This window comes from Vanessa tameamea, chromosome 8, assembly GCF_037043105.1.
Source record: "Vanessa tameamea isolate UH-Manoa-2023 chromosome 8, ilVanTame1 primary haplotype, whole genome shotgun sequence".
Taxonomy (NCBI): Eukaryota; Metazoa; Arthropoda; class Insecta; order Lepidoptera; family Nymphalidae; genus Vanessa; species Vanessa tameamea.
In genome coordinates, this window is record NC_087316.1 from 13,423,054 (window position 1) to 13,567,232 (window position 144,179).

Genomic DNA, 144,179 nt, shown 5'->3' on the forward strand with positions numbered 1-144,179 from the left:
TAATGTATTATCTTCTCTGAGCTAATTGATGCAAATATAAGCGAAGCAAAACGATCCTTTTTTACTAATAACAACATTTTCTTACTAATAATAATAAACTTCTTTACATCCCGTGTTTCATTTGTTCCACCCTGACCTTCACGTCAATCGCAATTAAGTAGTGTATAAAATGTTTTCGAGTGATAGCTGAAGTTCAACAGCGTAAAACAAGTTGTTGTGGAATCACTAGCCGGTGGAAGGTCACTCGGAGCCGGCCGTCGGCGCGTGCGCACGTCGCTCCTACATTACACTAAATAAATTAACCGGCAGCCGCTATTGAGTTGTAGTAGACAAAGTAGGTATTTTATAAGATTTGACCATTACAGTGATTAGGTTTTTTTGTTTAATATACGTTAAAGGTCGATGACTTTTGACCTACAGATAATTACTTCACGTCAAGTAAAGTTTACGTTCATTTCGAAGCTAAAAGTCGTGAGTGGTATAACGTATTGAAGGTAATTATTGAACATGCAACTATTTAAATACATATTAATTACTGTTTATATTCAATGTGTATTACTAATTGTCACGGAGTCTGCGGCCTTGAGTGACATAAACAGTACGACGAGGTAAGACCATACATTAGACTAAGCCTTGAAAGTAACACCCGCCGGTAAAATATAATTGAAGCGGCTTCTCGCGTGTTCTTATAAATATAATAATATGGAATAAACTAAACTTTTTTTCAAATAGCATGGCGTCCATAGATTATTCTACTGTTGAAATAAAAGAGAAGCCGTTATTTACACCACCCTTGGAGGAAATAGTGGAAGGTAATTATTTTGTTTTTATTAAAAGATATTTCTCATACGATATTTTAACACGAGGATAAAAATATCTATATTTAAATATATGAATTACGTAATTGATAACACGCTTCTCTTGAAATAAAAAAGTGCATAAAATAGGATGCTTTTTCAGGGCCGGATCTACCATACGGCTTTTTGGGCTTCAGCCCATCCTTCAATCAATCCCGTGGATTCAAGGGGGCCCAGCTAAGTCAAGTCAAAGACAAAAATAGACGATAATTTGAAAGAATCCATAGCTTTATTAAATGCAAAATGGAAAAAAAAATAAATATTCCGCTGAGTTTCTTTCGCCGGTTCTTCTCAGGTCCGAGGTGCTAAATTCCGAACCGGTGGTAGATTTTTGACAATCAATAAGCAAGTGTAAACACTTCTATATTGAATAAAGATTTTTGATTTGATTTGATTAAACAGGTCGTATGGTTTCAAGTCTATGTTTAGATATGTCTTAGGTGGGCCCCTAAGTAGTGTTAGCCGAGGGCCCCCTAAGCTTACGGTCCGGCCCTGTGCTTTTTACTAGCTAGTGTCTAAATACATCCTAAAATATAATTCCGATCATGAACGAAACGGAAAATGAGGGTTTAATTTGATACTTTTAATGGTTGTTGATTGGAATTTGAATTTTCTATATAGAAATCTACATTTTTGACAAAAAATATTCACCAACTTCAAAAAAATAGTATCTAAGTCCTGTGTTCAACAATGAAATGTTCAAGTCCTATACATACTCTTGACGTACAACATACTGTCTTTAGGAAATCGGAAATTAGTTGTTAATTAGACTTTCATCAATATTAACAATGCTTGTTGACTTCCAGGCAGGATATATAACATACATATATAATTCTATTTAACTAACATGACTGTCTTATTATTATATTTAGATATTGAAAAAGAGTAACTACTGAGTTTCTGGCCGGTTCTTCTCGATAGAATCTACATTCCGAATCGGTGGTAGCTTTACTTAAAATAGTTTGTTAAATGACGATTCAAAAGTGCTTGTAAAAGCCTACTTGAATAAAGTAGATTTTGATTTTGAATCAAGAGACTGATATATATACACAACCCAAGGCTTACTTCCGCTTACCTCGTGTTACCATTATAACACCACCATCCTGTTAACTCGGGCTCCTCCTGAGACTCGACTCTAGAATGGAATTCAATACGCGACTTGATCACGCGAATACGCGACATACGTACCCTACAGCTCATTGTTTTGTGCCTTCAGTGCTCTCCCGCAGTCTACCGTCCACTTTTGAATATGTGAGCGTGACGGCCGAGGAGACGCCCGACCTCACGCAACCTCCGTACAACCTCATGGCACCAGGTTAGATACTGTTCAATAATTTTATCATCATCAGATCCAACCCAATTTATATTTATGTAGTATAGCGACAAATTCAAGAAAAATTGGCTAACTGAAATGTTCACCATTTGCTTTGGCGTTATAAGAAATATTAACCATTTCTTACATCACCAGTCAGACATCAACCTTGGGAACTAAGATGTTATGTCCTTTGTGTCTATAGTTACACTGGCTCATTCACCCTTCATTCCGGAGCACATCAGTACTAAGTATTGCTGTTTGGCGGAAGAATATCTTATGCGTGGGTAGTACTTATCTAGAATGGCCTACACAAAGCTTTACCACCAAGACGAATATATAAGAAATACTTTTATTTCCTGATTTTGTCAATACTCTCCACTTAAAGTACAGTTTGAATTACAAAATAATAAAATAAAACGGCTCCGTCCCCTGTGACCATAGATCGGCGCGAGCTGTGTAAGTAATTAGATAAATGTAATATTGTTTACTTTCGTAACAACTTGTTTGAATAACTCTTCCAGTAGCATGTAAATAATGATAAGCGAGTAGTAGCCTTGTTATCAATCCGATTTTGATAACATTAAGTGAAGCCGCCAGCTGTTATCAGCAGTACGTGCGGTGGGAAATGCTTTAAGTCAGACAATCTGACAAATTATTGATATTTTTTGTAATGATTTTCTCGATTAGGTTCAGGCAGAGAAAAGATTCGATCGCAATCAATTTATACAGACATTATCTTCAAAAATATATGTTATTTCTTTTTATTGGGATTCATATAAATTAAATACATTGTTTTATTTCGATTTGCTTCGTTACATATTTAATTAATAATTTAACAACAAGACGTGGTTGTACTGATAAACGCCGACGGCACGACGAGCAGGGCTGACCGGCGATGCGAAGCTGGTGGAGCTGGGCGGCCCGCCGTACCTGGTGCCGCTCGTGCGGCGCGACAAGCTGTACGACCTGGCGGCGCTGCTGCGCCACCTGCGCCGCGACCCCGCGCTGCTCGTGGGCGCCGGCGCCGGGCCCTGGCCCCACGCGGGGACCAACTGCGAGGTGACTACACGCGGCGCCGCGGGCTTCAATCCTAGAAAATCGCGTAGGCTGATCTATTTAAGTCACGCGATTCTCGCTACGTCGTAACCCGAATTCTTTGTCTAGGGCATCATTAACCTGAAGATGGAGGGAGGAGCGGTCCGCCAGGGCTCGCGCATCGTGAGCGTGCAGGGGGACGGCTACCGGCAGGAGCAGCTCCCCGACACGGAGACTCGCACCGCCTTGCTTGGGAACTATCTGCTGTCGGAAGGAAAGCCTGGCAAGGTACGCTACATCACGTCTTCGATTATTTCTGTTAAGAGCTCTACTTATTAGAGGAGCATCCTTCTCTTTCAGTTTTATTTACTCTTTTACTTTACTTTAAGATTAAGAGATTTATCGAGCTTTGATCTTTGTCAACTCCTACCTAGAGATCAACAAAAACTAACTCAACGCTTCTGTTACTACCGTTAATATAATATTGTATTGAGTAATGTAAATTATTTAGCAACGTTTTTTTGACATGCGCTGTAATTCAATTTTTAATGGGTCAAGTTAAAATACTCATATGAAATAAATACAAAAGTCCATTGATATCATATTAGTCACGTCTGTACTAACGAGGCGTCGTCGCTCATGGGTACGCGATACCATAACGTGATTTCGACTCTTATTAACACGTGTATCGTTTTGTTCGATCGACTCGCAGGTCATAAAAGTAGTGGCCAAGAAACGCATCGGAGAATCGAACTTCATCACCGCCATCAGAGAAGCTCTTAAAAATCACTACGGCGAGAAGGTAGTCGGTAATGTCCTTTTCTAATATGACTGCAAGTTATGATGAGCCACGCGGGCCGCAGCTCACGAGGCGAGCTGGAGTCCGCTAAGCGGCGTGTGCGGCGTGTGCGGCAGGGCTGGGCGGCGCCTTCGTGCTGCGCGCGGGCGCGGCGCGGCTGCACGTGATGCCCGACTTCTCCGCCGGCGCGCTGCGCAGCGACGCCGACGTGGAGCGCTGGCTGCGCTTCTTCGACATGCGCGCGCCGCTCTCGCACGTCGGCACGCTCGTCACCGGCGACCTGGTGAGACCGCTGGCGGGCCCCGTGGGCACGGGTCGCCGCGTATGCACTATGAGCGCCCGTCGAGCTCGCGACTGCCCCGTAGTGCTCGTCTGGATTCCTAACCGTCTGCTCCGCCAGGGCCTGGACCTGCGCGTGCAGCACTTCCACGGGTTCGGCCCGCACGGCGACGGCGGCCACTACCACTACGACACGACGCCCGAGCTCGTGCACTACGAGGGATACTTCGCGCTCGCGCAGACCGTCGTGCGCATCGACGCGCCGAAGGAGACGCACCACATCGGCCGCGACTGACCGACGGCACTCGCCGCTTTAAGTATGGTTTAAAAGTCACCGTAGTTTAAACTTAATTTGTATTGTTTTGTTTTATATTTGTATAATATATTTTAAACAAGAATGAGTAATGATCTTAACGCGTGTTTGATATATTACAAATAAAATATTTTTTGTTTGAATCTTTCATCTTTCTTTTGTGCGAGTGACAAATGAACTACTCTTATCCGGTAATACTTATTATATGTCCCGTTATCGTACTCTCCAATATTTTCGGGTCAAGTGTCACGGAATATGACGTAAGGCTTTGTTTATTAACTATACTTAAATCACGTAACACTGTATAAACTATTCCAAGTTTATAATACATTATTTATCAAAACACTAATTTACAAATATCCGATAGCAGCTTGATCGCCCTCCAAAACACAAATCCGTCATGAATATCAGAGATCACCCCGCCTCTCGACCGGTGATATCGTCTCTGCCATACCAAACTTTACTTTTTTGACATTCGTTCTCTCGTGGTGGGCACAGACTACACAGTACTCATACTTATATTGTTGATATAAAAAATAGTTATTTTCTCTTTTTAGTTTTACAGTTGCATTTTTCTAAAACAAAAATAAATTAATATTTAAGCCAGTAGCACGAGACGGAACTCGATGTGACGATATAGGTCTTTTGACTGTGCAGTTGTTGTCTACGGTTACACGTAACTAATGTATCGAGGTAGGGGTTAAATAAAAACAAAACAACACGAGAAGTCCGATGTATTTACACTAATGATCATATAAAAAATTATCGCAGACTATTCTATGTTACAATATTTCAAACGGATGTTGAACAGTCCGGGATGACACGACACGAACTCGGGCGTCGCGAGCGCCCGAGGAATCAATTCCAGGTTAACCCACTTCCTACCTTTACATTTGAGAAAAAACATATTTCAAAGACAATTTATATAAAAATAAAATTCTTTTTATTAATTTATTATTAAAATCACAATTTTAAAAGTATTTCCTCGAACTTTCGAATTGGACGATAAGAATATGACTAAAAACACCTTCGAAGCAAATATATTTACAATTGAACAATTTGATGAACTAGTAATACAACACGTGAGATCAATCTCTTGTTCAGCGGCCGACGGAGCCGTCCCGTCCATTTTACGCTTAAAGATAACCACTGGAGCGATGCCCTCTCTACAAAACTACGGTTTAACGCATCAAATGCTCAAATACAATTAAAGATATTCACATTCAGTTGGTACTGCTAGTGGCATCGCACTGAGGCCACACACGATCCCGGGAACTGTGTGGGGTCGGCGGTACACACGTACACACGCACACACACATCCCCGCACAGGCGCGAGTGCGAGCCCGGGGAGCTAGCGCCGCTGTACCGAGGAGGGGGTTGATATTGGAATCTAATTCTAATAACAATGAGCAAAAACCCCACCAGTTGCCCCGTTTGCTGGTCTGTCACCTACCGCGGGTGTTGTTTATAAATACACTTTAAAGTAGATAAATCAAGTAGGCAAAATATAAATCGTCACACAGCCTAATTTTCCGCCGATCTAAACAATCTAAAGTACGAATTTTAATTACATAAAACCGACACGCGCTTATTGCTTACATAATAAACGATAAATAATAATAATTACAGATATAAAAACAATAAAAGGAAATATTACATTCAAACAAATCCCATATAATATAATGAATTATTAAAAAACTTATCTAGCAACGAGCTCTCGTTCTACATTTGGGCAGGAGGCTCGTCGCGGAGAGTTCGCTACGAGCGGAGACGCTGGATTCATATTTGACACGTGTTTATGGAAAATACAACTTAAAACACCTAATTTATAAAATACAGACAATTTGTAAATGGAGCGAGGGCGACGGGGCGCCGGGAATAAAGGAATGATAAACGTATCAAAATATATCAAATACTATAAAAAAATATTTTGTATAAAAAGTGGATATTTACATGAAACAATTTCGACTTCCTAAATAAATAATTGTAAAAAGGATCAAGCTCAGCTATTATATAAACATTATGATATCACACAAATAATTCAACTGACTCGATTGTCAGTGTGACCACCAAGTCTACAGGCTTCGTGACCGTTTCCTCGCAATGTAGGTCTGCAACAAACACCTCATAGCAAATACGTCATATGGTAATATATACCTGTTTGTTTTAAAAACTAGCAGCCGAGCTCCCGGGAGCTTCGAGTTAGTGAGATTTACGACTCACGAACCGAACTTGCAGCAACGTCACAGAGTGGAACCAAAATATACATTTCATTGAGTAAATTACTGTTAGAAAATTGACTATTTTCTTATATAAAGTTAAGTATAATAAAACGTTCCGATTGTAATCACTTCTAATGACTTCAATGGGTTTCACTAAGACTTAAACAATCGATATGAATTATTGCAAATATACGTCGTCGTACGCTAACAAACACCTTGCGCGTTGCGGTCAATTTTCTCGCGATATTTCTCGATGTGTTCAGAGCAACAAACCATGCCATCCACTAGATGACTATATCATTAAAAGGAAGAAATGGAAGTCTAGAAACATAACCGAGTCTAGTCTAGCAGGCGCCTGCGCCGGCCGGCGGTAGCGGTGGTGGCGGGTGTCGAGTGGTGGGTGGCGGGTGGCGGGTGGTGGGCGGCGGTGGCGGCGGCGGCGCCGAGCTAGGAGCGGAAGAAGCGCACGGCGCGCACGACGTACTGGCGGCAGATGGGGCACTCGGCCAGCTGCTTGGAGCACGCCGTGCAGGCGGCGATGTGTCCGCACTCCAGCAGCACGCACTCCAGCGGCGCCGCCATGCAGATCTTGCAGCTCTCCTCGAACGGAAGGTTGTCGATTTCTGTGGGAGGTCAAATATCACTCGCCGTTCCCCTTAGCCCTTGAACGAATGTTATGTGTTTTAGCAGAACAAAATGTTAGTGTCAAACGAGCGTGTCGAAGTACACGTAGACGGGAGACGGAGGAGGCTCACCATCTTTATACTTGACGTGGTTGGCCCACAGCGTCTTGGCGCGCTCGAGCAGGTCCTTCCGCTCGAGACAGCCGCGGAACTCGACGCGATTCCTCGTCAGCAGCTCCTTCAGCTGCTTCACGCTCAGGAGGTCCAGGTCCGTCGCCTGCTTTATCTGTTCCAACGTGAGGTGCCTCGGACTATCTGAAAATTGAAAGCAGCGCTACGGTCACACACGTCGACCGCTGAAATCGTCCGGATCAGGAACTCGCTCGCGACCTGCCGCTCGTTCTAGGTAGATAGGGAACGTACGGTCACCCAGGTCGGGGGCGTCGGGGCCGGCGGGGTCGCGCAGCTGCGGCTCGTCCTGCAGGCTGGCGCTGCCGGCGGAGGCCGCGCTGCCGTCGGGCGTGTGCAGCTCCAGCTCGGACGCCGCGCGCCGCGGGGAGCCGCGCAGCGCCGCCAGCAGCACCTCCGAGTCTGCGGACAGGCGTGACAACAGCCGCGTGAGGCGCGGGGCGGGGCGGGGGCGCGGGGGCGGGCGCGGGGACGCGGGGACGGGGGCGGGGCGTACCGTTGGGCAGCGGCGCGGCGGGCCGCGTGATGAACTCCCAGCCGGTGTCGTCCAGGTCTTCGATCTCGAAGCAGTCGGTGGTGTCGACGGGCACCTCGGGCTCCCGCTCGGCGTCGGCCGCCGCCCCGCGCTCGGCCGCCGGCTCCGTCTCGGGCGCGGAGACTCGTACGTCCCGTTCGCCGCCTGGATGACCGGCTCGTTATGAACTGACCACTTAAATGTACGAGAGCGTGTGACTTTGACTCTCAGCGAGGTGATATCGGGTACACCATATAAATATACCCTTTCATTTTAATAACCTAAAGTTAAGAGTATTTTTTGCCTCATCTTATAACTTTTTATCAATGTTTGCTATACACATATTCATACTGGATTTCAGAATTGGACCCGAGTATACGTTGCCTGTAACGATTCACGCGGAAGCGTATTGGTCGTATCGTGCAGTCAGTCGTAGCCAAATTCAGAACGGTAAAGTTACACTAAGCTAAATTATGCAGTCTTAATTTGTGTAAAATTTTATTGTATTGCGCAGTTTCGTTCCACTTTGATCGGTAAAAAGATAATAGTCGTATTCGTAGTCCGGTTCGGTCTCCATGTTTGGTATTATATAGCAGCATATCCAGGGGGTTACCTGGCGTCGGTGTGAAGCGCCGGTCGGGGATGTTGGCGTCGGCCGCGGTCCCGTTGGTGGGCGAGTGTGCGTGCGACGAGTTGAAGCAGCTGCCTGAAACGTTATGTGAATACCCAATACTTATATTCTTACCAAATCGGCAAACAAAAGTTAACTTCCCTTCCTTTGTACTCATTACTTGTTTGAGTTCCGATTTACTTTCATTATGAGTAACATTGCCTCACAGAAAACGATAACTGTCGTTTTACTATTTGTTACATTAGATGCTGAGAGAAGTGCGAACAGAAGTTAAAGCGAATTGAGGGTTTAAGTTTTAGCCAGTGACAAGAAGCCAACGTTACAATCCGTGCTGAGGAATCATTAGTAACAAAAGGGCTGTAGCTGCAGAAGAGCTGCTACTTTTTGTTTTTCATGTATCTTTTTTAAAACAATTATATCTACAGGTAAAGTTTAATATTCGGTTGGTTGAATAGCCATAGCTCGTACTTCTGTCGGCGGGCGGTGCCGGGTGCGCCGGGTTCCGCAGGTCGAAGGCGGAGTTGATGAAGTCGTTGATGTTGGTGGTGAGCCCCTTGAGCGAGCTGAAGGGGCTGGCGCCCGCGCGCGGCCCGCGCCGCCGGTACGCCGCGCTGTTGACGTGCGACACGCACAGGCTCACTAGCTCCTCCTTTTCTGAAATATTTAACAAGAGTTAGTGTTACATCTCACTTGATGACAAAGTTTTCATATGCGAACAATATGATGAGTTATTAAAAGTGTGTAGAGTACAAAGTAGCCATCCCACCCAAAAAGATATATATTAACCACTACTTTTTTTTGTGCAATAAAGTATAAATTAAAGTAAAGAGATAAGAGGATAAGTTGCCCTGTGTTTAAAAGATAGATCACTGCCATAAATATATACTTAACCTCTGGTTTTTAAAATGAATCTATTTATATTAGAATATAATAAAAATAGAAAAAGTGCTTTGTTGAATCATTAACCAGTTTGTATTGGCCTTTAGTATGTATTCCCTGATGAAGATAGATACTAATATTATAATTTAAAAAAATTATGCACATAGGGAAGCCAGAGCATTGTCACAGATGCATCATAAGCAATAAATTCAATGTTTAAGAATTGCTAATAATTGACATTTAGAAATATCTTAACTACATAAGAATTCTGATTCACTTTTTATATAAAGTTATATTTAAACCTCAGCTCAAATTATTTGTCATAAGTTACTGAGAACTGATTAAATAAAATCATAATTTTAATTGTCTTTGTATGTAAATCATTATAAATAGATAATAGGGAATTACTTATATTACGGTGTTGCAATAAATCACAACACGCTACATACAACACTGTTGCAAATAATCAACAGAATCAACTTTGGCTTGAATTCTTGGAAACAAATTATTATTTATGTTGATAATGTAGTAATACACATTAATTATTTATCTAATGAATTTTAATATAAAACTTTTTTAACTTTAACATTATATTTTAAAAAATACTGTCAAGAATGGTACGTGTACAGTATAATATATATAGACAAATATTACCTACGTTATTAACACACTTAGTATATTTTTTTAAAGATTAGTAATATAGTGTCAGTACCGAGTTAAATTAAATCAGTGTTTCATTTTATTTTGAACTATAATAGATTTTACATTGACGCTGTAAAGTTAAATGGTTCAAGGAATTTTAATATTTCTGTCTTTTAATAATAGTTTTTTTTTATATTTCACAACAATAAATGTCTTTCTTTCATTTGTAGAAAACAAATGATTATTAAGTTGTTTATATGGTATGACTTTTTTTTCTCTGCTTTATATGTAGCATATTTATAATATTAAACATTTTTGTCTGTTTCAGCACGTATCGTTCAAATAAGTATGCAATTTAATTCAAGTGTCAGATGATCACCCATAGATTGTTCTAGAGTGCTTTATCATTGGGCTTATAATTATTCGTGTCATCGGGTACTTACCGACGCAGCCTCTGGTGGATACATTCTGTCGTTGAAGGAAGTATTGGAGGTCACGAACTTTTAAATGGGAGATACTCTGCCTGTATAGGGGTCGAGTAGAAAGCACCCTGCAGGGCCCACACATTGTACCACCACCTCTCCGCAAGCACCCGCTGCAGTAGTTTCGTTCACATTCTGAACAAGCTCGTTTCCTTTTAAATACGCTGAACTGCACCGCACAGCTTTCGCACGGCATTTTATAACATTCACGTCCTCGTAGTATCATCAGACATAATATATTATTTCACACTACAGAATACTTCATTTTTAAATATACGTAATCATTTTTCGATTATAGGATTCGTATTTGATTTCTTCCGAGGAATTACGTTGCATCAGTTAATATAAAAAATATTTCGAGTTAAAATTAAAAAAACCAAAACATCACACAAGTCAAATCTGCCATCATGAAAATGAAAACCAATGTTACCTTACCAATTCAACAATGTTACAATTTATATTTTAAAACCACAGACTAAAACAAATTAGTGACTATCAATAACACATGATTAACAAAAAACCGTGATTATGACAGTTCATGAATGACAAGGATACAGATTTCCTACCAGCAAACATTGTTGGCTTATATGTATATTATTCATACATGTAAAAAGTCAATATATAATATATAATAGTCAATGCTGGCAAGTCATATAGCTGAATATGATTATTGAAGTGTTACACCTTTTCTCTTCTCTTGCTTTCCTGCAATTTTTGAAAGTGATTCCGTAAAAGAGGACATAAATGTGTATCGTATGAAGACGGAGAAGCGTGCACTATTTGATTTGACCAATGAGCGCGCGTGGTGCGAGATTTAAGGAAGATATAATGTTAATCTTATAGTTAATAAAACCCGAAGAGAAAAATAAAAAGCTTGGGCTGAGGGTGCTTCAATTATATTATTTATGGCAACATTATGAATCATACTCGAGTGAATTGACACGCTAGTAAAAAATTTATTCTGTAAATACATTGTGTTGTAATGTAATTTGTAATTCAAATAATAACAAGTTTCTGCTTCTGTACTGATACAAATAAGCATGAATTTTCTAATTTAGTAGTATTATACAAATGTAAGTTGACATACACATGTAACCATATTAATAAAAAAATACTTATTTCTGTTCATAGCATAATTGGGGTTTATTCAGTGAAATAAAACCATCAAAATCAGTATGAGTTTTAAAATTATTCTTCAATAATCATAATTATCAAAATCAAGGCAAGCATTACAACGGTTACCGCATAATGCCGTCCCATAAGAAATCGAGTTGCCTGCTCACGTACCTTTATTACACACTTCGTGTTTTGTCTCCAATATCGATATCTTTCCAGACAAAATTAGAGATATTGACATTATAAAAATATTACTCATCTCTTACATTATCAATAAAATTACCCAGGCTAACTCATCCTTTAAACCGAAAAATAACAGTATATAGTAGTTTTGCTCTTTGCCGATACATTACGTTTATTTTTTCAAAATGAAAGCCTCGCTGAGGACAGGATTCGAACCTGCGCGGGTAGAACCCATTGGATTTCAAGTCCAACTCCTTAACCACTCGGACACCTCAGCTGTCGACGATACAAACCAATTTAAATATAATATTTTTTTGGGTAATTGTTTGCACAAGTGTTGGTAAGAAATTTGTCATAGTTATGACAATGGTATGAATATAGGCAGCAAACCGTATACTTACGTATCCAATATATATGTATATTCTTCTTTTTCTCTGTCTACTGGGAGCCATTTCTACTAATTTGTAACGGATCCGCTCTATCATCTCACAAAATGCTGAGGTGATAGGTATTGGCCGATAAATTGTCGGGTCAGACCGATCCCTTTATCGAAGCCCTACTAACGCAGCCATTGATCCAGGCGTGACGTGCTGCCTGCTTAGATGATACTTAGTACGTGTATCAGTTGGTTCCTGATGATGGGATCTGAGTTAAGATTGTAGTATTTCATCCCCAACAGAATCTCACCAGCAATAGCAGCAGTGCTTGAGGTCGGGTCTTTCCCACTGAAGCAACGTTCCTTTCAAGGGACTGACGTAAAGTAACCGAGCATACCAACTCAGTCTGCCGACTTATAGTTCTAAACGCGACGTTTACATATCGCTGTTGGTTTGTGGTACTTTGGTAGATATCAGGCAGCGATCCGAGGAACTAAGAGGAGCCTAAACCTCAACCTGATACTCTACGGGGTGTAAAGTTAGCAGAAGGGTTAAAAGAGAAGGCGCTTGTCCGTCTACATCTGGGATCCTGGTGGGCTGATCAACCAGTTGGGTCAAATCATGCGTGAAAGCGAAAGCATGAGAAGGGATCTGTAGAGGCATACGTAGACTCGACTCTGACGAACCAAGTCCACGAGTACCACCGATACGGAGCAGGACGGGTCCTTCAAGAAGAGCACACTTTAGAATATGTTTTGAAGAACTCTTCAAGTATGTATCCTGGATAATTAAGGTAAATGGTATCGACAGGCTAAAGTAATTGTGTCTTCGTGCCTGGTCTGTGAAGTCTGATAAGAACTCTCGCTTTCTCTCGGTTAAATAATGAAGGCGTCATTTTCAAGCGTTGCCTCCATTATACGTCGTACTACAGCTCGGACGCCCGTGGATGCGGGAGGTAGGGATCTCACGTACCCTGTTCTAGGCAGCTGGTATCAGCTGAGGTGTCCTCACTTCTAGTCGGCTGGTTGGGTCCATTATACGTCGTCATTATAGGTTGCCAGATGTAAACTACCAAGAGAAGAAAATGTAAACTACTAAGGAGTCCACTTCTTCTCCCATCGTGATCGTGACTTCTTCCGTGATCAGACCTAGCGGGCCTGCCGGGAACTGAGAGCCTATTTATATGGACAGTTATGTTGGGATATAACTAATTACTACGCTGGCTGGTATTAGCGAGAGCGGTAATTATGAGGTGTGTTGTTGAAGGGAAGCTGTTGCCTTCAATTGTTCCGTTCCCTTTGTCACTTCTTACGGCAACTACGGAAACAGATAGCTAATTCGTCCCGCAATCCACGGCTAATAAATCCTATTATTAGGATTTTTTAGCCGTCATCTAGATTTATAGAAAAAAATTCTCATTGTGAGTACATTATTAAACATTAATAAAAAAGTTAAAAATAGATTAACGAAACAGATATTATTTAGGTTGCGCCTGATATTTTAATAGAGCAAATGCTACATAAGTTAGTAATATTTAATTTTTAGGTATAGATATGCTAATGACTTTTGTATCATACATATAGTATTTATTATAGATAATTTGGGCTGTTTGGCGAAGAAAATCACCACCTTAGCTTAGCTTATATATCATGGAGGCGTAGAAGACGTCTCGAATGAATATACAAGCAAAGGTATGTAGATCCACTAACAAACATAATTGTAAAAAAGCAGCATGGAGAATATGCTCCAAATCTTCTCAATAGGAACTATACGAATTTACATTATGTGTTTGCGGAAATCCAGTTCCCTAAGCTATCTGCTCCGGGGACTGGATTTCACTATTCCAAGCGTGGCGATTATAGTACCTATAGCCTTGACAGATCCTTGGGGGAAGCCTTTGTCCAACAGCGGACGTCTTTAGGCTGAGATGTTAATGATGTTGATTAACAATTTGCAATAAACTTAAAAAATGCATATTTCTATTAAATTATATTAAAGTCTTGAGAATAAAAGAATAAGCCGACATACAGCTATGATAAGCCTCACTGTTTAGTTTTTAAATAACTGTAGAAAGTTATATATTGGCAATAGTTTCAGATATAAAACGTTAAAATGAATGCATCGCTGAGGACAGGATTCGAACCTGCGCGGGTAGAACCCATTGGATTTCAAGTCCAACTCCTTAACCACTCGGACACCTCAGCTGTCGTTAAGAAAGTAAAATGTACGTGGTACAATCTTACAGTGCAAATAAAATGTTTACACAAGTGGCTAGCGTTTCTAGTTCAACTCAGAACTCGTTAAATACTATTTACTACATACTAAATACTTTTTCTCTAATACTATCATTTTAGTGTCTTTAAGAATTAATTATTGTTCTTCGATTTTCTAAAAGTAAGTATATGTCGCAACAAAAGCCTAGAAAATATTTGTGACGTGTAGTCAGATATGCAGAGCTCCACTGAATGCAGCAAACACAGTGCGTTAGAGAATAGTAAGTAATAAGTATTCTGTAAAATCGAAACTCTATTTAGATCGTATGTACGTCCATCGTAAAAAAATACAAACCATTGTCAAATAGTACCTGGTACCAAGGGCCGTTAAAAATTAATGAGAAAATTAATTAGAATATTATTTAAAAATTATAATATCTGTGGAAATCATTTAAAATGTATAGGGTTGCGGGTTACCAGGGACTTGAGAGCTTAGATTTTTTGGGTATATATTACACCCCTGCATAAGCAGGAGCTCTTATAATCGCGCTCGTATAGAGGAACGAAGAGGTGCCGAAATATAATCTCGCTGTACACTTTAAAGTGCTACGGACGGTTCTGGGTATAAGTAGCGTATAGTTGTATCATAATACGGTGAATGAGCTTAACGATCGAGTCGGGACATGAATGTCGACTTGATTTCTTACATATAGCTTTGTAGGTTGGGTATTAGAAGATATGTTTTAAACCGAAAGTTATTAGGTATATTTAGGAATATAATTAAACTTAAATGAATCAATATAAACTAACTTTTGCTATTTAACAGAAGGGTGCATTATTTATTTTACAAATTGGCAGAGAGAGTTTACTTTGTGTTAGCTGATTCATACGTTAAACAGGAGTTTGTGTTGCAATCAAAACTCTGTGGTTGTCACTCAAAGTGAAACAAATGCGGTTGTTGTGTTGGCTTACGAAGATGTACGCCTTACTATTTGAACTCATCTTGTACACGCGAGTTTCTCGCTTTAACCTATAAGGGCAATGATGCACTTGAACATAATATACATGTATAGTATGCTTGCTGAAAGTATCCACGTTGTGACCAAAATACGATACTCATACAGTGGCGAAGCTAGATGGGCAAGGGCCCCGGTGCATACCCCTCTTTCTACCCCATCTTTGTATTGCCCCTCAAAATTATAGATAGCAATAAGAATAGGCTACAGGATACAGAGAGTTGAACTTATCATTCCTGCTCATCATGCCTGCTCCCGTGATTTTTGTGCATTTATTAGATACTTTATGATTTTTCTCCAATATCGATATATTTCTAGACAGCATGAGTTCGCCGAAGGGAACGACGAATGAGATTATTACATTTAGTAAAGGCACTACATCACGAATGCATCTCAACGACGCATCTCAAGCAAATGTAGTGCTTTAAGGCGCTGCATATTTTTGCATGTACCTTCATTCAGACCAAGTGCAGTAGCTGCGACCTGAATGCTTTATGTGCTATTTGCACAAACTCGGATAAATGATCAACACCAATGTTGCGTATCTCGACGAGGATCTACTCTTAATACGCTTTGTTTGAATTTGACGTAATCTTTAACGTAATATCGTAACTAGTGCTTGATGCAAAATACTCTTAGATATGCTTGAGAAAATATCATCTATTATTATTAATCATGATTTATTTTTTACGTAAAGTTGAGATTATAGTTTTTATTATATATTTTTTTTAATTAGGTAGGCAGACTGAGTACTGGGCCATCTGGTGGTAGGTGATCTCAATCCATAGATATTTACGTTATAAGAATTATAACCCACCCCGTACATTATCAATGAAATTACACGGGGCAACTGATCCTTAAAACCGGAAAACAATAATACCAGTTTAGCTGTGCGGCGTTTGATTATATAAGCATTGTTATAATTCTACTTAGTGACATTTATTTTTTCAAAATGAAAGCCTCGCTGAGGACAGGATTCGAACCTGCGCGGGTATAACCCATTGGATTTCAAGTCCAACTCCTTAACCACTCGGACACCTCAGCTGTCGACGATACAATACAATTTAGATATAATATTATTTTGGGTAATTGTTTGCACAAGTGTTGGTATGTTATACGTCGTAGTTATGGCAATAGTATGAATATAGGCAGCAAATCGTATACTTACGTATCCAATATATATGCCCTACTTTTTCTCTGATTACTGGGAGCCATTTCTACTAATTTATAACGATTCCGATACGTTCTCGATTCTATTTCGATTCAACTTGACCAAACTTCAACTGAATCTTTGTGTCACTAAAATAAGAAAACAACAATGATTACTTTTTTATTTGATTGCGATAGGGTGACAGTTTGTTAGAGGAATTGTAAATGACTGCACTGTAATATAATCTGTTTGCTAAATTATAACAAAAAAAAATTTAACAAATACTTCAAAATTATTGAGTAAAAACAAATATTAGAAATTATAAACATTTAGGCGACATAAAATGGGCGAATATGTATTGAGCTTAATGTATGTACAGTCAAATGTTGATATTATCTTTCATAAGACTATATAACACTAAATATTTCATTTACATCAATTGCCGTGAGGTCTGGCAGTAGAATAGAGCCTGCCAAATACGTTTTCGTGCAGAGTTCACGCTGCGTCAATGCCAAAAAAAGTGCTACCGAATGACGTTGATTAGTGAGGTTATAACATTAAAATGTATCTGTTCGAGAGGCAGAAATCATTTGTTACATTTGCACCTTCTTTCCAATTAGGTCAACTACGTCTCTACCACGCATAGTTTAATTTGATAAAATATAAATACAACATAAGTATTTATATACTTAATAAAACGTTCATAACAAATTCGTTTCATGCAACGTGCAGCTATAGCTTATAGGCTTATCTTATACATATTACCACGTAAAGCTTTTAAAATTGAACTGGCGACCCGCCCCGGCTTCGCACGTTCACAGTTTTTCAGTCGTTACAGAATACCCGCTATACAAACCGCTATAAGAACCGCTATACAAAACGCAGGGACGTTTTAAATCTGTAATATCTTCGAAAATATTATTCAATGAAATTTCATGTTGTAAGGGCTTTATTGATCTATATTTAATGCACAATGTATTTTAGGTACTTAATTGGATAAAGATTAATGATATAAAGCTTAAAATAGCTTCTAAAATAAGACATTATTTTTCGTAAAAAGTAAAAGATAAAAAATGGTTGTTGTGGGATATCCCTAAGAGATAGACAAATATCGCTGACTTTTTGAAGACCTTTTTAAGGTGTACAATACTATAAGTACATTATTTTGATCTATCTCGTAGGGTTCAGCCAGCGTTTGCAATGTAAGCGCAAAAAATGTTTTTATTAATGACATCACTTCGGAAACCTCTAAAACTATCAGTGTTTCTCTACTATATTGTGCATGTATTATACACATAAACCTTCCTCTACCGTATCAAAATCCGTTGTGTAATTTTAAAGATCTAAGCACACATAGGGACAGACAGCGGTAAGCGACTTTGTTTTATACTATCTAATGATGACGTCGATTTAGTTTAGCTTTACACAGCATTTTTACCTTATAAAAACTAGTGTACGGGGTAAGCCGTTAGTTAGGCCGGGGTTTTAACCGTAAAATTTGGGGTATACCCGCCTATATCACACAGTTTGTCATTAGGAAATTTGTACTATTTTATTGCTCAATATCATTGACAATTATAATGTCAAAATATTGTGGTTGGGTTAAAGTATAGAAGATTAAGTATATTTTATCAAAGTGTTATTTAAGTTGTAGTATTTTGACGGTATCTGTTTTTTTACACACCAAATGATGACTAACCTTAGGATTAACTGAGAACAGCAGGTTATGTGTCGAAAAGTTAATTGAACTTTCTATTCATGTTTAATTTAAAAGCGATCTCAATTGCAACAATAGCAGAATAATATAAATTTGTATTGTTTTGTTTGTAGCGTACTATCGACTCGTACCGTTAAATGTTAATATTAAGTGGATAAATAACAATGAAGTAACATTTCTTTTGTTTTAAAAAGTTGGTCGCAGACTTAGCCTTCATTATAAGAGGACAATTTTGCAGGTTTATTAAAATTAATTAAGTTTTTAAAATAACAACGAAAACATGGATAAAAAAAAGAAATTATAATTTTTAAGATGTTTAATAAAGTACTTTTCGATAAAAATCGGTTGCTCCAGAACTTGTTACTTGTTATGCGCAGGAGTTCAATGCCGCGTTAACAAACATAACATTTATTAAATCAATTTTTTATCACATACAGAGTGGGTCCTTGTATGAAAATTATTTTTATAAAAAATAATTTTTAAATACAAAAAGTGTAACGTAGAAACTACTAATCAATTTTGCATTCTTTCTTGCAGCTGAGGTGTCCGAGTGGTTAAGGAGTTGGACTTGAAATCCAATGGGTTCTACCCGCGCAGGTTCGAATCCTGTCCTCAGCGGAAATGATACACCTTTAATTTTTTACATTATTTTTTTAATTTAAACGAATTGCATTGGATACAAATAAACTTAGTACTTTGTTTTAATAAAAATCTAAATTACGTTTGAATTTAGAAGCAATCTAATAAGGTTTATTTAACTGTACCAATATTTGACGTTAATCGAATTATATAATAAAAAAAAAACTTTTTAAAACATGAATCTCAAATTTAATTGTACAATGTCTGTGTTTATACAATTAAAAATTTAAATTTACTCAAATGTATATAATTTATACAAATATAAACGCCGAATGTTATGAGGTTAGCACAGTGGAATATCTATAGTTAAAAACCTCATAATGATTTTGGAACCATGTCAGCTCCAAGATCAAACAAACCAAATATATTTTGGAATATATTGTCAATCTGTATGTTATGTAAAAATTCTAAATAACCAGGTACTCTAAAATCTTAGTAAGCATACCGTTAATATTAGGGGTTATGAGACGTATAAAAAATAGTATTTAAGTTAATAACAACGTTGGGGGTCGAGTATCATTGTTAGCTATTTATTGTTCAGTTATGAAAAGAATATTACATTTATTTATTTATTGTAAAATAAAATATAGGTACCGGCCAAACAAATGATCTCAAATCATTTGTTTAGCCGGATTCAGAAAAAAAAAACAAGTCTCGTTTTCGTTAGAAAATTGACGACGACTGTTAGCTTAGCATTGGCTGGGAAGTTGCTACCATTTTGTATGTATTTTATTAAATAATCGTAAAATTAAATCCATAATAAAATAAACTGTTGGGCAGCGAAATATATAGATAATATAAATTAGTATTTTAGCGAACATTAAGATTAGTGTTACCTTTATAAATCTGTATGAACATTGAATGCGTAAGTATAAATATACCACGCAAACCAAGCCGTATGCGTGCGTTGTGCTTGGAATTACACTTGCACACTGTTCATTAATCCACTGCGGTAGAGCATTGTACGTAGTTATACCTAGCATGTATACTTAGTTATGTATCTCGTTAATATATACCTACTATAGAGCCTATGTATGTTTGTGATGTATTGAAATTTGATTTGCGATATTGAATTGTTCTAAAAACCTTTTTTTAATTTCTATTTCATTGTTTAATGAGCTGTCAGAATACATTAAATACGCGAATTAGTTTGATTTAAATATGTCATTGGTAATGCGCTAGCCATATTTGAATAAGTACGAGATTTATATGAAATTTTATATTATATATTTCAATATAATAGTCACAGCTGAGGTGTCCGAGTGGTTAAGGAGTTGGACTTGAAATCCAATGGGTTCTACCCGCGCAGGTTCGAATCCTGTCCTCAGCGATGCATTCATTTTGATTTTGGGAATGATATCTAATCTATACGTATTAATAAAAAATGGTATTTGATTATATTTAACATGTAATTACTATTTATATAATTATAAAGTTGTTTTTTAATTACCCTTAGTATCTAAATACGAAATAAATTATATTTATAGCACACCTTGAGAATGAAACGATCGCCTTCAGACTCTTTATTAAATATAAATATTACTAATGTTTATACAGACCAGATTATTATAAGTAATACCGCTGAGATTAATTAGGCTATTTTGACTTTAAAAAGTATTAATATACGTTAATGGTAGTTTTATAAATGAGATATAGGTATACCTGACTGTAGTTAGAGCATTATTTCATAGTTAATAATTAATCAATCGACTTTTGTAAATACCTAAGCTATTAAACGTGATAATGATCATTGCACTATATACACACACGAGACCAACTTATTGATTACACCAGTTTACGAACAAGTAACAAAAACTTATTTGCAAATAAACATATGTGTGCGGATTTTTAACGGAACGCCAACAAAAAAGGATTCCTTATACGAGTTATTAGCACTTCGCGCTTCTTGTTATTCACATCTTTGGATTTTTTAAGAAATAAGAACACATTTTTGACATAAAATTTGTTAGGATATATATTCACAAACATCATGAGTGCAAAGCTGCGACTTCATACATAATACTACACGTATATAGGTAGACAACTTGATCGCATAACATAAAGTCAGATTTGGAGTCATTTATGGTTATATTTAAATAAAAAGAAACTGGTTACATGTGTACTCAAAGAGCATACGTACATATTTAATAACACGCAATCAGATAGCCTTCTCAGACCAGTGCAGTAAGCTTGGTGGACTACAAAATTAAAAATAACTTGAATTTTAGAAACGGATACATTATAAAATGTGATAATGGAAATATAAAAATAACAAAAAAACCTTTTCCAGGACCAAGCGGATGTTATTATCACCCTCCCAAAAAAAAATAATTTCCAAATCGGTTAATAAACGAAACAGAACTGTAGTAATAAAAAAATAAAATTGAACTGACGAACTCTTTTTTTCAATTTGGTTATAAATAATACATTACAATACGCGAAGCACCGGTATGGTGACTCTAATTATTATTATTAAGCACTTATGTGTATTTTACTAAGTCTTTCACAATATTTCATATTTCTTAATAATATTGTTTGCAGACAGACGCCAATAAAATCACCACGTCAGTAAAAATATGATACCGATAGGAAAATATATTTAAAAATAACGATTTGCGAGTCGTAATATTTATATTACAAGGAAAAAAAGTCGCATCGTAGATCATTCTGTGAAATTGACTGATTCATATTTTAATAGCTTCTGAGAAGTAGCGGTCAGGATGCTGCGCGTGCGCGCGTAGGGTTCCTTATCTTTTGATAAAATATGATTTTGTTGATTCTGTTTTATTGATTATAATTAATTGTTTTAATGTTTGTTTTTTTAACAAATCCTTGATTGACATTATTATTATTTACGAATTTTTAAATAATTTATAAGTTCATGGTGTTTTCAAAACGAAAACCTCAAATGAAAAATAAATTAGAGAGTCGGTTAATTTAGTTTTTATATTGTTAGTTTAATTTTATTCCTAATACGATATAGTTATAGATACTTACTCCAGAGTGTACGTATAAAGTAATTCGTTAACGTGAAGTTTAAGTGAAGTGAGATTTGACAAAGAACTTGCCCAATGTTTTCGCTTTCGCGCGGTTATGGATCTGCAGTGGCTTTCTGTAAGAATTCACATCGTATCTCACTCGTGTAGTTTTGACAACCAACTGACGGCGCTACGCGATTTTGATACGTGTATCCTATATATTTTATAATTTTATTATAGTTAATGTCGATTTTCCTTTTAAAGTATAGCTCTGGAAATCGTTTGCTATAAGATTTGCTCATTTATTAAAAATCAATTAAAATGATACGTTACTTGCATTTAAGAGCTTTAGCATTATTGTCTTTCGTGCTGGCCAAATAGAGCAATGAATCATTTCTTGCTCATTTGTGAATTTGTAGCTTATAATCAAAAACAGCCTAACAACAACGAACAACTATGCGTAAGATGTTCAGGTCACAATCACAAATTTACGTTGGTCAATAAAATACAATTGCATTTATATATCCTGCGTGAGTCTCAATAAATATTTTTTTTTATTTTTAAGGACTTAAAGTTAATAATTCTTATGTAAATAAACGATACAGATACTAAATTCATGCTTTTTATCGTCTTTAAGATCTTATATGAGCAAAATGCATTATTTAATAATTTTTTTTTTGGAAGAGTGAAATTTATTAAAAGGCAAAAAATTCAGCAGCGGAATCTAGTAATTAGAAATGGGCCACCCGATGGTAGGTGGTGACCTCCGCCGCCCATAGATATTGACATTATGAGAATTTTAACCCGTCCCTTACGTTATCAATTAAATTTCACGGGCTAACTCATCCTTTAAGCCGGAAACCAACAGTATTAGTTTTGCTGTTTGGCGGTACATCCGAAAAGCACTGTTATAATTCTATTTTTTCAAAAAGAAAGCCTCGCTGAGGACAGGATTCGAACCTGCGCGGGTATAACCCATTGGATTTCAAGTCCAACTCCTTAACCACTCGGACACCTCAGCTGTCGACGATACAATACAATTTATATATAATATTATTTTGGGTAATTGTTTGCACAAGTGTTGGTATGTTATACGTCGTAGTTATGGCAATAGTATAAACAAAGGCAGCAAACCTTATACTTACTTAATCACTTGTTGGTTGTTTGGCTTTGTGCGAGTTCCTCTGGTTTGGTACTGTATGTAGTACTGGTATACTACCAGTACATATATTCTACCGCCGAACATAAGGGACATAATGTCTTAGTTCTCTATGCTGGTGACGTAGGTGATATGAATAATAATTAATATTGACCAATTACCATCAGGTGATCAATTGCCAGTCCGTCCGGACCTCGTCTTAGCTTCACTATGACATAATAAACTTTATCTTCGTCACTGATGAAGATGGTGAGCATCTTTATTGCTGCTAAAACCTTGTCAGTGTGTTTAAAATACTTTTAATAACATTTTTAGGATAAATTACAAACATATTAAGTGGTTTTTACTTTTTGTTAATAACACGACCAACTTGAATCGAGACTAAATATTGTATCTAATTTATGATAAAATAAAAAAGAAAAAAAAAACATTGCAATATTTCTTTCGGTCTAGTCGATAGATTCAACCTACTTCTAATCCATCTTCCTTCCCCCAATCTATTTCTAATCTGAGTAAATATATAAACACTAGTGACCCGCCCCGGCTTCGCACGGGTGCAATGCTGATACTACACAATGTGTTTATATACAACGTTCACAGCATTTATGTCATTAGAAAATACAACCCGCTATGTAAATTTGTAAGAAAATATTCATTTAAATTGCCTGCTGTAAAATGCCATATTGATCTACATTAAATTCACAATGTATTTAAGGTACATAATTGGATAAGATAACAGTTTTTTTGTCAAATGTAACACATTAAATATGTTTTACCGAAACGGTGGCTCATTTTGTACCCATAAGTGTTAACGCTTTTTCTTATACATATCATACAACATTATAAGACGTCGGGGTGGGATGGCGTTACGTGTTACTTGTAACAGATCGTATTTCAACAAAAACGGTTACGGTTGGTTTTTCCAAGTCCTGCAAAACCCCTCCGATTCGATTCGATTCGATTGCAATAAAGCATCGATCCTTGTCAAAGTCAATGATATATACATTTAAAATATTTTCCTTAAATAACATATCCGGTTACAATTAGTATTTGGACCAGTTTTGTTGGCTGTAAGAAAATAAATTTAAAGCTACTCGTATGGAAATAAAACGGATGGTGTATGTACATAAACACCTGAAAAGCATTGCGTGGGGATCAGTCTAGCTTTTGTTTAATCGTTATTAAGCTATGAAGTTTTCTTAAATATAAATTGTTTAAATATAATGTGTCGATATTTTTATATTTTCAGGTAACACATCATTTTGTGAAAAAGTACGTTTTATCGAATCTCATATGGTGATCCATTCCCGTGGTTGTCCACCTGCCTCTCTATTTTAAATTAAAAATATATTTGTGTTATTGCACAATTTAAATAATCCAAAAAGTGATTTGTATTTATTTCGAGGGAAATCCCCTTTTTATTCTAGATAAGCAAATTCCACTTTGGGTATGCTAATTAAGTTCAATTGACATAAAAATCATATTAGTAAACACAAACATCTTTGTCCCTATATTAAATTAAAATAAACCAAATACTTAAGTACTTACTTAATAACTAAACACTTAAGGGTAGGATATTATTGTAGGGAGTATCTATCGGCAATGGGGTAGAATTGTAGCGATGGAATTTTCGGCTAAAATCGAAATCCGACAATTCGATCTTACCCAACTCAACATCCTAATTTTACAACAGGAAATTTTAAGTCACTATTTATGCATTTACACAGTGAATTAAATTACGTATATTAAATACTATATTAAATGATATTTTGGCATAGTAAGTTGAAATATAATGAAAGTAATTTGTATGTAACTGTACCTACTTGTTATGATAGAATTCGTTTCGTGATTGCATTTATTTGAAATTCGACTCCAAGAAATCTGTCTAAGCGTGCGTCAGCGCAAAGGCGACTGTAGGCACAGCAAGTGCGACTAAAATGTAAAATATATTAATGATCGTTGCGTAATCAGATCAATAATAATGAATTTACTTAATATTAAGACTTACTTAAATACGCCTTGTAATTGTGACCTAACATACGATTGCTATTTATTTCAGCCTTCCCATGATTTCTTAGGTCGTGGAATTGGGTTACAGAAAATTTATGTTAAATTATACAACTTTAAATTAATTCTACAAATTTAATTGGCTTTGGATAATTCTTTATATTAATGTTATGTCATAAATGTTTATATGCTAAATAACGTATTAATTTTGCGTTTACTATGAAAATATACCAAATAAAACTGCACCTTACACGAAATATATTCTTTTTTATGATCGTGTCTTCGCAGACGTAGGTATTGTACGCTTTCAGTGTAGGTATTCTGAAGGAAGAAACTCGAAAGTCAACGCATAATACGTAGGTACAGCAGCGTGAAATGTCAATATGTGATACGGCTATAATTACAATTATAAAATTTATAGGATGCACGTATTTAAGTGATGTACCCCTGTAAGTTGGTCATCGACATTTCACATGCGAGATATGGAGTGAATTCTTACAGAATCGCACTGCAGCTCTTAACTGCTCAACCGATCATCATATAATTTTGCACACCAATTCTCAGGGGGACAGGAAAGGAAATAACGTACCCCTGACTTATTTGTCACCACGCGCGGTCGCGCGGAGCCGCGGGTGGAATCTAGTACACAAGAGTAGCTACGTGTTATAGATTAAATAGCACAACTCGTCTTGAATCATAATAATTGTAAGGTCGGTTTGACGTCATAGACGCACGCTCGCTCACAAATATTTCTATTGTTATAAGTCGACATGCATAATCGATTAATAAAACTATAATAATTAGCAATAAATGAACTGTAGTCGAAGTAATACGTAACTCCTTTATCAATTTCTTTTTTATTGTGGAAAGAAAATACCAGAAAAGGCGGAGTGTTTTAGAGGAAATTAAGTTAGGATAGGAAAATGTTTCTTCAATGTATGAAGCTGTTACTTTACTTTTGACTTCTAAATCAAATCAAATCAAATCAAAAATCTTTATTCAATATAGAAGTGTCTAAACTTGCTTATTGATTGTCAAAAATCTACCACCGGTTCGGAATTTAGCACCTCGGACCTGAGAAGAACCGGCGAAAGAAACTCAGCGGGATATATATATATATATATTTTTTTTTTTTTTTTTAGCCTTAAATAATTTATTGACCCGCAATCCTTAAAACTCTTATATTGATAAAGTAGTTTCTAGGAAATACTCATTACACGTAAAAACTGAACTATGAAAACGTTATCTATTGTTAACTGGTTGATATTAAAAAAGGTTGCATAAGATTCAATGCAAGTCAGCGTCAACGACCCGCTGACTCAGGCGGCGGTCACGCCACCATTCGACGTCTAAACAATCCTATTTCTAAAATGATAGTAATGGGTTTAATACGAAATATGCATAATTAGTAATTAAAGGCTATGTTCTCATTTGTTATTATTAAATATTTTCAATTGAATGTATTGACACTTTGAAGTAAATGTATCTTAAAGGAGTAACCTGATTATTATAATATATTTTCTGTTAAAAAAGTAACTTATAATTAGTAAAATTAAAAAACAATTAATTTCCATGTAAATTATCCTAAAAATGAAAAAGGAATAGAAAAAAGATGACGTTTTCTACCTTATATTTTTCTAATTCTCTTAATAATTATTATTAAATTTCAAAGTGAACGTGATTAACTTTTCTAATATATAATATTGGCGTGATTAAAATAGACAGATATATTTATATATAGATGACATTTTCAGAGGAAAGTTCATCTACTTGCCGAGGCGTGCTCTCATCCTGATCGTTTAGCGTCAGGTCGACCGTGAAATTAGCTCTCTAAAATAGTAATCTGCGTCTGAGGCTGAATTACTGTGTGTCACTATGTTATGTAACTCGTAAACCCGTTAATTTTATTATAAATGGAACCGTTGATATTAGTATTTTTATTGATAAAAATGTTATACTAGGAAATGAGCCATCAGTCAGTCCATATGTTTTGTAGTTGGGTTTGTATGTTTCTTAAGGCTAAGTTCTACTTATTTTTATGTATGTAAGTAGATTCTCTTACATAACGCAGGAACACCGGTTGGGCTGAATCTAGTCGAACGTGTGTATAAGGAATACTTTTATACGAAGTAACTTATTCTCATACGCCATTGTATGTATTTTCAAGATATTTCAACTCGTTCCTGTGAAAATTATACGTATTACATGGTTGATTAAATATTATATTAGAATGTTTAGTGGCTTTGAAATACTTATTTGCTTATTATCAGATGTAACTTGTTTACATTTTTTTATAATATTAATACGTAACGCATGATTTACGTAAATCGCGGTACTGATCTGTGTTTTTAAATCAAACATAAGTGCGCGTGCGCAGGGGTCGCGTGCGCCCTGCGGAGCGTGGCGCGAGGCCACACGCGCCGGCAGCGTAACACTGACGAAATAAATTTGGAAACAATTTTGACGGACTTTTGGACAAACTCAGTATGACGGTCAAAGGTTAATTATTGTTACTTGTTGATTAAATAAGCATCGTTCAATTTCGTCTACGGATTATAATTATACTCACAAGGCACTAAGTGATAAATTATGCCGAAGTTTGTAGCCTCAGACCAGTTAAACATGGCTTCAGTAAACTTCAGTAAAAAAATGCAAATATAAAAAAACGACTTTTAGAAAATCTCAAGCTTTTTTTTAATTCTTCCTCACCTTTACTATATAAGTTTAGAATAGTGCCTAGAACACGTGATCTTAACTAAATCTCTGTGGGTTCACTTTTAATTTGTCATGTACTCGGTGGTAAAGGAAAACTTGAATTTACAAGTATTAGATGATTCTACTACATTTGTATCCGCCAAATCGCGATGTAACAGCGTGGTGGAATAAGCTCTAAACCGTCTCGCCACAAAGAGGAGGCTTGCCTAGCAGTGTGACATTTACAAACTGTTGCTTTAATTATTTATATATTTTATTTATTTATTATTATTTACCATAAAATATATATTAAAAACTTTACCTTTTATGATATATAATGTAAAAGCTCAGATCGCAGTAAATTTAATTTATAGGAAAATACTTTATTTGTGTCGGTTCACAATCTCTTGAACCGCAGTGGTCGTATATGAGAAGATCCGGCAAGTAACAACGCCGTGTTTTTAATTCTCATACTGATACTAATTCCAAGTCCTTTTATGATCTATACAATTTTTATCCAGTATAATTGGCTGTATATAGCTGAAGTAAATATAAGTAATTTAGTAAATGAAAATTATAAGAACTACGAATACAAAAGCACATCACAAGAGAACTTAGGAAACCTTCAGTATTGTTTTTCAATCAACGATTCCTAATGTAACTCTTAAATAAAATTGTATTTATTGAAGATATAAATACCGAATCTGGCTTCTAGACCTTTTGAAAATAAATAAGATCATATTAATTTTAAGTATAAATCTCTAGCTTCATCTGGTCTCCGAAAAATGTAGTGTTGCCAGCGTGTCGAAGCCGCCTCAGCAATGTGCAGCCGATGTTTTTCAAGTGTTTATGTGCTCTATAATATGTTTTACATACTTATAGTCTTAGATGTTATCAAGTAACCACCTATCTTCCGTTACAAAGACCTAGGCAGACCTCCGGAGCGATGTATCAACACACATTGCAGACGTGTTCCGTGTAATCAATACGGATGGGCATCTCGACTGCGACCGCACTCGAGATCACATTACAAAATACCCCAGTGGCATGGGAATTCGAATCTATACATCAATGTAGCCGTATCTCGGTGTCTGGATAAGGAATACTTTCAAGATATTTAACATGTTGGGGTGATAAAATGACACTACCATCAGTCAGTACTAGCCAAAATCAAAATATTATTTTTAAAGTAAAAGATGGGAGCAGAATTCAACAAATATTTTTTGATTAATCTTATTTAGGGATTTATGTAACGTTCATGTATATCAGAGCCACATCTTGGCTTTTATTTTCGTCTCATAGCGGCTCTATATTGGCGACATATATATCCACTAAACTGCATTAGAGCAGCGTGCTGAAATAAACTCGAAAAGTCTGGACCTTGGCTCAGCTGTTGATGTTGCTGATTCAACGGCGATATGCTGCTAGCATTCCAATACCTATTCACGCAGTCATGGTTTGCATAGTGCTTTTAATTTTTATTCGTATACCTATACCTAAGGCACAGTATAAATAATTCTGATGTAAACAATATTTATAAAACTTCTCGTTGACATACATATATAGGTACGTTCTACGCATATTTTTCTTTTCCATTTGCGTCTTTGCGATCCCACGTCAACACGGCTTACACGAAATTATATTTCTTTACATAGTATTTGCGGTTAAGCTGAATGAGCCGCAGGGAAGTATGTGGTATTTAATCAGTAGTATTGCAAGTTATTAGAGTGATTTCCTTCCATCGCATCTACTCATGGTAAGCACTTACTCGGCTGCAACAAAGTTACGACCCCTTAAATTGTTGTACTCCGGTTAATAGTAATGCAATACATTCCGACGTCTTACAGTCAGAGTTCTCAATGAGTAACTGTGGCTCTCAATTATATACTCGACCACATTTTAACAAATTGAATACAAGAAACCATTCCTCGTTCATATGAAAGGAAGTCAGTAAAACCTTTAGTTCTTTCGAAAAATATATGTGTGTAATTTTCAAAATATGAACATATTATATAAATATTTCCAAAGTGTGCAGGGTACTGAGTAACTAATATTCTTCCGATCGATTCCGGAAGCGGCGGCCTTTCTCAGTTTAACCAAATGCGCTCGAGAAAATATTAAAGTGCTACAAGTATGTGCGGAAGCTCGGGTGTAATCTCATCACGATACTCACATCATACGATGAGGCGACTATTCGACACGAGCGAAGACTGTTTTAGCGCACGACCAACGGCTTTGCTTTCCGAGGGGGACTAAACCCATTTCCAAACTCTGGTCTGTTCCTGAGCATCTAATGAAAGATAATACCCTTTTTTTTACTTAAATTGACCGTAGGTTTAGCTCAGTATTAGAAAATCAATAGGTTTTTCTGTGCAGAATCTATACTCCGATCTCGTAGGAGAAGGAAACTTGGAAACGCACGTGCCTGAAATAAGTCAACTCGTTAGATAAAGTATATAAGCTATAATGAGACTTAATAAATCTGATTTCCAAATTATGAAAAGCAAAGATAATGAGATTAATATACATCCATGGTACAATATTCGCTGCCTGTGAGGGAATGCGATCCAGCCCTCACTGACGGCTGCTGCCGTACTTGAACTAGTCGCAGAGCTTGTTTATGTCTAAACAATTTATGAGTATAATTACTTATTCTATAATTGCGGATATTAGGTGTACATATAATGCGTTAAATATTTGTAATAATACAAGTAGACAGTGTATTTGTATTATTCTGATCTCGGACACGAGTTTCCATTGAGGTCGGTTTACTTTATAAATATTTTATTAAAGAATGCAATTTAAGTTGGGCGAAATACTTAATAAAATAATACATATAATCAAATTGGCGTGTATTTTTGTAATATTAAAGTAACCGCTTTTTACTAAATGCATATGTACGTATACACAGTACATATACCAAAATATTTTTTTTTTCAATTTTTGTCCGTCTGTTTGTTTGTTCCGGCTAATCTCTGGAACGACTCACTGTGACAAGTGATTTTGACGGCACTTTCACTGGCAAATAGCCAGTGAAAGTCCCGTCAAAATCACTCGAGCTGATGTAATAAGGAGTAACTTGGGCTACAACAGTATTTTTATATTTTTATTTAATTTTAAACGCGCACGAAGTCGCGGGCACGACTATAGTATTTAATACAAGTTAACTTCCATCACTTCTGCGCCTGGGTTGCTGTAACATCGAATTATGAGTGACGGAATAGTGTGTCTTTTTAGCACACAGACGTGCACTGTAATATTTAATGTGTTGTTTTGACAGATTCATACAAAAATCATCAGAGATTAAATAAAAGGACAATATTTAAAAAAATATATTTTTTCTCAAATATAAAAGAAAAAAAAGGAAATTGTATATATATTACCTATATATATTACCTATTTATAATTAAAAAAATTATGAATAGATGAATTTGTGGATTACTGTTTTTTCTTGTTTTTTATGTCATTAGGTATGATGCGTTTGGAATCTACCTACATCGATTAGTCGGTAACTAAAGATGTGCAAGACATGTTTACAAACAAAATGTGGAGATTTCTTCAACAAAAATCATAAAATACTCGCATACGAGACAAGGGTCAGACACGCGTATTAGTGTAAATATATTCTCAATACGTATATTAGTTCTTAATAGTTTAAATTGCATTTAATACCAAGACATAAAATTGAAGTATTATCGATACATATTTTAAGTATTTATGTTTTTGTGAACTGGAATCTGAGTTCGGACTCGTCGCTTGAAAGCTCTCCGTTAACCTTAATGTTGTTTCTGCTCAGTCGCTCTTTATTTAAATAAACAATACTGGTATTTCTGTCAAGTGACAAAATAGTTATCCAGATACGTAAAAGCGCATCTAGTACCTAAATGGGTGCGAAGTAATTGAAATGATTTACATAATATATCCCACGTTGCTTTAACTTGCATTCATTTACATTAATATATTCATTGCAATTAGAAATTAGGTAGGTGTCGATGACCTCCGTAGTGATGAGTCTGATCGCAAAATCCGCACTCCGCAAAATGCAGGTCGCGCTGCATGGAAGGCCGTTTCCGCGCAGCGCACTCGGCCTCAGCGACCCGCGGGCCCGCACTCGCGCCCCAGCTCTCGCCGCGCCCGCACGCGATGGCCGCGCCCTGATCGAACCGTCGTGCCACTCGTGCTACCCGTACCGCCCGCGCCAACCGTGCCAACCGCGACACCCGTGCCAACCAGAAACGCGTGTGCTGTGACTTATAAGCCATTCAGTACCTCTCGAGCATGAGCCGGTAAGTTGACATTTCACCTTGTTTGTGTCCCCGGCGTCCCGAAAAATCGCAACTGCGCCTCTCGATTCCGGGCTGCTTCTTTTTCTCTAATGATTAATTTTCGCGTGCAAAATTCGTGTTAGGAAATCGACAGGTAAATATATATGAGTCTTTCAATGAATACTTCGCGCGTTTAATATTTCGCTGCACAAATTGTTAATATAATTTCAGTAATTGGACGCTCGCTGTCACAATAGCTCATGTTGTTGGTCTCGGATGACAGGAACGTGTGAGGAAACGGTTCGCGGCACGCCGGCGGCTCGTATGCGTCTATCGATATTAATCATTACATAACGATACAAACCATCAACTTACGTCTGCGTATCCAACAAACGAATGACCTGGTATACGTTTTTAAATCATTTAAGATGAATTACAGATTACGCGTAGACAAAAAGATTTGTAACGTGAGATTGTGTCGCTGGTATCATACACTCGTGATTAGCCAGCGATCTCGTAGATCCGCGAAGGCTGCGCCGGCGCAGTGCGCACGCGTTGCAGCGGCGAATTTTAACTAGTGATGTAATGACCTCTGACAGTTTTTGTAAAGAAAAAAACAATAAGAATTGACGACTGACGGTATTTACGTGTCTCGATTATATTCAATACACTATTTCAATATGTCACAAATCCTGTAATATTGATTTCGATTCACGTTTACATAAAAAGAGGTTCAAAAGTGTACCAAAAATATGTTTTTATTTAAATTCAATATAATTTTATCTGTTATTTTTATCTTATATTTTTTATTAATTATAATATTTAAATTAGGAGATAGGCACTTAGTTTATTTTATAATTATATTTTATTCGTTTAAAAGTTTTGAACTTTAAAGTATAAATAAAGACTAAGTTACTTAAGAAGAATTTAGAAGTAATGAATTGAGTGCTTTCAAGTTATATATTTTGACATAATTATAAATATGATATTAAAATAATTTAATATATATTATGTGTTTAAAATGTATAACAGTAGTTTACCATTAGATTTGATCGGATTTGCTTTATACAATAAACTTGTTGAGTCTTATTGACTAAATTTACTATTTAAGATATTGTAGCTTCTGATGGCACTAAACTTCGACGGTCGTCTAAAAGTAAAATACTAGACTGATCACTGTTGCTATATCTGCATCTCCCGACTGCAAAGCTATAATCGCGTTTATATAACAGTCGGCCACTGAGCTGTAGGATGTCCGCGACCACTACATAGTAACATGACAGGCCCTCGAGATCGACTATGACGTTGATCTCCGCCTAAGGAAGGATGCGTCCGCGCGCCATTATTGTATGCAAATAGACATTGCATATTGTATTTAATACTGAAAAGAAATTGGCCGTGACGTGCTCAACTGACATATGTCGATAAATCGCTTATGCAATTAAAATAGTACAATTTAACGCCGGCGCTGTCGCCTCGCGAATACCAAGTTTTTGGTGCGGTGTAGAACGCGGATACTTGCGTAATGTAATTGTTGGCGCGCCCGCTGAATCGCGACCATCTTTACACGACGCGACGGCGGTGTAGTCTAGGAGATGGCGGTGCTACGAAATGTTATTATATTCCTAATATATCGTGTTACAAGATATGTTTTATTAAGACACTGCTTATTCAAAACTTAATAGGGATTTATATAGGGAAAATAGAATTGATGCCCGCTTGGTGAGATTTGAGCCATACTTTTATTTGGGTGGCTTGCCAACCGACCTAATGCTCAACTTTACCCTACCGGGACGAAGCATATCTTAGGTACTCTGGACTAAATTGTTATATTTAATAAATAGCTATAAGCCTTAAATGTGTTCTGCACCACAGAAACAACTAGGTGGGGTAAAATGTTTTACATAAATTGAAGTTTTTAAATTTACCCTAGCTGCTCATCTGGCTCACGTATCCCAGACGCGTCGTCGCTAGGGCGCGATGTCGCGTGTCGCGCGGATGTCGCAAGTCGCGGCGCTTGTCTCGTAGCTGCGTCCGCGCACTCAGAATTGCAATTAGACGACGACAAACTCCTTAGCAACAGATAACGACGAACACTCCGGCCTCGCCGACACTCATAAGCCACTAATCGTCGCGACCCGTACACACTTGTTATTTTTAATGATATGCCTCGTTATTTTCTTGTTATATATTTTCATATTTCACAGTTAACGATAAGGTAAGACAACGTAAGCTTTGTCGTTGACTTGATGTAACCGATATTACTCAATTCTTCTAACTTACGTTTTTAGCCGAAGCGCGCCTCCGTCTTTCATTTGAAAAATTGGTTTCAAATCGTTAATGGATCATTAGACTACATATTTTTAAAAAATTCTTTTAAAGTTCACTAGTTTAGTCGTAATGATGTAACAGATAGATAAAGTTATCCTCGTAATACATATGTAATTATAATATTGGATTGGAAAATGGTGTACTTGGTAATGAATGGATAGGTTAGGTTAGCTACATGGCCTGTTTGGTAGAACTGGATAAATATAAAAATCCGAGTTGGGAAAGCCTGTCGTCGAGCTGGTTCGCCTTTGTTCTCGTTTTTTTATCTTTTTCAGGCAGATTTATATCAATAAGTGAGTGCGTGACAGGATTATGATTTGAGTATAATTACGCAACGTTATTAAAAACATTACAATTATTGTCGAATGGATAATTTAAAATATATGCAGTATAGTCGACGTATGAGTTGAAGAGTCTGTGAACTCATTTCACGTTCCAATAATATTTCCTCTGAATTATTATTATAAAATTTACCTTATTGCAAAATATTTAATGTTACTACAAATGTATTTACATAAACATTATTAACATTAATGCCTTAACTATGAAAAGTTACGTTAGTTAGTTAAAGTAGTTAACATTATATTTAATTTTATTTGATTACTTACATTAAATATTGTTGTTGTGTTTATGATTCGATGTTTTGATTACTTATAAAGTGAATTAAATGAAAACATTTTCATATCTCTCAGCTAACTGATTATTTCAAATAAAACTCCACCGTCAAAACCGCGAGTAATGATGCGAGTAGTTTTAAATTAAAATATATTTTGCTTGGGGTTTGTCCGGTAGTGGATAGGAAAGTTTCAGTCGATAGATAGATAGATTGACAGATAGCATATTAGTCTGAAATCTATCAGAGTGAAAGTACGAACAACATGTTGCGTAAAGATTCATGCTCAGTAGTTTGGTAACGCGACAATTATATGATTATCTTGTCTTGTGAGATTTGGACGATACCTTACTGCTCTTGCTGAATGAAAATTTCAACGATTACCCACTGGTAACGTATATTTATGTTCTACTATTGCTTCATTTTACTTAATTTTGTTTCAAATCTTGAATATAACGACGTTTATTGTAATTTTAATTGTTCAATGTATACAATTGCTATGGCCGTTACGAATTTAATGGAATTTTGCGGTGAATAATTTATATCTTTATCTAAAAAGTATCTTTGAGGATACACATACTTTTTTCTTACGATGGCGAAGATTCATATTGTGCTCATAATTATGTTTGGGCTAAAAGAGAATTGTGTATTTTAATATTCTTTTACTGTTGTCTGGACACGTGAACTTATTATGTGTGGGACAGACATGACGATCAGCTGGTTACCCATCACGATTATTGATTTCGTTGTTGCTATATATAGCCTGTGCATTATAAACCAAACACTCCTTATCGATAAACAAGCAATTATAAACCATCAGCGCTGACTTATAAGACTTGAAATTGAACAAATGAATGCATAATGTCTCTCAAATCGTGAAGCTTCTCCACTTTCCTTGGGCACACGATTGGAATAATCAATCTCCGTGTTGGTATGCGCGTACGCACGCTGCTTGACAGACACACATTCAAATACAAATGCAGTGTTAACAATCATACATAAATAATTGGAAAAGTACAACTTATAATATCTTTTCATTACGACTAAAGTCAATCGTCAAGCAGTTGCAAAATGCAAGCGACAACTGATACACACTAAAGTCAATAATAACGTTCGATATATGTGTCGTGTCAAGTACTAATTATATAAAATAAGCTCGAGTAATAATGTTTTATTGTATCTATCTATTCTATATTAGCGCACTCTCTATTCTCCTCCCTCTCGTCGTCCTATGGGAGGGTAATTCGACATAACCGTAGAGACGAACAGTGTGTTAATTATATTCTAAATTCAAATATTAAAGAAATCGATTTTATCATTTGAAACGGATACACGCTTTGTCGCTAGTTCTATGTCTATTACAAATATCTTCGTCCAAATGGAGAACAGATTTTAAATGTCATAAAAGAGTGTATCCAAAAAAGATCAATAAAATCGTTTTCACTGCTAAACCTTAAATAATGCCTTCAAAAGTTTGCGTGAAACGTACGTTCCGTCGAAATCTTTAAACTACATAGTTAGTCGGCGTTAGCAAAACCAATGCAAATTAAATCTGTTTCGATATGGACTTGTTTATTTTTATTTACGGACTCGGTCCTATGTGCTGCACGTGAATGTTGAATTCCCTCGATCCTTTTTTGCCGAGCGAAGCGCGTGGGTAACAGCTAGTACATGTACAAATTCGTAGATAGTTCTTGTAACAGTTCTGCCGATTGCATAATATAGTAAGATCACAATACCATTTCCAAGTAAGAGTTCCTCAGATACTTTCTTTGAGTATTACGTGTAGACTTTATGGGGTAATTTAGCGGCTTAATGGTTCGTCTGAGTTGCTTTCTCACAAGACTCGGCCCAGCGTCAGCTGATATTGGCGAGTAGGAAGTAAGATGTATGTCTTCGCTAATACTTGTAGAATTTTTGTAAGTTTTCAGTGATTCAGTCGACGGCACAGATACAGTTATTCAAAAGTACATATAAAATATTGTGTACACTTCTTCTTTAAATATAATAAGGAAAAATGTAATAAAATGAATTGGCATTTTCATAAATACACGAGTGTAAGTCATATACCTTTGTTATGAAATATATTTCTGAAAATGTCGATTCCATTTAATACCCATTTTATTATATTCAACTCATCAATATTCGTTGTAAAACCTTCAGCGAAGGAAATTTGCAAAATATAATACATGAGCCGGCTCATCTCTCCACCGGTCGACCTCTCGTGCGACCGTGAAACCGCGGCGTGGCGGACTCCCTCGGTCAATGCACACTCGTACTTTATGTCGGTAATCGATGACGTTGCTAACAATGCCAGACACTACTGTTCAGTTGGCATGCCCTTTTTTGTGGCATGAAGAATCGCTTTTGAATTTATAAGTTTTTTTTTTGTCCAAAACATTTTAACGTTTAAATTAATCATTTTATGTATATAATACATACATATATTTTACCACCAAGTAGCACTACCATGGTATTGTTGTGTTTTGGTTTGAAGGGCGAGTGAGCCAGTGTAACTAGAGGCACAAGGGACCTAACATCTAACGGCGATGTAAGGAATGGTTAAAAATTTTTTCGGTGCCAGTGTCTATGGGCTGTGATAATCAGTCCGTCTATTTATACTTTATGAAACTTGTATGGCAATTTATACTGATACGTTTTTAACGTCAATCATGGTTAAACTAATAAATCATTCAATGAATAAACGAAATGAAAGGCTCAGTCGTTTGCAGACAGAACCATCCGAGTCGCTGTGACAAGAAAATGTGTGTCATAATGATTCATAAGAGCTCAGGCTGCGGCCGACGACGTGACTCACACAGGCGGACGTCCGACTGTAGTCTGTGCACACAATAAATGCAAGGGTTTCAAAACAAGGATTCTCGGAGCATTCGTTGCCATTTAGATATAGGAAGATACTAGATATGGTTCAAACCATCATTATAATCTATACTAATATTATGAGTGCGGAAGTAACTCTGTATGATTGTTACGCTTTCACGGCTAAAGCATTGAATCGAATTTGATGAAATTTGGCAAGAACCAAGCTTGAGCCCCAAGAGAGGAATGGATACACACTCGAAACGCAGCTGGGTCGTTGTGTCAGTAGAAAAATTACGTTTCGATTCAATTTCGACAAAACTATAATTTTTATTGCTTATATTACTATTAGTATAAATTTAAGCAGTTCTAACTGGATATAAATGTTAATTTACCTTTAAATATGTTCATTAGGAACTATTTTTATTAAATAAAGAATAATTTTATGAATAATAAAAAGAAGGAATTAAGATTAATTCTTTTTTTATTTAATTGTTCATTTATTGTATATCGCGTAATGCTAAATTATTTAGTTACCACTTGAGAAGTAGGTCGGATGCAAAATTATTTGATCATGAACATACAAAATATTCCAATATGCCAGATGAGCTAATAATAACTACTAATAAGGAGGTCTTTAATAAATAAAAATATTACTGTTCTTAGGTTACAACTAAGATTTAATGAGCAGAAAGGCGACCTGGATTCCTAGATACATGTTTTAGTTCAAGGTGAAGTTTGAGCAGGTGGAGCGCACTGGGTCATTGTGTTTGAGAGACATCCACGTTAGACTCATCATCCATTAGAAGCAAAGCGAGACGGATTTTTTTGCTTCAATGCTACAACTGAGTCTGTTGTTTCAAACAATAAACTCCGTTTGTAATTAATGTTTAATCCATTTTAGATATTTATATAATATATAAAGTATGTTTCTATATAAATAAATCAATTTGTTAAATGACGATTCAAAAGTGCTTGTAAAAGCCTACTTGAATAAAGTATATTTTGATTTTGATTATAAATATAATATTTTATAATTAACGTTCGAAATAATATTAGTGTACTCATAATATGAATTTTAGGAATAAAGACTTATTTCGATTCAATTTCTGGGAATGTAGGTACACGCTGTTTGTTGCTAAAATTTATAAATAAAAGGAAATTAGAATTTGTGTGCAAGAGGTTGAGGTTGTAATAGGATTAGTGAGTTGGGAATAAAACAATCGCTTCCTGGTTGTTTGTTTCTTATATTTAAAATTGAAAACAGTTATGGTTTAAAGAAAACGCTCCGCTGATTTTTTTTCGGTGATCCTTCTCTTATTTTCCAAATCGGTGGTAGTTTTTACTCTATTAACACTTTATTATTCGTCATAAATGAAATAAAGCATATCTTAATGTGTCATGTCGTGAAATTGTGAACATCAGAAACGAATTAAATCAGCTCTTGTGTTTCTTGACACCTGGTAAATTAAGCGTCGTTTAAATCTGACTTGTTGTGCTCACAATAAGCAAATAGAATTCGATTATTTTCAACTTTAATCATGAGATGGTATACACCTGTGCTGATGTGCTCTGTGACCCGTGACCTGCTTCACCCCACATCTAATCACACGCTGAAATGAACACATTAATCAGATGGGTTTTTCATTTGTTTACACGCCTTTTTATAGCAGAGTATTTTTAATTTTAGATTTTTTTAAAGGAGCGTCACGTAAAATCATTTTTTTAATTTAGATGACTCTTAGATGTGTTATGACCGGACATTCAAGATATCGCTTCGTTTAATATCCATTTAAAATATATTTTTAAAATTAAACTTTAGAAGAGCTTGTTATAAATGTAGTGCGTTTCGACATGAAACATTTTATAATCATCATAAAAAGAGCCTCTTTTTATTTAAACGTTTTATATTAAACTTTGTGGGCGGCATTTATAACTCAGTAGGAATATAAAAGTTTATTGAAAATTTGTTTCATAATGACGTTTCAAAACAGCAATGGTCGTACTCGAGTCGAGTCCAGCGTGAAACTACCCTCGTAGTCTGTCTTTTAATCTTTCGTATATATTCTATTGCTAAAGCTATTATATACACAATAGATACTCATTAATATTAGTAACGTAAACTGTCGGCTTACACGTAACAGTTACGTATTTATAGAATACTGCCATTGTTTTGTCCTTAAACAATGTTTGCTCATTCCACGCGTAGTACGATTTGTTATTTTCCTAATTTATTCCCATAATTTAAAATGTAATATTACTTTTACGCTCGGTATGTTATAATCTTTCCTTTCTAAGGCATCATGGTCATTAAATAGCATTCGTATTGAAAATATAGTTTTAGGGTTTATCTTTAAAGTGGACATGCCTTCGGGATAAGTGTATAAGGATATCTTTTATAATATGTAATTCAAAATATTGTTTCTATGTCGAAGTTATTGTGCCATATCTAGTAAATATATCAAATAATTTTCAATGTCAGAGATTTGCTGGCCGTGGTTTTAATTTAAAACCGTTACGTAGGTCTTTACGAGAGCTTTCAATCAATGCATCAGAGTACCGTTACGGGCACTCGCGGGCCTCGAGCTGCGCTGGCGTGTGAAAGTGCGACACTTTCGCGTCTCGCTGCGCCCGCGCCGCCGCAGCCGCGCCGTCCGCCACCCTGCCGTGACCTTGTCTCCATGCCGCTGAACTAATAACCGAAATAATTTATGTGTTTTATATTTCATCCTAGATTCAGATTTATGAGTTTATTTTGACAATAACAATAATCTTAAATGTTTTAATCTCCGACGCCGTCTTTGTTTAAATTAATTAATTTAAAACAGTAATCTAATAACTTAATTAAACTTAGTAATATACAGAATTGCTATTACATATGAATGTTAACCTTGTTCAAATATGCGTTATTTATATATCATATTGTTAATTTGTTTTGGATAATAAACCGATAACAATAAATAGTTTTTATAATAAATTTGTAAATAATATAATCAGCTTGGTAATAAGTGGTCACCACTGTCCACAGATATTGACGCCGTAAGAAATTTTAACCATACCCTTACGACAACAATGCGCAACCAACCTTAGAAACTCATCATAATATTATCTTTGATTCATGATTTGACTCATGACGAGTATTCTCCATCGATTTGACAGATTGGTTTTCGTTTGTGCTAGTTCCTTGGCGCTGTAGCATCAATTAATAATCTTTCGTATTAAATGTCATATCTTAAGTAAAAATAATTATTCTAATTGCACAGTTCCTGTCCGATTCTCCGATGATATCGATGGAAGTTTTAGACTAAATTTTTAGACTAAAAATATTATATTTATCAAAAGTCTACTTAAGTTTTAAATATGATTGAGGTTTTCAGTACAAAATCTGTTGATGAAATATACCTACCAGATAATTTTAACCGTGATCATTGCAGAATTCCATACGATTTATATAAACGAGAGAAAAATGTCAACTAGAAGTTACACATCAATATGTTAAATAAATTACGAATCAAGGTTTAAGCGAAGACTCGTCACAAGCAGGAACAAACACCGCACGCTCCGACTCGTCAATGTGGTTTATTTTTCTAACAAGATGACAATCAACCTCCGACGTCCAATTAGTATGTTTAGGAGCGTCCCGTTAGAACGTTTTCAGGAAACTGTGACTAACGCTGGGTTTTCCTCACAATTAGCGTTCAACCTCAATACATATCAATTTTAAATCTTATTTTAATGTATATCATACTAAATAAATTCGCCTTGACGGAGCCTTCACTCATGGTTATGATTAGTGGAAAACACGCAAACATATCTATATTGAAATGAATTTCGAATGCCAATCTAAGCACGTATAATAAAACTAGCGAAGTTTTATCTTCGTTTAATATCAGCCCTGGTGCGTTTTTTAAATGTATTTTAAAGAGACGCACAATATTCTGAAACAATGTGAAGCATCTATGGAGCACATAAACACATAAATTAAGGACGTATGTGTATAATACGTAGGACGTACTCTTTTTAAATATATTTTAAGAAGGCAGACGAGTGAATCGTCGTACTAGACACGGCGATAAAAACATTACGCGGAAACCGACATATGTTGGATGAAAATCTGCCGCTTGTGTATCCAACCCACAAACCCGTATAGGACCGGACAGGACCAGCCCGGCTGTGGGTCATTTAGAAGCTGTAACTTTTTTACTTAATTCACATGTGACCATTAATAACGATTACTAAATATCGTGCTCACGTAGCGTATGTATTATTACATATACTTCATTTTTAACAGACTATAATTGCGTTTCCATTTAATAAATAGACATACAGACACAATTTAACTCTTCTGTCTCCGAAGTCTTACTTTTGCTCTTTACAAACAACAAGGGCCTACGGGCATTATAATTCTGTAATTCTTCACATTGTAATGCAGTTCTTGTTAAAAGGCAAAGCAGGCTCAGGTAAGAGCTATGCGGAAGATTCATCTCAGGAAGTTCACTTAGTGATACGTTGTTTATTGTTAAAAACTTATCACTGTACTGTATTTTACGATACTTTTAACAATATTCAATGTACGTGTTTTTATAATAACAAGTTACCAAAAGAAATAATATGACGTTTATTTCGAAGTTTTAACTTGTACATTTGTTTAATGTAATTTTTATTATATTTTCCAATAACATATTTCGTGTATGACTGATATATACTCATACAATTTACATATTATGTTGTGTAAAACATATCGTCCATTAAGAGTTACTGACGTATGTTTATTAAATATTTTCACCAGTGATTTGATATCCGCTTAATTTAATATCGTGACGTAGATTGTGATTACTATTATAATTAGACTTTTTTTACATTCATATTATATTCAAAAGGCACCAAAATTCTACCAAATTCTAGGCAAATAGAAATGGAACCAGTAATACTACAAATAACTCAGTTCTCTGGTGATAAAATGCCGTTCTACTCGTACTATCTGCATCTTGTAGATTTAGTCGTCTGGAATTTGCTCTACTTTGATGCCATCAATATCGGTCAATTAGCTTTTGAGAATAACCGTAAGTCGCAGTCACGACTTTTACTGCAATCTTTTTGGTCATACTTCTTTGTTGTTTTGAGCAATCATTTACATTCTTATTGTTGTTCGATTTTACGTTTTCTTTTAATCAAAATCTGATTTTTAACTCTTTTTTATTTCCAATGGTTTGAAGGCGATGTTTTATTTGTTATTTTAGCACATCAACGTTCGTTAACGTATCAAAACGTTTGTTCTATCCCATGTACAAGTTATTAACCCTGTGCTACCTTGTGAGAACAGCGGTTACAACTTAAGGTATTGGGTACTTGTGTTAATAATTCGTGCGTCATAATTTCTACAAAATCTTATCATTTCTACAATAATACAAGTAATAGTCAATATTATTTACTTTCTAATCAGTATGGGCCCCATTATAAATTGCGCGAATTGCGATCTTCTCCAGGGCAAATATCGTATTGATATCGGCTGCATAACTCCAGGTTTAATGCCGTAGGAGCAGTAGACGTCTCTATTTTATGAATGGTTTTTAATATAAGCTATTAATGTTATAATTTGCAAATGCAAATACGGCTCTGATTGATATTTGTTGATGACACCAGTGTGTTTGTGCGGTATGTGCAATAGGAAAAACCTAATGCGTAATTTCGGTTAATTGTATATTCCTTATTCGCGCCGCTGAAGGTCGAGACGAGGAGATACACGGCATACTGTTCAAAAAGGGTGTGAGATATGTACTAATTATATACAATCTATTTAATGGTACTTTTTGGTGTATTCTAGTCGTGTGTTCTGCGTTCTCTTATAATTGACATTATACTAAAGTTGTTTTTGGATGGATCTGAGAATTATATTTCTTTTAAATAAATATATAGAATTTTTTTCAATATTTATATTCTAAGTTATCAAATACATTTGGTCATATGTACAACACACATACACACACAAGGTTACTATTTACGTCCAACACCTCTGACCAGCTTCATTGATTTGTTTCAATATCGTTATGTAACTAACGATAAGTTTATAGGCTACAGCTTTATCGAACATCAGATTAGGTCTGATTGTTGTAAAGGATTTTGATTATCAATAACTCATGTATTACAAAACATTTGAAAAATATGATAAATTATAAGCAAATTCTAATAAGCGTTCCACAGGACTTAGTTTTGGGTCGTTTTATTAATAAAACCTATAGTAATGCCTTTCTATATTTTTTAAAACATTTGAATGATATTGTATTCTTTGCATCATAATTTTTCAATATAAATAAAGCAAGTAGATCATTCATAATTAAAAGTAAAATATTGTTTTTTTTGGTAGCAAAATTACTCAGTGATAAAGCGGTCGTTAGTCACACCCAGGCTGGGAACATTACTCCCACTAAATAAAAATAATGAACGTTTAGTTTAGTTTAGGGGGAAGTATTCAAAAACCATTAACGATGACGCAAGTTCTAGAAATTAAATACCGTTAGGCCGTAGGTTAACCTATTAAGACACCAGAAATAATAAAAAGATCAGTGTAATTTAAGGATTGTTAGCAGTGTGATATAGGAAGGATATTTAAAATTATAAGCACACCGACGTAAACGACGAAAGGCCGCCATGATTCACGCTGTAGCAGACTCGTTGGCACACCGGCGCGGCCACGTGACGCTGTTACAATTGACATTGTTTATAGAAATACCACTGATATCGCTTAAGAATCCAGCTTCGTCTGCGTCGTAACTAAGGCTGTTGGCCCAGCTATAAATACATCAACGACGTTTCATTAATAATAAGATTTCTTCGATATTTGTGTCATTAATCATGGCATATGATGTAATAGAGGAATGTAGTGGCTTGTTATCTAAAATTCAAACCCGGCCAAGCACCAATTTGGCATCACGCAAAATTTATCTGCAAACTGAACTGAGCATAATTTAAGACATAGTAGATCTGCTTTACTATTACCCGAAATATATGTCAGTGTTTCGTTTATATATACATATATACGGATTCTTAATAAAAATAACATATAAGTATGACATAAATAGTGATACTGAAGTTAAAATGAATTCAGGAAATGTTATAATATGTCTAAATTGTGGGAACTATTAAACAATGTAGGCACTCGTAGTTAAATCAAATTATAAGCTGCGTAATTCCTTGTTAGACCGCACTAAGATTGCTTAGGTGTTAGGGTCAAAACGCACTTGGACTTGTTCAGAGAATACTCAGCATGTGAAAGTATCTTTATGAATTCATTGCATATAATTGTGTGACAATAATCTATTATTAACATTAAATTTAGTACTTAGCCTAAGTATAGGTCAGGACCAAATCTTTGCCATGCTTTTGTCAGTTTTGTTTTGAAGCGTTATTTTGCAAATTACCTAAATACTTTTTTGATTTCGAATTCGATTAAAAACTTTTTTGAATAATATTTATATATTATTCAAAATATATTATTTAAGAATATATTTAAGAATCATTATATTATTCAAAAGAATTTGGATCGTCATGTTTAATTAATTAATCCTGATTAGGTAAATGGATATAGAGCTACCATCAAAATATGTATATGCTTATTGTACCAAGAAAAACCGCCTCGAACTCTTTTTCTCAATTTTAATAGTAATTTACAATTAAAATTGAATTTATTATTATGTCCTGTATGGTACTCAGCGTATAGGGTGCGATAATTCATGACTAACTGAACTTCCCGTACAAAATTTATAGAATGTAACACACAATTAGGGTGATAAAAAATATCCTTTCCCTGAACCCAAACTAACAACGTTATATTGACGATAACGTTGTCGTCAAAAAACAACACATTCGGCCGAAGTAAAAAGTATTCATTATATTAATTAATCGTGGGAGCCATTACTCGTGTAATTAATCTTGCGATTGTTGTTAAAGTCCAGATATGTCATTGTTAAGCAACGCGTGCTCATTCACGTGTTGAGTTATCTTTATTGAAATATTTGAAAATTATAAATATATCATACCTATTACATGAAGATATTTAATACTTATGGAATAGTTTCTTCGGTGTCTTGGTGTGGTGGATGATTCATTGTCAATAAAATTAATTTATCGAAAAATAATTATTCAGGCGAATTTTTAATATTTATAAAAAAAAAAAATTAATGTTCCGCTGAGGACAGGATTCGAACCTGCGCGGGTAGAACCCATTGGATTTCAAGTCCAACTCCTTAACCACTCGGACACCTCAGCTGTGTAGAAAGGCGCGAAATACCGCAATCATTTCTACGTCACATTAAACAGTGCGATGACATTGGGCATGACGTCATACAGAGATAACTGAAATGGCGTTGGTGTGGCGTGAATGTTGAATACGATTAGTATTTATTTTGTGTTTCGCTATTGTGAGTATTACAGTTACAATGTCTGTCTAGCTTTAATAACATACTGTTCGCGAGGTCTTCGAATGAAAGAGATAACAAATCTGTTACTCTCGTGCTAATTTTGATTTGATTCACTTTCACTTGGATATTGTTCGTTGTAAAATAATTTTATTGTATTGCTATTACTTTTACCTGAGGCTGTTCCCAATAAGTTTTATTGGGAACACATATTGATGATAACCTAGAGATGATTAGGATCATACTAGCTATATAGCACTACTTCGCATGTGTTTTTATGGCATACTTTGGCGGACGGACGGACCACGTGGTCACTGCTACCCATAGAAATTAGCGATGTTTGAAATACTTTTATAATTTAAGTGATAAAAAGTAACTACCGAACTTCATTTTGAACTGGTTATTTTCAATTGAATCTACATAGTTATTGCACAGATGAAAGCTTTTAATTTAATTTAATTTTGTAGGTACTACTTTCCCAACGGATGATAGATTTTTCAAAATCAATAGACAACTGTAGCACTTCCATATTAAATAGACGAATAGAGATTTTGACGTTCACTTTGATAATTTAGTTTTTTTTTAATTCCCAATAATCACTTAGCCTAATTAAGCTAACTGCCACGAACAAAAATTAACTATTATATATTAACACGTATTTAAGTAACGATTGTTTAATTCTTTGTTAACAGATATTTAATTCAAAAATACTTAAAAAAAAAGATTACGCGATAAAAACGTTACTACACCGTGGCAAGGTTGCTTCACAGACAAAAATTAACAGGACTAAAATTGTATACTCTATTCCAACCAGAACAGGAAAAAAGCCAAATAAACAACATTTAACAGCAAATTGCAAACAGCTTGATTAATCTATGATATTCACTACGGATTTTTATAAAAATGGCGTTTTGAACGTCGACGAAACTGTTATCGGAACTTTGGAAGTAAAATTAAAGTAGAAATAAGTGGTTAAGTGCAATAGTGTTGTATTATAAATAAAGATATATTAATCATAAACTCTTAAGAGTGCACAACATAGCATAGTTATTAGAAAATCGCATGAAATGCGTAAATCTAAGGTTTTTCTTTCTTTTTTCCTACTTCCATTGGAATAGGCAATAGGTAGGATATCTTTTTCTAATTTATGGCGTTGAAAAAAGATAGAAAGTATTTTCAAAACCAATCTGCCACCGTGCATGTATTATACATAATAACTAATAATATATAAATGTGAAAGCGAGTTTTCTTGTTTGTTTGTTTGTTACGTATAGTAATAGTTATAAGTTGTCTGTAATTACGCGAAAAGTTTTCGTTGGTTTGATTGGTTGATGATTTCTGGGTTACTGTAACGCTGATGATGAAACTCGAAGTGATATTCCATCAAATAATTATTTAGATATTTTTTTAACAAAAAAATATTAAAAATGTTAATTGACCATAAACAGTGATGGATGAAAATTGCTCCGTATTTTTTTAATATATTTAATTAGTTGATTGGAATGTTTTAACGCATCTACAAAAAACTGGCGAGGAGGAGCAGTTACAACAATTATTTTTGTACGTGGTTCCGTACTTTATTAATATACTTCAACTTGTTCGATAGATGCTCGATTAATTTTGACACATCAAACTATCTGGCCTTTATTTCGATAAATGAGAAACCAAAATGTAAAAAATACTCTTTTTAAAATGTTGTTTGAATTAAATTAAATGGAACGAGGAGGTATATTGGTTACAATGTATTTTTTTATAATTTATGATAATTTAATTGTGTTTATTTTGAATGAAGTTATTGCTATTTAATTCTATAATACTTATCAAAGTTAATTAATTCTTAAAGTGGCGTTGAGAAGGTACTAATTAAAAGCCTTGAGACTAAGAAAAGGTCGTAAGGCTAAACCTTCTTCAATTACAAATTTTAACACACTAATATAACAGCGATTCAAGAATAATAATGTTATTAACTAATACATTGTTAAGTGCTTGAAGCGCTTAAACTTTACGGAGCCTCGCAATTAGCAGGTGTTAAATTAGCCTAATCGCAACGACAGTTATTGTCAAAAACTGGCAAGCAAATCTGACCCATCAGAATACGTACCAAAGCTGGTAATGCCTTGCACTTTTAACGGATCATATTATTATAAAGCACGGTTGACAGACTACGGTTAGGTGCAGGATATTGCGACTATCAAAATCGTACACGAGAAATTATACTCTGTTGTATTTTAAAAAAGGATGAGAATGGCTTGGATTATTATAGCTTGGATTGTCAATGCGCTCGGGGTTCATGCTGGCAATAATAACATCCTAACTGGGTCATTGACAACGTTGCAGCGTACGTTAAACCTGCGTTTGTGACGATACCGAAATTGCAAGCGAAGGGACATAGTGAGTGCCGTGACGTGCTTCCTGGATAAGAATCCAAATATTTAAAGTCACAGTAGTATTTTTATATCTTACCTTTATATATAACGAATTTGAATTCGAAATATTTAAAATGATACCTTGAAATAAATTTGACAATTGACTTTGTCAGGATTGTAACTGTGACCTTCATTGCGTAATTTCGCTCCAGAATTGAGATTAGTGAGCAATGTAATGGAAAACATTTGCCTCTTTTGTTTTAGTGTAAATTTGATGAACCTAACTGAACCCTAGTTAACAACAAACATCTAGTTTGAATTCTGTCGATGCGGCGAGCTGTGTTCAACTTCCTCGGTTTATTTTTAACACATAAAAAATCACGTTTCATAAAGTTTTTGCCTTTCGAGGATGCCTTCGACATTCATCGTGATTATTGTTCAATTAAGCGCATTGTTTCATTTATTACGGTTTATTAAAATACGAGTACGAGGTTTTTGGCTATTTTACAAAATTTCCGCGTATTCAATTACGTACGAACGTTGCACTTAAAGAAATAGGTTCAAGGTTAGTTCTTTTGTCATAATAGTTTGATTTATTATTAATTTAGATTTACTGATAAGTGAAGCATAAAAGATCATTAGATATACATTTGTACTAAATGCGAGCAGTATGAGTTTAATTAAGTTTAATGGGATATGGGTGCATAACAAAGGTGTTGTAAATTAAAAACACTCGGTCATAATACTCTTAATCAGTGTAGCTTTGTTTACACTTCGCACAAGGTGTCGGAACGAGTGTCATGCTTTTAGTTGTGAGGCCTAAACCATACGAAGTAAATACGAAATAAAGCGAACGATTCACAATGCGATTAACAGAATGGAAGACAATAAGTATTGTTTCTGCGCGGGTAGCAAATTCGATACTGTTGACGTTTCACAGAGCTGAGGGCATTGTGGAAGTGGTGCAGTTCAGCAGTACAGGTATATGATTTATTAGTTTTGTACAACGATAATTTCAATCATTTACGTATTTTATATTTAACAAAAAATGAAACACGTACGTATTAGTTTGTTACATTCGCCTAAATCTATAATTAATTTATGAATGTTACGATACGTTTATAATAAAGTAATTACACAAAATCAGGCCTAAGGGTCATACAACTAAACAAGATGAAACTTCTCGAATTGTCCCAGTTCTGAGTAATCGTCACCCGACGTCACAATTAAATGTTGCAGAAGTATTTGCTTTACGTATTTTGTTTGGTCAGGTGTGAAGAATCTTCAGTTGGGAAGTTCTCATTTTAGGTTGTGTCGAGTTTGTCCGAGTGTGGCGAAAGCGCTGGCTAGAGGTGTTGTGTGTCAAGTGGAGTGAAGTGCTCGGAAAGTGAGTCGGTATGTTTATTTACAAATTCTCGACAAAAATTAATTAAAGATTCTGACATCATTGGTCACAAAAATATTAAACAATGCTGATAATGTACCTTATATATTTAGATTTAATTATAAGAAATGGGTAATATTTATAATCTATTGACGCACCTTATCTATAAAATAATGTTTTTCTTTTTACCAAAATTAATTCATCTGATGTAAGAATGTGAAATATTACGCAATTTAACAAGTAATATGCTTCAGGTCAGTCGTCGTTATATTCCAGATTGTAGTTCATTCCCCACTCGACCATTATATGATGCTTATTTACCGATAGTCGTTTTACATTTATAATCTTTTTGAAATCACGTTTCAAAAGTAACACAATAGTCATAAACCTTCTACGCGTTGGAAGAAGAGTTTTACTGATTTACAATGTGTCACTTTTTATTTTCGTACATATACATAAACATAATCAGCTTGTAAATTTCCCACTGCTTGGCTAAGGCCTCCTCTCCCGTTGAGGAGAAGGTATGGAGCATATTCCACCACGCTGCTCCAATGCGGGTTGGTGGAATACACATGTGATTTCGTTGAAATTAGACACATGCAGGTTTCCTCACGATGTTTTCCTTCACCGCCGAGCACGAGATGAATTATAAACACAAATTAAGCACATGAAAATTCAGTGGTGCCTGCCTGGGTTTGAACCCGAAATCATCGGTTAAGATGCACGCGTTCTAACCACTGGGCCATCTCGGCTCATATTTTCGTACATTATCATCTAATATTTACATGTATAAACATATATTCAATGATAAAAATATATTGTCGACGGACAAATTATCTGATGGTAAGTACTCATCATAGCTCGCAGACACCAGGCACTGTAAGAAATATAACCCTTCCCTCAAATCGCTTATGCGACACAAACCCTGGGAACCAAGATGTCCTTTGCGCCTGTATTTACACTGACTCACTGGTGAGTCAGTGTAAATACCAAACCAAACCAAACCAAAACACGAAAATAGTATGGCTATCATGCCTTAGAATATGTCCTTAGCCACTCAGTCGCACAAAGCCCTACCAGCAAGTAATATATATTTGATATAAACAATTAGGTCGAATGGGTACGAATCCGTAAATATCGTTACAACAATCCTCGTTAAAAAATAGTTTCAAGTATGGATACGTGCAAATACCTCGGAGCTAGTTCAACCTGTTGCAAAAAAGAGCTAAAAAAACCCGTTGCGATCATGAGATGAGTCAGACGGTCTTCACGATGGAGATGCGTAATCGCCGTGCATAAAAAATAAAAAAAATATGTTAGGTAGGTATTTATAATATCTGTTAAATTTATTCGTTTAAAGGAATGCATACCTAACGTTTTTATATTTTTATTTAGTTTAAATTCAATTCATTTAGTTTAAAATCAACATCATTGATTCAATGATAAATTTAAAACGTTTTAAATTCCTTGTTTTTTTTTTTTCGAATATTTAATTAAATTGAATCTTGTTAATTAAAATAATTTCCTACACTAATCATGACGCGTGGAATTGTGTCAAGAATTAGTTGGAGGGTTTTCTAATTGAGTTGCAGTTCCAAAACCTACCGCGACGAGTAAACCTTTTCGCTCTCAACAGGGAAGGCTGTAGTTAAAACATTGAACATTACATACATTAAATATTATATATTGACGAAATGTATGGAACTAAACTTATATTATACAAAATGTAGGTTAACTCAAATGAAGAACGGTGCCAGTCACGACATTTGATCTAATTTTAAACACGTTTTGATTGTTATTATCATCAAGAGAAGTACCTATATACATATAGATATAACATTTTTCTATAATAATATTTTCAGTCTTTTCCTTTCTAATGTAGGCTACCTATAATTGTTTTCAATAACATAGATTATAATGAAATGTTATGTTTATCTAATATCATTGTTCTATATGTAAAGTAGTTTTTAATTTGACAATGAATAAGATTTATAGGAAATGAAAAATAACTACATATATCGTAAACAAACGTGGCATTAGCATTAGTTGATTTTCATACTGGACATAAAAATAAAAATTATTAAAATTAAATTAATTAAATTTTCATTAAATTCAAGGGTATGTTTTTATGGATTTCACTTAAGAAAAAGAGTAATAACTGAATGTCCTGCTGGGAGAATCTACAATGCCCGGGGGTAGTTTCGGATCGCTTTATTCAATACAGATATATGAGCATATTTAAAAAATATATTTTGATTTATTCCGGAATATGATAAAGTTTCCTCAACATAGTCCTGGACGAATTCTTGCAAATATCTAAATAAGGACAAAGGGACGAAACGATGGTGCAGAGGTACGCACAAAGTCGTAAGTACTCACAAATACCTTAAGGCGATATATAACTAAACGGGATCTCTTTAGTTTCCATATATTACAAGAGTACGAAAATAAACAGACACTTGTCATGTATCGTACAATCTAAGGATAGAATCATCTCGGAACCAGTCGAACGTGTCTCAATTATAAATAAACCAATAATAAAAACGGTAGTCAGTAGTCCGTCGTCCGTCCGTAGACGTAACGCAGGTAATGTGCCGTGACGTCATCGAGATGAGCAATGCCTTGCAAAAACAATATTACCTTCTAGAATCTTATTATTATTAGCTAGACGACTAGTATAGAAGAAATTCCATATTCGATCGATCAATCAAAATATACTTTGTTCAAATAGGCTCAAGATACAAAATACCAGATTCAATCACAGGTTTGGAATGTAGATTATTTTGAGAAGGATTATTATAGAGTAGATTGTGTATGTTCGGTATTTATAGGAAGTTGATTTGAGTTGAGCTGATGAGCGTTGGAGAAGGAAGTTGAAGCTTTATCAGACTCTATTGATATACTACTTCATCGAATATCTTCCCGGTCCATTTGATAGATTTGTATGAAATAAATTATACAAAATAGTTTACCAAATTTCATTAGTAATTATTAAGAAGAGGATATAATGAAAACTGATATTAAAAAATTACAGGAATAACAGGAAATAAAAATCATCATCGCATTCTCGTCCACTGCTGAACTTAGGTGTCTCCGATTGCACGCCACACCACCTAGTTGGAGGGCGGTCCTCACGTCTACTCCACTGCCACTTCAGCTTATAAGCTGTAGTGTAGTATACTGTAGTATACTAATCAGAAGAAGTAGGAAATAATAAGGTTACTCTAGTCTTACTTTTATATTATTTACCGGGAAGCCAATATGACACATTACAGAATATGAATTGCTTAAAAAGGCTTCAATGTGATCAAAGACACAAGTTTACTCATTACGCGCAAATATATATTTCATGGACATGGGTAGATTTATAACAATAATATACGAATTAAAAACTAGGTCAACGAATGTAAATAAGTATTATAAAGAGAAAAAATAAAATCGAGGAAACTGTAACTGCAAATAAATTATATAATCTTGTTTAAACAGGAAGTGATCTGTTAGCTGGTACTTATGCTAAGCTCCTACATAATTTCACTACATGACACACGGCTGTTTGCTTACGTTTAAGCTGAAAGCCAGGATATATCGGTGTCAAGATATTGTCGAATAAACCATTTAAAGCTCAAGTGAAGTTCGCCGTAAGTATCGTTTGCGTAGACTTTAGCACAACTTGCTTAGGATTGACAAATAATATGTTCGCCGTAAGTGTCGTTTAGGTAGACGTTAGTACATGTCTAAGATTGACAAATATATTGAGAATATTTTCTTGTTTCGTCTTTTTTCCGCAGTTGGGTTTTAGTTTTTAATGTTTAAAGCCTCGATTTATTTGCAAAATAATTGCAATAAATAGCCCAATATTAAAGTAACGCAATACTCTCTATCTTCGTTCGTCGCTGTAATTAGTTTATACTATCTAACGTTATGGTAACCAGGCAACACCGAATGCAACTGTTAGTTTCTTCTTGTATAGTACAAAAGTGATTAATATTGTCGATTGTTAAGATGTCCTTACGATAAATACACAGATACCTATTAATTTAAAACGCTCCTTATTTAGGGGACCGATACAGACGCTTACAATATTTAAGTTGTAAGCATATAATAATATAATCTCAATACTTCAACTGTGTAACCAAATATCGGTTACAAAGTTTTCCCGCTCAACGTTGACGATTAGTATCAGGTGTTCATTATAACTTTCAGAGCTGTACATACTGATTATCGCAATTCATGCGGTCATAAATTCATAAATATTAAAATACATAAACACTTCGTGTACAACATTGTCGTAAATGTAAAGTATATTTATGTGTCAAGAAAAACAAACAGTATTAAAGTATTAGCACATTAAACAATAGCAAAATGTGTCATTATTCTTAACATCTTTTGTGTGCAGACTTAGATATTCGTTTTGCGGTAATTCCACAGATTAAATACGATTTGTTTGTTTGGAATATTATCTTTGATCTTCTATATTTGCCGGTTAAACTTCAGAACTGTCAATATTTGGTGCCGAATCATGCAGAACCAATATAAGAATTACAGCGATCACCACAATTTTAATTTTAAAAGTTTTTGAAAACTTTGTTAGGCTGAAGTTTTATTACATGAATTAATGAAAATCAACAAAATATATTCTGGTGTAAAAAGATGAAAGTATTAATCAAACCTTTTTCTTGACGTGTGTTTTTGATTGATGTGTGTTTCGTGAGGTCGTGGTAGTTTCACGTTCGAATCGGTAGTAGTTTTTACAACGACTAAGTCTAATGCTTCAATAGCCTAGAAATCTGAATTCTAATTTGCGATGTAAAAGCTAAGCATACCTATCAAAATATAATGGATATTATAAATAAATGTAGTGGTTGCTGTTTTTTTACTCTGAGTTTATTTAAAGCGCGTGAATTATTGGATGTAAAACTAATTACAGATCTGATAAAATGTCATTATTGCATTGTAATTGGAAAATATCAAAAAAGACTTTTCGCTATTGTCACAGGATGTCCAAACGAGTCTGCAAAAACCGAGACCGCAATTTCTAATCAAGTCCTGAAAAAATATCATGATGGCCATTGGTCGCGCGCTCAATTCTTTTTCGATTTCACGGTGGCGCCAAAACCGCTAACCGCTAGCTCTGCGTCGTTATTAATTTTTTTTCACACTTTATTGGGTCAATGATCGCCGAAAGCGGCGACAATCTCGGAATGTGTATCGCAAATTTTCCGGTTTTAAAAAAATAAATAAACGGTCTCTCGAAAACAGGTACGATATAATGTACGGTACCTTTCGTTATCATTCCGAATCTGAATTTTAGTTTTTATTTAAGATATAATTTGTATACATTAATGTTTTTTTTTTTCAAAGTGATAGTAAGAGTCGAATTTTATAAATAATTTTGATATTTTTTTATTATTTTGATTTCTTAATTCCTTAATAATACTAATATTCTCTTGACTGACTCTCTAAGACTAGTCATCCACGTAGGAGATGTGTGCCAACGCATTAACTCTCGACATGTTTATATTACTCACACTCGATTGGCACTGGCATATATGGCAATAGAAGACAAGAAAAGGGTCAGGATAACGGTCCGACGTGCTTTCCGAATCACCTGAATTTTAAATACATCCTGTTTGAATAAAATAATAATTCGAATTACGCTGAAGCTGAATTAATTGTCGTCATAATAGAGTTGAATAATATAATTATACTTTTAATTATCGTCAACCTGTATTTGTATACAATGTGATTTGAAATAATAACTCGTAAATCTATCAGCGATCTGTAATGTAAACAAAGCAATGTATGATAACAGATCTATGACATACAGCAGAGAGACAATAATAGCAATTTCCTTTACTAAAACAAACTAAGTAAATGTGTTTATTTATATTCCGTCGTCAGTCATTGTGTCTCATTGAAGGGCCTTTCAATCATTCGGATTTCTCCTCTATTCAATACATTTCCTAGCTGCCTGCTCTTTAGAATGACTAGGCAGGGCAAGTTGATTAAATGTAATTGTTGTTTTGTGTTCATACAATAACCGACGAAGGCTTTCGTGTTGTCTAATAACATAGAGGCTTAGGAATCTCATGTGCCATTTTGTAGATGAAGTTTTATCATTTGACATGAAATTTGAAAAGGAAAATTTGCTTCTTGTACTAATCCGTATTCAATTGAATTGTATTGTAAACTCTACAAATGTCTTATGAAGTTGATTCTTCTGCCACTAAATTGAGTCAAAATTTCCTCAAGTTAGATTTTACCCAGCAGTGGAAAATTTAGCGGCTGTTTTTGTAATAACTTCTTGTAAAATTTGTAAACACACCTACACCTTTACACCTTTGTAAGCAATTTCTTTATCTATTCTCAATTATTACATTTGATTGTCACATAATGGTGACCTCTTGGTGACCCAACGGTGACCTAATGGTGACTAATAAATATAGATAGGATCACCTAATTGTTAATAGAATGTTCAACTCACTAACATATAAAATAAATGTTGAATTATTCGTGTATATTCCAAATGTAAATCAATGATTCGTCAGCTGAATAATCGATTTCAGATTTTCTATAATATTTGTTTGTGGTACTATTCATTATCCATGCCATATTTATTACATTTACAAAGTGTACCTACTCTTCACGTGTACAAAAAGAATAAAAGAATTTCAAACAAGTGTTTGTTCAAGCACTATTCAAACAATTTTCAGTAATAATTAAACAAATTGAGATTAATTTACTGTTAAATATGCATCTGGTTTTTTTACATCTTAATTTAAGATTTTTAGGTAGAGATGTGACAGTTGAAAAAGCAAATCTCCTGAACTTTCACACGGAAGGCCGATAGTGAGTGTTAGCTGCGATTATTCAATTGGGAGCGCGCATTGTAGATTGGAAAATGACAACCGGTCGGACACCCGCGGTCAGCGCGCGCCGTGCACACACTGAAACATATGCGATTACCAGATATATAAAAATATTCTTAATAGAGGTTAACAACTCCTCATCGTTGTAAAAAACACTCGACATGCATCCTTATCGGCGCGGCGTCCCGTCACCACTGATTTTCATATATTTTCCGAAGTAACGTTCTCCGAGAGCTAAAGTCTGGTCAACATAGTTTGTAGAAGGCAGACCTCGGTCATTATATACAACTTACTTACTAGACAAGAATACCCATCGCTCACAGACAACGAAATAATTGCGTATAGCAATTGTGTTATTGATTGATGTGGGTACAAGTGGGTTAGGTTTATCAAGACTAATATGTCCATTCATGTATGTAGATTTGAAAAAAGTCTTAAATTTTAAGTGACCCGCGCGACCCGCACTGTTGGCTAAGCAGGCGTTACCAAACTAATGTGAATCCTTTTAAATATAATTTATTCGCTATTTATGAAATCATTAAATCTACCGATCCTGAGTACTCCGACATCGCTTTGCGTTATTTTAGTCCATTCATTGAGGTATTTTATTTATTACGCACAATAATTATAATACTATCAGTCTGGAGCATTGACGGCAAGTATGAAATAAAAATTGTTATTTTTTAGGTCTGGGTTTTTGTATCTGTTGATATGTTAATATTTGTTATTAAATATGAAGTCATTTACAATTAATGCCACACAGTTGATGATAGTTTTTGCATCGCTTATAATATCTCAACCGTGGAGAACAGGCTTCTTCCGCGTAACACGGTTCCCTCATTGTGATCGATTTGTTTTCATCAGATATGTGGGACATGGGATCGATCGGAACGAGGCTGATGAGTGTCACTCTTCATTCGAACGTCTGGCCGGCGAATTGATGAAAGTGGAATGACGGATGTAACTGTCAGTTGACTTTTTTTGATAAATGTACTTTCTAATATCGTGTATCGGAACGTGTCGTGAACGCGTCGACGGGGTTGCTGTCCATCATGATTAATATCAATATACGAAGCTTATAAATAGTTTTAGCTAGTTTTGGATTTTTGTTCAATCGCCTGTAATGTTCTTTGCTAAATTATATTTATTAATGGTACCCAGTAGGAAATCAAATGGCCGCATGAGTACAGCGGTTTATAAGAAGTATAAACGAGAACTTCTACCAAGAATATCTAAGATGCTATATCCACTGTGTCTGTTATAATACCGGCTGACTCTTCCTTTTTAACGTAACAAAGTAATATTTATGTCACGTTCTGCCGCATGACTTAAATATTGCTTTGTTATTGGTGAGTGGTGGTGCCGATCCAGTCAGGCTCAAAAACCCTCCTCATCCACAAGTGAGTTCATACACTATTAGTTGCTCAGAGACAACACCCTCATTAGATATAAGAACATCAACGATATGCACCCGAGGATTTAACCTTTAAATCATTTTAGTGGCTTATTGGAAGAAACTTTCTGTAACATGATATAATAATTCAGATTTTTGCGTCAGTACTGTACAAAGTAGCGGTGCGGTGTCTCTCGATTTCATCAGCGTCTGATTTGGTAAATACGAATTTATCTTAGATTATATTATATACATATCGTTAACAAATAGTCTATTTATATTTAATCAACACAAGTATTGTAATTAATTGGTGTTCAATTAGGTGGCGCGTGTTAGAGTATTCACTGGGTTTTTTTGCGGTTTATCTCCCTAGAATCTACGTTACGAGCCGGTGTTTATTTTGAATTTAATTAAATCTAATAAAATAAAATTAAAATCTTCTTGTCTACGTACATACATAGGAACCTGACAAAGCATAAAATTGATTGATGATTCATATTTGCCTATTATATACGGTTTGTCATATTATACATTCGTACATATCCGTTCCTAAGATTTATAAAATTTAAGCCAAAAAATAATAATCTACGGAACACTAAAACTTGCTTCAATTCTAAGATTTTGAGATTAGCGTGTTTAACCATATAAACTATGTAATAATTACTCGTGTATAATGAGCTGTGTCATAACAAGAACAGTGACAGTTCTATGATCTCGATTAAACGGACTCAACAATCTGTTATAATCCGTGTGACTAGTTCTCGGACTGCAGCCGGATATAGTGTTTGAAAGCTATTTTGTTTTGCGATCGTATTTATTAGATATCATTATTTTTATCGCAGACAGAGTCGTATCTTCTGAAATTTAGGTCTCGAAATAGAATACGTAAAAGTAAATAAAAATGTAAGTGGAGATCTGAGTCTAGATAAGACAGTTATGAAATGTGTTGTTCTAAAACCCGAGTCGAGGTGCCTTCACCCGCAGACACTCACTGCGTATTGTCCCATCGGCTACTGTGTAGCGATTTTTTTTATTATAAAATATTATACGAATTTTGTAGAGTATTCTTCAATTTCGGAGTTTTAGTTTTACTTGGATTGGTATTAGCTCTGGTTTGTTACATTCTTTTAAATTAGAAATTAATTTCGAACCAGAAGATTTGTTATTTTGTAACACTTTTCGCATAAAACGTAAACGTTTTTAAGTAAGAACTTGTCGTTCGCTTGCGCGCTCCTCGGAGGTACGATACTTATCTGTGTCTTGGCTTACAATGTTAGTCGAGTACAAAGCAATCATTACGTGGCGTTATAGACGTGCCTGGCACAGGAGCGCGTTACGTCAGGATAGGCTGATCTAGGCGGTCAGTCGGGGGTCAGCGACCCCGCCCTTGCCTGCGCCTGCGCATCTCGTTAGCCTTTTTTTGCGATGCATCCTTTCGAATCCAGTTTATCTCGAAGCGATTACGTCTAGAATTGCAATGTTGTTTTATTATTACATACCCACGTACTGACTTATTGATTGAGTAATTAGATTTTGCAATAATACTTGCAATTTTAACTTTTATTATTCTTTTAATGTTTGTATTCAACTCGAAGGTAATAATAAACATCTATTGCTTTATCTCAAGAATGTTGTTCATTGTTTCAGGTCGAAAGGCGACATGGCGTCGCCTGGACATTTGATTCTGATACTAGCTGCGTTTTACTTCAGCTCGTGTATTGCAGGTGAGTTCATATTCCAATATTCAAATAGTGTATCTGCCCGCCTCAGTTTGAAGGAGACAGTTATCTAAATTTGAAAATTTTAAGCGTTTCAAATCAAAAGACACTTGGAGTATTTGATTTTGAATTAAAATGTGTATTATTATGTTCTCGTACTAATAAAAAATCCTGTTCTTAAATTTTACTTTCAAATGATCAACGTTCAAGATAAATTAATTAAATAATACTTCAACGCTTATAAAATTTATGAAGAGCTTTTATTGTATTACAATGAAGAAAATGACATTTATTTATTACTGAAACAATATTAATGACATAAATAATAAAATAAGAACACACGCTCATATTCAACTGCCCCAACCCAATCGTTAGCGTATATTTAAATGATTACTTCTCGTAATTAGAAACTGTGAGATGAATACCGGCACGTATTATATAATAAGGCAATCCAATTCAGATCAACATTTCAAAAACAACTTGTAAGTTTGTTTCGAATTTGAAATATAATATATACGCTACATATGACATCTACGATCCGTGTTCAGCAAAGGAATTCGTGACATAACAAGAACGACTGTTATTCCGAAGATTAGCGCACTGTGGGAGTGGCGTGGGCCTGACTGACGACGCCGGACATCTGACATGGGTCAAGGTTGTCTGGTTTCCTCGGTTGAGGAATTGAGCCGTCAATCGTCATTCGACCTCATCCAAACAAAGATGACATTTTACGTGTTGCGTAGTAGCGACTTCCTCGTACACTTGACGTCGATTGTAGGATCAGAATTTTCCTGTTTACTTTCTAAAAAAATAAAGCGGCTGGCATATATTTTCATAGAGGATAAATTATAGTTGTAAACATATGTAATAATAAAGCAGTTAGCTTATATTAATATTAATTGAATTATATTAAGCACGGGCTGTCCGGCTGGGATAAAACCTTTTTTAACCAGATGGTTAAAAAACGTTTTGTTGATTGGTTGATTACGAAATAATTTATCCGATGTGAACATCTGTTCACGAAAGGACGATGGGGATTCTTTAAGTTATGTCTGAACGTATCGTTTACCCACAACCATTTAAAAGCATTTTATGAACCGACATGTATACACAATATGAATAGAATATTGTATGAAAAGATAATATACAATAACGTATAAAGACAATGTTGTTAATAATCGTATAAATAATTGATAATTATACGTAAACCATTTTGTTAATCGATTCACAGCTGATCTATTGCGAACGAGATGAAAATATAGATGAATAATTAATCTTTATAAATGTTATCTAACGTGAATTATGAATCATCGCCTGATGATTGTGTGCCATAGTAATTAGTGTGGGAATCATGATTCGTGAAGCGTGAGCCGTGGCATGCGATTCCCATGCTTACTAGACAGAGGACGGCGCGGCGCGGGCTTGCGGCCGGCCGGGCGGCATTCCGCGCGTGGCTCAGAGGGCGACGCGGTATGTAGCGAGATGACCCGCACGCAGCCCGTGTATGGGTCATCATTATCAGACTTTACATAAAGTAAATACTGTCAGCAGATCTACTTATTTGTCACTAAAAGCGGCGGCCCGCCGTAAAGGTTAAGTCATGAGAATATTAATGAAATCCTCCTATGATACCTACATTTGGATTGTCGTGTTTCAAAATTTAAACAGAAAATACTGTAAAATATCTGATTTAAGTGGTATTATTATATAAAAAAATGCTAATATATTTAAATATGTAATATTTTAATAGAATAGATAATTTCAACGTTGGAAGAACTCACATAAATTTCGTTTGTTTTGTAACATTTACACTTGATAAATGTTTACGGCAGAGGCTTGTGTGGATAATCGCTACAACACCGGTAAGTACGGTAATTGTCGGTAAATTTTACCGAAGTTATTGCCGCTACACGTGCCCTTCACTATATGCAGTAGATATTAACGAACGTTGATGTTAAAATGTAGTTACCGAGTTGCCGTGTTTACTTGACGAGATGAGTATATATCTATTAAATTATTTGTGTTGATTTTTATGAAACTAGTATTTTGCATTAAAGCAATTTGAATTAAATATTTAGTATTTATGAGTATCGGAATAGATTCAATTTATATTAAAATATATGATGTACACGAAGGCGAGTTTTTAAATGATTCTGTCCTATACATACCATGTTGCGTCCGCGGCTCGTAATGACCGCGCACATCTCGCTATCCGTCTGGAATGTCTTGATCAAAATTGTGCCGGCAGCACCACTTCCAGTTCACTTGTAGTGCTATAAACAAGGACGTGCTAATTTATTTACCGTGAAGGTCGTACGGTCGTCTGTGTTGTACATTTTCAGGGAGAATGTTGTAACAATAAAATCGCTTTCAAGTCAATTCATTCATTTCATATTTATTGTTCAACGGTCGACTGCGATTGATCTATATCTTGTCACTAGTGTTGGGTACACGTGTAGCCGACACTAGCTATTTGTCAATCGCAGTGTGTTGGTGCCTTTGTTTATTTTCGACGTGATAAACATTCGAATTAAATTGATGTGTAATCTTATCGGTGGTTTTCCGTTGATTATAGAAGCCACCCTTAGAAACCGTTGGTGTGGCCGTGTGGTGAAAGTCGATTAAAGAGAAAGATATGATATAAATTGTGTTAGGTGGTAATCTGTCGAGGCGGAAAACCACCAACCAAACCATTTCCATTGTGGTTTGATGTCAAGTTGACGGCTGGCGGCAAGGTTTTTGCAAACTTTTCTTGCAGTGGTCTAAAACGCTTCGGACCAGCTACGGACATAAGACGTGAGTTAATTACGATGGAGGTTCTATATTATATATATGCTACATTGCTATATTATATACTGTTAATTTTTTTTATACAAACTACTATTTTTGATAAACACACTTTAATTTCATTAAAATATTAATATTAAATTATTCGCTTAACATAATTGCCTTCAAAATATAATATTCATAAAGAAATTCCTTTTTTTTTAAACCAATCGTTAAAAGTAACGACCAGAGTAGACCGTATCGTAGCTGCATTTATAACTTCTCCTGAGTATATCTTTAATTAAGGATATTTTATGGGCCCTAAAGAGCAGGTACAAACGGGTTTAATTACCAGTACTGTCAGCTAATATTAGCTTTCCTTCGACTCGTGTAATTAGCGTTAGTACTGATTAAGGAAAACATTTGAATAATATACATATACAGTATAAGAGTTATATGTAATATTTTCATTGTATATTCCATCGAAATATAAGCCTTGCCGCTTTGACTGGTGGGTACTACTTACTTCCCAAGCAGAAATAGGTACTTTCTATTGGTGTGTTTTGGTTTCAACGGTGAGTGAGATTCAGCACAATTGACAAGGGTCGAATATGTCACCCTTAGTCGGCGGCGCATTGATGATGAAAGTAGCCGTTTAAATTTTTAGGGTCCGTATCTATATACGAAGTTGACATACGATCCCCTACCCATGTGTGTGTTTGTATGACTAAAATAATTAAAGAAGAATATTCGGTTCTATAAAATGTTGTTTCGTATATATATTCATGGTGATTATACAAAAATATTATAAACGTAGATTTCATTTATAACCCGACGCAAGCGTACCTCACTGTTTATTTTCTTTCACCGCTGAACTGAGACTTCGTCGACTGATTGAGGTCGGGTCGGGTTTGTATCCGTAAACTTCGATTAAAATCCTTACGTTTTATCAACTGGAACTTCTAGATATATTACATAGTATCATGAAAATGTCTTCTAGCCATTGTTTTACAAACAGCTGTCGTAAAAAACATCCTTTTTTTACTTTTATTACCTATATATATTTTATCATACACGATAATAAATTATAACGAGAGAATGATAATGTCAAGTATGTATTAACAACTGTTTATTTTAAATTCGTAATGGTTTCCTTAAGTAGCTAACTACAGCTTACAAATGGTACGAATATGAATCATCAAAACCTAAAGCAATATTACAGTTGCTATTTATGAAAATTACACGTATTTTGCTTCGATGTTTTATGTAATCCTATTATCTGAATACAATGACTTATTTCAAACAGCGCTTAAATCTTTTTACAGCTAAATTGAACGTAGTTTTCCATAATACATAATGTCTACCAATGCCTTATTAGAATACTAGAAATATAATGACATTATTTAAAATGTCTAAGTTATAAAGTTAATATAAATAATTATTTAAATATAGTTTTTCAAAAGATTAAAACACACTGAAGATTCTAATCTTGACGTGGGATTTTAATATTGAAAGATTTTTTAAACATAGAATTGAAAGAAATTATTCTTGAATGAAAGGAACTGAGAAACGACTCAACATTTCCTTTAGATAACGCCACTTCAAGCAGTTTCTTTGTGACAGTCGCAAGTATGTCAAGACTCAACAGTGAGTGTATGGGAGGAACGTGAATTTTGTCTGTCCGAGCTATCGCGTCTGCCGGCTTCAGTTTAAGCTGTTACGTGAACGACAATCATAACAGCGAGATAAGAGTATACAAATCGTTCGTTCCTTGATTATTGTTAATATATAGACTTTTATATTATTGTTAGAAAAGTAACTAAATATTTAAAGGATAGCTAATTACTCTACTTTCCTATTGATGGTGTATTATGGGGATCTTTCTATCAGTAAATGCCTTTAGGAGACAAATGCGTTTAAGGTAAGAGAGGCTTTAATATTTACTGTTAAATCTAGAGTTCGTAATTTCTACGCCAGGGATAAAAACTTGTATTTTGACTGCGAGACATACTTCATTCAGAATGATATATTAAGGAAAGTGAAGCAAAAACAGGCTTCGGTTATTGCAGGGAAATGTATCGGGTGTTATGTGTTACGACGCCTAATGTCTTCCGCGAGTTCAGCTCTATCTTTGATTGTGAAGAGAACAGAGAACTTTAAATATGTAAAATACGTTTTACGTTTAACTAAGTGATGTTTGAGATTTTAAGTTCTTTATTTATTTTTCTGCGCATATTACAATAAATATTATATTTGTTTTGTGTAGTTATTTGAATGTATTGTCATTCTAATGTATCAAAATTTGTTAGATATTTTTTTTAATCGTTTTGCTGTTTTACTTTTATCAAACACTAAAATATTCTATCGGTCATTAAATACTTAGTATCACTCTAACTGCATCAAGATCGAGACTCGTCTGTATGTATGTATAACAGTACATTACGGTTTGTAATAGTTTGATATTGTCTATGTATTTTATATATAAGAGTAAATGATCACAACTCGTCACCATCACTTTATCTGGCAAAGGTAAGAGATTTTTTTCTCCAAGGAGGATGTCATGTAATGTTTACAGAAAAATAATTGTCGTTGAAAATACTTTTAAGCATTCTACCAATGTAACCCACTTAAATAGCCGTTACTCGCGCTGGACAGGACCAAGACCAAGATTACTAGATTAGCCACTTAAAATAACCGGAACCCTCCCCGTCACGTTTTAATATACCATACCATATTAACCGCTAGTCTTCCAAAGCATTTCCAGGTTCTGAGACAGTCCTGGCCAGTTATTTGGCTTAAATTAAAATTAAAAGGCGCACTTAGTTCACATGTGCACCTCTTTCCCTTATCGAATATATCGTTTACTAAATTAACCCAAAGAGCGCTATCTACAAACAAAGCGAACGAAAGACATGGAACAAGCGTAAAAGCTACAAAAATATACGTACTATACTGTATTCGAAGACGGACTCAGAGGGGCGGAGGGTCGTATCGATCGGGCGTGACAGCCTGTATCTAGGACCTCCCTGATGTCCTTTCACATATCGAACGCTATCGCCATGTCGATTATTCATCGCTGTTTCGATATGAGCTGTTCGATTAACATCAAAGGTTTCGCAAGCAATGGATATAAAAATGTCTTAACAGTTTATTGTTACATTTTTATTTGCTAGCTAAATGTCGTGAACAGAATATTGGTACTATAGAAACCAGTAATAACATAGTTTCAGATGTTTATATTTGTACAGCAATAGTAAAGTTATTCGAAATCCCTCAGCTTCTCTATATTTAATTATATTTTCGGATATAACTTTTTGTATAAAAACCTTTCTAACATTTTGATTTTTATTTTTGTGTTGGGTTCAGTACAGACCCAAGGCGAAAGCATTCGATTAGTATTGGACATATAAAGTTTTTAATTGAAACTGGAAATATACATATAAATTACATACATATTACATTTTACATTAGCAGCCTGTAAATTTCCCACTGCTGGGCTAAGGCCTCCTCTCCCTTTGAGGAGAAAGTTTGGAGCATATTCCACTATGCTGCTCCAATGCGGGTTGGTGGAATACACATATGGCAGAATTTCGTTGAAATTAGACACATGTAGGTTTCCTCACGATGTTTTCCTTCACCGCCGAGCACGAGATGAATTATAAACACAAATTAAGAACATGAGAATTCAGTGGTGCCTGCCTGGGTTTGAACCCGAAATCATCGGTTAAGATGCACGCGTTCTAACCACTGGGCCATCTCGTTTCTACATACATATATAGTATAAATATAATAAGGAAAATTTGTCGTTAATCAAGGTAAACTTTAATGACACTAATAACACAGATTCAAGTGTGCACAAAGCATATCTCAAACGCGAGCTTCGGAATTAAGAAGACAACTGTCTGACGTAATATCGTGAGTGTATAAACGATTTATGTCTCGAGAACTGATGAATACATTATAGCTTAACCCTGAACCGAATTACTCATCCTCAACAGGTTCCAGTAACTTCGACACATTCACAATCCGATCACTCGATGTGGAAATATGGGCTTTAGTAAACAATAGATATAATAGTTTCAAGTACCGCATAACAAGATAGTTTCACCTATACAATAAACTTTATTGACTTATTTTCCATATACAATAAATTTCTAATTATTAAAATTCACCTAAATTTCTTAACCTAGTTATGTCGCCATTATGCTGAATTAACCGATAAATGAAGTTTTTAGATGTGTTTTGATTATTAAACTTAACTTCCAGCAACAAAATGAATACCTACCAATAAAACTGACGGGAATTAATTGCTAAGCATAAAGTTAAAGAAGGGCTTCAAGCAACGCAAAGAGCTTACTAAAGCAAATGTTTAAACCTTGATCGACTGCTCGCTGAATAACACAAAATCAATGTATCTCGGAGAGTCCTATATCTGAAACATTTATTAGATCAATACCATCTTATCGTTTGAAGGGGGTTGAAAACTTTTGACCCTTCCTCGAAAGATTTCTCTCGAGATCTAACCGCTTGCTCGAGTTCGGAGTTAAATTTAGCACTACTTAAATTGTTTATAAAATCTGATTGAAAACGTTTATAAGTATTCATGTATTGTATATTTGTGTATTATAAACGTACGCCTTTAACATTTTCCATGTCAGGCCTCCATACACAAATATGCAAAATATACTTAAAGCGTGTCTGTATTTTCATAGATAATACCTAACTTTTATTATTATATTAATTTTCTTCGTATGAGTTTTAATAAAATATATTTATTCTTTAAGCGATTTTGAGTATTTTTTTTTCGACCAGTATCGAAGAATGTTGATATTGTTACAACATCCTTATGTCATCGCTTTGTAAGCTGCAAGCGTAACTGGGAAATAATACGAGTGAATCATTGTTTGTCTTTCTAGTATACAGTAATGTAAAGGCGGCTTGCGGTTGATTTAAAGCAAAAGAAAAAGAGTCGTTTTACTCTATTTATGTCTAGGTATTTGCGAGGTTGGTTTTATAATGTTAAATTTTTTCGAAATCAAAATCAATAATATCTATCGGTATACTCAAATAGGCATTTACAAGGGCTTTGTAGTTGTCATTTGCAAGATTAAATTATGAGTAAAGTTATCATATTTTTTTATAGACACGTTTCAAGCGGTTAGAAGTATCTGTAAAAAACTTAAGTGAATTTAGCGAATTAAAGACAAGTACCACTTGATATAGCCAGAGAAAGGTTTATTTGTTTTGATGTTTCCGTTAAAATATTGTTTATTTTGGTATCCCTCGATAAAGCTAAGCTTGGGAACTTACGGTGAAAGTCCGCTATTAATCTTTTAAGACTTAGGCGATATAGGCAGTTGATTTTATCCTTTTAAATCTAATGGTTGTTTAATTCTGTATATTTTATCAAGAGTTATGTAAGTAACATATGAGGCGTGCTCGTGTTTGTCATATCTTGTCCGATAGTTTTTCCTTGGACACACGCCAGGGTCTTCTTAGTATTCTAATCTAGATCTCACAGGAGTTTTAAGTGCCAAAGGCGCAATGTTTTAAGGGCCTACTAGCGCTGTAAAAAGTAGCTGGTTCGATCTTGACCCCGTGGGCTATTGTCGTCCCCACGCAAGTCAAGTTAATTGGAGTAACCCTTCAATAAATAAATACGAATATTAGTTATTTCTTTTATTGGGGGCATTACAACTATTCTTTAGAATAAATATATGTTGTTGCCAGTATTTACATCTGGACTCTCTCTTGATCTGGGTATTATTTTATTTTATTTTCATTAGGACAACCAACAGTAGATACAATATCACATCCAAAATAAAAAATAAAAAACATTTCAAAATGATCAAGGCAAAAGTCCTCCTACTTACAGGTAGTCTCACCATGCATTATCATATTACACAATGTAATTATTGAAAATATGAATTAAACATAAGCATAGTAATTAAAAATAAGAAATAAAATACATTTTTTAAACTCTTATATAATAAATAATAATTAATAAGATAAACCATATGATTAGAATTGGGCACAAATAAAATTCTTTATTTTTCGATTGAATTGAGGTCGACTATTAGGTGAGGGATGAGCAAATTCGCAATGTTTTGTAAAAGTTCACCCGTACGTTTGGGTCAAATCCTGCATGATAATAACAAACCAGTTCTACTTTATCAATAAACTTGACATGTTCGTTGTACCTATATGTATACTAAAAATGTAATCTCTTCGAAATATTTGCAAAAAATAAATGTATTACGATACTATGAGATAACTAAAGATATCCATTGCTAAGTACTGTGAAGTGAAACCACTCGTACTGCAGATTCAGACAGAGTATTGTAAAAAGTGTTGTGAGTGACTAAATCAAATATTTTAATGTGCAACACAAACAATGATTTCGATATTATTGAGGCCGACGACAGACATTTCTATTTTACCCTAAGGTCGTCATCAAACTACCTGGAGTATTATCTTAATAAAAAAAGATGGTCTGAATTTGAGGGGAATCAGAAAATAGCTGAGTCAATTACTCCCTCGCTAATGTGACCGTATAACATCCTGTCCATCTTCCACTTCGCTAACTACAGCTGGTCACGTTTACTTGGACGGCTCAGCTTCGTGTTTACAAAATTCGACCTAATCATCTGCGTATAACGATCATTTTACAGTGACATATTGTTTACATATTAACATGCTGTTGGTATGGCCTTTATGATGCAATATATAGATATGATCACTGGATCGGTTACTAATAATAATAAATATATGTGCAAAAAAATAGCTGAAGTCAATTTTCATCTGTGGTTTTACATTTTAAATTTGTCCTGTTGACTTTTTATTAAAAATTTAAACAATAGGTAATTTTAATAATGTAAAACCTTTCGAATGATATAAGTTATACTTCCGTACTTTTTAAATAAATTAAAAACGTACGACGGTTGTATGAATATTTTTCTATTTATAAAAAATAGCATAATAATATAATATTCTTGTCTTCGTCACACACACATGAAAACGAACGATTAAAAGGTTATTTAAATAAATTATACACTAATACCCAATTATTACTCGTGCATGAAAAAAAAATAATGACGGCGAGTTTTTTTCTAAAATATTAACTATAGGAGTATATTTTGCAATGAATGGCTCAGCAGGGTCATCCATAAAATGACATGTTTGTCTATCGCTAAATAGCTCAAGTGTACCTACGTCACCGTGAAATAACATATTAACATCAGCACGGAAGCTAGACCAACCTAACAAGACCTATCTGTTTTCATTACTATTAATTAGATTTCTCCCCCCCTACTAATACAACCATGATAAGATCAAGCTAATGAACTCCCTCACTTAATTAAAGTATCATATTATGATGTACTCGTATATATATAAGTATACCTTCAGTACGTGTGTATATAACTGAATTCCTCGTAAACGGTTCGGTAAAAAAGTTTTAGTGGATGGAGGTGCTGCGATCGGGAAGTAAATAAAATCTTATTGCACCCGGACGAGTTCGGGACGCGTAGCTAGTACTCCATATTATTTTATTACAATAATAAGATATCGAATCATTTAATGTAACGAATGATTATAATAAATGTTCATTGATCGTAGATTAATATAATCGCTGTAATAAAATCTAGTACCTACTTACATCACTCGTACATTTCCTCTGCTAAAGCTGACTGGAAGATATCGCACTGTTACGTTAAGGCTGCCTTTGTCGACAACTGCTGTTTTGTTACATTTGTTTTATTCTTTTTTTCTGTAAATGCTTTATCGTGTTCAACAATAAAGTGTTTTAATTTAAAAAAAATATTACTTAATTAGATGATAACCCGCCTTCGCTCGGGTAAAATAAATAAAACTAAACAAATACGGTTAATCATTTGTTAATAATTTATTGTGGATAAGTTTCCATTGACTTTACCGTGCACGAAATTAATATTTGGAACACAGTTACTGAACGCACCCGTAAACGTCTAACATGGCTCGTTGAACTATTGTGTCATGTGAATTGTATGGATTTAATATCGAAATATCTCAATATATATAAGAATTTTGCGGATATATATTATAGATATATTTGCGGATATGTCGACTTAAAAATCATTATTTTTTAACGATCTATAATTGTAGATAAGTTTCGATCGGGTCTATCGTAGACCTGCTTGAAATTATAAATATACTTAATCCAGTATTGATATGGTATATGTTCATTAATGCATTACTAAAACAGTCTCGGTACTTGATTTATAAATACTAGAGTGATTAGTCACTGAAAGTGAAATATTTTAATGAAGTTGCGTCAAATGACACTTGAAATGATATAATAGTGATTATATATGTGTGCAATGGTGATTCTAAACATACTACAGAATATCTTTATACAACGTTCACAGCTTTTTTTTCATTAGACAATACAAACAGGTATAACCACATTAGACTCCCTTAAAATAAACAGTGTTTCTCTACTATATTTTGCTTGTATTATACATATAAACCTTCCTCTTGTATCACTTAATCTATTAAAAAAACCCGCATCAAATTCAGTTGCGTACTTTTAAAGATTTAAGCATAAACAGGGAGAGACAGACAGCGGGAAGCGACTTTGTTTTATACTATGTAAATATATGTAGTGATAAAGTTACTCTGTGTACAAATGTTTGTATTTAAAAATGGAATTTATCGCCTTACAATTACATTTGCTCGTAGCACGAGTAACGTCGTTGATTACTATAGCTCACTTGCTCCTGCACTGAAGGCAGTTTTGTTTGTTACACTCTAAGTTTGAAATGACAATAGTATTCGACCTGAATAAGTTACGTACACGTGTATATTCCTAAGTACCCATATTCGTGACTTCTGAATTGTTTGAGTTTGTGGAGAGGTCAGGGCGGCACTCCAAGTTGGGGCCTCGAGGGCCGAGGGTCTGTGTCGAGGTCGAGTCAATGTCGGCCGACACTCGACACCGCTGCAACGCTTCGATAGCGGGGCATTGGGCACGTGATATAAGGAGCTCCTCAAACAGAGATGCGCACGTCACAGCCAGATATATCTAGATAATTTATTTTATTGATTTCATAAATTTCGGTATTTTGTTTTTGATGTTGTTTTGTATTTAAATGAAAATTGCTCTTCAACTTGAAGACTCATACGTCACCAATTATTAAGAAACTAGGGATCATTCACTACGAGAGAAGCTTTAGGTTGTCATTTTGGCTGGTATTTTTATTGATAGAAGTAAGCTTAGAAAATTACACCATACGTAGTATAGACTAAATTTACACCTTTGGAAAAATGTTTGACCATTGACCGTTCACAAATATTTCAGCAACCACGAGATCAAACTTGATAATATATATATTTTTCACATTAAAGAGGCATAGTTCCGTTTTTCACTGTGACTTAAAAATGTTTCAAACACAACAAGAGCTTAAGCTTTCAAAGAAAACAAGGAAATATGTTAATTAACTGATCTTTTTTAATTAGACGGTATCGTTTCTTATATTCGGTCACTCTATTTGGTATCAGATAGATGAATAATGCTTTTTGAGAAATTTGAATTGTGTCGTGTGTCAAATTCCTTATACACTTACAGCTATGTACCTACCGGCTATTATGTTAGCGTTGGCTTTTTCCGTAATGCGATAGTCTGGTGTTATGCCAACCGATTATGAAATACGAGACTGAAACATATTTCGAAATATTCACGCGGTACTTAGGAAAACATTTTATTGATTTTGTAGCTGTTTGTGATCAACAAATTATATATTTTTATATTTAGTTAAGGTTGGAACTTACAGCACGTCGCTCCTTCGTTGCGGATTGGTGTATTTTGGAAAAGCTCCTTACGATATTTTACTTTAGCGCCGAACATACGATGAATCATAAACACAAATTAAGCGCTTGACTATCCGTGCTTTGAACCTGCACTGTTCGGGCGACCTGCGTGTTTTCCACTGAGCCTACGCGGGTCAAGAGTTATTCAAAGTATTATATCGTCATTTAACTTTGAACATATAAATATTAGTGTTATTTAAATCGAAAGTAGTATTATTATAGGGTGCTGATTTTGGGAACGCGAACTGAAAAGAGTATACTTTGCTTGTTAAACTTTACATAACGAAACAAGCACTTGTCGAGTAATGCACAAACAAAACCTTCGAAGCTCGATCCTCGCAGATACGATTTTATTTTTATTCTCACAATGAATACATCAATTAAGTAATAAAATAACATATAGTTAAATAAAAAAATTAATATTTTTAGTCAGAATTCCAATCCAAAATCTTTGGTTAAAATCTGATCACTGGGTTATTTTTGACACTGTAAAAGGTGTTAAAGCGAGCGTCACCTACGTACCAGTTATATCGCCAAATAATTGGTTTTTCTATGTAACATAGTACATACAGTCTCACCTCAGCCTGGTTTACTCTTCTTGAAGTGTCCAAGGGACGACCATTTAGCATCACATTACCCTTTTACAGGCCGTTTATCCGGAAATTAATATAAAAAAGACATGCAAAAGACCCGTAATTAAATCTTATGTTTGGTCGGAAATCCTACGAGTTTTGCGTTAATGAGGGCTCAAAGCCGGAGATGTTTCATCCTGAATAATTTCCCGTCGGTTTAATTTTTTTCCGTTAGCTCCGTTATTTCTTCATGGATAATTCTCATCTCCTGTTTATAAACATGATTTTTTTTCATTGTTTTCTAAAAGTTTATTTTTGTAAGATTTAGTATGAACACAAATATATATGAGATAATGATCTTTGTTATTACTACCACAGTACATTGTTACTTTCTGATTTATTTAACGTAAAGTTATACTTATATTATACTTGTTTGCTTATCTCTGCAACAAAAAGTGGAAAAATCTGGTTAAGCAGATTTTTACGGCCTTAGATTATTAGAAATGGTTAGGTTAGGTTAATTATAATTATTGAAGTTCTTCACAGACTCTTAGTCCGTTTTAACAACAACTACAGGTTGAGATGGGGCGGCTCCGTATCATTCATTTCCTCTTTGAGACCACCTGATATAATATTAGCTAAACATAATTGTGCGTAATGTTTTTTACAAATAAACTTTTCCGAATACATTAAACACACACCACAGCTAGAGATTGTTCTGCTGTTGCAAAGTATCTCGAACATTTTCTTCGAAATGAAAACTGTTATACAACGACGTACATACAATTATATATAAATTTAACATGATTATTGAAACAAATGTACTCATTTATTAACGTTTAGGAGAATGTTGGAACAATGGCGTATTCATATGTATACGGGAACTGCCATTATCATATTACTGCGAATCGATAAGTTTACGCTTTTTCTCATTTCAAATAATGCGTTCGTTAGTTCAAATTATGTATTAACTGTCGACCTTGCAGCGTAGGGCAACCAATGTTTGGAATTAAGAAGTTTGCAGGATAAGTGTCGTATATACAGATATAATTATCTTGTAATCTGGATCATCTTTAATTTGAACACGAATGTAACTAACTGATCGTCGAACGTCTTTTTATTTTTTTTTCTTAAAAAATAAATTTCATTCCTCTTTTAAAAGACTGAACTCAACAACAACAACAACTGAGCTCATCAACAACAAGGTAAATATGTGTGTACTTTATTTGTACATTATATATATTGTGACCTCATATATTTGTTTATATGTAATAATAAGTTTTATTTACTGTGATTTATAAACGAATACCGTATGTTAGGTAATTAATGGCTGCGTAACACACGCACACGTACAGACATTGCACGCCGCTCACGCTTGGCCGCCCGTCCGTGTTACTGGTGAACTATTTATGTGCATTTTTCATTTTTATCAATGTTTATATCATAATATTACAATATAGTATAATTTTAAGCAAATTATTTATAAATTTTAATGGTAGTAATTTATCAAAATCAGTTCAGCGTGTTTTGTTTTCTGATATGAAAGGAAGGAAGATAACAATAGACTAGTATAATAACTAGTCCTATAGTTTTTAGGTCTTCTAATTCATTTTTGTCCCTTGAGCCTATTTCTTGTCTTTTTCAATAAATGGTTTAGAAAGAGAGGGCAAATGGACCAACTAATGGTACTCGGTTTTCTCCGCGCAAAGACATTCGTAGTACAAGATATATTAATCAATTCGAACACCGCCAATGCGTCGCCAAACTTGACAAGTAAGATGTTCATCCCTTGTCGCTGTTTTGTTACATTGTCTTCTCTCAATGATTACATGGGGCGTTAATTTCGTGAATAGTATCATAAAAAATTCTAAAAGATATGTCCATAAATAATGTATAGCTTCATAAAACGAATTTAAATCAACGCGGCGTTCCGACGTGAAGGAGATCCAACCCTTACAATTTGCATCATTTCTCCGATGACGAGGACAGACGAAGGGTGAAAAATGAATTTCCCAAAAAAACCCTCGCATCCTAATCCTTTGCATAAATCATGCCCTGGCGATGTGTAAAGGAAATATTCACCTCGTTCGCGTTACATGGGTGAGCTCAAAACGATTCGACCCAAGTATTAGTATATACTAAGCATTCAATGGAAGACAAACAATTTTCCTGCATACATGAATTTGGTAAAAGCAAAGATTACACTCGCATCGTATAAACAACCTCATTACTTATTCAGGCTTCACGAAAGTGTTCCCGGTGGATAAGAACCATCTTTTATTTTTCGGAACGTAGTACGAGGAGTTTTCTGAAGGGTCGTTTGGAATATTGATGCAAAAACATTTCGTTAGTAAACTTGTTTATGATGTATTATGAACTGCCTTGTTTGTCTAGCCTGTCCGGCTGTGGAACTGATGTCCCGGGTTTAAATCTCGGTTCGGAACACTAAACATTTTTGACGTTTTCTGTATAGAATATCAGTAACTTTAGTACTGTCTTGGAAGCAACTTAAAGCGTTGGCCTTTTGTCTGGTCTTTCAAAGTAAGGGAACGGACACTCCTGTCCAAATTATTATTCTGAGTTGGTAATGGCCGCTGTGCCAAAAATAATGTTTAATAGAATATTTTTGAAACATATAATTATTTATTCCAGGTCCTCTGCCGAACGTGACAAGTGTGGACTTGGGCCTGAAAGAAGGTAATATTATCATAATTTGCTTTACGTTATACAATCAACATCCTCGCTGTAGAAGCTGGAAATATTAAGTTTTTTAATTTATACAAAATAGAATAAAATGTTGCTAAACATTACATATTAATGCTGTGTATGTACAGCTTGAATGATCTCATTGCAATAATACTTTCATAAGAAATATAATTAACGGCGATTGACGATTTCTGCATGTTCTCTTTGCTGTAAACCGCTTATAAGCACTTCGTTCTAATTATATTTTCAAAATAATTCTAACAATATTTTCAATTATAATTTTTTTTTTTATCATAAGTGAATGATCACCAATGATTTCAAAGAACCTCTCTTTCGATATTCCAGGAAGCTGTGCCCTCGGTGACGTAGTATACATGCCTGGGGACCAGTTCCCCGGCACGAACCCTTGCGAGAGATGTAAGTGCTCTGATGGCTACGTTGACTGCACCAGGCAGACCTGCGAACCTCGTCCTGGCTGCAAAGCACTGCACAGGCCTGACCACTGCTGCCCTACTTACCAGTGCGGTGAGTAATTACTAATTCTGGTGTCTTCCTATAAACGACAAGGTTAAGATGCTAAGACTTTAACACATCTGAAAGAGAAGGCGGGTTTATTGTTTTTGGGTTTATTCTTGATAGTCGCGTTACTGTTGGTGTCGTTTTGAACAAGTATTTGAGGGAAGTTCAGGGTCGTTTCATTAGATTTTATTGTAATGTTGGTTACGGTTAATTTACTATAAATCGTTTCAATTTTTTTATGTAATCATGTAAACGAAATCAAGTGTATTATTTTATTATGTAGCGATTTCCATGTTTTCTATATCAATTAACAATGCGAAATGCAATAAAATTCATTTTTTACATAGAAGTTACCGAGAGGACATAAAATCAGCTGCAAGTTTCAAGCACTTAGTTTGCACATAGTGCCAAAGTGATCCATTTCCAATACTTGTTGATTGGTGATGAATTATTAACAAAATGCGTTTTTATAATTACAGAATGCGAACAGGAAGGCCGAATCTACGGCAATGGGGAGAAGCTAGTAGATCCTCTGGATCCCTGCCGCGTGTGCTACTGCCAGGGAGGAGAAGTCGTATGTCGTCGTATAGCATGCTTCGTGCGTGATGACTGCCAACCGCGCCTCGTGCCCGGCCGCTGCTGCCCGGAGTATGACAATTGTCCAGTCAGAGGTAAAAACTTTATATTTGGTATCGACTCCAGATTTAAAAACAAACTATTAAGACGAGCAACTAAATAAAAAAATCAAGCTACACGCTTTCTTATATTTCCGTTAACAAATAACACAAAATACCTGGTGTTTTTTTTATATTTATATTCGGGAAAGTGGATGATGAAAGTGTTGTCTTCAGAAAATGTGTTTAGTTTAGTCTTTAAAGGTCCATAAAACAAAATCAAAATCAAACATATTTTATTCATGTAAACTTTACAACAAAGCGATTCAAAAAGAATCGTCAATATTTAAACACTACGACTGGTTCGGAAAGCAGTCTCTAGCGAGAAGAAATGCCAAGAAAATAGCATCCTTCCTCTTTTTCAATTTCATTCACAATTATTGTTCAATCAGTTCTGTGACGACGAGCGCGGCTTCTTTTCTAAAATGTATTATTTTAATGAATAATAAGATTTATTGTTTAATTTAGTCTTAATAAAATTGTTAATTTTTTAAATGGTATAGTTAAGTTATTCTTTCCGGTATCTTATTATACTTATATGCGTATACCATTGGCTAAGAACGTTCTCTGTACCGTATGCAAGCGGAAAGCAGGGGTGACAAGTTTATTTTTATTTCTTGTATAGAATAATATTATCATAAATATAATGTGAAGCAGTCGTTAATACGCTTATTTCTTTAAATTGTTCGCGTAATTATGTCCTAGAACTAATGTTGTAAATAGTTTGAATAGCTCTTTTCTGCAGAATAAATAAATTTTAATATATGCTGCATTACCCCATAACAAATTCCATATGACAAGACACATAGTCTTGTCATATGGAATTAAAATACCCATATTTACAAAAATAGAATGAGTAAAGCCATCACAAAGAATGAAACCATTACTGAGAGTGAGATGTCCTTTTGAGATCGGTGATCTCGTTCACTGATTCGACGACATTCGCAATCTCTAATAAATATGTATATGTATATGTATATAGAAATAGTAAGTCAAAAACTACACATTGAAATCATTTCCTTCGAGGAAATGAAGAAAGTTTGTAGTTTTTTGTATACTCATTTTTACCCGAGTTAGGTAGAACACGTTATTTTTAAATGGAGCGACTGGTGAAGTAAAACCTTGTGTGAAAACATGAATATTCTGATATAAATTCTGCCAGATTTATCCACCAAGTCGTCGTATTGTAGCATGATGGTAAAATAAGCTCCAAAGCTTTTTCTCAAGAGGAGATAAAATGTATTATTCCGTCATTGAAACTTACAGAACCTTTTTTTTCGCTGGCTAAAACGCCTTCACGCGTTTCCCCCACATGACGCCGAAATACCCACTAAAAAACCAGCTGTACCCACTTTGTCTTTTTGGGGGACGTCACGGGGTCGCTTGCGCACACTACCGTGATGGAAACTTACAACCCTTTACTAACTCTAATAAGAACTTATATTAAATATTATATAACTCATATTAATATTTAGTTTAAATAATTTTGTATTATAATAATTTTTTTTATTTTCCAGATGGTACACCACTACCTGGTATGGTTTCTTCGGCTCCGAGCTTACCGGTCTACGACAATGTTGAGACGAGTGCTATTCCGTCACCACCAAGCGAACCGATCAAACCAGAAATTACCATAAAGGAAATCACTCCCGTATCTGAAATTCCAGTTATCACCGATGTTAAGATAAAGGAAATTTTACCATCTCCCAGTATCGAGGTTTCTGAATACTCATCATCAAAATCTCCCCTAATTACACGAGAGGCGACCACAGAAAGGAATCTCTCTACTATGGACAAAATGTCAAAAGTTGATACATTTGACTTAAAGGATGGCCTTTCATCTATATCACCAGAATTATCTACGAGTGACCAATCATCTGAAATTAAAACTATAAATGACATGCCTCCATCAAAAATAAGTCTTTCAACTGACGATTCTGTTAATGATGAAATGTCACCATCTAAAATACCTAATATTGTTTCAATGATGGGAGCTCCTTCTATTTCGGAATCAGGCACTTCAACCACCAAAGCACCTATACTTGAAGAAGAAGACCTGGATCATAATCCAGCTTTTCCACCAATACCTGATGACTTGTTCTTAGTTTTAAGCAATCATGATGAGGAGAATATTTCCGACCAATCCTTAGATAATGAACACGTGCCAATGGACCATGATATTGTCAAAGTTCCAAACGTGCCAATTTCGACGCAAGAGCCAATTTTTAAGGAATCTCCTCCAACCACAATTAGTTATATTTCAGATATTGTAACAATTACTAGTGTAAATATACAAGATACCTCTGCTGAAACGAGTACTTTTAAAGATGCAACTGTTAGTACACAATTTCCCATAACGAAAGAAAATTCGATGTTGAATATGAGGTCAGTAATACCTACAGAAATATTAAATGTTCCTTCTCTCATATCCGATGACATCACAGGTGACATGTTAGACGTGACTCAAAGTTCAATTACAGCAGTTGTGAACGATGAATCTTCTCCTACTGAAATTTCGGCAGCAGATATCTCAACCAAATATACTAATAATGAGCTCCAAGATAAAGGTGAAGAATCTTATACAAGCGTGAGCTTTAATGAAACACAAACAAGCAATGAAATGGATGAAACTACTAATACACTATCTAAATCAACAGAAATAATATCAGAAACTGAATTTAGTTCCATACCAATTGAAACTAGCGACCAAAATCCACATGATGTTGCAGAAAAGGAGAATAAAGACAAATTAAGCGCATCTACAGTTAATCTTATAATGACTGAGTCTTCTACTTTTAAATCGTTGTTTAATGATGAAGATGCTGTGACCGTATCTAAAAGTTCTGAAAAAGAGGACCAACCGTTTGAAAATTCTGAAACGACAGAATATTTTCTTACGTCATTTGATTCACAAGAAAGTTCTACGGACATTGTTGAACTAATCAAGGCTTCGTCAAATGGTGAAAAAAGCTCAGCTATAATTGAATCTTCCCGTAAGAAAAATAGCAATGTTCTGACCGATCTCATAAACTTAGTGGGCGATGTTGCATCTATCAGTGACCACGCAGAAGGTCAAGATCAGCAAACACCGAGCCCTACTACTATTTCTGATTCTGAAGAATTAATTCCTGTGAATGTCGCCGCTGGTTATAAAAGTAAAAACAAAAATTGGAATTTGAATTCCATCACAGAAGTACCTTTGAAACACAAAGTTCCGATGATGGTTAGCAAGCAGAACGTGGTGGAAATTGAGAGTGATGATTCAGATGCCATAACAGATTCACCCCCACCAAACGACAAAGTGGAACCAACTACGCGGCGGCCTATCATTGACAATGTATCTGATTCTGACAACAAAACCGAAATAGCAGACAAAAGGGACATAGAAATTATAACACAATCTTATGTGCCAACAATTAATAGGCGACCTAATAAAGTTGTTATGAAAAAGAGCAACGAAAAACCGATCTCTGAAGAATCATTGAGTGACGTTGGCGGTACAACATCAGAAGCTACGGTTGAAGCGATCTCCAGTTCAAGCGAGCTCACAAATATTCCCGATTTCAATGTGAGCACAACCAAGGATGTATTGAACACTTCGGAAGTGGATGTTAGTACGTCCAGCGAGGTCAAAAGCTCTCCTGATGCTATCGAGTCCACTTCAGAATTGGAGGATGTTTCCTCCCTTCCAGTAAAGGAGCAGTCTACAGAATCGTCGAGCACTACGACTCAGTGAGCGCCCGCTCGAACCTGTCGACGGAACCTCAGCTTATCAGCATTTTGTAGTTATTAAGTTTCGTTCTTGAAACTATAAGTTACATAGAGACTACTAGGTTTATAGATTACGTGAACATTATCAGATTAATTAATCGTCAATTGGTGTCCCTGTAGCGTAGCGCAGCTGGACTCGTAACTGTAATGTAGGTGACAGACGGTCGGTTGAATTTATTAATTGTATTAGCTGGACAAATTATTTATAATCGTTAGAATAGTGGAGCGTGAGACAGCGGTAGGGCGCGAGTCGCACTTTCAACCTTTAAAAGATTAAACGAAGTAATAGCTTTTCGTGTTAGCATAAGTTATTTATTTTAGTGAGAGTAACGTGAGTAGAACGATTGATAAGTAAGCAACCAAGCTAGTCAACTTGTGACCCTCCTCTCGACGCCACGATGCCATTATCTTACTATCGAGGTCACGACGAACGCTTCGGCGCGATCGTTCCGCATAGACGTAGTTCCTTTAGAACGAAATAAGAACACGCTCCTTAGTCGATGGACCGGGAGGCCCCTTCGGGAACGAATGTAACAAACTTGGTACAAAACGAATTTGATATAAAATATTCAACCTTATGAACTAGCTCTAGTTGTATTAGTGTATGTGGACGTGGATGCACATAGACTTTATTTATGCACTTTATAATATTTACCCGGATATTGAGGAAAACATTTTATTCCTGAGAAGGCTCAAATTGTTCTAAGAATGTCTTATATGGAAATATATTCACGATCATTAAATTGTATTCAGTCGTGTTTAAGTTATCGTTCAGTTACTCCGAAGTGAGGTTGAGTTCGGCTGTCAGCGCCAGTGTCGGCGCGGTCAGTATCGCTAAGTTGAGATCCTGGAATGCTCCTTCTTGCTCCGGAAGACCGGATCTTTTCCCGGGCAATAAGCGCATGTGCTCATTTGTATTTAATTTAAAAGTATTGTTTTTTTACAAATAAAACAAATTAGACTGATTATTGTTTTCTTTCGCACTTCAACCACACTTTTAATAAATGATTTATTCACATCAAAGTAGTACTCATTGCATACCATTTAAAATCCATCTACGATGTGGGAAAACAATATATTTCTATAGTGTACAGCGTACACTATAGAATAAGTAACACATAGGAAACATACAACATATTTAGACACATAAATTTGTTTCCATACGATGAAAAAAACGGTTTCCTATTATAAATAAGGCTCGTACCGACGTGCCGCGTCACCACGCACGCTATACTATATAGTATCTTTTCAAAGAGCTTCAGCCGTAGATGTGCCGAAAAATAAAGAGGACTCTTGATTGCAATTTATTAAATTGTTATGATTTAAGAAATAATTAATAACAAAACTTCATTGTCTATCCAGAATCAGGTATAAACAGACACGGAAAACCAGCAAAAATATGTCATCCCTATGTCATCAGCATTGGTAACTTCTACCATAGATCTGCAAGCCGATAAGAAACCAAGAACAAAAACATTTATAATATTTAAGTTTTCAATTTAAAATTATGTCTAATAAAGTACCTTATCATAAACGTGATCCGTATCCAGCTCTAAAGATTAATAGCAAAGTTATTTACTGATACTATTGTTATACTACTGTAAAAAACATTTACATCAATAAAGTATCCATTATTAAATAAAATAAAATAACATTAATAATACTACACACTAACAGAAGGTTATCATTTTCAATACCCCTTATTCAGAAGTGTTTAATCTATGACATTACAATTTTGTATGACGAGAACTTCGTGAGAGACGGAAACAAACGAAACCATCTCGATCTGTCACTATAACTGACTGTCTGTCTGTGATATGTATGGACATCTAAATCATTACTGGTCAGCGCTCCTGGTCAGGCTCGCTCTGAATATGTTGCTATTGAATAGTCAGTCGGTTTCTCAACCTATCGCCCGTCCGCTCCCCTCCTTACTCGGGAGGTAATCCTCTACAAGCAAATATTGATTTGTATAATGAATATGAAATTATATCTTTATGTTTTAGTATTATGTTATTTTTGCTTATGTAAGTTGCCATTATTCCGTATGTGTTTTGTGAGAATTTTAAATGTAAATATGTTAAGGAAGAATACATGGAGCAAAATTAAAAAACTATCAATTTTTAAATGCAAATTACGTGGTATAGCTTTAACTTTCTACCTTAGTACATTCTTTATATTCAAAATCATTCGATGAGTCGTTTTCCATTATCTTTTAAATAAACAAAATATGATGATATAAAAACATAAATAAAATAGAAAATAATTTACATGTCATAAAGAAATCGAGCAAGTCAGAGGTAGAAGGTTGTACGTAACGCAATGGGACGTGTACGCCAGCTGGTGTCAAGTATGGTGCCAGCCAAATGAGGATCATTGCTAAACAGTGTCATCACGGCGACCGCTCCCTGACCTCCACTTATTTCGTACTCTTGTGGTGTATTTAAAAAGTAATTTAGAAAAAAAACCTGCTATTTTCAGTATCAAATTTCATTTTTAACCTCATTATGGTAGTCGAAGGTAATCTTTTCTGAATAATACTTTTGCTTTGCCGAAAACTGGGATGGATAGATTGTCTCGGAAGTGGACATTATTACCAATAATATATTATTCATAACAATCTTCGTATTATATAAATTATTTTTACTTCATTGTCGAAGAAATAATTGTTACCAAGAAATAAAGGTATATAACTTATTTGTATATACTCACGGCCTCAATTGAAATATCTCCTATATTATTATAAGTAAATTTCAATTGTTATGTTTTTCTTCGAGACAGTCGTCTTGTTAAGTAAATGAAAGTTTACATCATTAGCTTAATTGGCCTCATTTAACAAAGAACAGTTTGCAAGCAAATAACCGTCAAACAGCCTTTGTGTTTACCTCTTATCAGTGAAACGGCGAAGCCCGTCTATTCAGCATCTTGACCCGTTTCTAAGGCACGATGATGTAACTATAAAAGAGGTTTTATATATATACATTTATATATCTGGCCTTATATATATAATATTTATATATATTATAATTGTATAGTTTTGGTTATGTATTTTATTGCTAAAAAGACTTAGTAGAAATTGGACTGGCTGATGGTAAGTGTCACGACCATTTATAAATATATGAAATATTTCGTACATCGTGAGTATCGCGTCAAGCTAGCAAAAACATTTGTCACCAATTCCGTTGCCGACATATAATATATATCTGTGCGATCCCTTTATTACGTATAAATATTCAAGAGTTTAATTCGCCAAGCTTGATCAAGTTCTAGGCATATTTAAAAACTTTATATTGGCTCAAGTATTTTTCTTTCGTTGTTTGACAGTCTCCGAGTGTCAGGATGCACTGTTAGTGCAAAACTTTGTATCATGAGTTTTTATAAAGAGTAATTATAGAGTTTTTTTTACGGTTCTTCTCGATCGAATTTACAGTCCAAACCGGTGGTAGCACATACAATAAAATACTGATGGTAAATGATCACCACCGGACGCTGGTCGTGGTGGGCAATAGGCATTGGCGCAAGAACAATTCCCTATTCCATTCACCACCCATGCGCCACCAATCTTTAGAAGTTAGTAGTTGCTCTGACTGATCTAAAATTTGAACTCAAGGATACCAAGTATTGTTGTTAGGCGATTTTAGAAAATAAGATAAGTGGGTGGTATCTACCCAGACGGCACAAAGCCAAACAACCAGAATTTTTTTAAATTTTAATTTAACTTAACCACTAACATAACTTAACCACTAACATAACTTAACCACTAACATAACTCATACTATAATCAACAAGGGACATAACATCTTAGTTCCCAAGGTTGGTGGCGCATAGGTGATGTAAGGAATGGTTAATATTTCTTACAGCGCCTTTGACTATGGGCGGTGGTGACCACTTACCATCAGGTGGCCCATATCCTCGTCCGCCAACCAATGCCGTAAAAAAAAAAATACTGCTAGCCTGCATGTTAAAGTACTTTTCCAATACTGAAAAACGATTCCAATAAACAAAAGTATCTCAGTGAGCAGCGTCCGAGCGACCGCGTACTCACAACACACCGGCACTTCTCCGCGTCATGTTAATGATTGCGGAAACAATCATCCGATGGTTGCACAAAGTACATTCGGCGCATGCGCCTTCACGCGCAAAAGTTCGACAATTAACGTTCTACCTTTCTAACTCACCTCGTAACCCGCGCCCGTAAGCTACTAAGCACCGGCCCTCGATTGCAAGAGAGTATTTACGCAAATCTTTACGTTACCTTAACAATGTATGTTAAATCTTTTGTAAAACGGTCAACATGGAACAGTCAGCACAGAATTTCTATTATTCAATAACAGTGTCAGATTATATCGTACCCTCTTCTATTATGAAGAATTCGGAGTTGCTCTGTTATTACAGCATCCACTTCAGCGAGTTACTATAAACAATTGTTAAAGATCCAAAGAAAATTACTGTTCCCAATTGAACCTATATATTGCACAGCCTGGAATCTTATATAAACTTACTACTACAACTGAGCCATAAAGGATAATTTAGAAATATTTATCGCGAATGATTTATACAAATATTTGCGATTATATTTACACATACTAAAAATATGACAGGTCTACAGAAGATTTTGCAAACCGGTTTCCCAATAGTTGCTTCGGCTGTTAGAATATGATTAGAATGCTATTTGACATATGAAAGTATCGGAGACGTCACATTCGTCAAGGGGCCTTAAAACACACACGTATCCGGTTTTAGTAATTACTTTAATCGGACGATATCATATAACTTGTTTTTGTTTCTTGTTTGTGGATATATTTTTACAATTTAATGCTTTGTGTCGGACGCAGGAAACTTTCTGAATTATTAATTCATCTACTGCAAATGTATCCTCACTACTTCTGCTAGAACTTCTATAACCTTTTTTTGGTGGGTTTGGCTCTGTGTAATTCCATCTGGGTAGGTTACACCAATACTTTATGGTGCTGTGTATCGGTTGGAATCGTTATCATAAGTCAGTGTCATTCCTCATGGGACTCAACATCTTAGTCACTGATGATAGGTATATGAGTAGTGTTGACCATTGAGCATATGTTGGGCTATTTGTTAGCCAGCCTGCCTATTTTAACTAACAAAAAAAACTGCCAGCCAGATTTTGCACTTGTGCAATGCGCGCCATACATTCTTAATAATATATATGAACGGAATTCCAAAGTACTCAAAATCAAAATCAAAATATACTTTATTATTCAAGTAGGCTTTTACAAGCCTATTTGACCTACCTACCTAAGAAACATTTCCATGTTTTATGTGATGAATAAATCGGTCCATAATTACCTAATTATTCTTGAACATAAAAGCATTTATTGTAAGTTATTTTAGAATCATAACAGCCAGTCAAAGGCTTGTGTGGCAAATTGGAGCAAATAGAATCAGTGCATTACGAGCAGCTCCTTTGTAAGGTAACTGGTTACATCCGATGTCGCATGCAGCGCGGATTGCATTAAGACTAGATCGTGATCTCTAGAAATGTTATACCTCAGCCATAGTTATACAACAATATTCTAAACTTAATCTTTTCAGTTTTCTTCAAAGATAAGTTTTTCCCTTGTTAGATAATGATCATTGCTTCATTCTAAGAGTCGATATGATATAAAGTTTTAACATAAGGAACACCTGCACCGTTACCTAATATATAGCAGATTTAAAGACGAGCACGCTCTTCGGACTTTTTATCATCTCGTGCTTCATGGTGGAAGAGAGCATAGCGCTCTAGCATGCACGGGTCAGATGAAATTATTCCATGTTTAAAATGAATTGAAATAGCGAGTGGAATAAACTCTTACTCTTTCTCGCAGGCCTGCGAATAGCAATGGAACATATACGTGTTTTTATTTAACGATGACATAATCGTTTAGTGATTTTATTGAAATAATCGGCTGTTAATAGTAATGCATTAAATCAATTACATGTATCTGGGATCGGGGATCGGTGCATCAATTTTGGCGAGATCCACTTCAGATTCGCAATAATTGGACTTGATCCTTAATCGGCGCTGAGCCACGAGCCAAGCGACCTTAAATATCGTTTAACGTATTACTATTACTCACTTGAATAAACCTTGGAACTTGGTAGATTTTTTTTGTAAACTAGATAGTTTGTTCTAAACGAGAAAAAATTTGAAATATTATTTCTTGAATATTTTAACTTGAACTGAATTTTATAAAAGGATTGTTGATACTTAATAATATGTGAACCTGTGTAACTAAAGGCACAAGGGATATAAAATCTTCGCTCCCAAAGTTTTCCGAATATAAAAAATTATTGACGATATAAGAGTTGATGTTGCTGTCAATATTTGTGTGGGGTAGAGCCCTCTTACCACCAGCTGGCCCATTTTCCAGGATAAAGACGAAACTATTTTAAAACCAAATACCATTTTAATAATTAAGTGCGTAATCCCGTGATTGGTTCGCCCATTTTTATTTTAATATATAAGTTACCAATTATTTGAATTATTACGATTAACCTGTATTATCAGTAATTATCATATATTAAAATAAGATGAGTGTATTTCGTAGCTCCGTATGACGAGGAGTTGCGCAGGAGTCGGTGGTCGTGAGACGTGGGGAGGGGGCGGTGAAAGTATCGTGAGAGGGGCGCTATATGAGGAGGCAGCGTGCGCGCGCGCCGCACTGCAAGTGACTGACGACTGCCGACTCGCAGGTGAGCCCTTACGCAAGAGGACATGGTCCTCGATTAGCGTTACTGAAATATAGTAAACACATTTTCATCAATAATATTATCCCACACTGTGGTTGAGTATTGTGTTTGTTGTGTTTTTTTCAAGTTGATTAATTTATGTATTGTAGTTTTTGTTAATTATTGTACGGTGATCGTTAAAAATTGATTCTCGAATTTTACATTTATCAGTAAGTTTTATTTGTATACATATTTCATTATTTACAAAGGTAAAATGAGCTTAATTCTTTTTAAATATTACTATCGAAGTGTAAAAGTGGTAAAAGTGTTTTGAGCGTTTCCTGCGCACGCGCATAACACGATACAAATCGCCGCCGTGTTTATATAATCTCGAAGGGAAGTGATGTTCGCATCGAGAATCATCCTAAATGTAACGGGGCTTTCGATACGAACCTTTACCTTTACCTTTAGTCTATTTGAGTTTGTATAGAAGACAAATGTGGGAATTCATTATTTTAGTGAAGTTGTTATTGTTTGGGTATTCTTAAAAACTATTTCGTTTAAAATTATTAAATTTCTTGAGATTTTACGCACAAAAAAGTAGACTTTACAAGAAATATCGAACATGTTATTTGTTTATTACCTCTAAAATCTTACTGAATTCATATAAAAATATGCATATTATTTTAAAATCTATATTATTAATAAACAATAAACCGTTTATTTTTCAGTAAATTACGTTTAAAGTTTTAAATATATCATGATTGTAAATAAATCGTAGCGCGTGCGGTAAGATGTTCAGTTCAGTTAGGATTTGGTTAGACGCATGAACGTATTGACACTAAGTTTTTTCGGTCTATAAAAATATTTGAGAATCATTATTAAAACACAATTGTATCCATGGAACGGTAGGACATTTGTATTATTTTATATTGTCCAAATTTATCTTCTATTTTATAAAAATGAATTATTAAAATACATTATTGTTTTTTGCTACTCTAGTAACGAAATATACTTTTTATTATATACTTGTGTCTCACGACCGACTCGTTTTTCGTACACCCTAATGCCGAACTTTCAAGTACCGATTCCTATCCATATTGATGAAGAGAACGGCGAACGAAACACTTTGAATTCGTGAGACATGTCAGGATCGTGACTTCACTTTCTCTCGTACGCATTTGGCAAAATTATCAACTCTCCAGTTCCGACTTACGTAATCGAGATGAGTCGCTCTGATTGTTTTTAGTTTCTAAATATATATATATATATATATATATATAAATCATGTTAATTGCATGTAACGACGATAACATTCGTGAAAGAATATTATTTCCATGTTAAGACTTTATCTCTGTATCTAATATTTTTAATCAATTTATTCTATTAGCAGTTAGCGACCGATGTTTACAATGATAAATAATTATTATATTGTATTTAATTATCAATATAACTTAAATATTGGAGAAGAGTAACTATTTACTGAGTTTGATAATGATACTGTTTGGTAGAATCTAGATAACGAACAGGTTTAACACGTAATTTAATCTTCCAAAAATACGATTTAAAGAAGCCAACTATAATTTACATTACATTTGAGTTTGATTTACATGTCCTTGTATTGTGTTGGTTTACTTTGGATCCGTTAAATACATAGTGTTACTTAATAAGCGTAATAGATATTCAAAACTAAGCCGTCTCACCCGATGTTATAAAAGTTACGACCGCGGAAGCTTTTGAAGCCTCAATTCTCTGTTATCGTTCACTAAGTTTGTCAGCGGGTTTATTGTTGTTTACACCTTTAAAGACGTATCACTTTGTATGTCACCCAAGTCAGATATTAATTTTAAGTGCTTAGTGATAAGTTGATGGTGTAACTTTTCCAATAAATAAATAAATAAATAAATAAAAATTTACGTGACGCTCTCAGTTCATAAGAATGTAATATTCAACGGATATATTTGTTTTCGGTCTTTGTATATTCTATTACAATATTTGAAGGTCACAACATTTTCAAATCAGGTTAACATATTTGTAAATCAGGTTTAAGTTAACTTTTAATGTTTTATAACGTCACGCGTAAGTGACGCGATCTAATGATAAAATTATTAATAAACCTTTAGTAACTGTTTTCCATGTAATTAATGTTTTTAATCTCTTGTTTAGGTATTATTATATCATTCATTAATAATGAAGTCCATCGTGCTCTGTCTGATGGTGGTGGCGATGGTGGCTGCGGCCCCACAGCGCGAAGGTGCTGCCTACAGCAAGGAAGCTATCAAGCAGGCTCAGAGCACCCACCTTATCCCCAAAGATGCTGTCATCCAGAAGGTAAGTGTACTAATACAGTCCTGAGGTGCTCACTATAGAGACCTTCTGAAAGGGTGAATAGTAGTAAAAATGAATAAGGAAACAATAAAACATTTACTGTTTTGAGAGCATTTTGTTAAAGTTTTACCAATAATATAAACGACCCCTTTCTCATCTGCATTTGTGCTTTCCGTCAGGTACAAGAAGGCGTAGAACTTGCAGCTTATGAATCTATTCCCGGCAACCAAAGAATTAACTTGTTCGAGATCCTCGGCGACCAGCTGCCCACTGAGGTCATCAACAACCTCCAGTCTCAGATCGACCACGTCGGCCACCAATAGACCATACAGCCGTAGAAGAAGCTTTTAGCTCTTCGAAACCAGTAACCAGGAAACAAGATATGAAATAATTAACGCGGGACATCTGACGAAAGAAACAACACTCGTCACGCAACACTTTGCGGCTATCCCGGTGCAAGTAAACAAAGTAGACCAGCTGACCGGGTGGAAGGTAGCGTGTTGTCATGTAGTCCGTAGCCTTTCCCAATAAATGGACTATCTGTCACATAAATCGGACTAGAAGTTTCTGAGATTAATGCGTCCAAACAAAGTATTTAACTTTTTTAATATTAGTATTTATATAAGATAATGTCCTGCCTGTTACTGGTTCCGAACTGTGCGGGGTGAAGCCCTATTGTTATATAATATTTAATTTATTGGTGTCGCAAGTACAAGCAGAGTGTGATATTGTAACATCTTTATATGTTTGTAGATAAATTTCAATTAAAATAAATGGTCATTGTGTCCAATTCTCTGTGTTTTAATTGTGTTATGTAACAATAAAAAGGGGTAGAGTTACAGCCTGTAAATGTTCCAGCGCTGGGGTAAGACTTCGTCTCCGTTTAAGCAAAGGGCAAGAGCTTATTTCATGTGGCAGGTTCTCTTCCAACGATCAAGATGATTTCCTTCATTGTGCTTGAACACAAGATAAATTATAAACACAAATTAAGCACGCATGCTACGTGACATTAGCGCATTTACAATTGGAAAAAAAAATCTGAAATACATAAACGAAATAATAGAGTTTACATTCGACATTCAATTTAAAGCATTGAAATGAGAAATATATTTAAATAAAATATTAATATTAAATTAAATATTCCTAATTTAATGCCATTTACGAAATTTGTTTTGTTACTTTTAAATATTATATTTAATGTAAACCAACACACCATCTACCAAGACGAATAAAGAGGTTAATGTTTTAATAAATGAAATACATTCGTATTCATTATTTACAAAAATATATTAGTAACGATAAGTTTGTAGTACAAAGCAAGATACTCATGATTTATGTATGTACAAGTAAGCATTGCACATCCACATTGTGCGTTTGGAGAACAAACAACGCGCTTTTACAAAGCATTGAAGTCAATGATTCAAGAAAAGGTGTACATCAATACGGAATAGTATTTGTATTTATCGATTTCCCAATAAATTGATTCCGTACTTCAAACACAAATATTACAGTATATTGCCTTCTGCCTTTGTCGCACATGCACACAAGTATATGTACTATGTTATTTACTATTATTCACCTGCTAGTCCTTTAAAAGCCAATCTTTATTCAACAAATAAGTATTACACGTGTTGATTCTAAAAAAAACTGTTTACCACTGGTTCGGAAAGTAGCACCGCAGATTTGTGAAAGACTGCTGAAAGAAACTGAGCAGCAATACTTTATATATACATATATTATATATATATATATATAACTATATATATATATATATATATATATATAACTATATATATATATATATATATATATATATAATTTTGCAATTAAATTATTTCGAACGTTTCCTGGGATCCTGTTGCAAAATTGTTACATTTCCCAACAAAATATGTTTTATTTTTATTTTATTATATTTTACTTTAAAGTTTTGATGATATAATAGATAAAGTTTTGTATATTCAACTACTTCTTATGCTATATATTATACCACCAAGTAGTGGTAGGGTTTAGTACCACCCACCCACTCATCATATATCGTACTGACAAGCAGCAATACTTAGCATTGTTGTGTTCCGGCTTGAAGAGTGAGTAAGCCAATGTAACTACAGACACAAGGGAAATAACATCTTAGCTTCCGAGGTTGGTGGCGCATTGGTGATATAAGGTATGTTTAATATTTCCTACTAATCACTAATGTTTATGGGCAGTGGTTACCGCTTACCATCAGGTGGCTCATTTGCTTGTCCGCAAAAAAAATATTCAACTGATTTAAAAATTGGACGGCGCTTTCTTCTAAATCGAAATTTATGAATAGCTTTGAACTAAAAATGACAATAAAAAAACAACTTCTGGATCTTCTAATTATTTAATATTCATGATACATTAGAAATTTTATTACAACAAATAAGCCATTTTTATGAAATTATAATACTAAATAAAAGCTTTATTAATTGGTAATAAGAGATTTATTTATTCAATTAGTCAATCAGTGCAGCAATAAAGACAATTAATTTTCTCAAGGACTTATTGCATCAATTCATTATCATATTACCGTAGCATTATAAATCATATGGAAAAACTACAAATTTCGACTTAACAGCCTCAAGTTATATGATGCAATTTATATTCAAACAGCAACCACGTGACCATGTCGGTACATTTAAATTGTAATTAAAATGTTTAATAGTAGAATATGAATACGACGAATGACTAATGATTTCTAACAGTTTTGGCAAAATTAATTATATCAATTATATATAATTAAAATCGTATCGAACTTATAAAAAAGTATATAACACTTGGTCTTCCACAATCTAACCAGTATGGACTTAGGACACTGGAAAATCTCCTTAGACTTCCCAACTTCGAGTGGGGATATGTGGGACTCGTCGAACGCCTGGTACGTCCCAGCACATCGGAATATACATTAAAAACAGCGGTATCCATTATAAACTTTGTCCCTTAGAGAGCATCACTGGATCGTTTGCGCATGATTCCGTGAAGTTTCGACATTTGCGGGTCTCTAAATTAACAATCAAGCTACGTAACACTTTCGCAAAAAGAGACCATCTTCATTAAATATCCTCATCAACGTATGGCGTAATTAACACCATGCTCGGTAGCGAGAGGTCTAGACCGCTTATCATCAGAAGGGCATGTCTTTGGAACCCCTATGCGATACACTCCATCAGATGTGACGCACCACATTCTTGGCAGGAGGGTGTCACCCACTCTGCTATCCGGTGCAGGGGCACCTACCGAAGCAACCATGTCCGGAAAGCCCTTATGACGTAAATGTGAGTATGTCGTAAGTCCGTTCCAACCAGCAACTCAAATAGAAGTGGATCACCTCCATTATCACCAGAAGCTCGACGGAAGGGCACCGCTCGCCCTGTCCTTCACTTGGAGTCGGTACAATTCCGCGAATACCGCGAACTTCTGGAGTTGACGATCGGCACTGGGTACCTAAAAATATAATCCTTTATTTTCCCTGAGTTTTTAATGATAATCCAAAATATATGATATGTATACCATATTGTAATAACAATAGCTGCGTTTAAAGTGCAATTATTCATTTCACCATTATTGGTTATCTATCTCAATGGTATAAATTGTTGTTACTATTATTCTTTGGTCAACAATAAATGAATAAATACAGTCAAAAAAAACATAATACATATGAGTTATTCAAAAAAACTTATTCAAATTTAGAATCCTTTATTTACCACAGAACCGTTACGCCCATTAATTGCCATATGATAAAATACTACTTAAAGTAAAATATACTTTATTCAAGCAGGCTATTTATTACAAGCATCCTTGAATCATTTTACATAATTTTTTAGATAATTTCGTTTTTGTGAAAATATGCAAATCATTGAGGTTGTCAATCAATTTTTTTTATAAGATTTAAATTTATTGAATGGCAAACATAAAACTGTCTACGGGATTTAGTGTAGATGCAAATACCTTGTCCCAGAAAGGATGTATTGACTTTGCCGAGATGGAAACTTGGTGATACAAGTTCTTAATCGGTTATAAATGATTAATACAGAAAAATGCTTTAAAAAAGGTAAAATTATGACAAAAAGCATAATTTTTGGTATACAATTATGATATCATTGTAGTCTTAAATTCCTGCTGTTTCTTTCATTGTTTCTGAATCGGTGGTAGGTTTTCTTCAATCAATAAATGAGTGTAATGCTTCTATATCGAATAAAGATTTTCGTCTTTGGCTCTAATTATGTATATAGGTTTTGGACTTTAAGACTTTAGGTCATCACTGCAATAATATCCCCGTATATAATAATCCCGTTATTACAATTATTCGATCTTTCAATAACTACTTTGCCCCACTTCAATAGTATTTGTGGTGATTCATCCAAATCGTACTTCTAAATATCTATAATAATTTCTAATAAGCATTTAGAAAATTTTGTAACAACTATACGATATTATAAGCCGATTGTGGGATTTTAAAACTGTCATGTCAAGTCATAAATCATTAACAAATTTTAATCTTTTAGTACTTTGACAGTCTGACCAGATTCAAAGATATCGTTGCATCCGAGTGTCAAAGTCTTTGAGTAAAATATATTATACTGGAAATGGCATCAAAATATCGATTAGTATTAACGTTGTTGCCGCGATATAACACCTGGCAGCGAGTAGTTTTTTACTAAAAAATAGATTGGCAGGGTGTTCCATAGACATATGCACAGTAAGAAATATTAATTAGCGCATGTAATATTATAAACAAACCTTAGAAACTATGATGTTATATTCCTGGCGCCTTTAGTTACAACGGCTCACCAGTGTAACCAGTGCCTGTAGCGCCTCCAAATTGGAACACAACTATACGTAAATAGGTAAAGTAATAAGTGAGTATTGCTATTTGTCTGTAGGGCTTGCATAAAGCTCTACCACTGGTATTCTGAGAATAAAGTAGATGTAGATTTGAGGGTAACCAACCTTTATAGCCGTTTTTTTTAAATAAATTACCACATACATCTCTAGTTATTGGTACGGAGGGAAGTGTTAGCGCTACTTTATATTTTCAATGCACTGTCAGCTATAGGATTTAAGATTATTTGTTCCTGCCATTACACAGCACGCAGCATTGGTGTTTACTGGTATAGTTATTTTAGTGATTGCTTATTTAGGCGGATATTATCAAATGACCTATTGAAAAATACTCTTGATTAGTTCATTTTTCTTACAGTTTAAGGCTACTTATAAAAATGGGAATATATTTATTTTGCATTTCTATAATCCCTTTTATTCTAAGGTAACATCAATGTCGCTCGCGCATCGTCGATTACGCGACAAGTTGCGCCATTCGAGCCGCCCGAATAATAATAAATGTATATCGTTACGACTATGGAGAAAGTATGTGTGGGCACACTTACGCCATCTGATGTAAAATGTAATATATTGACGTATCGATATCAGCTTCGACGTCGATAAGTAACGTAAACAATAGCGTAGGATGTTGTAGCTTGTTGTCTGAGCGAGTTGTGATGTACGGAAAGGGCTTCGGTTGTCACGGAGTCCGTGTTTGTTTGAGTTCTCGTACAGTAACAACAAAAGTGAATGGGAAGCATATTTTCAACAAATGTATTGGTTTAACTTTGTCCCGTATATAAATACGTCATTAAAATATGAGGAACTCTGAGGAAATGTGAGTCCCGTATCACGATTATTTTCTATTTACCGGATGGTTGTAAAAAAATAACACTTATAGAGGTGTATTAATATTTTCGTATAATATTATGTTACCTGTGATAGTATGACACAATTTTTCTATCCTGTTCTTTTTTTTAAATTATATTGCCTTTATATATTAGCCAGACTTCGCAAGTGATTAAATATATATAATTATTATTATTTCTAATTCTTTCCGATGATATCTCTTCTCTTCTTATGATACTGTGGTTTTATTAAAGTAAGAATATAGCGTTATTACAAATGTTGCGCCTGCGCAGCGCCATCTGTTAAAAGTTGTGTAAGTTATTTAGAATGGTTAGCGTTACTTTTTTGTCTCGAGGCTCTTTGATGTCACCTTAAATCTTAAACTATAACGAAGAGGGCTCTGTTTAATACAATGATGTTCAAAACGTGCTTTGATGCTACTTTTAAAATACATACATATTTAAACGAAAGTTGACAAGCATTTGTTTCTTTGTGTAACCGAGGGGCTGGTTAATCGGTTTGACTTTTTAATAGTTGAAAAAATAATCATTGAAAAAAATTTATAAAATTTATATAAGATATACAGAAGTAGATTAAGATAAAATTTTTAATTTGTGTATGTAAACTCTACAAGCGATGTAACATACATTGCTTGTAGAGTTTACAAAGTAAGAACTATGAAAACACTTTTTAAACTAATGATATGTATTATGACATGTATGTATTAATACACTTTGTATATACCGTCAGTGTTATTGTAAAGTAATTTGATATAACTCTATAATTATAGTGATAGAGTAAAGCTTCGATCCCGATCGACAGAGGTTCAATGACCTCATCGTTCAGGGCTTAGGAGGAGAGACAAACTGCGGTACTTTCCGCATTTTTATCTCACATGATTAGCTACATTGACACTGGACAGAATCGGATAGACGTCTGCCTCGCGATCTAACCACAGATATTGATAACACAATACCGGCTCCATCTCTTTTACATTCTTTCGCATGTTCAACAACCTTTTTTTTTATTTTGCAGGCAGGCAATGACACTGAATGTTATGTTGTGTTAACTATACTAAAGACTTTGGTACCGAGAGAAATATTAACTACAGCGTCCAGTTTGATTTCAGCGACCACTAAGAGAAATAAGATGATAGCTGCTTCACCAAGTACAAAACCGGTGGCAAATGACCAATATCCCTAGAGGGCCTTTAAAAGCTCTCCCATCGTAGCGATCCCTAATCCTAAATCGTCAGTTGGCGAGATAGATTTTCGTGTTACATACTACATAATGTGACTATAAATATATATTCATTTGTATATCTTAAACAAAGAACATATTATAATTTGATTTTTATATTTGTTAATGCCTTATTTGCATGTTTCTAAGTCATAAAGTAAACGCTGATTTAGTGCGCCTCATGCGCGTGTAATGTTTGTGCTCTGCGTTGGGGGCTACAGTTATATTTACACAGATGTCTGGACTGCTGTATTTTCGCTGGTATTTTATAAATTGCTTACGAAGCCTTTGAAATAAAAGTTTAAATGTTTCGCCACTAATTATGAATGTGTGAGCGGATGTTGGCGCGCGTCGTCTCGGAATCTAACGGGACGGCGGCGTGTGTGTCCTGCCTTAATTGTGACTCGAGATTAGAGATAAGAAATTAATAAGTAGAAAAGTAGTAACGTTGAATTAAATAGTTGCTCGTATTTTAGTTACAAGTCTTCGTGTCGACCTCTTTATTACAAATTTTAATGATACTCACTTACATATTTCATACCGCGATTACAATTCTGATTTCTACGTTGATTTTATTAAAATTTAATTAATTTCACTTGAAATGTTTTCTCGAGTTCGGTGCTTAAATTCCTTTAGTTCGAAGCCGCTGATAGAAGCTGGTGAACTAAGTTAATCTAATAGTTTAAATGGACGACCTATTGCTACATTATAGGAGATATTACGTTGAATATCTCAAACATGCTCTGTTTTCCGTCTCATCCGCTATATATATATGTCATGTTAAAATGTTTTATAAAAAATCACCAATATCTCCCGTTGCTGATGGGAGATTCCATCAAAAACAAGACTAGTTTTAATTGTCAATATGATTTGAAAGTCTAGTAGGACTAATGATTAGTTATTAAAACATATATAAGGGCCTGGGTACATACCGAGGAGTATTTCGGGACTTTAAAGCAATACAGGGATTTATAGAACAAACATTTTTAGCAGCCGCCTAATACGTCTTTATCATCGTCGTTTAAAAGCCGCCTAAAACCTATAAGATGCCAGCTAAACTCTCTACTGTAGTGTCTGATTTGCCGTCCAATCGGATTGCGAGAGTGAGGAAATTTACAGTGAACATGAGTTAGTCCACACATTTGAGCATTAGTAATACGTCCTGCAGCCGAGCAAATGTGCCATCTGACGGTAAGTGGTCATCTTCGTCCACTGAAACTGCAATAAGTATGTTTCATTCCTCATTGCCAGTGCGCTTCTAGCTAAAATGTGGTGGCAGCTGTTAAATCCTCATCTGCCTGTAATTAGACGGGATCACTCAAATCGAATTATACCAATATTGGCAGTGGATCCGAATCAAGACCTACAAACATCCCAAAAATAAAAGACGAGAAGACAAGAAAACAAAAGCAATCGCTGCTATGAAAGCAATCCTCTATAACATTATTTATATACAATTTGTTATATTCTCTGACGGCAATAAAGGTTTATTTATAGAGTTCACACGAAACACGGTCTGGTGTTCGTTTTTATCGCGAAATACCTCGCGAATCTTCCAGATATTACGACCCTTCATTAAATAACTTCGGCCTTTATTAGCCTTTAATGACACATAATGCCGCCTATGAAATGTTTCATTGGAATCATAACAAATTATATATGAACAATGAACATTACACCTTCAAAGTGTAGTGGTGGTACTTTTTATCAGACTCGCTTTTTCTTGACGTCTATCGTGCACATGTGTTCGGAGAATTATTGCAATTTGATGATTATCACGTATTATGAATGCTTGGAAAATATCCTTTCGATGTCTAGTCGACGAAAAAAATTCAAATATTTATTCGATTAGATATTACAGACTGTATAACCATAAGAAATTTTGAGGTTTGAGCCAGTGTAACTACAGGCACAAGGGACAGAATATCTTAGTTCTCAAGGGTGGTGGCGCATTGGCGATGTAACGAATTGTTAATATTTCTTACAGCATCATTGTCTATGGGCGGTGGTTGCCACTTACAATCAGGTGGCCCATATGCTCGTCCGCCAAAGTATACCATAAGAAAATAAGGTAAAGTTGCCTTTCCCACGATTTAACAGAAAACGTTTGCATAACCCTGAGTTGAGTGATCAGTACGATGATCAGTAAAAACACCGTGATGCTTTGTATATTAAAGATTATAAATGTACATTTTATCTCATGGATTGTCAGCTAGTTCCAAGGAACTCTACTCGCCGAGTGGCGGACGGAGCAGCGCGCGGTTCGCAGCTGTTTTTTCCTGCGCTTCGCAACATTGCTGCAACATCTAATTACGGACATATTTTTATCGTCTATCTACACTTCCTTTTTTCTAATTAACTTCAAAGGCCTGACTAAAGACTGCGCTTTGTGGTAATCAAGGCAATCCAGTCTCATGGACTGGATCAAAAACATAAACAGCAATTCTTGAATGCAATTAAGGGCGTAAGATTTTTCTTAAGTTATTCTAATTGTTAAATTAATATATGATATCTGTACGTTATGCTTATATATGTATGTTTACCAAGTTTAAATTAATGATTATAATATGATTTTTCTCCATTGGTGTCAAAAGTTTCTGAAAGTTTAGAACGTAGGTTATAAATCGCTTTTAAATATGATTTTTAATATATATTAATGCATTATTATTTATTTCAGGATGAAGATCAAATAAAAGTGGAATACAAAGTAATTGTTAGTTAAAAAATGCGATGAACGACTTAACTTGTTCCCTGTACTCAACTGTACAAACGGCGGTGTGTGTGTGTGTGTGGGTGGTGTGTGTATGTATGCATGTGTGTATGTGCGTGTTATTATTTGATTTATTTGTATTGCTTTGTTAAGGTTTGCGAACGTGCAAATGGACCAGATGACCCAATAGCAATCGGTCCCCAATGCCTACCACACATTGACGCCGTGAGAAGATTAATCATTACTTAAAACACCAATGCGCCACCAATCTTGAGAACTAAGATGGACGTCCCTTGTGTCAGCAGTTACACTGGCATAATAACTCCAGCATACTGAATAGTAAAGTTACAAAAATAGTGGGGGACGTATTGATGATGTGAGAATTAATTAAACTATTCTGGAAGAACAAACTAGGTACGTACCGTTGAATACGATCGTGGTACGTAAGAAGATTATATGCAATTATAATAATCATAAGTTAAATAAATAGCGTATAAGTCGATCAATATTTCACGGGTGAAATATGAAGTGGATTCTCACAGAATAGAACTGCCGGTTGTAAAGTTGACTTGAATAAAATACATTTGATATGATTTGATTTTATTAATATAAAGGTTATAAGTAATGACTGGGATAGCCCACATGATCTTGTTATATATTTTTTCTTGATATCTAATAGTATTTTACTAATAAAAATGATTGTACAGATTTGTATATGGTTTTCTCACTTTTTGTCTGTCTGGCGCAGACGTACGCTATATCACTGAACGGGTTTAGCCGAATTTTCATTGGCTTATTTAAAATGAAACCGAAGATATATACTCTTGTAGTATTATTGCTTTGAAGATCATCTATTATATAAATTTAGAAGTAAGCACTAACAATATTATTGACTATTATTCTTCTTCTTGCTTCTGTGTCGAAGATGAAGGAACATCTTTGACACAGAAGCAAGAAGCAGTCACTCTGCATATTTCATACCTAAGTACACATGGCCACGTATTATCGAGACGTTCATGAATTGGTTCCCATAGCTCGTAAGCAATAGCGAGGGTGTGCAAGCGCATTGGGCGGCGTGTGAAGATCAAGTTCGAGTTATATCCCAGTATCCAGTAGCCGTCTGCACGTCTAGTCACCAGTCAGTACAGCGCGGAGGAGCGTCGTAGACGCACGTGTCATGTCGCCGCCCGCACTCGTGATCGTGCTTCTCGCGTGCGTCGCCGCCTGCGCAGGTCCGCGAACCCGGTCGTTGACCTCTGTGATATATGTCTCAGAACATAATTTATTAGAACTGGCTTTAAATGTATTATTACCATACTTTAATATGTTAGAAGTTATTTTTAAAATATTGCTAAATGTAAGACATTAATGCTTATTCACATGAATCAATTTAGGAGAGCCTCGGACTCAAGTCAACTGGCTCATAGAGCCAAAAAAAACCGATAAAACTGATCAAAAGTTATCACAGCGGTGTTTTGAGTAATAAAATTCATGCCTGTTCTAATATTTCACAGTTCTGAGGCTTTAAGGATAAGCGCCATTCCTTGATCCCGATGTCATTTATTTTTTTGACCGAACCTGGATCGCGGATTTAGCCTTGAGACTCTGGGAACTTGTATCTTTTATTTTAAATGAATTCATCGACCGTGAGTATGTGAGGCTCGTAATTATCCCGACCGCGTCCTGTCGTAAAAATTGCTTTTTGAAATAGCCGTCTTTTATGCGAATTTAAACTGTATGCGGGTAAGCCGATGTAACTTTATTTAATATTACGATTTGAATATAGATAAACCTATTTACATATTTTAATTTATGAACCTTGGACATAAAAAAAATATGATTAGTTTTAAATCATCATCCGATCGAAGTTTTGTTTTTTGTTCCCGTTTATAATTATAATCTCAATGTACATCAAGAAAATTTTGTCATCTAAAACTAATTTATAATATATAAAGGTGCTTGGTGAATCTGTCGTGTCTCTTGGTGTTCGCTCATTCACGATAAAGAGTTCAACGCGCTTCGAAATAGGCGTTTCATTTTGTTATTATAAATTTATATTTATTGTAAAATGTTATTAATTTATCTCTTCACAATAGGTTACATGAGGAAGACGTATGTTGGAACAGTAATTAGCAATCTAAAAAAAGGACAAATAAAAAATAATTTAAATGACCCAGCCTTTCTACTCTTTTTGTATATCGTTTAAAAATCATCGGCAGAATAATATTTGTTTTTGAAAACCATTTGTATGAAATACAACTCTTATTTAAAAATAAAGATGTCGCTTTCGGTTAGTTTACCGAAAATTAAATTACAATGCTGGTAATTTTTATATATTATTATTTATTTTAAAATAGTATTTGAGTGAAACTAAAGTTATTTTTGCTAAAGTTAATCAAACTACTTATATTATTGATGAATAAAATTTAATATTCAGCGCACGGCGGTTATTTATTTGAAATTTAAGTAAGCGTCTGCGAATTCGTTTGACTTTGAACAGGAGATTCGCTTCGCTATAACAATTTTTTTGACTATTATTTTTTTGCTTGAGGTTAAAGCCGTAAAAGGAATCCAAGTTCTTATTGAGATAACTATAACTCATTTGCCAAAAAGAGTTTTATTAGTTATTATCGGTAAGAGTGTCAACATACATATATATTTTTAATTTAAGTTATGAAGGCAGACGTGTAAACGGGTCACTCCTCGGCTCATCACCTCCAACTGATCTAGACATTGGCAATGTAAAATATATTAACCAATTCACAGCATCAGTGTTATGAATTATGTCTGTTATTCTGGTAGAAATAATAATAGGGTGGTGCCCCGACTGGGTGTACACAGCCCCGCCACGAGTGGACAAAATAAAATATTTAAAAAAATATTTTTTTACAACCTGTAAACCTGTGATCATTCAAATTTCATTTTACAATTTTATTTTTACGCAGGATTTTATTATTGCATTCTGTTAATGATATATATATTCATGATTTCAATCTCTTCCTCATCCGACGAGACGGCAATCGCCTAAAAGAATTAAGGCGAAGACATATGCACATCCTTTTAGAGGAACTGAAGTGCAATTCCAAATTCCAGATTGCTAATGAGAATATATTGCCAGAAAAATCCAATAACTTTTAATTGGCCTGGAGTTTGAGCTTAGCAGCTTTGGATATCTAACCTTATTAGCAAGCAATTCATTAAACCAATTAGACAAACCATTGTGACGCGTATGAACTTTTGCGGGTCATTACTCCCTCCTCGTCCCTATTAATGCGAGCTTTTGACAAGGTTTCCTTTTATAGTTGCCTAGACTGTCATCTTAATTGCTACTTTATAAATACAAACAGTCAAAAGGAACGTTCAAGTATGTCAACGCCCCAGTTCTTCGCGCTAACGCCTAATTACCACAACAAAACAGAATGAGCTTAGACAAAGTGACTCTCTACTGCCATTTCTTTTTCACATAGATGTACGGTATATGAATCTGTTATATGTATGTATGTGTATATGATTTGAATATATAATGTAACAAAAAGCGAATTCATTTATATAATTTCTATGAATTAAATAGAAATACAATTTTAATTATATGATATATGCGTACATATATTATAATTCTGGCCACCTGTTCGACAATAATTCAATGCAAATCAGAATAATAATCTTCTAAGATCTTCTAAACATCAGATTACTAATACAGCAAAATCTAAACTTTTGTTTCAAATATAATTCGCAATAAACTAATGTATTCAGATATATATATAATTCTGTCAATTAACAGAATTATATTGATATAGTACATGATTTATTTATGGAAAAAATGTATTTTTAATGTCCAGCTCTGAAAGACACGTGGAACAGCTAGTTTCAATTCTAGATTCGTTCAAGACTCCAGATAAGAATGAAGTCATTAATGAAGACGAGAACCATAATTGACAGTGTGATTCAAATTTTCAGTAACGGTGAACGTGGGAACGTTTCATTGTTTCAAATTTCTATCGTTTTAAGCCGCTCGTGCGGGAACAGTAATCATTACAGTATTTTGAATGAATAATTTTTACGTTGCCGAGTGTAATTTTTTATGTTTAAATCGCAGTAGTAAATAAAATATACGTATTCTATTGTTACATACGGAAGAAACTGTAAAATTATTGCCCTGCGGATAATATTACAGTTTTAAGAATTCTGTATCTGAGTAATATGCTTGCGCCATATGAATGTGGCAAAAATGCTTCGGTCGTGTATTGTAGAGCGTATAGAGCCTTTAATATATGACGGAAAATCACAAAAATAATAAATTTTTACACAACTAAGAATGTTCAGTTTATAGAGTTTAAATTTTTACAACGAAATTTTAATGACACATTCAAAGATGTAAAAAAAAATCTATTAGTGTTAATGAACGTAATTCAAATTAATCCTAAAAGTGCACGAATTCATCGACATTTCTTGTAAGCTGTAGAGCAAAAAAACCATCAATGAAGCGGGTCAGTTCAAGACGTGGGCGGAATCTCAAACAATTATAAATAATACCCATTGTTTGAGCAACAATTATTCTCATTAGAACGGAAAGTGTGCGGCGGTTGAACTTTTTGAGGAGTACGATCGATTGTTAGATTTTTTTATTATCGTACTGACTATAATGATTAATATATATATATATATGGATACCATTCCGAGGAGCACGGAGCAACCGGGAGAGTTGGTTGGTTGAGTTTGCCCGACTGCGGAACAATTACCGGCTGTGATTTTACTACACATTACACAAGGAGCCTCTTGTGAGCAAATAATTTAATAACAAATTTATTTAATAAGTGTGTTTCGTGGGATGTCTAAAGCAAAGATTTTTTCATTCGATTGTCGAATTCGCCAGTCTTGTGAAAAACGCGTTTTAACAAACAAACAAACTCTGCAGCTTTTGATTTTGAGTGTTTGACGATTTAATGTAGGTAACTTTAACATAGAAATGTTTTTTTATCGCGGGATCGAACTCGAACTATAATCAACAAAGTTTATGTTCAACTTGTTGCCATTGTGAAAAGTAGATAATATACCTCAATACGGCTATAGCGCGTCCACCCGCGGCCTTAATCTATGCAAATGTGCTGACCGCTTTTCTAGCTATCAAGAGTATTGACAAACAATAGTTTCAGTTCAACCTTATTCCCTTGTGAGAAGAGTCACCGGCCCCACGTAGGACTAGTGAATGACAATTACTTCAAATATTTAAATTCGACCGGAATACTAAACGCCGGTTATAATAATACGGCTTCGTACTCGTCATAGAACACAATTTCAAATTTGAATTAAAAATTGTTTTATTGTTATTTTTGCTTAATTGAAACACCTCAGATCTGACAAATCCGGCGAATAATAATAATTTTAATTTTTTTTGTTGTCAGATAACATGTAACAATGATAAATATTTTTATTTTTGAAACGGCCACTGACACTACTTACCTAGCCCTGTCTATCTGGGCTATTCGTATATGGACGGATACAATAAACTGCTATACATTTTATTTTATGTAGCTGACGAGCAAATGAGTCTTATGGTAAGTGGCCACCTTCACTCGTAGACATTGTGAGAAATGTAACCAGTTGTGACAAAGTCGACGCGCCGCCAGTCACGGGATCCGAGCCCCTTGTTCCTGTAATTACATTGGCGGCAAGTGTTGACTTGGTGGAACCCAGACTGTAGTGAGATAAACGATACTTGTAATTACAGACCAAAGAGGCGTTACAACTTTGCTCCGATACTATACATTGTAAGGATGGTTGTTTTTTTATCATCACTTTTGCGGCCGCGGTTTATCAAATACTTTTTGCTAGGTTGTTTCGCTCTATTAATTGCGAATTTAACATATATTTATAATATTTATTTTCTCTAATGTATGTTGCATCTTTATGATAAGTCGTCGATGAGTTTTATGAAGCAAAAGATTGCATTAAATTAAGGTCATCTTTTTAGTAGATATTTTCTCGAAAACCAAAATGTAGGTAACAATGTTCTTTAGATAAACCATTGGTTTTGTGCTTTATTCAATATGGCTGTTTTCATATCTGCATGGGAAATTATATTAAGATGAAACATATCTTCCTTTGTCTATATTTTATTCATGTGACATTACATTTATTTAGAATAAATATCATTTTAAATTGATCGCAATGACACTACCTCCACCGCAGAATGTGCAAACGTGTTTGTGGTTGTATTTCTTAGTCGACGCCTATTCTTTTCATCCCTATCGTAACTTCATGTGGAGTCCCCGGGCGAGTGTACACCGACACTTGCGAGATAAACTACGATAGTAAATTCATTGATCTCTTCCACGTTTCATAACTTCGGCTCCGACTCACGCCGATTGTCAATATGTGATAAAACCGGTCCGCAGTACGTGATAAGCGTCGGTTCGGGTTTTCCCGATCAGTGAGGAAAGTCGGTGATAGTTAGAGATGCTAAGTTTATCGACACCGACGCGATCTCCATAAAATAATCAATTAAACTATATTCAAATAAATATATTTCATTATTGAGATTTTATTCAAATATGCTTTATTCGTGAATTGTAAATCCACACATAAAAACTAATAATACTTTAGTACACAGCTTACTTTTTGCGTGTACTCGTGTACTGCTCGTTTTTGTACAAGTTTTTACGAGTAATTATATTCATATTATTAATTAAAACTGATTACGAATGATTATTAAAATAACTAAATATTTAAAGAGGTCTTATATTATAATGTATGATTGAATGAAGGTGTGTTCCATAATATTATTATATTTCAAAGAATACTTTAACATAATCCTTATCAAACGAAGCGATCTGTCCGTTCGTACTAAAATTATAATGTTTTGGATGCGTTATACTCGTCTAATTAATGTATATTAAACTTGTAATCAATTTCAAAACATATATAAATAAAATTTGTCTGAAGCTATTTTTGAAAACTTAGACTGAAAAAGAAACTCTGTGTTACAAGTTTATTTTTACAATTCGCGTTTATATAATTTTTTTCACTGTTTCTTTCAAAAAATAAAATATTTTATTAAAATTTTACCTGGAAAACTATACAATTAGCCAAAAGAGCTTCCTTTGTAATATTATTATGATCGTGTTTCATTATTAAGATAGTTCTGTCATAATTGTAATGTAATTTTCAGTCATATATTAAATTGTAAAATGTAAACAGAAACATGCGGGCGGATACAGGGCTTCATTGACGACACTAAGCGGTACTTAGATAGTGAAATATGCGACAGATAATGGCTCCGCTCTTGTTATAAAATGCTTCTATTTTGCGACAACACCATGTAAAAAATAATAGAAAATAAGTTCCAATTAAAATCAAAATCAAAGTAAATTACTTTTATTAAAAACGGTTCTTACAAGATTTGACTAAATGCAAAGCCACCAGATGTTCGGAACGTATCACCGAGGAGACCCTCAAGACGCTTAGAAGTTACTCTCTTTTAATAATTAAATGATTATTTATCGTGCCATAAACAAATGCCATAATATAATCAATAATATAGTTAAAGTCATAAACTGTCCGTATTGTCTTGCAAATGTTAGTATTACTATCGCATAATAGATATACATATATAGGGGTATACTATTTGTACATATATGATTTATTGTTAAAACTTAGTAGCTTTTCTTGTTCTATTAATTTAGGTACATGGTCGGTCAAATGGCGCTGTGAGAAATATTAACTATACTCGGGAACTAAGATGTTGTGTAACTTGTTCCTGTGACTGTAACCTACATAAAAATCAAATTCTATTGTTCGATGTAGCAGAATATGCATTACCTTTAATTATTTAATGTTAAATTAAACACTACCACCGGTTCGGAAAAGAAAATACCCTGACCTGAGAAGAACCGGCGAAAGAATCTCAGCGGGACGAGTATATTACTGTACGGCAGGAAAATGTGTGATGAATCGTGGTGCCTACCCCATCAAGAACAAACTCTAGTTAATAGCATTCGTTAACGTAATACTTTTACTAAAATACTATGTATATTATAGTAACCCTGTTACTTATTATTAAGATACATCTTAAAGTCGAATAAACAAAAGAAAAACTTTATTTCAATGTTGGTTCGGTCATTTTTGTATTTTAATATAATTGCCCATCATAATGTTTAGCTGTTAGTTTAGCGGTCGCGAATGTAGACGCACGGAAATTGAACTGCTCACATGGCCTCATAGAATGAAATAATATATGAGAATAGTCTATTGTTTTACAGATTATATTTTCAATTCACTTTAAGTACAATAGTATAATAAGGTGTCTAGTGTGGAGGAGTTTGAATTTTAATCGATTTATATCACAGTTTTAAAAGTAACAGAAGAATATACAAAAATATTTCATAAAAGCTGATATACATACTATTCATACAAGAAATAAGAATAAACTTGTAATCCTTTTCCGTTTGCATGCGGTACAGAGAACGTTTTTGGACAATGGTATACGTATATATAATAAGATACCGGGAAATATAATCAATTTACCATTTACAAAATTAAAAAAATATATTAAGACTAAATTAACAAATAAATCTTATTATTCATTGAAAGATTACTTTTAAAAAAAAAAGCCTGGATTTATGCTCGTCATCACAGAACTGATTGAACAATAATTGTGAATTGAAAAGTTGTAAATCTGTTTATTTAAAAAGAGCAACTATGCGAGTTTCTTGCCGCTTCTTCTCGCTGAAGGCTGCTTTCCGAAACGGTGGTAGTGTTTACATATTGACGATTCAAAAACGCTTCATTGTGAAGTTTACTTGAATAAAATTGATTTGATTTGTTTTTGTGATTAGTAATTTTATATCACAAATCAGAACAAGATTTTAATGTTTCCCACGCAGAGTCAACTCAAAAGTCTCATTAGAAATAGAAGCATTTCGCATGCTTTGGTAAGCACCCCGTCTTAAGCACAATGAGAACAATGATATAAGCTATCCCCAAAAAAAAAAGATTTAAATTGTTAAATTCCGATGGCCCAACACTAGGCCATGATTGGCGATCATTGGCGAGTCGCGCCCGAGTTCTGTGCACCACTTGTTCCCTGGATTAAGACAAGCCTGCTTGTTTATCGATCGTAGAATAATTACCTCAGACGTCAGACGAACCGGCGACCGATACCCAAAGCTATTAGTTATCCCGTGAAGACGTATCTTTAAACTGTCTTAGATTTTTCTAAATATAAAACTAATCGTGCGAATTTAGTTTTTATAAATCATTTAATTCTGAGAACTTCATTCGTGATCAACGATTGTTTTTAAAATTGTTCGTCATCGTTCAAAAAAGTGGGAATTTGTACTGAGAACATTCAGTAAAAGCTGTAAAACAATTTCTTTGTTTCCACTCACTTTCTTTTAGAATTTCTTAAATACAAAATTACCCAATTAAACTCAGTTCTTAAAGATAAGATTTTACTGTCGCTGTTGTCAGCGCAAAAGGTCGTAAGTACAAGTGGTATATTTTACAATGTTTTAATAATACATTAATATCTCTCTCCTGTTGTCTTAACGGTAGCTATGCACGAATAACGTTGCTTTAAAAGCATTCTATTCATAAATTATTAATACACTAACATGACATTTCCCACACGATTTAAAATGGCTTATTTTTTATGTATAAAGACATCTTTTGAGTTCTTCATTCAAAATAACTTATAGATCATTATCTACAGACTAACACATAGAATTTCATAAATGTGGAATTGTGCAATGTGTAATGTGTTGTGCTGCATCTTGATAGCGCGATGCAGCACAATTCTTCGTCGTTCCAAAGACGTCTATCTTCTAGTAGATTTACTACATATTATTTTACGGAATAAACTGTAAAGAGTAGATACGCTCTCGTCTTAATGCTGATTTGACTCTTCATCCAAGTTACATCAAAAATATATATAAATAGGATTTTAACGCTTTCCTACTACTCGTAACAGAGTGGTATCTTATATATTATATTTATCGTTTTGTTTAGACAAAGTATTCTAATGATCTCGTTAAATAATTGAACTCTATACGCCCGATGTGTCAGAGTTAACTTGACTTTTTTAAAAATAAGATCCACTGACATGGCGCGCGTTTGGTCAATAGGCACGGTACTGTTACGCGTTAGTAACCCGAGCGACGGCATTTTGAACTTTATTGATTGGAAATAAGTTACGAGGAAATGAACGAAGAAATAACCAGGTATTCCTAGCGATCCATCCGCGGCCGCTGTTCCCACGGTTTGTCGATGAACTACTATTTATTAATGATATTATTTGCAACATAATCCTGATTCCTGAGCGCCTAGTCGTTATACTCGTTGATTTATGAACGAGAGGTTTCCTCGCATACTTAGGTGTATGTTACAATGTAAGTGAGTATTTTTGAGAAGCATGTAAGGTCCTGAAGCGTGAAACTGATTTTAGTTAGTTATTGTTTGCCTGTCGTATTCAGAATATACTTCTTACAAAATGATTTTGATAGTGACATTCGGATAGGCTGTTTCATACAAAAAAATCAATGGTCTCATGAGTTACTTTCGCCAGTTCTTCTAATGTGTTTGGATTGTTTTTTTTTATGAAAAAGTGAATATGATTGTGAAATAATCAATGAATATTCGTATTAAACTTCAAAAAAGTTTTTTTTTTATTATTTTAAAATATAAAATTTGAGTATTAATTTTTTTTAACATCATACGTTTTTAAACGATACTGTAGCACGACATTATGTTGTCTGACTAAAATTAAATTCATGTAAAAACATTAGCATTACTTTCACTCGCATTTGGGTGGTCACGTTGGCAGTCATGGTGCCGTAAAATTTATCACAACTTAAAGTGAAAGAAATTAAACAAAGTATCACAGTGAGATACTCAAAGTGGTCTTCTATATTTTAATATTCAGGCTTGATAAAGAAATTTAATTGTATGTAATTAGCATAATTAGGTTATTTAATTGGTGCAAAAGAGTAGCTACTGAGTTTTTTGCTCCGGTGGAATTACTTAACTGCAAAAAATATTTAGAAGTTACTCTAGTGAACTGGCTGATTATTATTTACATTAATTATAATATTCACAGCATGAAAACATCACGACATCAGTCTGATCAAAAGCAATTTTTACGAATCGATATATTTCGTAGGACTACGTATGTGATTTTATAGCTTGGCGCTTATCCTTATTTAAAGGATATCGACATTTATCCGTTACTTAGTTTCTATTTTTAATGTTCGGATTTTAAATAAAATATCTATTTCAGAGAGCTCTGGGGATAGCATTCGCGTTGATCGCAAGACTAAGGGATCTTTAAGTGAGTTGTTTTTCTTCGTACAAATCTTCATAAAAACGTTATTTATTACATCCATTCTACTATACGTTAGTATTTTATTACTATTGTTTGTTTTATATTATTTGCGTTCTTGGGCACTAGGTAAAGGAGACACCCCAGCAGGATGTATGTACGAGGGACGATGGTACTCAGCGGGAGCATCCGTGCGCACACGCGAGGCGTGCTTAGCTTGTGTATGTGTGCATGGCGCTTTGTCTTGCCGTCGCCGCACATGCGCACCGCTAGCTGAACCACCACCGCGCTGTCACATCGTACATCAAAGGGGAGAATGCTGCCCGGAACTGCAATGTCCTGGTAATTGGATATGACTTGAGCTTACAACTTTAAGATATCCAACATACTTGAAGAAAATGTAAATCAGTACACGCGATAAGTTCGGCTATAATAAAGCTAAAAACACGAAAGCGTGTAATTGTGTATTAGCTCATATATTAAATATTTAAACATTAGTAAAATTTATATGTTTTTTAACTTCAGACGGAGTAAAGGCGATGGAACTGGGCCAATCCGCTCGACGTGACGACGCCGAGACAGAGACTCCCTCTTCCACAGGACATGGTATGTCATCGAGAGTAATAAATAAATATGATTTCTGTCTGTTATTTTAACTAATAAACTATTGACTCGTGAGTGTTTCCAGCTTGCGTGGAGGGCGGGACGGTGTACGCAGCGGGCTCGGCGATGAGTTCGAGTACAGCGTGTGAGCAATGCTTCTGTCTGGGCGGCGCGAGGCGGTGCGTGAGGCCGGTCTGCCTGCCTCCCCCACCAGGCTGTAAAGCTCGTCCAGCGCCCGGCGCCTGCTGTCCACAGCGATATTATTGCGAGCATGCCGTAACTAAGCCTCCTAATGAAAGAAATCCTCATGGTAAGAAAATATCTTTCTGAAGACAAATTTAATACGATATTAACAGTTACCTAACTTCTAAAATAAGGTTTATATAATTAAAGTATTTATATCCATATAATAAATATTATTTATAATATAATAAAATAATAAATCCAATGTTGTGTTTTCAGATTGCATAACTCCTGAAGGAAAATGGGCATTTGAAGGGGAACGAGTAAAATCTGCCGAATCAGCTGCCGAGTGTATTCAGTGTTTCTGCCTGCGGGGTTCTATTCGCTGCCAACATTTATCATGCGCTCCCACTCTGCAAGGGTGCACACCGTTAGTACAGCAAGGGCAGTGCTGTCCCCATCAATACCAGTGCGGCCTCCACAAGAATGGTAAAAAGAAATATTATCTCTTCAAATAACATACAAAACATATAATTTAACTAACAACGTTTTTAGGTACAACAATACAAAACTTAAATAAAAAACGAATGAACATATTAATGTCCTTAAAAGACGAAGAACGTTCACTCCATTCGTCAAAGTCAACGAAGCGAGAAACAACTATCAAAGAATTGACTACTGATAAAAGTACATCGGCAATTACAAAACCACAATCAACCACCACTACGAAGATTAAAAGAAACACCGTCGAACCGTTGATCGCTAACCTTAAGATGGACAAAAGTAGTTTTTCGACTTTACATACAGAGCAAACTACACAAAAACTAACCGATGTACCTTCCGATTACACCACAGTTGAAGAATCAGTGGAAATTACAACCGAACAACCTGAAGGGTCGGTTAAAATAATTATAAACGGTACCATTAATTGCACAGCCGAATTGTCCTCCACATCTTTACTATTGAATGTTTCAAATGACGATGATACTGTGTGGATTAAAAATGAAGGCCAACCTCGCATACCGTTGACGAATAAAATTGAAAATGACACTTTCTCACCCACTGATATAATAACAGAAAAAAACTTCAATAGTGATTTTGATGAAAATAATTCTTTTACTATCAACGTAACAAGTTCCCTTCGAACGAACACCACTCACACGCCTACAACTTCCATGTCGTCGACAGTTAATCCTAAAATAGTGCCGCCTGCGCTGCTAGGCGCTACCAATATTTCTAAAGTGAAGAAACAGGAACAGGATTACGACTACACCGAACCCACGTTACCTCCGTCGCTGCCGAATTTGAAGTAAATATTTATATTTTGTTACATTTTGTATTCATTTACAAGTGACTATAATTTAATGTATAATTTCAGAATTATTCCCTTTGTAGCAGCTGATGCAGTTGTCGATGATGAAGTATCATCGAAAGAAAGTCTCGATTATCCTGAGTTGGAAGCTAACGATAAATTCCCTGTTTATTATCCAAATAAGGAGACGTCTCAATCAGCTTATGCGATGCGAAAAGAAGACGTGTATAACCCAACGCAATACCCCGTATTTGTGTCTAAAAAAGTCGAAACTCAGTACCCTAGCTTAACCCAAGAAGTGAATTCTGCTAATGTAAAATACTCCAGCTTAACTAATGAAAAACCGGCACAATTGCATGAGTATACCGTCACAGCGTCTCTGGGGAGTTCATCTAAAATAAGTCATGACATAGAAGCAAAGTCCTCCTTCGTAAATAATAAATTTGACGGAGAGACTCCTGCAGTCAATTTATTTTCACCACCAGTGGAAACGGAAGGTCGGTTTATTGTACAATTACATACACACGTTTTAATGATATTTTTTATTAATCATTTAATAAATTAAAATATTTTAGGTGGTTTTGTTCCAAAAGATCTAGGCATTGATGAGTATTATTCTGTGTATCAAAGCACACCATCAGCGCCTATAATGCACCATTTAACAACATCAATGCAGTTGGAACCAAAAGGTAAATAATTAATTAAAATACTTTTATACACAATTTAATTTCTCCTCTTCAATTACACGTAATGAGTTTTAGATGAATGTGTATCCAGTGATGGAAGACACCTCTCCGAAGGCGAATCAATATCTCTAGCATGCTCGATATGTACATGTGCTTGGGGTGAACTGCATTGCTCTCCACGAGTGTGCAGCACTCCTCCAGGTTGCACGAGGCGTGCTGCGACATCAAGTACTTCTGATTTATGTTGCGGAGAATTAGTTTGTGATAAATGTGAGTAGTATAGCCATGTTAATTATACAAAAAATAATTATGAAAATTAATGATAAAAATTAGCTTGATTTAATTTGCTATATTTGTAGAATAACATAGATACAAATAATATAAGGCATTCGTTTAAACTGCTCATTTAGTGTTATTGAGCCATTAAACTAAATAACTATTTTTGATCTTTTAGATAATGAAACCACAGCAGTTCCACTTTTCTCAACCCAAAAATTTGATTTTACATCGAGTGAGATAAAAGTCCCACTAAAAGATCAAAACGATATATCTACTCAACAGCAGAGTCCAACCACTTCGAGTACAACTCTCATGTCCAGGTACAACAATTCAGATCGTGAAAATGTTTTGAATGATTTAGCAACGAAAGAGTTCGTTACATCTATAGAATCAAATAACTCTACAAAACCACCTGTCTCAAGTGGACCCAATGTATATGAGTCATCCACCGAAAATTTAGATAAAGAACTCCCACAAAATAGCAATCAGTCTATAGATTACGACTATGAAGACGATGAGGGAGGGCTTTCGTTGGGTAATGTTTTACAAATGTTACTTAGTGAAACTTTTGAGTCTACTACAACAAATTCGCCCACTACAACCACACGAAAAACAACTACTGTGACGCAATCGCCAACATATTATACCAATCGGCCGGTTTCAACAAATAAAGAGAAAATAACGACCAATGACGACAACGTCGATGAAGATTTCGTACCTGTCACTCATCGTTTTCCTATAATACCTCCGAAGAAAATATATCCTCAAAGTGCAGTCAACAGAATTGATCATTTAATACTTGGAGAATCCAATTCTATTAGAAAAACTACCCAAAGGCCAATATCTGTGTTTAAACCCGTCCCGTACCCTACGACTCGGAGGCCGATTACTTCTCCAAAAACTACGCAGAGACCACTTACTACGAAATTACTAGAAATAACAAGTAAGGAAGGCTTTGCTGGGCAGTCAGTAGAAATTCGACCGCCTAATCAAATGATTTTGCCTGGACTGAACTTAGGCTTGCCGAAACTTGCTGGGTGCAATATATATGGGCGCATGTACCGTGTCGGCCGGATAATAGCGGAACTGTCGTCCCCCTGTCAAGAGTGCAAATGTACAGAACTCGGTGTCCAGTGTCGCTCTCTAAGCTGTTGAGAGTACATTTGAAAATGCTTGGATGCGAATATAATGCAGACTGAAGAACAAAACGATTTAATTGACACACCACTGGGAGTGAACGTGAAAAGTTTTCAAGTGAATAATTGTACAGAGAATGATTGTGTGTGATTTATAGATTAAGTATAATCTAAGGCTATTATAACTAGTAAGAGTATTTATACCTTTGAAAGTAACCGTTAATTGCAGTCGGCTTTGATCTCAGATAGTCATAAAACTGAACTCGATTTTTACCGTGACCAGATTGATAGTTACTTTGATCATTTTAAAACGAACTTGCCTCAATAGTAAATAGTATCTTTAGCCATCTAATAGGACACAATAAAAAATATTTAGTGAAATCTTCTTTTATTTATCCAAATCTGATTGCGGATTGAAATAAAATACATTGATTGTTAAAAAATGTTAGTTTATTAACGAACAATTACATAACGCGCGAGAATCACAAGAAAGATATGAAATGTTTAGAACAATTTTAATACAAAAGTGGTAAAGTACTTTGTAAATTTTAAAATTTAGATTAATAACCCTAACCTACGAACACTTTCGGAGGTCTTTTGTATTTCATCAAAAACCTTAACACCACAGAATTTGGAACTTCAATATTTACATTTTTAAATATCAATAAACCAAACGCATAATACGCAGGAATACGTCACGATTACAAGTCTGTACAAGCGACAACAATTTTGAATATTAAAATTCGCACTAATTTATACCGAACAATCGTTTGTGACTAGACAAATAATCTCTTTGGATAAAAACTAGAAACATAACTTCTAAAACAACGGTACTTTATACAATAACTATAGTAGAAGATTAACAGTAATTTTCTTAAAAAATATATGACTTTGTACATATTTAGTATCATTACGACAGTAAACGATAATTTGACTAAACAATTCCTAGGTTATTGAGAAACAGAGTTATATCTAAACAGTTACATTCTTAACCATTAATGTAATGTTTTGATACAAAACAAAGCCATCAATTTCACAGAAATCGTCGAATGTGGTGGTTATCGTCACAATGCCATTGGACTTGTCCACTTCAAGAATAAGTTTGTTATGTTCGTTAGATACAACTAGTGCTACAGCTATTAAAGTCACTTTGATTAGTATAAAAATTATACAATAGTAAGTACATGATTAGGTAACTTTGAGATCCAGTCAATGCGTCGTCTCTTTGGTCGGAAGACTTGTGCGTTTTATGTTCGGCTTAAAATATTGATTCGTTTGTAAACGGACCCGTACACAATACAGTTTCACCAACGCTCTTTTTAATTTTAAGAACACTCTTTTTGTACTTTAAAAGTTTTATAAAAAGTATAAATTCGTTCAAGCCTCACTGTTAGGTTGCGTTCATTGCTTACTGCTCGTATTAGCTTCTTCCACTTCAATTACTTCTTTGGCTATTTTAATTCTTAACCTGCACCGCTCCTCGGCCAATCCTCGCTGATCATTACTATATATTTAGTTGTCTATCAATTGCATTATTAGTATCTAATTGTGAAACATTTGTAGCGAATTAGACTCCAAATACTCTTAATGCATCGATAGCTTAATGTTCTGAGTTGATATCAATGGCGATTCCTGTAAGACCGCTGTCTATTCGTATATCAAGTGAAGTGGTCGACGTCGTACCAGAACACGTAGTGGGTTACAGCCGCGGTAACTCCCACAGCTAATATGATACTGGACGCTATGCGGCACACCACGATGATACGTTTCGATGAATTTTCACCTACAATGCGAAAGATACATTAAGACAATGTTAAACATTACGCATTAATATAAAGTATATTTCAATATTTTAACTTTAAACAAAAACGTTAAATTAAACGTACCTTTAAAGACGACAAAACCTAATGGCACGCCGACAGCAGCGCCCAGCGCATGCGCGGCCCACGCTACGTTATACGTGACGTGTGGGTCGGGTGTTCGCATGAGCGCCCAACAGCCTTCCGAAGCCCCTAATACTAGTACACTCAAGGGACGGAACCACCACAGTGGAATATGACCGAATCTGAAACAAAATATGTACATACATATGCAGTATATTTACAAAAGCGCTTGTTCATTTATAAGTGTTAAAAAGACCTTCCAACATCTAAAGTAATTAAAAGTATACTAAATAAAAATACAAAAAGGATTTAACATTTACCTAAGGCACACATTAGGCAGGTGTGCGGTTAGCAAGGCGTACACCGCTGCGGAGGCGCCCACTACGTGCACACGCGGCTGCAGTGAGCCGGCGCCGAGCGCGCCCGCCGCCACGCCGCCCACCCATATAATTCCCACCCGCGACCAGCCTTGCTCGTGTTCAAGCCGCCAGCCGACCTAGGAGACGAAATAAATGTTGATAACTATATATCATATAAATCGGCATTCTAATAAACGTATTTTAGTACGTAAATTATATCTACCTCAATCAATCTACTCGCAAAAGAAAAAATATATTTTTGACATGTGAAAATAAACATAAACGATATTGGGAAACTTACCGCTAGAGCAACTAAGGCATTCAGTGCGAGATGCGCAGCGCCAGCGTGTAAGAATCCGTACGTAAGCAGCCGCCAGGGTTGGTGCCACCACGCACCCGGAGCCCATTCTAACTTGGCTCGCCACTCCTCTGGAGCAAAGAAGTGAAACAAGCCCTGCGGAAAAAAACAACGTATGACAATCCAACAAATTAATCTTCAATTTAATTTAAAATTGAATATCGAACAGTTACGGGTTAAGGCAGTGACAGATATTTAAAAAAAGAAGAAAAATGTTATTGACGACAGATTAAAACTTTTTTTTTACTAATACACTATGTAGTGCGATATAAATTCTTTGTTGCCGTAACTGTAATTAATTAATTTTATATAAGACATTCGATAGACATCGAGTTGACTTACAATAATATACAGCATGGTGATGATGAAGTAGGGCAGCCTTAGCGCTTCTATTAGTTTCTCCTTTCGCTTCTGGAACTTCGTCTTTGCTTGTGGTTTTCCATTTTTCAAGCTCGGTGTGCATTTCGATTGCTTCTTAGATACGCCCCACACTCCTAAGGTTAAGCCAGCTTGTAGGCGGGAGTTGGATTTCTGCAGTGGTTTATTTCCAAGAAGTCGTCGGTTCTCACCGGGGCTGTTTGTTCTGCTATCGTTTCCCGGACTCAACTCCTCGTTTTCTGTCCAGGCCTGCGCTGGTGGCGGCTCGTCGGGTAGGATTCTCCTCCCTTGATGTACTTGTTCTTCCTGATAGTCCCCATTCAGCCGCTCCACCTAAACAATACAATTTAATAAAGAACCACTATACGACCACAATGTTTTACATAATATTTTAAATCGTCCGCGTAATTGTCGCACTGCGCACTTGGGAATACATATATATAATAAATATTGAGAAAAAACTATTTTGGAACCAAGAATATCATTGATTCATATGCTTGATTATATTTACGATATAAAAATATGATATGTAATATTTATAAAAATAAATAATAGCATTGAATGAAACATACATAGATGACATTTGTTAGTCCAGATAGTCTTTTATTACGTCCGGTGTGTAATTTGTGTATTTTAATTTGTAAATTACGTCAGAAATAATCGGTTCGGTAAAAAAAATGTTTTCCTTAGATGAATTTGTCCCACCCTTGTATATAAATGTTATTTTAGATAGGATTGTGAAATTTAATTCCATTCAAACCTCTTCGCAGTCCTCCGCGTCCGGAGCCATATTTCACTTCGATCGATTCCTTTGTCATCTTCTGAATATCACGGAGCTCCGGTCACACCATACTCCCCGTGAATTCTGACAACAGATTGATGTTTAACGTTGCGTTGCCACTAATTTATACTAAATAAGAGGAAAATGAGATATTATATATAGATGCTTAATTAGGGATTCCCTTTAATTTGCACGGAAATTAAACTTATTAATAAATTATTGTGGTTTTGTATCGAGTCTCGGATACAGTGATTTGTTTCGATGCGTTTATGTGGAATACTTTATCCCTGAAACTAAAATTACAGATGTATGACGATTTCCTTAAACAATTAATTAATTTCCTGAAATTACATGATGGGTTTCCGGACATTTTATGAAATGGAATCTGACTGAGATAAATAATATTCAAATTGAATATTAATGCAAATCAAAGTCTCTTTTGCTCACTCTTATAATCTGGTTGGACGGCCGTCCGACTCGACCAGAGAGTTCCGACTTATACGATTTGAAGATTTGATTGACTGATTTCTGAAGCTTTTCGTGTTTTCTAAGACAAAAACAGAACATTATAAATTTCCAAATTTCAGACTGTTACTGTTTGACCTCGGACTTTAAGCTACACATCAGGATCTGCAGCCTCATAAGCGACTAGACCAATAATATAACACTAATTAAATTGTATTGATATGCACGATAATGAAATAAACAGTCTGTATATTCTCTTTATATATAATAATTACATGATAATATTACCACAAGATAGAAATTAAAACTTCACAGTGGGAAGGCCACTATTGTATTGAACATTTAATTGTACATCGTACTGCACATACCATACTACTAGAAGCGCGTAGGATATGAGAATTCGTGCCGAATCTTTGAGATGTACCTTTGTTTTGCAAATTATTATTATTTTAAACATTTTAATACCATTACAGTATCATCATCTCTTGAGTTCGACATTTCGTGTTGTTAATATAAAATGTCAGTTTCAAGTTTGACGCAGATGTCTAATTTTTTTGTGGCTTTATGTTGTGCGGTCATGACAATTTATTTGGATATGAAAAATGTAAAAAAAATATATTTTCTATTTATTTATGCATGTAAGAAAGTCTTAAATAATATTTTAATCAGCAGTCATATCTACTTTTTATAATTTTCAAGGCAATTTTTTTATTTCGAATCATATTTAATAGATGTGTTCGAAAGTCATCGTTTTAAATATGAAAATACAAATAAATAGAGTTGTAATTACGTGTTTCGGGTAATATTAAAACGAAGTTAGTGAAATTACAGCCTGTGCATCCCATTCCTGAGCCATTTTTAGGAGAAATTGTTAGTGCATACACTTAAATTTTCATCCATCGTATGAAGAATTTCTTAGGATGTTTTCATGCACCGCCGAGTACGAGATGAAAACATAAATTTAGTACATGAACATTCAGTGGTGCTCATGCGGATTTTAACCTGCTATCTTCGGTTAAGATTTTCCAACCACTGGGCCATTTCATGATTTAAATATTTTAGAAAACGTTTACCGTTCGTACGGGAAAACCACTGGGTGGATTCTATTGAAACAACATTATAGTTTATATTCTAGGTCAAAATATAGAGATTTTTATCCTGTATAATAAATGGATTACCTTGATATAGTCTTTATGTGTGAGCTTGCAAGCAAAATTAGCAAGCGACATGTCTATAACTTAAGAATAAATTACTAATTAAAATTTTGAAACAAAGACGGTAACCAAATAAGTTGATCGTTATTCAGGTTGCGGTTCGCAAAAATAACGGGAAAGAAGATTGTCGCACGATGCAGCGGCGCAGTCAGTCAGTAATGAGTTATTTCATTCTGCGCCTTATGTAATTGAGTGTGAACATTGAGTATGCAAGTGTTGTGCGACGGCTGACAGTTTCCATTTTTGTTAAGCCCGGATTGGTATGTCTGCCTGTCCGCCAACAGATCCGCGCTTGATAGATATGCATTTAAATAGCAAGGATTTGCGATAACATTAAGCTTATGAATATTTAGATTTGATTAGTGTTTATTGTTTAGACTACGCTCTATTGTGTACGAGGATTTGTTTGATTGTTTCGTATTGATGTCAAACTTGTAAAGCATAGTAGTTTAGCCGTTTGGAGACTATTTGTGTCGACATTAAGTCGGTCACCCACAATGCTGAGTGAGATTTAGATTCCCACAGGCGACAAATATTTACTTTATCTTTAAGGTAATCTGTGCCGGTTTTATCATATTTACTTTAAAACTTTCAATGCTGAATCTATATTAATAAAAGGTAATAAGGTAATGTTCTGACGTAATTTCGATTGTAAAATTAATTCGATGATCTAAGAAAGGATCGTACGACATTACGCAGCTATACACGTCTTTCGAATAAAACGATCATATCGAGTCACAAACGCAACATTATGTTTTGACTGCTTCGTATTCCTATATATTTCTTGTATCGACTGGCAGCCGTAGGTTCGGACGGGACACATGCTACCCGAGATACTAAGAATTTAACGAGAAAATGCAAAAACACTACTCTGAGCTGACAGACACCAATAGAGATGACAGTTGAAGGATGATAATAGATACTACTATAAGCCTGTAAATTTCCCACTGCTGGGCTAAGGCCTCCTCTCTATTTTTGAGAAGAATTTTAGGCGTATATTCCACTACGCTGCTCCAATTCGGGTTGGTGGTTTCACTGTGGCAAAATTTCGTTGAAATTTTTGAAATGCAGGTTTTCTCACGATGTTTTCCTTTACCGCCGAGCACGAGATGAATTATAAACAAAAAGTAAGCACATGAAAATTCAGTGGTGCTTACCGGGGTTTGAACCCGCAATCATCGGTTAAGATGTACGCGTTCTACGCGAGGCATGCGGATGAGGAGTCGAAATGCGTTTTATATATATTATAAATATAAACAAAACTATAATTTATAATAAAACTATGAAAATACGGAAGCAAAATAACGTGAAAACCCATCGGAAATAAATAGCGATTATTATTACAATAACATTATAATTGCTTAATTGCGCTTTAATTTAATTATATTCAGCGGTTGATTTCTTAAATGCATCAAACTCATAAACCGAATGGCATTGTAATTATTTTTCTATCGATTTTCCTTTTAATCTCTTTATAGTTAAAAGTTAGATTATATACAAATATCAACTACACAAAATATATTAATAACCCATAAATATGTATCGTTTACAACCAGAATAAATAATCTTTTCATTATTGTTTAATCAGAGTCGGCGCTAATGTTCGCTAAACACGTCGCCACCCACGACGACGCTGAATCATCAACAGCCAATATTTATTTAATAATATATGAGATCCACACATGTCTATAAGTTCATTTTTTTTAAATTAAAATTCATATAAGAAATCAGATAACTGCAAAAAAAGTTAGAGATTTTTAAAAAAGAAAAAAAATATTTCACATGAGACGCAAAAACTATATTGAAAAAAAGCTAATGTTTTTTAAAATATATATATGTATATATTATATCCTTACACTCGTTAAAAAAGGTTTTTTTTTTTTCAATTCAATAATCACAATCACTTAAATAATGATCACAATATTTATTGAATATAAGCAAATAAGCTGTTAAAGATTAACGCGCACTTACGGCGGGCGGCCTGCGCACGCGCCGCTTAGTCTTATACTGAAATATTCAACCACCTGTCTCCAATCTTCAAAGCTTTGATGTAAGTTCGATTTAAAGTTATTTATAGGAAACATTATTTTGTGCGGCGAGTCGGTAAGTTTGATAGAAGAATAAATTATAACACATTTCGATCACTTATATAATACACATTGTTACTTGGCTAAGGCAGGTCGTAATTCTATGTAACTGTCTAAGGAAAGAACATAACTTATGAAGATCTCATCTTATGTTTAAAACAATACAAATTTTCTTAGTATTGTTTTTGCGAATAAAAATAAAATAACTCTATATTTTTTATAATATATGTAAGTATGCCGACTATATTCATCGGCGCTATAAGAAATATTGACCGTTCCTTTCTTCGACAAAAACGCCACAAACCTTGGAAGCTAAGATGTCCCTTATCCCTGTAGATACACGGACTAAGTAAGTATTCCAGCTTGGTGTTAGAATATCTGATGAGTGGGTGGTACCCATACAGATCTGCATAAAGTAACGATTAATATTTGTCAATAGACATTAATTGAAGATAACCATGTTATGTTTTATTATAGCGTAAAAGGATTATTCTGAAAGCTGATCGAAATCTGTACATGGAAGATATTTGAGAAACGATAGTACTGGGGGTATTTATTAACGCAATAGATCACATAGGGATCTTATGGAACCAAGGCCGATGAGGTTAAAACCTTTTTAAAGAGTTCCAGTGGTGTTACATCATCCATTTGCATTTGAAAATAAGTACTAAAAATATAAATAGGTACGGTGCAGGTGATTTTATTTTTATACCCCGGTTCCTTCTCATTCTCAAAAACTTTGCGTTTACTTTTATGCGAGTCCAGTTTTCAGTGCACACGGCTAGCTGTCAGTGGCTCTGTCGTGTGTTCGCAACTGCAAAAAAGTCTATACTTTAGTCCCCGAGGGCACTACGTGTAATATCGCATAATATACATAACACAGTTAGACCAACACATCATAACTTTTAATATTACAAGATTAAATTAGTTGTAATTAATTAGTAATTAAGCTTGGTTATTTGTAGTTTGATTTTTATCAAATTAGTCATCTTAAAAAAAAAGTCTATCTATAATCTACAATGCACTCAGACGGAAAGATACACAGATATGTCAACCATATAATACTCCTACATTTGAGGCTTAAAGTCACGCGAACGGAGTCGCGGGCACCAGCTGGCTTTACAATAAAGTTTGAACAAACCGATAGAAACGAAAAGTGACTATGTTCTATACTATTTAATACTTGAGTTAACAATCCAGAACAAATAACTGTAAATCATATTTTTAATACGCAAATGTTTGTCAAAAGCGGTAATCGAACCCGCAGCCGTGGTTATTCCAATCGTAGTGAATTGCGCTATTACATTGTAATGTTACGTTAACGGTTATCAGCACCTATTACACTTGGCATTCAATTATAAAAGTATGTCAAGATCTCATCCCAATTAGTCATTAAATAATCAATTAAATGAACCCATTAAATAAAAGTGTATATCGATTTTATCTTATCGAGTTAAGTGGCGCATGACATTTTGTTATACGAAAAGTAAATTCAATTCGAACACAACGATAGCGTTACCGAGAATTAGTGCTCCGTCTGTTCATAACGATAACAATAAAACGATGCGGTTTGATTTTTCATTTTTATAAAAAAAAAACAGAGCAAAATTAAAATATTATTGTAAAAAAATACTCAACCAAAATATTGCTTTTTAATGTAGTGTTACAGTATATTATGGGAACAAAGCCGAATTGATCCCCTTGTTGGATATTAACCGATTGAAGGCGGGTCAGAATCCAGTTAAGCGCTACTGAGTTTCCATGTGCTGGCGGTGCAAACACTAGAGGGAAACTACATGTATCTAATTTGAATGAAATGGAAGAAACTCCACGTTGGCACTTATCAATTATTATCACCAGGATATGCAGGTTTGCTCAAGATGGTTTCCTTCGCCGCCAGCGCGAAATAAATTATAAACACACAGTTCTGCTCAAATCTATGAAATTCAATTCTGAATCGAGTGATGTGTGTGTGTGTGATTTAATCAAGCTTTAAAATATTGGTGTAGTTAGGCGGACGGGCAAATGGGCCACTGATGGTAAGTGATCACTGGCCATATGCATTGACTCGAAGAAATATTTATCATTCCAATACGCTACCTACCCTGGGAGCTAATGTCCCTTTTACCTGTAGTTGCACTGGGTCACTCTTCAACCCGAAACACAACGACAGGCGGTTGAATATAAACTATAATAATGCCTTCATAATTTTGGGTTCCTTTCTACTTTTTTGGATATTTGTTTTCCTTGTTAGCCTTCTGTGAACTAATCGATAAGTTTACACAAAATATTCTGAACATTGTTTTTGTACTGTTTACTCGGGAATGCCAAAAGCCCTGTTAGTAGATTACGGAAAACCACATTAAATTAACAATACCCCGAATCGAGTACTTGTACATCAATACATTATCGTATCCTCAAATTTATTCGTTTGTTTACGTATACATGTAGATACCGTTACATACGTCAAAGTAAATTTTATTAGATAAACCGTAACCTTCAATTTATCGTTCAATTTTTAGTTTTTATTACAACATTATTTATATAACATAGTTTTGATACTTTACGAAGTATTATTAAAAGCTGGCATAAGTCACAAATTTCAGGCGGTTAAACGGACAAATTCTAGCCGGACGCATAACATTATCTGTCTCTTGGTGTCAGCCACATGTTGTCGATGTGAAAAACTAATGGTATTTCTGATGAAACAGATAGCTAAACAAATCAAATCAAATAAAAATCATTTTGATTGCTATTATGTTGTCTTATATAAAACTAAATAAAAAATATTTTAACTTCTTATTCTTGAGTCATACTCATTTTAAATTTTAACAAGTAAATCAATTTGCTCGCCTATAAAGGGCGAAAGTCTTAGAAACATATGCCCTAACATTTGTATCGTATACAACATCACGCAAATAAATGAATATTATTATTAAAAAAAAATACTAAAGTCAATATTTTGCTTATTACTTCTGTCGTGTTGTGTTGGCACTGCCATCATTGTTATTGTGGTTTACGTAGACATGAAATAAGACGTAATGACATCACTTAGAGGTCAAATATTTTCTCAAGGCGAAGGCCACCTGAAATAGCCCCAGCAACGCCCTTTATAAATAGCGCTTAATGTAAACTGTTTTATTGCGATGTTTACGATATTATTTCAATTTCTTATCTGTGACGCGATGCTAACACTCGAAATATATTATTTTGTTTTGTGTTCAAAATCCAGTATATCGCACTCGTGTAACAACAAAACAGGAAGTACTCGTTTTAAATATAAGTAGCTAAAAAGTTTTAAATGCGGTGACAAAAATGATAATATTGTTATTATTTAATAATTTAATATTAACGTGTATATTAAAATATGAATATTTAATTGAATTATTAATTGTTTAAAGGTCAATTCTGATTGTTTAGTGATTTATCTAAAACCTCTTTGGTCGCCTTTTTAATTGTTATTATGCCGACGCTTTCGATGATATATTTTTAATATTGAAAATTATGAAAAAATTAAAGTAAAAAGTATTAGCTGAATTTATTCCGCTGCTTCTTATCAGATTTTAGTATTTTCATTTCAAGACCGGTATGATTTTTTTATTAAAATTTTAATTCGTTGTGTAGTTATCACAGATCACAAATCGTTCTTAAAATATTTCCTCGTTTAGAAGGAATGCTGCAATTGTGGACTCGGGCACTAAATAAAGCAGCGAGCCTGATAACTCGGCGTAGGTAGCTCGAAGCGCAGACACATTGTTCAGGCAGTGCCTCCAGCATGAAAAATTAAAATAGCCAAGGCTTTTGTTGTTGTAATCAAGGGGAGTCAGTGAACTATCGATCGCCTGAGGCTGCACCGCAAGTCTGGCGGACGCCTCGCTCGAGCCACTCGGCCTCGACGAGCCTCGATCCCGTCACTACATATTGTTGTTTCGCTTTGGAAAACTATTTGTTTACGATAAAAATAATACACCACTTAAAATAAATAAATACATTAATCTTCTTAAGCAGATTCTATCATCACTAGAGTTATGTACGTGACAACAATATAACTAACTATTGCGCGCCATATCACCCGCGTTAAGAGTTTTCGTTCCGTTCTTTTTGAAGCCGGTCAGGTAGATTCTTAGATTCTCAGATGTCTTTATAACATAAGCATATAATTTTTTTTTTTATAAAATTAGCTTGACTTATTGTTGCGAAAATAATCCTATTTACGTTCTTTGTCACGTAAGAGTAGAGTAGTATTATTGATATAATATATATGTATAAGAAAGTTTCGTCGGTGCTGAGTTTCAACCCGTAACCATCAATTAAGATTCACATATGCTAACTACTGCACCATCTACGTACTAACTTCCTATACTATACATGTATGTATATGTACATTTATTAACAAAGTAAACATGCTGTAATTATTTACATTTAAGTTTAAGTGCAACCATCAAGTTATTTTTTCATGATCGATGAATGAATTACAAAGTGCGTGTAACAGTCTGGCGGAGACAGGAGGGCGCTCGTGCACCCTCCACGTCTTAATGAAGCTCGCAAAAAACCGTTCGTTACGAGAGGCGATGTTTATGCAAGTAATTATAACGTATGCACGTACATTACATTCGCTAACAACTGTCTGCACAGAGCGCGCTTTTAATCATTGTTCTAGCTTTTATGGAAAATGCTTTTGATTAATGCTACATTATTTTACTCATATTTAATACGTATTATTTGAATGTAACTATTAGTTACGAGTACATTGTTACGTTTGTATTAAAATATAACAGATATTATACGGAAATGTGTGTCGGCGAAAAAGTAAATAATTGAGAGTCGAATGGCCTAGTAGTCGCAGATTGTGATTTCAAATCCTAGCTTACTACAGAATTTGTTCTGAATCTGTGTTTATATTTTTCGTGCTCGGCTGTTAATTAAAACATCGTGAGAATACCTGCATAAATCAAATGAAATTCTCTCACATGTGTATCCACCAAGCCGCACTGGAGAAGTATGGTGGAATAACCTCCAAATTTTCGCAACTGGGAAGAGAGGTCTTAGTTCAGTAGGGAGCATTTACTGGGTGTTGCTTTAGTTTTTACTTCAAGTAATGTCAGTTATCATCTATGCTTACGTTATTAGGCAATAGTTAAAAGTTCCAGAGGGCATTGACACCACCGCGTAAGACCTACTTACAGTATAAGAAAACAAAAACCTGACTCACGCCGATATTAGTCTAGGTCTAGGCATCTATTTTCAATGGCTTAATTGAATTATATCGTAGTCATGGCGCTCGGCCACAATGGGGGGTGACGATAGCAAATATAGTCGTTGACGATAAATGTCAACGACCGAAATATTGTGACCATTATATAGTACAAATCGAGTTTTATAGTCTTTATATATATTTGAAAATGTATTGTTTCTACTAAGTAAGCATTTAATGTCAAACGCTACTATAAATGTAGGAATCTGAGCTTGCTATTAATTATACTTCAGTACTGCGCTTTTTTCCCTCCTTATGAAACTGCAATTATGAGGTCCTGGGTACGACTGCGCGTCGGACCAGTAAAGGACTTTGGAAGGAGGCATCGTCTTGCATTTCCGAGCGTGGGAAATAGTCGCATTGTCGTTCCATGCTCCTGTGTTTGCGCACACATTTTTGCGCTATAATATCTTGGGACTTGTGATCCGTGATCGATATCTATCAGGTGAAGATCAATGTTATTTATAAAAAAATATCAGTATGCCAAGCCTCTCGGTCAGAGCCAATGCTTTCAGTTTCGTTACATTGTAAAAAAAATGTTTGATCCCCAACATATATGGATGGTATAAATATCGATGTTCCACAGCTATTGTATATCAGTGCGATTCAGTGTCACCAGTCGGCCGTTTCGTTTGCGTATTTGATCCATAACACCATAAAATTTGAAACCATTCACATTTAGGTTCCTTTTATTCTCAATTTTAGTTGCAAAAAATACTGTAAATACTGAATAGTTACGAGTTAATTTTAATATGTTTTCAATTTTAACCTAATTAGTGGATGTTAATTCAATTAAATAAATATATTATTCACGATCCTTTCGTACGTGCAGGTGAACATGTCAGGCGCCGAGTCGTTGGTCACGATGACATAGTTAACGAAACATATTAATGTAATGTAAGCCGAGATGGCCGAGTGCTTAGAACGCGTGCATCTTAACCGATGGTTTCGCGTTCAAACCCAGGCGACCACCACTGAATGTTCATGTGCTTAATTTGTATTTATAATTCGTCTCATGCTCGACGGTGAAGGAAAACATCGTGAGGAAACCTGCATGTGTCTAATTTCAACGAAATTCTGCCACATGTGTATTTCACCAACCCGCATTGGAGCAGCGTGGTGGAATATGCTCCAAACCTTCTCCATAAAGGGAGAGGAGGCCGTAGCCCAGCAGTGGGAAATCACAGGCTGGTTATGTATATATCTATATGTATTAATGTAATTATATAGATGTTGATATGGACGTTTCTAATTAATTAATTGATTTCCGCAAAGTAACATCTCGGATTGAATCATAGTTATAGAAAATACACAAGGAAAACAAATATTACGGGAGTCACGTGTAGACACATGCGGTCGCCTATACCTAAATATGCGTGATGGCTCAAGCAATATCCATAAGATATGGAACAGGTTCATTGTTATTGACAATAACATAAACACTATGACATGTCTCATATATATTGGCTAATCATAAATGCTGCCGACCCTGAAGTCATGTGTTCACCCGAGTAGGGCGAATGAAAGGTCAGGCGTTTGTCTGTTAAGATAACTAATCTAATTTTATAACAGCGACTCCAGGTTTTAGGATTTGTTACATTAAACCCCAATTGAGATTTGTGTCAGAAAGTTTTGTGCAAGCCTGTATTTATAGGTTACTACCGTTAGTTGAGTAGGTACTCAATACTGCCAAACTATACTTAGTATTGTCGTGTTCCGATTTGAAGTGAGTAAACATCTTAGTTCCCTCCGGACCCAATATATGATATTGACGACTTACCACCGGGTGGCCCGATTACTATTTTACCGACTTTAAATTATAAAAAAGTACGCCCCCATCTTGTCTTACGCCTGAACCCTCTCTGACCGTTTGCCTTGTGTTTGCGTGCACAAGTGGAACGTGTAATAAATATTATACGATTCCTTTCTCAAGGGAGATTAGTGAGCTCAATGGATACCGTGACAAAGATCGGTCACGAGTCCGTCATCACTATGTTTGTACGACAGTGAAACGCTAAGATACAATTAGTGGGAGGAAAAATAGCATATGTATACATTTTTTGCACGTCAGACGACACAGAGCTGTTTAAATGAATACAAATCCAAAACTAAACAACGTTTACACGCATAAAAATAATTCCATTTTTACTGTAAAATGGCGCTGCAATCACGTCACCTGTGAAATATATTTAAATGAAAACGACCGCTTCAGTTACAAAACTACAAACTTCTACAGTTTGTCGTACAAACATTATTGCCTGATTTATAGATTTCATGTTTATCTTTTACTCACCTAATAGTGATTAAAGATTAAGTTCAAAGGTATTTATAAACAAAAGTCAACGTGTGTAAGTAAATTATAAGATTTAAATCTTAAGTGTAGCTTGAGATTTGAGATTCAAAATAAGTTATTTATACATAAGAGGACAAAAGCTACATAAACAACATATTTTGGCTTCCAATTGAATCGATATCAATCGAGATCCTGAATAATATAATAAAAAATATCATTAATTATGGATTTGAATGTCGACAAAGCTGTCATTCGAACTTTGAAAGTAAATTTTATTTATTACCAAATCGCATGGAACACGTTAATCTAAGGCTTGTTTATCTTTATTTCTTTTTCGATTGTAATGTAATTGGAATTGACTCTATATTATGGTGAAGCGAAGCCTAAATAAACACCTCTTTAAGAAATCTAGAACTGTCAATTTAAGTACGATTACTTTTTTCTAACACTAAAGGTAAATAAGAGTAATGATTTATTCACCTAGATTTAATACCCTGTATCTACTGCTAAGTGAATGTGTTAGTGATAAGTCGAAGGTGTAACTATTTCCAATAAATAAATAAATAAATAAATAAGAGTTGTCTAAGGAGTTTGTTATTAAATTTAGCAATGAATTATTGTCAATCAATAAAAATGAATACGTGATTTTCTCACTAGACTAAGTTAATAAATTTTTATCAGATGTCAAAAAATATATCGACAAATGTCTAGTCATTACTCGATAAAAATAACTATGTAGGTGATTAAAATGCTTGGAGACAGAGTTCGTTTTTGTTTGCGGGATAAATCAAGAATGTAATCTTATTATTAATATTATTATATTTAATTTCTATACTATCATTTAATATGAGATAAAGAGTAAGTGTTCTCGGTTGAATTTACATTCCGAACCGCTAGTGGTTTTGAATTTAGTACAATGTAAAATGACGACTCAAAGGTGTATTTATGATGTCCTGTTATGTCAATTTGAATAAAGAATACTTTCATTTATAATAAGGTATTGCTTGGATATATTTACCGATCTAAAAAAAGAACAACATTTTCAACAGAAATAAACCAGAGGAGCTGATGTCGAGTTTGAAACTGTCGTTCTATTGAAAAGGTAGTCATTATTTTAAGCCGATTTAATAGTGGATGAATTCGTAAACGTATATTTTTTCCGCTTTCTATTGTGCTATGACTCGGAGGGTTGCGGGCTGAATAGCTTTTTTGCAGACGACATGCTTGTTGCTTTGTAAATAAATTAATTTATGTGTTTTCATTAGGAAGGCAGACAGTCAAATGGGCTACCCGATACCCTTCGTCCGTAATCACTGTCAACTAATTTAACGCTTTTCGGTAATGCGTCAATGCGCTGCCAAATTAATTACACTGGCTCACTCGCTCTAACCTCAACACAGTGATACAGAGTAGTTATGTTTGTCGGTAATTTAAATAATGGCAGGGTGGGGCTTCCACCCAACCAGCCTGTACAATGCCGTTGTACTGTATAAAAACTCACGTGTAACGAGACCCTTGTATATGCATGTATGTTTAGCTAGCTGATACACTGTCCATAGTCTTTGTTCACTGTTAACGATATTATAATTACATTTATCTTTTCTGTCCTGAGTTTATTGATAAAATCATTAATGTGATATTGAAATAGAAAATCCAGTAGTAAACAATATAAAAATTTACTTAGTGCAAGCGTGCCGGGTAGGTACCATACTTATTAAATAACATTCTACCGCCAAACAGCACCACTTTGTATTGTTGTGTTCCGCTTTGAAGGGGACAGAGCCAGTATAACTACAGTCACGAGGAACATCTCAGTTGCCAAAGTTGATGGCGCATTGGTTATATAAGATGTGGTGATTGTGCAGTCCATGGGCCGTGGTGACCATTCCAACATATCATTAGAGGTACCCTATTGCTCATCCGTCTACCTTTAACATAGCAAAATAAATATATATATATATACTTTGCATCTATCATTTTTATCAGAGGTACACTGGCTCGGCTCAGAATTCAGATTCTACCGAAAAGAACCGGCTGGAAACTCAATCTTCAATTTCCTGTAGGTGGTTTACTTAAATGCAATAGAATTATGTATTATTTATGCTACGTGAAAACCATTAAACACTAAACCCATTAATTTTATCATCTGATATATATATATTCTCAGTTACCATTTCGTTTTCGTAAATAGGTACAATAAATAAGTAACTACGTTAAGGTTAGCACGCAGGTCATTTCAACACGCACGAAGCTAATTACAGGCATGTTAAATATTTTTTGAATAAAAAAATGCTCACAAAATTAAATCACATAAGTATTTAAAATAAATATAGCTTGAAAGTTGTAAATAAAATCTACAATATAAGTAACACAATTGCCTCTTATGTTCTACTTATATACAAATATAATTTACTTCGACTCATCGTAACATAGTTAGGTAACTATGTTTTGTTGAATGTTTACAGTACTTAGTCTAATTGTCAAATACACTCATAATCAAGTTCAAATTGAAAGCGATCCTGATAAAGAGAGATCCGAAACAATGGCTTTGTATCTGTCCTCAACTGTCAGAATGAACCCCTTTTGTAATACGTCTCATTGTGTCTAGTTTTACCTCAATAAATATAATTCTAAATAAACTAATACAAGTACGAAATAGTCAAATTAAAGAATAAACAAATAATATATACTGAACTCTTGTCAGTTACGTTGAATGTTAAGTTATAAATAGAAAAGATCGTCTTTAACTTTTAGGCTCGTATCTTCCTATATAGTTTATATATTTTGAATATAGTATACAATATTAAAAAACATGTTCAGGTAAAATAAACGTGAGGCAATCGAATCGACTGTTTATTTGACGTTGTTAGTTTTGACAGACGAATCCAATTGACTACACACTGCCTTGGAATCTTATATACTAATAGCGTAAGGCAATTTTGTCCCAGTGATTATGGGGCGATAGCTGCATGTAAAAAAAAACAGTTATGGTCTCATTTTGTAGCTCCAGCCGTAGATGTGCAGGAAATTAAAGGTAATCGTTGATTACAATTTACTAAATTGTTACGATTTATCAAATAATTAATTTTAGAGAGAGGTACGACGGCAGAATAAGAAAAAAAAAAAATTACGTAAACAAAATTAGAGCAAATTATTTTCGAAAAACTCCAAATCTAACTGAACTAATGTATACTATTTGATATTGAAAATATAATTTAAAAGAAGTTTCATCATTTTGGCGTCAAACGTAGCGTGACTTGCAGTTTGAAATGAGATCAAACAAAACCTGTCATAAGTTTCGAAATTTCTAAAAATTCTTATAAATAAACGCGAAGTTGCGCGGGAGACCGACTAGTCTACACGAATGAATGAGACGTTTCTTTCGCCTTCTTGTAAAGCCTAACAATAAAAAAATACTGAACCGTATACTGATACTGAATAGTATATTATATACATAAAATGTTATATACCTACACAATAAATTAAACTGAACTTCCCGTCCAGACTTCGTCCAAGTGTAATAAAAATTTTATTTACCTTCCGATCGCAGCGCCGCCTACAGTTTAGGTGTAGTATAGTTCGAAATCGGTTCAATCCTTTAAGGGATAATTTAGAAAAACACGTACAAAAGATTTTATATAATACACAACATTATAATATTTTAAAATGGAACGACTTGAAATTACTAATAATAGGTAGCTAGTACTCAGTAATCTTCGCAGGCAGTTTTGTTGAATGAATTTTTAAACACAAAAGAGACGTAGGTACGTTAAAAAGCGTAATTAGTCGCTTTGAACGTTACCTGGTAATGCGAATTAGGCAGAAAAGGGGACGTCGTGTCGGCCACATTGAACTTAACTAGAATAATCCTGCTTTTATTCATTTCCGACTTCGACACAATAACATTTGAGTTATCTTTTGTTTACTGATCGTAATTAGTAGCTTTCTGTACCGATAACATTCATAGGATACTATCATGACGAATAGCTTACAATCTTTGTCTACCTTTATGTAAACACGTTTTAAGACAATTGATTTAACTCTCGACACAACTATAATAATGATAAAAAAACATGGACAGTTAATCTCCATAGCCATGGCACAATTGCAAGTTCATATCCGGAAAAAATATTATACCTATGTACTAATTTTTCATATGCAAAAATTGGGTAAACAATTCTTGTTTTTTTTTATTTTAATAAAAATCTAAATATTCTTTATTAAAATATACACAAGCACTTTTGCGTAATTTTACAATATTCATTAAAAGTTAGCACCGGTTCAGAATGTGAATAAAACCGATAAGAAAGTCAAATCGATAACAAATATATTATATATTAAATATTTAAATAGATAACGTATTTTTTTTTATAAAAGGTTTACCAACCTACCTGATTATGTTGGCCTGGGTTATGGTATTCCATTCGAATCATCGCGCATAGAGGTTTAAATTAAATCTCAAACGTATTTCAAACTAAGGATACAGACAGATCGTGGTTCTCGTACTCGTTATTAAATAATGTGGTGTCAATATTATAAATTGTGATGACTTCATTTTTGATGATTGAGGTACGCCCAGTCACCCAGTGCTAAGTCGATGTTCATCTGGTTCGAGACTCGAGATGTATCTTTAATACGTCATGTTTATCTAGACTTGTTTCGACTTGCAATTCATTGTGAGTTCATGTCACCTTCGTTACGACTTGATGACTATTGTTAATTCAAAGGATCATCTTATAACTAACAAGCTATGACGTTAAAATATTTGGACTTATCCTTTTCAGTCATGTTGTAACATGAATTCCTAGGCATTAGCAATGCTAATTCTCATGTTAAATTTTGTCGTTAAATTCATACACTGTATATGAGAAATAAAGTATATAAGTGGAAATATTATGTGTCAAACAAAGTTGTTTACGAATATCATTTTTTTAAAAAAAGGTTACGGATTCCGTTATCGTACGTCAGGTAAGACCTACTAAGGCAATATTTCTTAGAGACGTGAATTTTGTATTATGTAAAATGAATTAAAAATATATAAGTTTTAGGCTACGTTTTTTAATATATGAACTTACTTCTTAATATCTGCCAGTTGAAATCCTTAACAACACACAGCACAATCTTACATTAAACATCAAAAATATATTAGAATAGTTTTCAAATGTAAATTCACAAGATATCATATGAACAGTTATAGTAGTAACAGCACGTACAATATAATAATAAATATAGGAGTTTTTGGCAATAGAACTAGAGACCCAAATCTAAGGAACACGTGCAACGCCGCCGGGCGTCGCGGTCGCACTGATAACACAACACGAGCGAGAAAGCGCAGTGCATCTGATAAAAAACAGCTGACTCGCTGATAACGGTGGTCGGAATTACGCGTGCAGTCGGGTGTCGGTTTTAGTTATTGCAGAATTTGCCAAGTAATTAAACATAATAATTGTGTGTTTTTTGTACATTATTAAAGAATTTCTTATCTCATGATAATATATTGTAAAGAGGCAAGGTGAGATTTACGAAAAATCGTACCTTCAACTCTCAAGGTAGGTAGTTATATTTTTACTTTTTGACATCTTTATATTCAATATAAGGTATTTATTATTATCGACATTGTCGGAGTAAAAATTGGAAGCGAATTGAATAAGGAGCGCGTTACTATGATCCTAAAACAATATATAATAAAACATTTTTATGAAATTAACTTTATTTTTCTAAAATAAAAATCAAAATCATATATGAACTTAGTACAAATGTTTATATACATATATAAAATCCTGCGTTGGTTTTTAACTGAATTTTTAAGCGGTTAGACCGTTTTGATGTTTTTTTTTGTATTTGAGTGGGTAGGTGGCGCTGGTATGGGAAAGTCGGCAAAAATATTATTCCATCCGGACGAAGTTGGTTATAAAATGCAAATACTGCTTATAAAATATATTATATTATATTTACGAAATCTATTTTAAATTGTCCGTTTATATTTTGCAATTTGGATCAAAAGCTTTTACTCTATGATGAATTATTACCATTTAGTAAAAAAATATTAATTGAACAGACGAACATTGAGATAAATTAACGACATTATGTACGATGTATATACTGTGAGAGGCATCGATGTCGCGTGTGTTTAAGTGCAACAGATAACAAACATCTGGATGTACAATGTTACGACCTGTATCGTCTTTATTAGACGTAATATTTGTGCGAACAATAACAACACTCAAGTAAACTCTAGATCGGATATAGTTCTTTCTAATTTCTATACGTTTAAATTCGCAGGTAGAGCTCTGAGGGGTCTTCTACCTGATATTCTACCGATATTGAGTATTTTTTGTATTCCTGTTCGGTACGAGGCTTCCAACCCTCCGTCAGCGTTATTACAGACACAATAAAGGTATAAAGTTAAGTTCCTCGGTCGCAGCTCATCGGCGACGCCAGAATTAGCTTCGATAGACATCTAAGGCACAAATTACATTCACTATTAAGTGAATAAACTCTTATTTATTTTAATACAAGAAACCGTCGGCTGGCGTTGTCTAGCTTGGTGTATATACTAAAAGGTTCTTCGAAACGCGCTTCGTCTCTTGTATAACTTTTATGGTTTGGTTTAGAATAATAGTCTCTTCATTTGTTAATACAGTCAATAGATTCATCGTACCAATATTATAAGGTTATTATGTTGCATTGTTTATTTTCTACAGACTCACGCAAAAAATACTCATCCCTTTGTTATGGAACTTTAATGTGGCTTATAGTTTGAGGACGACATTTTTGAAATATTATACCAATATCATATCGGAGTCGATTATTATAATAATTAATGAAACGTCCATAAGTGATGGAATTTATATTGTCATTTTATGCCACCGACAGCACGTCTGTATAAATGAGGGAGTCTGTGCTCAGGCTATCTACAATATGATAACGAATTTTAACGTCGGAACATTGTCTCGCTCGAGACCCGCTGAACCGAATGATAAATGATACCGAACTCAAGACCCGCTGATGAATTATTGTTGACTGCCTCGATGGTCTAGTGGCTAGCTTAAGAGCCTGCAGATCGGAACCCGTGGGTCGGTTAAAATAATGCCCTGTCAACATTCTTAGTAGCAACCCAAAGTTTGGGTTAATTTAATTTATTGCAAGATTGTAAATTATGACGACATCCGCGGGCCTCGGCAAGCACGTAATGTTGTCGGTTCTGCGCTTCAATCTATCCGATCGTGTCGGATTGTCGTTCTGCCTAATTAGGAGAGCGATGGAATAAGGAATGCACCGGCAGTGCATTTGGACACACTGTGCACTCCAATATACAATTAATAAATTGAGGTACTTTAGCTAATTTATTTTAAGGAAATAATCAAAACATTATAAATATATATGCAACTTGAAGTCTCGCTGATGTTAACTTATAAAATGCTCGTCAATACCAAAATCATCAACGCATCCCGATGGCATAATTCCAAAGGCTGATTGGTGCAGATTGCCTTAAGCCGCCGCATTTTGTATCAATTACACCATTTCGGTCTATAAAGTTTTTTTTTTAAATCAATAAGTAAACATTCTGGTTCATTAGGAGTTACTTACATCGATCGCTTAATCATATTACGCTAAACTATCATACATACATTATTAAATCATTATAAAAAACTAATCTAGAACAAAACTGTGCAATAACTACAATGACACTAAAACTAATAATTTAATTGTAGAAAATGCAGGCCGTCTGAAAGACATGTCAGCTTAAATATACTTTTTACAATAATACTTATGGCTCATACAGGCAATATTTCTAAAACGAATAACAAAATTCACAGTACAACTTTTATTTTCAAAGTCTATGTTATAATAATTTATCTTATTAATTTCTAGTTATATTACAGTTTTATAAATATCATTTTTATTTCGGCTATCTAATTGGCGTCTGTAATGTGGGTAATGGTTACAGTGTGACCTCCATGCAAATAACCCGATTAAGCTACACTATTAACACTAACACAGTGACGCCGGGTCGATGGCCGTTTATCGAGTGATTACTGCGAGAGCTGATAACGATCCGTGACGTCATTAATCGTTTTACAAGGAAATACTTATTTGTATGGAATGGTAGGATTTTTATTTTTTTTTTATAAAATATGTAGGCGGACGGGCTGATATACCACCCGATAGCAAGACAGTGGTCACCGGTGCCCGTACATTGGCGCCGTTAGAGATATTAACTATTCCTTAGACGGCAAAGCGTCACCAACCTTGGGATCTAAGGCGTTATGTCACTTGTGCCTGTAGTTACACTGACTCACTCGCCCTTCAATCTGGGCCACAACAATACAAAATGTTGTTGTTTAGCGGTAGAATATATGACGAGCGGGTGGCTCCTACCCAGCCTTCATAATTAATGTTTATATTATTTACTTACTTAAACATGGTATATCTTATGTCCGAGGCCTTACTTGTGTTTTTGTTCTAATTATTCGAACAGGTTAATTAATTATTATCATTCATACAAATACCAATACAAAAACAATTGAAGAAAAGACTACTAAGTTTGTTGTCGGCTCTTCTCGTTGAAATCTACATGTTACATGAACCTAAGCGCTTATCTCCTTGTGTATCCGTGTCGACAGTTTCAGGACGGTGCACGGTGAGGCGGGGCGGTGACTGCAAGGCAAATAAACTAGACTGTATATTTGTCTTTATTTGTTGACAAAGTAAAGATTTAGGTCCTTTAGATTTATTTAGTCTAGATTTTGGTATTCAATCTTTATTTCACGAAATGTTTTATATCGGGTAGATTACTGCCAGTAGATGATTCTTATTTCCTGGCGATTGTCAAGAACATAGACAAAACGTGCAAACAGAATTTGTATAATAAGCATATCATTTTGTTTTATGAATGCAAATTCGGAGGGTTTACTAGTAGCTTAGTGCTCGCCATTTATATTTCAATACTTGCAAACTTCAAACCGATAGGATAAATAGATGCAGGTTAATCTACTTAAAACTGTTTACATACAAAGTTTGTTAGTTACAAGCAAAACTGAAAAACTGTAAAAAAACTCTACTTTGAAATATTTTTTCATTTCGTCTGCACGGTCTTTGTTCGAAGCATTTGCGTACCTCGCACAGTCAACGCGGCGCCAAACAGTAACTACGTTTATGGGTCCCTCGGGCTTTTTAATTACTTATTTCTTTACCGCAAAGTTCTTTGTCGTGAAAACTTTTGTATTAATATTAAATGTATGTTTTTAAAAATGGAAAAATGGCTTTGATGTAAATATACTGCGATACTCAGTAAAAGCCTGTAAGTGCCCCACTGCTGGGCTAAGGCCCCCTGTCTTTTTTGAGAAGAAGGTTGGAGCTTAATCTATCACGTTGCTCCAATGCGGGTGGTGAAAGCACATGTGACAGAATTTCAGTGAAATTACAAACATATAGGATTCCTCACGTTTTCTTTCACCAAGCATGATTTGAATTATAAAGACAAATCAATCACATGAAAATTCAGTGGTGCTTATCTGGGATTGAAGCCGCAATCATCGCTTAATTTTCACGCGTTAGCCACTGGTACAAAAGACAAATACGCGGCCATTGAATAGCTCGGTATATGTGTGGGTATGTAATTGCATATGTTGATAATAATTAAAGGGAAAACCAATTAAAGTGGTCGGCGCGCCTTCAGTCGGAATATTCGGGATAATAATTTGCTAAATGGTGCTCTATCTGACATGATACGGATAGCACTCTTTGTGCAGTCCAACACGTAGACAGCCAGCCATTTCCTGTGACTGTTGTTCCAAAACATTATAACAGAAAACAAACTTTTGAAAACAAAACGATGCAAAAATCTTTGACTAGAAACATTTCGTACACTCCACGTCAGAATTTTCGTATATTTTTCAGAAAACTTTTGCCACGTGTTCATTGCATGTATTAATAATATTTCGTTTTCCTGCAACATTAATATATTTCCGAAAAGGAACGGAAGTGTGAACGAGAAGGTGAGCGTGCGGTGCAAGTTTTGGCCGTCAGACGGTAGCAAGCTATTTTCCGAGAGAACTCCCAAGGTGACTTATCAGATCTACTGTGAGTAAATTTCATCAATTTCAGTTCAGTGGTTTGACCGTGAAAGCGTAACAGAGTTACTTGCGTAGTTATAACACTAGATAAATTAAAGGCGGTATATGCGCCTTAGATGAGTATTATATGGTTTACTCAATAATTATAAATTACATTTTAAGTTTTGCTCTTTTTGTAAAACTTAGTTATTTACTATTTAAACTTAACTTATGACTCTTGCAATTGTTTGCGCTAAGATCTGCAGGATTAATCAGTATTATCGAAGGTTGACTGTACTCACAGCTTGGATCGATCGATAGCAACCTCCGCCTCGCACTGTGGCTTCCTTTTTATACGTCTGTCAATTATATACAATGGGAATATCTTTTGATGTGAATATATAATAACTAAACACGAAAATCTTTGAGTCTGTAAGTTGTGAGTTGTGACTCGGAAAGCAAGTGAAGCCGCTTGCGATTGAATTATTTCGGTTTGTCTTAGACGTACTGTTCTATTGGCTGGTTAGTGGCTCCCTTAAGAATAGTCGCCGTGGTCACCATCATGATCTGCTGCGCGTTCCGAGGTCAGGTGCTAATTTTCCACTTCGATATTAGCTGTCGTGGTCGAAATCGTCGAGGCGAATATCATCACATATATTCATATATTTCAAATAATCAATTCACCAAATGCTTTAATTTATAACTCTATTAAGCACAAAGAACAAATGGTGCCAATGAACTTATCGAAGCGGAGCTGTGCGAGCGACTCATTGATTTTCTTATTATCCGAAATAAAACAACATAATCCTCCGTATTCCTTATTTGTAAAGGTAACGTTTTATACTTGTAGTCAGCTTACTTTTAATCTCGCGTGTTTAAATTTGATTGCGTACAATTACAGTCACCTAAAACATTTGTGCCCTTTATAATTTTTACCGCTGTCATTTTGTACACATCTGACTGGTTATCAACCAATCACCAGTCTACGTCTAGCAGCAATTTACTCTAAATTTAACACTGGCGAGTGTGTCACCGTACGACCTGACGTATTTAACTATATTATATTTATATTAATTGATTACAAAACCTAAATAGGGTTAAAAAAAGTGTAGATTTCGTATTCGTTGATTTCCATACAAGACATATTTTGAGAAAGCAGGTGAGGTGAAATTCATTAATTTATCTGCGGTGTCATCGGAAGGATACCGGGACAGTTTACCTCTACGTCTAGTGCCCATACAACGATTGCCTCACGCGGAGAATATTGTACCTAATTGTAACAATTTCTATAAAAACGGACAACAAAAATATGCCGTTCAGAGTGTGTTGTTCTATTATTAACATCGCTCAAATAATCAATTTAGTCGATAGCCCTGCCATAAAATGTCTGACAAAGAAAGGTTTGTTTTGTCTCTTCAAAACAACACCTTATCAATATTAAAAAGTGATATGTAGATATATCCAACGACAAGTAAATCCATATTATGGTCTAGAAATTTCGCCTCGTTAGAGGGTTGAAACTGAAAAAGTTTTCATCGACCGCAAAGTTATTCTCATATTTTTCTCTTCGTCACGTGACAGTGTGGTTTTGTACACAATGTCTATTTATGTGTTTTATATGATGGTGATATAAGAAATTATTATTTATCGTAAAAAAAGTAAAACCAACCAAACTGAATTCAATTCAAAAAATTGGTTCATTAACAAAAAAGCCAATCGCGAACAAACAAAACATATATTCGTGTATATACACGAATTGAGAATCTTTACCGTTTTCGAAGTCGGCTTATTAATCGAAACGCAACGACCTAATGGATTATTAAACGAAACGCAACCACCTAACAATCCGATAATTATTTGAGGATTAATTATTACAGCAGTCTCTTTAATTTAATGACTTTGTATATTATCTGTTACTTATATTTACTTTATAAATTTAATTATTTTTTTTCGTAAGAAATATAGTAATATCAGTACATAAACATATATAATACAAGTGTCGCCCGTGGCTCTGCTCACGTTTAGCGGTTGGTTGTTCAGTATTAGGTACAAAAGTAGCCTATGCTAAACCTATGTCTTTCCTTGCGGTTTAAGCTTGTTTCTTATAAAATTCATCAAATTCGGTGAAGTTTTCGGTGAAAGACCGTGAAAGAATAATAGACAGACAGACGGACAAGGTAACCTTAAAAGAACCTAGGGTAAATAAATAAGATATACCTTTATTTTATAGAGTATTTAAAAATATAAATAAACTTAATACTGAAAGAGAAATGTGTTTTTACAGCAATTATTTTGTACAGAATAAATGATTTATTAACGAACATATTCGTCTGCTTTCCTCTCTAAGTCGGCCACATTAGGGTCACCCAGATACCGCGTGAGTCACGACGAACTTTAGGACAATTCGTTCGTTCGTTTCGCGCCCGTCTGACTCAGTTACATTGTTCGATAAATCCGAACTCTGTGATGTTTCCTTTAATTTGTTTACGTACTAACTTTTGCATTAGTTCGACGAACAATGTATCGGGATCGCCCGCTTACATCGTACAGTTCCATCGTTTCTATGCGATTACTTCGTTAATCATATGTGCGTTCTTTGAACAACATGATTAGTTTCCTAAGGGATAAAGTAAACTACGAGTATAGTCAATAATAACGACATAAGTTGTGAGTCGAATGAATTAACTTTACGAGGCCCTTTGACAAGACAAGCGCAAAGTATTTGTAACACGGATTCAAGTGAAACTAGGCGAATTGCTTATATTTTTTAACAGCTCCCAGTATATTTTATATATTTTTCTGATATATCCAAAATATGTCAGCAAATTTACACTATAAGGTTTTATGTAAATTAGCAGAAATATTTTGCTTAACCTTCCTCAAGAAGCACTCCTTTCATTTGTGAAAACCATATGACAATTATTTTCAGTACTTCTTGAGTTTATGGGCGGACATTTTATTTTATAACATTATGCAGCTAGAGATAATATATTTGTACTAATGTATATCACCTCAATATTTATTTTTATTATAATTAATTATAAATTACATTAAATATAGGTCAGACTAAAAAATATGTGTAATCAATGTGTTAATTATTGCTACACGAGTATACAAGTTACTTACATTATTTTGTTTAATATTATAAGAGCGTATTATTGTTTTCGTAAATATGACTGCAGAAACACCTGGACAGTTATTGTAACTATTTAAAAACAAAAGAGATCTTTGCCCAGCGATGGAACCTGAAAGCGCCGTTACTTTAATCATAAACTATTATAGCTTTATTTAATCTGCGAATGAGTAAATATATATTCTCTCTGTTTATTTTTCTTAAATATAGCTTCACAGTTTTCCGCATACTATGTGGTTTACATATTTACACAACGAGCCGTGAGATATTTGTGTTGTCGGAGGAGGTTGGTTTGCGGTTTCTGTGGCATCCTCGAAACTCCTTGATCTATTTTTAAACTTACTATTATGAATATTAACACGCCACGACAGAGCTGTGCAAATATGATGTGACTCGATCTGTTCCGCAACCTAATTCTGGTTTAATTAGTTCTGTTTATTCGAGATTGCAAAGTAGAGAACGCGAAAAGTTATTGTAGCGACGTTATACTGCTGTACCAACAACGTTATTTTAAACAAGATTTTAGTATGAGTAGGTTAAGCCTGAATTTGGAGTTGCACTCAACCAATGATGCTGACATTATGCATCCAGTTTTGGTTCTGGTCTCAATACAATTATGCATATCAGAATTTGTTACTTATTATTTTATATATAAAGATTCACTTATTTAAGTTCTTTAGAATTTTGATTTT

The 144,179-nt window shown here is 34.7% G+C and overlaps 6 protein-coding genes, 1 long non-coding RNA gene and 7 other non-coding genes across 17 annotated transcripts; 6 read left to right on the forward strand and 8 right to left on the reverse strand.

Annotated features, from left to right (window-relative positions):
• The first annotated feature begins 345 nt into the window (after positions 1–345).
• On the forward strand, positions 346–4,658 carry LOC113404814 (ester hydrolase C11orf54 homolog). The gene is made up of 8 exons (XM_026645871.2): positions 346–494; positions 733–812; positions 2,074–2,172; positions 3,056–3,231; positions 3,337–3,495; positions 3,920–4,016; positions 4,123–4,289; positions 4,407–4,658. The coding sequence occupies exons 2-8, from the start codon at positions 734–736 to the stop codon at positions 4,578–4,580; spliced, it is 951 nt and encodes a 316-aa protein (XP_026501656.1). The 5' UTR covers positions 346–494; position 733; the 3' UTR covers positions 4,581–4,658.
• A 657-nt stretch (positions 4,659–5,315) lies between these two features.
• LOC113404701 (E3 ubiquitin-protein ligase rififylin) lies at positions 5,316–11,213 on the reverse strand. Of its 3 annotated transcripts, none has more exons than XM_026645665.2 (7): positions 10,742–11,213; positions 9,246–9,431; positions 8,760–8,852; positions 8,129–8,311; positions 7,873–8,034; positions 7,576–7,758; positions 5,316–7,443 (listed from the first exon to the last, which is right to left on the reverse strand). In XM_026645665.2, exons 1-7 carry the CDS (start codon positions 11,004–11,006, stop codon positions 7,268–7,270), a joined length of 1,248 nt encoding a protein of 415 aa, XP_026501450.1. In that variant the 5' UTR covers positions 11,007–11,213; the 3' UTR covers positions 5,316–7,267. The 3 variants fall into 3 exon arrangements, with proteins under 3 accessions (XP_026501450.1, XP_026501449.1, XP_026501451.1); XM_026645664.2 differs by having other exon boundaries at positions 7,867–8,034; XM_026645666.2 differs by lacking the exon at positions 7,873–8,034 and having other exon boundaries at positions 10,742–11,212.
• A 1,061-nt stretch (positions 11,214–12,274) lies between these two features.
• On the reverse strand, positions 12,275–12,356 carry Trnas-uga (transfer RNA serine (anticodon UGA)). The gene has a single exon. It is a non-coding gene; the product is annotated as a tRNA-Ser (tRNA).
• A 2,222-nt stretch (positions 12,357–14,578) lies between these two features.
• On the reverse strand, positions 14,579–14,660 carry Trnas-uga (transfer RNA serine (anticodon UGA)). The gene has a single exon. It is a non-coding gene; the product is annotated as a tRNA-Ser (tRNA).
• Positions 14,661–16,647: 1,987 nt separating this feature from the next.
• On the reverse strand, positions 16,648–16,729 carry Trnas-uga (transfer RNA serine (anticodon UGA)). The gene has a single exon. It is a non-coding gene; the product is annotated as a tRNA-Ser (tRNA).
• A 2,359-nt stretch (positions 16,730–19,088) lies between these two features.
• Trnas-uga (transfer RNA serine (anticodon UGA)) lies at positions 19,089–19,170 on the forward strand. Its single transcript has one exon. It is a non-coding gene; the product is annotated as a tRNA-Ser (tRNA).
• Positions 19,171–20,439: 1,269 nt separating this feature from the next.
• Trnas-uga (transfer RNA serine (anticodon UGA)) lies at positions 20,440–20,521 on the forward strand. The gene has a single exon. It is a non-coding gene; the product is annotated as a tRNA-Ser (tRNA).
• A 2,587-nt stretch (positions 20,522–23,108) lies between these two features.
• On the reverse strand, positions 23,109–23,190 carry Trnas-uga (transfer RNA serine (anticodon UGA)). The gene has a single exon. It is a non-coding gene; the product is annotated as a tRNA-Ser (tRNA).
• An 8,931-nt stretch (positions 23,191–32,121) lies between these two features.
• On the forward strand, positions 32,122–82,021 carry LOC113404674 (uncharacterized). Its single transcript, XM_026645627.2, has 6 exons — positions 32,122–32,315; positions 60,132–60,208; positions 76,039–76,083; positions 76,438–76,617; positions 77,091–77,282; positions 78,803–82,021. Exons 1-6 carry the CDS (start codon positions 32,308–32,310, stop codon positions 81,019–81,021), a joined length of 2,721 nt encoding a protein of 906 aa, XP_026501412.2. The 5' UTR covers positions 32,122–32,307; the 3' UTR covers positions 81,022–82,021.
• Trnas-uga (transfer RNA serine (anticodon UGA)) lies at positions 46,242–46,323 on the reverse strand. Its single transcript has one exon. It is a non-coding gene; the product is annotated as a tRNA-Ser (tRNA).
• Positions 82,022–83,307: 1,286 nt separating the features above from the next.
• LOC113404750 (uncharacterized) lies at positions 83,308–87,745 on the reverse strand. Its single transcript, XR_003369432.2, has 3 exons — positions 87,564–87,745; positions 83,942–84,011; positions 83,308–83,487 (listed from the first exon to the last, which is right to left on the reverse strand). It is a non-coding gene; the product is annotated as an uncharacterized LOC113404750 (long non-coding RNA).
• A 2,164-nt stretch (positions 87,746–89,909) lies between these two features.
• LOC113404749 (uncharacterized) lies at positions 89,910–90,861 on the forward strand. Its single transcript, XM_026645743.2, has 2 exons — positions 89,910–90,074; positions 90,251–90,861. The coding sequence occupies exons 1-2, from the start codon at positions 89,934–89,936 to the stop codon at positions 90,392–90,394; spliced, it is 285 nt and encodes a 94-aa protein (XP_026501528.1). The 5' UTR covers positions 89,910–89,933; the 3' UTR covers positions 90,395–90,861.
• A 9,992-nt stretch (positions 90,862–100,853) lies between these two features.
• On the forward strand, positions 100,854–115,597 carry LOC113404692 (uncharacterized). 2 transcript variants are annotated; one of them, XM_026645651.2, is made up of 11 exons: positions 100,854–100,943; positions 110,984–111,034; positions 111,155–111,367; positions 111,551–111,631; positions 111,705–111,938; positions 112,091–112,300; positions 112,367–113,120; positions 113,190–113,620; positions 113,699–113,812; positions 113,885–114,079; positions 114,264–115,597. In XM_026645651.2, exons 1-11 carry the CDS (start codon positions 100,889–100,891, stop codon positions 115,241–115,243), a joined length of 3,318 nt encoding a protein of 1,105 aa, XP_026501436.2. In that variant the 5' UTR covers positions 100,854–100,888; the 3' UTR covers positions 115,244–115,597. The 2 variants fall into 2 exon arrangements, with proteins under 2 accessions (XP_026501436.2, XP_026501437.2); XM_026645652.2 differs by having other exon boundaries at positions 111,714–111,938.
• A 59-nt stretch (positions 115,598–115,656) lies between these two features.
• LOC113404693 (protein rhomboid-like) lies at positions 115,657–119,296 on the reverse strand. The gene is made up of 6 exons (XM_026645653.2): positions 118,963–119,296; positions 118,167–118,535; positions 117,768–117,920; positions 117,428–117,603; positions 117,111–117,289; positions 115,657–117,007 (listed from the first exon to the last, which is right to left on the reverse strand). The coding sequence occupies exons 1-6, from the start codon at positions 118,990–118,992 to the stop codon at positions 116,883–116,885; spliced, it is 1,032 nt and encodes a 343-aa protein (XP_026501438.2). The 5' UTR covers positions 118,993–119,296; the 3' UTR covers positions 115,657–116,882.
• Between the last annotated feature and the right edge of the window lie 24,883 nt (positions 119,297–144,179).

What these genes read in the sequence shown, in the direction of transcription:
- LOC113404749 (XM_026645743.2), top strand. Translation starts at nt 89,934, where the DNA reads ATGAAGTCCATCGTGCTCTGTCTGATGGTGGTGGCGATGGTGGCTGCG. An exon ending in AAGATGCTGTCATCCAGAAG is followed by an intron (nt 90,075 to 90,250) that starts GTAAGTGTACTA and finishes GCTTTCCGTCAG; the next exon opens with GTACAAGAAGGCGTAGAACT.
- LOC113404692 (XM_026645651.2), top strand. Translation starts at nt 100,889, where the DNA reads ATGTCGCCGCCCGCACTCGTGATCGTGCTTCTCGCGTGCGTCGCCGCC. An exon ending in CCGTCGCTGCCGAATTTGAA is followed by an intron (nt 113,121 to 113,189) that starts GTAAATATTTAT and finishes GTATAATTTCAG; the next exon opens with AATTATTCCCTTTGTAGCAG. An exon ending in AGAATTAGTTTGTGATAAAT is followed by an intron (nt 114,080 to 114,263) that starts GTGAGTAGTATA and finishes TTGATCTTTTAG; the next exon opens with ATAATGAAACCACAGCAGTT.
- LOC113404814 (XM_026645871.2), top strand. Translation starts at nt 734, where the DNA reads ATGGCGTCCATAGATTATTCTACTGTTGAAATAAAAGAGAAGCCGTTA. An exon ending in CGGAAGGAAAGCCTGGCAAG is followed by an intron (nt 3,496 to 3,919) that starts GTACGCTACATC and finishes ATCGACTCGCAG; the next exon opens with GTCATAAAAGTAGTGGCCAA. An exon ending in CGCTCGTCACCGGCGACCTG is followed by an intron (nt 4,290 to 4,406) that starts GTGAGACCGCTG and finishes CTGCTCCGCCAG; the next exon opens with GGCCTGGACCTGCGCGTGCA.
- LOC113404674 (XM_026645627.2), top strand. An exon ending in CTTCAGCTCGTGTATTGCAG is followed by an intron (nt 60,209 to 76,038) that starts GTGAGTTCATAT and finishes TATTTATTCCAG; the next exon opens with GTCCTCTGCCGAACGTGACA. An exon ending in GGACTTGGGCCTGAAAGAAG is followed by an intron (nt 76,084 to 76,437) that starts GTAATATTATCA and finishes TCGATATTCCAG; the next exon opens with GAAGCTGTGCCCTCGGTGAC.
- LOC113404701 (XM_026645664.2), bottom strand. Translation starts at nt 11,006, where the DNA reads ATGATACTACGAGGACGTGAATGTTATAAAATGCCGTGCGAAAGCTGT. An exon ending in CGCCGCGCCGCTGCCCAACG is followed by an intron (nt 8,035 to 8,128) that starts GTACGCCCCGCC and finishes GCCTGTCCGCAG; the next exon opens with ACTCGGAGGTGCTGCTGGCG. An exon ending in CGCCCCCGACCTGGGTGACC is followed by an intron (nt 7,759 to 7,866) that starts GTACGTTCCCTA and finishes TTCAATTTTCAG; the next exon opens with ATAGTCCGAGGCACCTCACG.
- LOC113404693 (XM_026645653.2), bottom strand. Translation starts at nt 118,992, where the DNA reads ATGGCTCCGGACGCGGAGGACTGCGAAGAG. An exon ending in ATGCCTTAGTTGCTCTAGCG is followed by an intron (nt 117,604 to 117,767) that starts GTAAGTTTCCCA and finishes TTCGTCTCCTAG; the next exon opens with GTCGGCTGGCGGCTTGAACA. An exon ending in CTGCCTAATGTGTGCCTTAG is followed by an intron (nt 117,290 to 117,427) that starts GTAAATGTTAAA and finishes ATTTTGTTTCAG; the next exon opens with ATTCGGTCATATTCCACTGT.